Source organism: Phaethon aethereus, assembly GCF_964289735.1.
Source record: "Phaethon aethereus genome assembly, chromosome: 8".
Taxonomy (NCBI): domain Eukaryota; kingdom Metazoa; phylum Chordata; class Aves; order Phaethontiformes; family Phaethontidae; genus Phaethon; species Phaethon aethereus.
Genome location: NC_138584.1, coordinates 18876372 through 19020550, shown reverse-complemented (window position 1 = coordinate 19020550; position 144179 = coordinate 18876372). Strand labels below are relative to the sequence as shown.

Genomic DNA, 144179 nt, shown 5'->3' with positions numbered 1-144179 from the left:
ATCAGAGGAATTTCATCTCATCACTGATAATTTTTTTGCTCAAATTTCGTTATTGAGAAACTCAGAACAAGCCAAGACACTTAGAAAAACTTAACTGTCAGATGTGGACTTCTCTGCCATGGAATTTCAGAGATCAAAATCAGTTTTTAAAGGAAACCTCTAACCATTATTCAGGCATTGATACCGTGCCCAGTGTCCAACCCCTGTGAATCTGTCTGGATCAGGTTTGGACACACACCCAAGAGTCCCTGAAGAAGGCCTAGGCAATGTGGCTCTGCACTCTGCTGCTTCCCATTGAGACCTCAAGTCACATTTCAGGATGGCAGTTTATGTGAAGGAAGACAGAAGTCACATGGCAAACTGGTAGATGCAGAGACGAGCTTTGCATCACCAGGGCTTTATGTGCTTTTTGGCTCAAGACGACTCCTCTATCATACCATGTATCTTCAGTAGTGGTACTCATTTGAATTTATCAGTATTATGCAAACTAAAGAGCATGGCATTTCAAAAAATCTATTTGATCAAATAGTTTTATAGGCTTTCTTGGATCATATAAATATGTATTTTAAACTCAGAACTGCTGGTAAATATTCACCTTGGACGGTTACATGCTTTTTTCAGGCACCCTATTGTAAGCTGTCTCCTCACATGGGAAAGCATGTGCTATTCAATAATTAATCCAGAAAACTCACACAGTAGAGCACTGTGCTCTTAAGTACTCTACACCTGTAAAAAAAGACCTGCAGCAAAAAAAAAAAAAAAAAACACAACCCAAAACTGAGCAAGATAAGAGCAATAAGATAAGCAACAGGCATGGCTTTAAACATATGAGCAGCCTCCTGCAAACCAAAGACAGCTTCCCACTTCTGAGGATCTACTTGGATATGTGGAATCCTGCCTGCGATGGAAAAGTATCCTCAACAGAGGCACTTTGCAACATCAAAAGTAGATTTATAGAAACACTGAGCTCCTATGAAGAAAGGTAATTTGAAAAAGGACCCAAGGAAGACACGGATTCGAAGCAATGCTTTTCAGTTTATACGTTTAAATATGCCTTATCCACTCCCTTTCTCCAGCTGCTCTAAAGCACCAGTTTGGTTTTCATCCCCGTTGACCAGTGCACTCTCCTACCCAGTCAGAACAAGCTCTGAAAGCCAGCAAAGCACAGGATGTTCAACACACTGTTGAGCATCAGCTTGTTTAAACGTTCCTCAAAGGCTGAGTCAAAACTCCCACACGCCTGCTGAGCCTTCATATAAACTACTCCCTTATCTCCCACTTGTGATTTGCCTAGATGAGTGCACTCCAGCCATAACCACTAACATCCCCAAATACTGAGGCCCAAAATCTTCTACACAACAAATGTTAACCTGTTCCCTCCAGCCGCCCTTTCCCTAAAACTCCCCAAAATCAACCGTGACCTCAGGGACTCCTCAAGCTTTTTTTTTTTTTTTTTTTTTTAAACACTAAATTGTGAAAACACAGATTTACCGAAAGGATTTACCCTCTTTTGCCCCACCAACTAGTCCTTGCAGTGGCGCGGGCTGCTCCCATGCTCTTGGCATCTGGGGCGCGGGTTTCTGCTCACTGTGGCAAAGCCTGTGCCCTGTCCCCTGGCACAGGGCAAGGCTGCTGTCCCTGCTCATGTTGGGGTGCACCCAGTCACACAAAACAAATCAACGTTTGCTACTGTAGCTAATTTATTGGGCAAATTATGCAGATTTTTATCATCCCTTTTATTAAGCTGCTGTAACACAAGAGACTAAAACAGATTTTTGGGAGCGTTCCCCCCACTGCCTTGCAGTGGTTAATTTTGTATCCACCGCCTGCTCCTCCCTGACCCTGGCATGCATTGCTCACTCCCCCTCATTCCAAAAACAAATGAACATGACCTTAGATTGCAGCAGATGGGAGCAGCATGGAAAAACGAAAAGTTCATATTGCAGGCAGCAAAAGCTAGGTGCAAATGTAACAACGCTCTGTGTACACACCCATAGACAGAATTAGCTATGCTGGAGGCTCACAGCAGAAAAAAAAAAAGTAAACCAAACCTGTTTGCTTTGCCTTACTTTAACCTCTCTGCCAAATATTAAGAACCATACACTTTCATAATCACCAAGCATATAAATAAAGTTGAGAAAACCAAAATGATGCAAACTGGAGTTTGATTATCGGTGACCTGCTTAGAGCTACAGAAGAACATAGCTGTTTTACTCACCCGAGGACCTCTCTTTCCTGATGGACCAGGTAAACCTGGAGGACCTGGAGGACCCTGATGGTAGAAAATCAAAACAATTGAGGCTAAAACCCAATACAAGAACAGTATCACAAGTCTGAATCAGACCAGTTCTTCTAACTGATGACTTTCTGCTTGTGCAGTCCTTCTCGACTTGAAAACCTATTCCCAAACTGCAAGCAAGTTTGTTTTTAATCTGGCTCTAAATCAGATTTCTGTTTAGAAAGTATCTTATGTCAGAGGAATTGGAGCTAACAATTAGATAGTAACTTTACATAAGTGTATTTGTATTAAAGGAAGAAAAGATCAGTTCAAGGATTAGGAACAAGCAAGTGCAGTGTATTTCAAAACAAAGAACAGAGAATAATTAAGCCTTTTTAATAAGTATTCTGGCATGCCAAACACATTTTAGAAAAGTCAGCAGTAACTGTGAAAAATGAGATACCACCTCACAGAAAAGACAGACATGAAATAGAAGAAAGTAAGTGTGGACAAATGATTGTTCAGTTTCGTATTAAAAGCTTCTGATAAGAATAACTGGTAGCATGCTCACTCTTGTATATAATGAATAACAGTCTTTTTAAAGAAAAAAAATGCAGATTTTTTTAAATGCTAGTATATAACCAGAAGTATCTTTTGCAAATAAATTAGATTATTAGCCACTATAGTATCAATCAGTGTACCATCCTCTGTACATCTAGTTGTTTTGACCATAGAAATCTTTCCTTTTCTGTATGTGATTGCTGTTCCCATTCAAAACCCCAGAATCTACTGCAGTGTAGAATGAGCTACAAATACAAATGAGAGCTCTAGACTAAAATCTGCACTAATTTATATTATATTTTGTCTATAACACTTGAGTCCCAAGAGGCATGGGCTACTCTTAAGGATGAATTCAGCTCCCATCCAAATGCCAGCACGGCAAGTCCCAGCTTTAACAGAAACCAAGTACACCCAACACAAGGGAAGATTGGCATCAAGAAAGTCAGACCCCACGAAGGAGGTCAGTTGACGATAGCAGGAAGGGACTCAGCTTGCTCTTTCACCCAGGCTTCCTCACGCTCCTGTGTTCTGAATATACTGCAGCCTCTCAGCTGAGGCACTACGCAAAACACTGAATATCAGACTGCTCATCACCAAGTAACACTGCTGAAAGCTGACTGGGATACCAGGGAAATCAGAAGGGCAATTATGGTAGCCAAAATTACCAACTCACAGGCTTTGCAAAAAAAGAAAATGTAAAAAAAAAAAAAAAAAAAAAAAAAAAAAAAAGAGAGAGAAGGGGAAAAAAGATAAACACCCTTTGGGGTTTTATCAGCAACCAACGAATCATTTATTAAGACAAAAGTTGCATTTTTAAAAACCTGAAGTTTTGTGGAAGTGCTATTTCTTTTTCCTTGAAAAGATAATGTCACTGGCAGAGAAGACAGTGCTGACTACGGACTTCGGCATTGTCAAGCCAATTACATTCATTTGGCCAAAATACAGACCACTTTGGAAAATTCTGGGAAAAACACTGTTGTTCTGAGAAAGAAAAAAAAAATATTTTCTTCTCCAATTAATCATAATAATCTTAGGAGTCTAATTGTAGTGCAACTGCCTGTTTATAGTTGGGAATATTTGTATGTCCACACATACTGCACTAAGTCATGCTGAAACCCATGCCTTCTGCTTTCCTCTGTGTAATGCAGAAGACAAATCTGTGCCACAGTCTTTAGGTCAAACCATAACATGTCATATTTTAGCACAGGAGGCTTGCTATTTACCCTGACTGCATAAATGCTCACTAGTATCCTCATATTTTTCTAGAGTAAAAAGACCATAACTGTGTTTAATAACAAAAAAATGTAACAGACAAGACACATGGAAAGCTTCTGACCTGGCATTCTTGTCCAGGTCCAAAAATGTACCTGAAATGGCACAGAGAGCTCCCACCCTGCCACTGCTGAATTTCAGAATCACAGAATCACTGAATGGTAGGGGTTGGAGGGGACCTCTGAAGATCATCTGGTCCAACCCCCCTACCAAGGCAGGGTCACTTAGGGCAGGTTGCACAGGAACGCTTCCAGTCGGATTTTGAAGGTCTCCAGAGAAGGAGACTCCACAACTTGTCTGGGCAGCCTGTTCCAGTGCTCCGTCACCCTCACAGTAAAGAAGTTTTTCTTATGTTGAGGTGGAACTTTCTGTGCTGCAGTTTATGCCCATTGCCCCTCGTCCTATCACTGGGCACTACTGAAAAGAGACTGGCTCCATCCTCCTGACAGCCACCCTTCAGATACTTATAGACATTGATAGTCCCCTCTCAGCCTTCTCTCCAGACTAAACAGCCCCAGGTCTCTCAGCCTTTCCTCATACAAGAGATGTTCCAGTCCCTTAACCATCCTCGTGGCCCTCTGTTGGGCTCTCCAAAAGCTCCCTATCTCTCTTGAACTGGGGAGCCCAGAACTGGACATAATACTCCAGATGAGGCCTCACCAGCACAGAGTAGAGGGGGAGGATAACCTCTCTCGACCTGCTGGTCACACTCCTCTTAGTGTACCCCAGGATACCACTGGCCCTCCTGGCCACCAGGGCACATTGCTGTCCCATGGATAACTTATTGTCTACCAGGACTCCAAGGTCCTTCTCCATGGAGCTGCTTTCCAGCAGGTCAACCCCTAACCTGTACTGGTGCATGGGGTTGTTCCTCCCCAGGTGCAGAACTCTACACTTGTCCTTGTTAAATTTCATGAGGTTCCCCTCTGCCCAACTGTCCAGTCTGTCCAGAAGCAGTATGCTTTCTAATCTCGCCTCTCAAATTGTAAATGAAGAGATGCACTTTGCTTAGGAAATTATCCTGGGACTACAAAGGGAAACATTTTTAATTAAGTAGCTGCAACCATTGTGCATTCTCTTGCAATTTGTGATACGAAGTTATTCTCTATCCCTGTTTCAGACACTTTCTACATTACCTTAAAAATACATTAGTAGCCAAACCCCATCGATTCCTAATAGGAATTATGGAATAATTCAAATAGAAGTTTAATGAGTATTTATTAACATCCCTGATCTTTGCTGCTGACTTGTTGAAGGAGGGCAGCGAGAACATTTTTCCCTATGTGACTTTTTAAAATTTTAAAGTAGTGCCTGCTTCCTTTGGGAAAACCAAACAAAAATAAAAAAAACCAAAACACAACAAAAAACCAGAAACAAAAACAAACCCACAAACCAAAACACCCTCACTTTGATTACACTCATTCATAAGTAATTATCTCTCTTTATCTAAAAAACACAAATAGAAGAAAATCTAATCACAACCAACCCTCAGCAACCCCTAAAAGAAACAGTAAAATATATTTTAAACTATGCAGCCAGAAATGAATAATGCTTTCTCACAGCTTTCTAGAACAGTCACCCATTGTAGATGAAGTCTGTGGTTAACAATGATTAGCAATTAGCACCAGCAATCCAGGTGTTTGATTAAAGTACTAACAAGGACTCTCCTTACCCAGAGCACATTACTCCTTACGCTCCAGCTCAGACTCCTCCCTGCAACTCAAGCAATATCTCTGCCGACAGCAGACTTCGTAGAGCCCAGTAAGTATTCCTGTAAATGCTTTTCTGACTAGTTGTAAGAAGTTATTCCACCCTAGGTACTCTTTCGACCTGTGGAAGCAACTACAACTTCAAATAAGCATGACTTTTTATACTAGCTAGGAAGCTATTTGTGCCTCTTAGACACCCACATAAGCCACAGAGGTCAACTTCTGACAGTGTGCCCATCTCTCTTAAACCAAGGCATTAGTCATTTGTTTGAATAGCTCTTCTTCCAACTGCTGCAAACCACAATTAACACACCTGAAGCAATTAAAAGTGTTAATGCATTTTTTGCATTTGACATTCTAACCATCAACAAAAAAATAGTGAATTTGTGTAAATATTACTGATGCAAATTTTAAATTTATTTATTTAATAAGATCAGTTTGCTCACAACAGATCATACGTACCTTAAGGAACATACTACAACTCACTGTCCTTAGGAATTGTAAAAATTTAATTTAGCTATTGAGGAGAGAAGCTCAAGTTCCAGATAATGATGGCTTAATCCTGAACTAATAGAAGTAGATACTACTCTTCCAGAAGTTTTCACTACCTTTCAAATGGTCATTGGGATGAATGTAATGGTGAACTTTCACAGACATTTTCTAGGTGACTGAAGCCCTTCTATGGATACATGTGTTTTAAACTTGCCCTATGCCAGAGGTAATAGGAAGCATTTCATTTACATGTAACAAGCCCCTAAGATTTCATATGCACAGAAGTAAATTCTGCATTAAGTAGTTAAAACTTCTGCACAGGCATATGCTGATCCTGTTGCCATTCAATATCCAAATCATCTTCACTGAAGTTTAAAAGGCATTTGACTACACCTCAACAACTCAACCTCAGCTCACCTCAAACACTTTTTTAAAAGACTAAATTAAAGAAACATATGAGTTTAATGCTTGATACATCAAATACCTAAGATAAGTGGCCCTTCAGCAAAATAAAAGAGACCAGGACCCTCTCTGCACATCCTCACCAAAATACCTGAAATCCAGCAGGGGAGTAAGCAGAAACATCAGGCTCCAAACCTCTTCCAAAAAACTCCCCACAAAAGGAAATTCCACTTCTAACATTGCTGATATAACTTGCTCTATTGTACAGGTGTCACGCTGATTAGCTATGTTTTCCTTGTGTCCCATCTAACATTTCCTACTCTGTCTTGCCATACTTTCTGTGAACAGGCAAAAAACCGTCTCTATTAACTCACCCTTTGCAGAACTCTAACATTTGTCCCTTACTTTCATTACTGAACACATTTTGTTTTAACCTTTGCTCAGAATCATATTTTCTATAACCGTGCCACTGTTACTGCAACCTTCTGCAATCCTTCCAGCCTGTCTACATCCTTTTTAAAGCTCATAATCCAAAACTGAGGACACTTCTCCAAACTGCAGCCACAGCATATTCAGGCCAGTGGAAAAATAACCTGTCTCTCATACTCACCACTCCTGGTCATGTATCAAGGTGACAAGATGCATTTATTCTCTAGTGCACTGTAACATCACTCTACCACCCCCATCTGACAGCCTAACCAATCACACCCCCAGCTTCTATTTGTACTTTTAATTTCTGTATTATTGCACTAAGTTCAATCCCATCAGTTTTAGATCATCTGGAATTCTGATTCTGTCACTCAGAATTCTTGTAGTATGCTCTGTCTACCTTTTTAAAGCATATCATAAAGATATTAATTTAATATCGTAATATCATAAACCATAATACCATAACTCATAATATCATAATGATATTAATTTTATTATTGAGCAAAAAGGATCCTACCAAATGTGATTGTCCACCTATTTTTTCTTCTTGCCTCATTTGCATTTCACTGGAAAGGATAAAAAAACCTGCACGCTTCTCTTTCCAAATGCCCTAGAGCAGGCAGTCACTTGTGTGTGATTAACCTCCTTTCTTTACAGCTGTGGAAGTCTTTCCCCTTCTTTATCAAGAATTCCTACAACAGCCAAAGCGGTGTCATGAACATCAGAGAAATATATATATGGCTTTGGGTTATGGATTAAAGCTTTTCAATATTGTTGTGCAGAATACAGGGAAAACATACCAGTTTCAGGTGAATTAAAAGGAAAGTTTAAATATTTAAGACTAACATTATCTTTTTGCTACTAAAAATAAAACAGCAAGAATCTTAAGTTTTTATCTGAATCAGCAGACACCGAGACAGATTTCTCAGCCTAGGGAGGGAAACGTGAGGGTTACCTGCAGAACTAAAATGCATGCAAGTAAGTGATCAGCTGCCCAGCACATCCCCTGTGGCTACCGAGAGCCTCAGCAAGCAATTTTGTTCAACTGAGAAATAAACTAAGAGTGAAATCTCTGCTGATGCTACCCCTTACTGCTCTTTATTTAGCACCACATTTAGGATCTCTGAACTGCCTTCTTTCAGGGTTCTCACCCTCACACCTCTTGGCTGGAATAAAAGCATCTCATCCAGGACTCCGTTCTGCCTAACGCAGGGCTTGCATTTCCAATTCCTCTTGGCAATATCTCCGGACTGCTTCTCCTTACCAACCAGATGGCCTAAGGAACGCTACCTTTTGGTCTTCTACTATTTCTCCTCCTGGCTGCATGTCTCCATAATCCAGAAAGCTTTTCCAATATTGAAAACTAATTCCTAGCTCATTTCTCAGAGGAAGCCAAATCCGGTGCAGATAGGCCTGCAGATGCAATTACCTGCCAGCAACCAACCGAAATCGGCTCTCTAGCCCACATCAACACCTCCTCCCACCAGTGCGGGACTATGTATCCTGTTACTGCAAACTGCTTTATGACTATGCAATGAAGAATATCGGTTTGAAAGTTAAACAGTTAAAAATAAACACTAGATTTATTTATATTTTAATCTTTATACAGTGCCAACACCTTCTGCAACACAAAAAGGGGTGGTTCATTAAATGCATGGCACAGATTGTCCTCTAAACTAGAGGCTGGTGGTTCAGGAGACCACACTGTTCCACTTTAAGCTCAACCTTGTATTTTTGTAGGGGATTTTGGTCATTGCAACTGCTAGAATTTTAATCAGGGTCTTAATAGTTTTGAAGAAATAGGTGCCCCTTTTCCATATGCTATCCATAAATGAAAGCCTGAATTCTGGAGCCCCGCTTTGCAGCGGTGGGTGAATTCCACAGCTGTGGGATCATGGAATACATGATCAGGGGCCTAATTATACAAAGCAAGAATCAGTTCTGGTAGATAATTAAACGCTAAAACGAAGCTGAGGAGCTTAAGAACCACAAAAGCTAGTTCTTGCCTGTCAACTCCAATAGAACGAACATTATTTCTGCGCTGAAATCTTGAAAGAAGGTTCAAACCAACCACAACATAATGAAAGAAGAAAAAAAGGCGGGGGGGGGGGAGGTCATGCCTCATCAGGATTTTTTGCTGCAAGGGAACTTTGCATGTTCCTCGGTGTTGCTTTTTTAGGCTCCCCACTGATAAGACTCTGTGGGTACTTGCATATTGAACTGTTAGAGCCACAAAAATAAGAGCTGGATTATATCTGGTCTTCTCTACATGGGTGTACTAGACTGAGAAAGCAGACCAAGACCACCTCTTCAAGTCTGAGGCCAACAGCAGTGGCAGGCACTGCGCCACGCAGCCTCCGTGGAGCACAGTTCTTTACAACAGCTTACGTGGAAAAGGCCATGCAGAGGCCTCCTCCCTTTGGCATCAACCCCCCTGGCAACAAAATGCTTTAGCTTTCCCGCTGTTTCCGTGGGTGCTGCTGGCCCCCTCGGCCAAACTAGTGCCCACAAAGGTCTAGATTAACTTCCCAGCTCTGCCACAGATCTCTAAGACCTTGGGCATGTTGTTTAAATCCTGACCCAGCAAAACACTTCAGCACAAATGCACCATATCCGTTACTACATGCTATACCAAAGGCAAGATCTGCTCTAACTGCCTTCCTATAGAAGACAAACTTCTGCATCCCCAGTCTGTAAGAGAGGCATAGAAAATGGTGATACAGGGATTTTTAAACACTCCAAATCAGCAATCATCTTTGTCACTGTACGTATAGCATCTGCGTCCGGAAAAAAAAGAGCATTTGCTTGGAGTTTCTTAGCAATACAACCAACCAACAGCATTAGCAGCAGCCATTTCTGTGCCACATAAAAAAAGAATGGATTTAACTTTCTTGGCTGTAACCGACTGAAATCACAATGTACAAGCTACATGCTAAAATTAAAAGCTTCCATTAGCAGTTAGTAAATATCCTAAGCTCCAAAAATGGAAATTAGCCTCATGTTGATAACAGTTACATGCTTAGTGATATGTCCCCATAAATAGTGTCGTAAGGGACAAAAAGAGAAAAAAAGACTGACTTCACATTCAGAAAAGATTAAGCAGGAGCACCCCTGGACTAACATGAATTACTTATTAACAGGTATTTCAATTGTGTAGCAATCCCCTTGCATCTGGATCCTGTATAAAGTAAAAATTGAACTCTTACATACGTTTTCAGTTCCTGACTACATTAAGAAAAAAGTATTTCAGTGCTGAAAGAATACACGCAATAAATTTATGGGCACATTCAAATATATATTAGGAGCTGCTTAACCCATATCAAATTGCTCTCCAGTAATAACCACACAAATGCATGCACACACACAAAAAAAAGAGCAAGCGGAATTATCTACTCCATGCTATGGCTTAAAAATTTTAACCGAAAACTCAAACAAGCACTAACTACCATATTTCCCAGGATAAGCAGGAACTGTTCTTTCTTCTCTGTAGTTTCATAGATATTGTTCCCATTTTTATGTATTAAAAAGTTTATGAGCCTTGTGCACACAATAAGAAAGGACAAACAGGTTTCTATTAAAAGCACTACTGCGCATTTGCAATTGTTTCAGGCATGACTTACTCTGTGAACTAAAAAAATGCCATAAAATCTTGTAAGACTGTTCTAAAAATCATTTTACATGCAGTTTTGCATGACCCTGTAACCTTGGGTTACAAATGGTTTTACCAGTCTAGATTCTGCAACTGGACTCTTTCTACAATTATGAATTTTGATAGCATTGCTCAACTGAGAAAACTATGGCAGTCTTCTAAACAGCTTGGTGGTTCTTTTCATGGATCAGTGTCTACATTTGTCCTGTATGAATTTCTGCTGTAATTTTATTAAGTAGTCTCCATAATTAGCAGCTAAAAACATCTGGCTGCATTTCACATTTTAAAGAAGTCTTGGTTGCCTACCACTCCACCAGAATGTGAAGGTCTTGAACGTCTTTGTGTTCTGCCAGTAAATAAAAATATACAACACTTACACCAAAATCACATGCGGGAAAGAGACATACTTAAGGCAGACAAACATTCGTGGAGTACAGCCGGGAGAAGCTGCGGTGACAGCTTCGGCATGCTTTGCAAGGTTTCTTTCAAAGCCTCTGTTAAATGTATGTTGCTGTGTTATAGTAAAAAGAGTAGTAAAGATAACTTACAGGAGGTCCAGTTTCCCCCTTTGGACCTCTGACACTTCCCATTTCAAACATTTTGTCAAGATCTTCATAGTCATAATTATCAATACCAATGTCATAACTGTTGTCTGTGTGGTAAGTCTCGTCGGCATCAAGTGCACCTTCCTGCCCTGGACGGAGCCGATTATCCAGAGAGAGGTCAGCAGGCAAACCGTACCGGGTCGAGTTGAAGATTTGCTGCTTTTTGCTTGGTTCATCTAAACGCTGTTTTGCTTTGTCCATCCCCTTGCTTTTAGTTTTACTCTGGTTTACAGGGGAGATCAGAGAAGGCTCCCTTTGTCTGCCTGTGTCTTCTGTGGTATTATCTAACGTATTTGCGTATGATCCTGTGGGGGTCTTAGTGACATTTCTTTTTTTGTTCATCTCCTGCCGATGAAGAAGCAGACTGACATTCTCCTGGAGTTCTGTTTCAGGCCGAGATTCCAGCAACAGAGGTTTGGCCTCTGGAAACTCTGATGCAGAGACATTTCTTGACTCAAAATATTCTGATAGAAAATGAATCTTAGCAACATCAGTAACAGGAATGTTTGATGTTTCTTCCCTTCTATAAGCTGATATGTCTTCTGACTGGTTTTTCTCATCAATCATCTTTGAAAAAGCATCCGGCCCACCTGACACATGTGGAGCTCCTGGCAGAGATCGGTACGTTTCAGCCTGGCGACATTGCTGTTTCACATATTTACAATAGTTTGCAGAGGCTTCTGCAGAGGGAATAATATCTAGCTGACATATAACTCCTTCAAAGCTGACAGAGTGAGAGTTCATCCTTCCCAGGGTAAATAAACCATCCAAATCAAATGTCTCCACTTCAGAAAGTATTTCCCGGCTATAGTACTTCTTTCCGCACTCAGCGAATATCGAGACAGTCTTGTCTCTAATGTCAATGGCAAACGAATGCCATTGTTCATTATGAACACTATAATCAAAGCATGCGGACTGCTTCCCTCCAGTGTACACCACTACCTTTCTTGGTAGCAACTGGACACCGAACTGCAGTCTACTTTTATTCCTAATACTGAAAAGGAAAGCATTATTTACTCTGTAAGGGTACAACCCAACTAATATGGTGAACTGATGCCCTAGATTTGATGGTATGACTTGAGTGATGGGGGACTCAATACGTGCATCGCTAGTTAGTACAACTCCTGATACAGTTAGACGAACACCCTGAGGTAACAGAGATGATGTTGAGGGCACTGTTGTCTCTGAGGGCTGTTGAACATCTTTCACAAGGCCTAGTTGATGAAGAACATCTATTGCTGTAAAAAGAAAAAGGCATACTGTTGATTTTGTTTACAAGCGCATAAATTCAGATCCATATAAACAAATGTAGGCACAACATCTTAATAAATCTGTACTTCTCAGAGCATATATATTCCACACAGCAAGGCCACCAAATCCCTAGTGTAAGGTACATCAACCTTTCACATAAACAAATAATTAAAGCCAGAACAAAATTTCTGTCTTTAAAAAAAAAAAAAGAAAAACATATAGAAAGGTCCACATAATGCCCATTGTAGGTTAGTTCATTTATGAAACTGAAAAATCCCCATTTGCTGTCTTCAACTTTTTGCAGTAGTAGTCAATGAACGCGCTTTGTTAGTTCCTTATTTTTCTGGCTAATCCTGCCTACTCTTTGCGCAGATAATTTTTTTTTTTAACTTAAACTTTTTCTTCTGCAATAAACCCACAATTTTCCTCTTTATCAGAAAAGTTTAAAGTGTTTCGGAGGAGGGTTGCTTTGTTTTTAAGAAGAGACAAGTTATATATAACACAGTAACGACTCAGTGGAGCACCAGAAAATAGTCACTGGCTCAAAGCAAAATACAAAGGTAAGTCTTGCCGAGGAGCTTCTATGAGCTGCAGAAGTAATTCAGCTGGTACCCAGGAAGAATTGCTGTGCTTCCACCAGAGAGCTTTCCTCCTGCCAAGCAAGGCCCTGTGCCATTACAGAGCTGGCTTCAAAGGGAATTGTTTTCCTTATGGGATCACCCTCGATTGTATGTATCTGTGCCAAAGTTACTCAGACTAAAAAACAAAGATCTTTCAAAGGGGAAACATGACAGAGCACGCCTTTCCCTCCACAGTTTACTTGCTAGGGCCAGGGACGATGTGAACTCTGCAGAAGTGGTGAGGAACAAGGAAAGACGAGACCTGTCAGGACCAAGGGGCAGTGCTCCCATCTTCTGGCTTGTCTGTGCTCCCAGCACACGCAAGGCTGCAGCTACCCAGACAAGATACTCAGTTAGGAGTGCACTCCACAGCAGGAGACAGCAGTGGACATCAAGGAGACAAAGAAAAGCCAGCTGTCCTACTGATTTATGTCCTATAGATTTGGCTTTGACATATAGAAGTCTGGATAGGAGATCTTCCTCCAGGCAGGAACAAAAGCCCAGGCGGGGGTGTTGTCACTGTGGGATTCTCTAGCGTCTTATATAATGCGAGCTTTGTGCTTTAGCCCTTTCCTTAGCCTGGACCATACAGTATCTCCATCTTTTACCTGGCTAAGTGTCTTCACCTAATGGGTAGAAACACAATTATCTAGCCTCCTGATGAACCGAAATCATATCTGACCTGGGTTAAGAAATCAAAGCCACTTTTTTCCTAAAGGGTAAATCAATGGTCAAAGATGACCAAATTAATTTGGTACTGCCTAAATCAGATTTAGGCATATTGGAGTTGGTGGGCATAGAGACCTTCTTCCTTCAAGATGAATATAAAGACACCGTTAGATCTCTTACGATGCAGGTGAAACAGTAACACTACAAAGGCTTGAATAGGAGCCAAACTCCACACCCCTAGCAATCTTCCCGTAGGGTCACAAAACAAGACGGCACTTAATGGCATCGATTGGTAAAACTGCTTGTCTGGGTATTTGTGAAAGGTGCCACAGAAATAACTGCAGAGACTGAGACAAAACGCAATGATGGAAATAAAAGACGAGAAGGCTGGGGGCTAAAACACATGCCATGAGAAAGGGCTGAAGGAGCTACATTTGCTTGGCCTGGAGATGGGAAGATTGGGGGAATCTAATTACAATTTTCCATTATCTGAACTGAGGTTATAGGGAAAAAAGAGAAAAGCTGAAGAGTAACGGGCACGAGCTGCAACACAAGAAATTCCAGCTCCATACAAAGAAAAAGCATTCTCACCACAAAAGTGGTTCAGTGCTGAACTGGGGGGCAAAGACATTGTGTAATCTCCATGCTTGGAGATTTTCAAAGCCCAGCTGGACAGGACCCAGTAACCTGAACTAACTTCAACACTGACCCTGATCTCACCAGGAGGTAGGACCAGATGAGTTCAAGGTCCCTCTAACCTAAATTTTCTGATTTTCTGCACAAGGGGAAACTGAACATTGTAGTTTTCATAAACAGCATTGCATGGAAGCACACACTATCATCAATTTTCCCCTAACTAGCTGGACCTAAGCTTCAGTGAACTGCCTATACTAAAAAATACAAGTAGTATCTAGCACTTGCACTGATCTAATAAGCCTGGCACTTTCCATAGCGTTTAGCTGAGGGTACTTTTACTATGCATGTTGTGCTTATATTAAGTAAATAATGCTAGTAAATGGCATAACAAAAATTTGGAGTAACCAAGGAAAGTTAAGGATTCTCTGCTATATTGAGAGAGAAGAGCAACTAAAACAAATGGACTTTTGGGAAAAAGGTCTCTTTTCCCAGTCTTCCCTTTCTCTGTTTACTGAATGTATTCATAGCAAACTTTAAGAATAGACAGATGTTGGCTTAGTTTCAGTGGTAAATTATGAAAAGAGCCTGAGATTTCCTTGAGAGTGGTTTATAAATTGGAACCAAAAGCATCCACCTGAATGCACTGTACGTCTTGAAAATTAATTACACACCTTGTAGTGTTTCTAGTCGTGTTTGAGATTCACGGACACGCCAAGATTATCCTGGCGGGTAGCCAGCGCAGATATGGAGAAAGCATATCTTTGCAGAAAGAAATGTGTGTACGCCAATTTCTCAAGATGTTTTGCCTCAGAGCAATTAATTTACTATGGCTGTATTTTCATCCATCAAACTGATAACAGAGGTCAGGTTATAGTAGAGCTTCGAAGCACAATGCGTCTGCATCAATGAACCACCACACTTTCCCAGGACCCCGGTCCCGCGTGGTCTGCACGTAGTTATGGAGGAGAAAGCCGTACTTGTATTGCCCTCGTGAAAGCTAAGAAGAAACACAGGTCCCGAGCTCTGGGCAATGCAAAGGTCTTATGCATGTAAGTAACACCCCAAGGCTGGAGACACCAGTCCAGCACTTCTGTGCACTGGCTGGGCCAGCTGACTGCACAGAGGAAAATAGCTAATAATCTAACCTGAAGTTGTGCCTAAATATCACATCCTAACCTGAAATATTTGGCAAGTACTTGTATTTTAAAATATTTGTAACTATATATTTGTCTTTAAAAATAACAATGTGATTGTTATTTTTATAACATGTGATCTGTCCAAAGCATTATAAACTGAAGTATAAAACAAAAAAGCTTAAACTGGCTTAAAACCAGTCAATTTAAAAATGACATTCAAGAGTATCACTACTAAATCTCAAACTGCAAGCAAAATTGCCAAAATTTTGGCAGTTCTGATTTGAAAACAGCACATTGTGTAAAAGTTATTAAAAAAAAAAATCTTCTGAGAGCATGATGAGAAATAAGACACATTCTCCACATCCTGCAAACATATTTCTGCAAACAATGACAGGTCCTGAGAAAGCTAAACACAAATACATGCTGTGTGAAAAATGACAGCAGAAGATTAAGTATCAACTAATTATTCCTTGCTGACTTGCTGCCTGTTAACCCACCATCAAGCCAAAAAGCTGTTCCAAACTTTTTTGGCCAGTCATTTCATTTCTGGCCCAACATGTATTTTTATTTTATTTTAAGGCTTTCAGAAGCTCTTGGCAGTACACAAGGTTTTGGGAGCAGGCAGCTCTCTCAACTCTTCCTCCCAGCATGACAACCACTATTTTATTTACCTATCAGTAGTCAGTTTTCTTTGTTTACCCATGTCTGCACAACATCTGTCTTCACTTACTCTTCACTCAACTTGTTACTCCCCCAAATTGTAATGGCTCATCTTCTTGAAGGAGAAGTTGTTTCGGGTTTTTGGTGTCAAGTCCTTTCTTTCCACCTTCTAGGAGGACTTGAAAAATTCACAACCTTATTGCATCGTAACGGGAGGGAAAGCCTAAAACAGGCTTTGGTAAAAAATCTCCTGACCCTCTTGTGGCACAAAAAAAGTCCCAAAAAGGAACTGGGGAGGGATAAGGGGATTTGGCTATTTAATCGTTCCACACCCTATTCCGTTCAGTCTCTCTTGTTCATTTTCCACATTCCTCCATACTCATGACTAGTCTGAAGGCAGGATATTTGGGGCGCTCTCTCCATTTCATCAATCCTATTATATACATTACTCACTTTCCCTTTACCAGCATGGGTGAGGGAAAGACAAGGATCATTCATCAGTCAGCTCCACCAGAACTGAGACTAATTACTCATCAGCTTGCCCATTTCCTAGGTGATGCTGCATCTGCAGTTGGGTAAATTGAGACACCTGGCTGCAACCAGTGCTCTCTGGGACACCAGCCCATGACTGGCATAGGAAAGCCAACCAGCTACATAGATTCTGTGTGTCCTTGAGCCACACTCAAAGTACTATTCCCAAAGGCTGAGGCTGTATCTTTACATGTATTTCACGGAACACAATTTATAGCAGCCTACCAACAGGAACAAGGCATAGCTTTCAGGTAAAGCATGCACAGGCTGACCCATCAGCTCAGGAGAGAAGGAATGTTAATTACTCTAGCTAGCATCTTCGTATTTGGCAGAATACTCTCTTTTTTCAAAATACAGCTGCCAAGAAAGTTTTAATAACAACTTAAATGTTAACATATTCCTAATGGGCAGACAATCCTGTTCCTTGACAAACTCTAAGCACTGCAAAAGGAATAGTGCTACCTCTGCAGATTATATACGGAGATTGATGGATACGCTTGAGCTGCTCTTTTTTTTTGGAGGACGTTTCCTCAGACTGCTGTTCTCTGAACTGCTTTTTGCAACCTCGTTTACACACTGTGCAAATAAAGTGCGTGAGGGACCAAATTCACCCATGGGCAGAAAGTTGCATCAGGGTTCAACGCCTTGCTTTGATCCCAAGCAAGCACTTAAAGAAAATGAAGTCATGTCTGGCATCTGTGCACAGGGGTGGAGGGGAGTTTCCATTCAGTCAGGCTTCTCATGCGGCTACCTAGAAATGCTGTTGAGTAATTAAAAAAAAAGTAGGGAAGCTCCTTCACCTGCTGGTGACTAAATAATGAAATATAAGCATGTCAAGACTGGAGGCTTTACCCCATTTCTTCAGAGCTCTGTGCACAGAGGTACTCTCACCTGAGAGGCAAATAAGCCTCAGGCTGCACCCGCTCCCCCGTGCCGCTGCTGCCCCAGTCCTGTAAGGCTTCACAGCCCTCGCCTGAAGTCTCCTTAGATAAGCAATTCTCAGGCTGAGGCACACGAGAAGTGAGAGGAATCGTTTATTTCTTTGCAGAGGAGGAGGGTGGGCTGGAGGGATGAAGACAACCCAAAGCATCGCTGCACGCCTGTCTCCGGCATCCCTCACCTGCTGCTGCTGCACCCCGAAAGTGCAACCTGCCTCCCTGAGCCAGCCTATTCCCTTCCCATCCCCTCAGGGCTGGAGCAGGGCAGGCCACACACGTCTACGGGTGCTGCCCCTCCTCTGATAAGAACTTGGCTCAGCTGTTAGAAAAATCCGGGGAAATCCCATCATCGCAGAAGTGTACATCCCCCACTGAGTTGAACGCGAAAAATCAATAATCTTACCAGGCAGACCAGGAGCAGCTAATGGAAGGCAAAACTGCAAAGGGAACGGGGCAGGGAAAAAAAGGAAAAAACCCAACCCCACGAGTGAAAAGCACCAGGCTTTGCCAGCCACAGGCAGTGATGAGAAGGAAAAAGACATTGGTGAGAATAAGTGTGGGAGGCTGCTGAGATATCCCACAGGGCTCTAGCAAAACGTTATCAGGAATGAGTCTTGCCTTAACCACGCAACCCAGCTGTTAGTGTTCAGCTGAGTATTGCAGGTCACACACCTCCCAGGCAAGGATGGCCTATGCCTTGCTTCACCCGTAGGGTGAAAGAACATGGCAGAGAACTGATGCTGCCACTCTCCTGGCAGATAAGAAATGACTAAACGGCACGTTAGCCCCCGCCGCTGGGACGCGAATATTCCCTCACATCTGGTGCGGTCGTAACAGCTGGCAGATTAAAAAAGAAGCTAAAAACAGGACAAGCCTATTTCCTCACTAACATCTGCATCTGAACGCAAAACCAAACGAATACACAATTTCACATTTTGCTTTATTGATGCCAGCCTAGACTAAGCCTTTATTATATGCAGCGGTTTGCTTCCACAGGCCTAAGTGCAAAGGTAACACAGTCACAGCTTGCCACCCCCAAGGACACCCACTTGCAGTGAAGACACAATCAAAGCCTTTTCACCGTACAAGGCTTCTCTTTCACGAAGAGCTTGCTTAAATATGTAAGCAATTTCACAGGCAGAAAATCTGAATAATTTTCAAAAGGTCATCTTTTCCAAACGGGTTGCTATAAACTTTTGCTCTCATTATGCTGTAGCTGGTATTTTCTTTAAGTCACCATTAAGGAACTGAAGCTAAGGTCGCTAGTAACAGCAGCCATTTACTCTTTTCATATAGTAACAGATTATACAAATGTCCTGTTATGAAAAAAATTGTTCTCACCTTGTTTGGGTACTTGTGCAACACCTACAGCTATACATATTGCAATAAAAAGGAGAGTTTTCCTAAAAGGGAAAGAAAGAAAAAAAACATGTGAGAAAAGGTCTGAAGCTTCAGAAGTCCAAGGAATTAGAAGCTTGATTGAACATCCAAAATCAACGGCAGGACACTACTGACTCCAGGAAGTCCTGGATCAAAGCCGTCACATTGTACAACTTTCCACTGATGCTGAAATGTTTTACACAAAGATCAAGGATTATGTATGTCCTCATATATAGTACATATATTTTACACTGGCTTATATTAATAAAGTAACTGCATCTGGTTTATATTTCTTGCAGCAGCCTTCAAATATGAATACTGCTATGTAGTAAATTTCTTCCTGGAAAGAAAAAAGAAAAAGTTACTTTACTATAGTAAAGAAACTATAAAATAAATGACAAGTTAATGCCTGTAGAGATCATTAGATACTTCGGACCTGCTATCAGTCTTGTGACTATATCCCATCATTTTACCGTAAATTAAAGTGTCACACTTCTGTTCCAGTATTATAAAATTCTGTCATGTTACAAACAAGACACACTCTTCACAAAGTAAAAAAATCCCATTACATTTTGACTTAAAACCTCATGCTTAGGTAGAAGAGTGCAATACTGATAGGTATCATAGGTTTACCCACTGCAACAAACATATATAAGGTGGATATGGATTTATTTAAAGCAAATTTTGAGAACATGAGTGGTGGATGTTGGGCAAAGAATACATTTTTACCATGGTTAAAACCAGACTGCTGTTTTTTTACTCAATTATCACATCAGGCAGATTAGCATCTAATCTCACTGATGAGACTGAATCTTTTAATAAATGAGAAATATATTTTCTGTTAATGTTGGACATCCAGGCACAGAAACAGACGCACATAACAATAACAGCAACGTATATCTACTTAGTTCTCAGAAGAAATATTTCTAAAATATCAGAAATATAGTTCTGATGCTAACTACTCAACCCACAGGCAAGCCTCGGCTCAGCTCCCTTGCTCATTAACGTATGTAACCTCATTGACTTTTCAGGATATTATACGCTAGATTGATGAAAAGCGTTGGCTGGACCGTGCTGGAGAGCCCTTGAGTATCTGGAATAAACAGTATTTGAAAGAAACACGGTTGCAACTAAACCCCCCTAACTTGGTGTGGTGTAACTTTGCCAGCTAATTATTCAGGTTTGCACAGCAAAAAAAGCGCAGGAAGAAAACCCTGCCACTTTATAGAGGAAGGGACGGTTCAAACAGCAGTGACAGACGAGTTCCTCCCACCGAGTGTTCACTGCCGGGTTGCCTTCAGCTCAATGGGTAACGTACCCATAAACCAAGTATTGGTAATGCTACGGTGACAAGAAATCATGCCATGATTTACATTTTTTTTTTATATATATATGTGTACGTACACACACACAGAGCAATATTTAGTGAAAAATCTTAATATTGCTTTCAAGGGTTTGCAATTCAAACGTTCCCAAAACATCCAAATGTGTGAAACCCACCGAACAAAAACCTGGTTTTATCAATTTGCTCAGTGAAGCAAAGGGCGGGGGGGGGGGGGGGAAGTCAAAATTAGTTGATCTAGCAGCGGATGGGTTCGATTACTTATTCTCCTTCCACTTAGGTAGTTTTACGGTGGGGTTTCATCCCGGTTTTCAAACCAAGAGGGCACTCACAGCTGGTGCTGCTGCTTCTCGGGGGCCCCCTCCCCAGCCCCGGCCAACCCAAGCAGCAGGTAGTTCTCAGCCGCCCCCCCCAAGCCCAGCCCCTGGCAGACACTTGCCAACCAAAGCCCACCGGCCGAGCCTGCCCCCAATTCCCGTCGTGAGGAAAAACACCCCCGGCAAATGCTGGGAAGAGAAAGGAAGCACTATAGACCCAACCTATTCCCATTCCTTACGACTGTGTTGGTTCAAATGATAATTCAAAACCTGCACTATCCACCACCAGCCCCTCTCCAGCGGGCAAACCTCTCTGCTGTCCTGTCCTTTTCCATTTGATCGGCAGCCTGATCACAAATTGCCACACTGATTTTCAGGCAAAGCACGTATTTAAACAGGGTTTCAAATGATAAGGGCAGGGAAGAGAAGCTTCATAGAATTAGACTAAACAGATTTTTCCTGCTATGGTATATCTTAAAGAGTCTCCCACACCATTATTCAAAACATCTGCTCGGAGTTTTCAAAGCAAATAAGTGGGCTGGATCTTGGACAAATGAGGTCCATCGGTTATACATCTACATGTGGATTTGCATATTGAGAGCTTCGGTTGTGGCAATCAGAAGAAATGACCAATTTAAGGAACAGTAAGGCATGGTAGTATTTTATAATTGGTATTGCCACTGTAAAACTGTAGATACACCACATTTTTTAGAAGAAAATGCACAGAATGTACAGGATATTAAAAAATATGCATCATTGTTCCAGTTCCGATCACAGAAGGGGAGTGGGGTGGAAACTACACCTTACAAATCTCGATATGCTTGTAAGGGCACATTTTTTGATTAACCACTGCGGTCCCTAGCTATTCCTCTCTTCAGGCTTTCTCCTGCTACAGCCACGAAATGTCTACTGGAGCAGTTCTGCCACTTCCGCAAGAGACTTAATGTTGACTGTTGTCCAAAGAGCAGGTCAGCTATGGGACACTCACTTCGATTTTTTCAGTTCTAAAGAACAGAATTCAAGTTCATAGTTTGTGTCACACAGTGCATCATCTTTTGATCTAATGAGAAGCTCAGTGACAGGAGACAGCTGTGTTAGGAAGAAAGTCCACGCATTGCACTGTACCAGCTAAAACTCAGGACAACTCTTCATTTGACTTTCATGAGCATAAAATGTATTCACAATTAAAAACGGCATAAGACATTTTAGTTAGCTCTAAAGTCAGGATGTTCAAAGAACCCCAGAGCCCAAAGTGCAACGATGACTCTTCTTAATGTTACAAGAGCCTCTTCCACAACATCAGCCAGGGACAAGCTCTGTGTCAGGTATCTGCCTCCATCACCTCCCAGCAAATGTTGTAGGAAGGCAAGAAATTCCAAAGTGCTCCCAGGGCTGTAAATTACACAGATGTAACTGGATATACAGAAACATTTAGTGAGAGGTAAAGACAAATGCCTGGCTGACACAGTGCTCTCCAGCTAATGTCAAGAACAGATGAGTGATCCGCTAAGAGAAAAAGCAGGGACCAGAGACAACCATAAGGCTGGAGGTCCTCTAATGTGTGGGAAAAGTTTGTCTTCCTTCTACCTTTTACTCACAAGTACAACTTTTTGTAAATGAAACCATGTGCAACCTAAAGTGAAGTTGTACAAGGAAGCTCTCTGTGGCCAAAGATGAAAAAATGAAATTCCGTCTTTCTGAGGGAATCAGTTCACACAAACCCTCCCTTCTTGGTCAAGATCACTACTCTTTGCAGCTGCAGAGCAGCCAGTTCTCAGTCTCCAGGCTCCCTACCATCTAATGCATACGTGGCTTGATCCATCACCTGCCATAGCTGCAAGGAACAAAGTAAGCAACATGCAGAAACCCTGGACTGCATGCCCTAGCTGAGCCCATAGATCTTGGAGAGACTTGCCCTGTTGGGACACAATAGAAAGACGCAAAATCATGTGGCAGGGAAGACTCCACCTGACTCGAATGCTGGCTATTTTCCCCCATTTAATATCACACATGAAGTTATTCCAATACCCCTTGGCTATGTCCTGTCCTAGAGTCTAAGTATCTCTTGAGCTTCCTCCCCTTCTCCTACCTTTTCATCCTCTCCTATTTTACACGCAAGCACAAGCTCAGGGCAACTACATAACTGTATGGAGAAAGCCACTATCAAATGTGGTTGAGCTATTCTACCACTTAAAATAGAGCTTATCTTTCTGATAATCTTTGGCATCTTGTGTTGTTTGCCTCTTCCTATGAGTGCACAGCGACTATCCATATATTTTTTTTTCCATTAGGGATGACAGATGGATGAGGAAACTGATAAACTTCAAAGCAAGTTGTGGCAAGCAAAGACGAAAAATTCCACCCTGCGAAGACAATTCAGCAGCATACAGATCTCAGGTTTGGTCAGTGCACAGCAGTATCCTCTTCATTCCAGGTTAGTTTCCTAGACCTCCAGTTTAAAGAGGAAATACCACTAGCTGGTTGCTAGAGAAGGCAGGAAAACCTGTTGGCAGTGTAACTGGCACAGATGCATTCAACACTGTGCTCACCAGTGCTGATGGTTTAAACACCAGCACCTGCCCCCCCTGCACTGCTTCATTGGATCTCCTCTGAGGACTGCTGAGGAGAATGGCCCAGTTTGCACCCATCAAGCCTGAGGAAGGCTTTGGGAAAGTTGATAGCACCTTGCAGACAGAGATGCCCTGGGCCTCTCAAAGACCCCAAGCTGTTAAAAACCTTATCTTTCAAGATCTGAAAAGAAAGATATCTTCCTTTTGCTGCTATAATGAGATTAGCCAGGAGGTCCATTGCTGCTTCCCAAGTTTTAAGAGACCTACTATCAACATGGCTTGAGAGGACACAACAGCTCCAAAGCCTCTCCCGGGTGAGGGTCGCGTGCCCTGTCGCACGGATGCCACTGAGCACCTAACCAGCAAGCAGGAAGCTCCTAAATCCTTTACCACAAGTTCACAATTTAAAAGAAGGGAAGAAAGGGAGAGACACAAAATAAGGTGAGAGGAAAAGTATCAAAAGGGCCATTGCTCCTGAGAAGGAAAGGACAATACATCCAAGAGGGGTCCTACAACAGTACTGTGGTTTATAGAATGAAAATCTTAGTCCACTCTTTGGACAGCATTTGGTTTAAGATTAGAAACTACCATGTCCAGAAGAACAATCAACTCTGTTAGTACTTCTAAAAGGAGAAAAATTAATGAAAAATATGTGATTTTAGAACAGTTTTATGAGTATGCCCCTAATTTCTTACACTAGCTCCCTTGTCTAGACAGGGGAACACTTAGTGTACACTCTCTATTAAGTCAAAGGTATACAGGTCAAATTCCCACTCCTGTGAAATACTCTCTTCTTCCAGGGTTTGTACGTTTTGTAGATCGCTCTTCAAATTTTCTACAACTCGGCACTTGCAAGAGACAAAGGTAAAACAAGGTTGTTCATGTTTCAAAGTTAAATATTCCATCACAAATTTGGTGAGAGATTTAGGAGTCATGCAGCTGTAGGAGTTTTATTTGTTTAACCTGCAGAGACACCCCTATACAGGTAGAAGGTCTGACCTAACAGCATTTCCACAGAAAGGTGGTCTAGGTTGCAAGGGATTGACTGGTTTGGTACATGCTAAGGAAACCTGATCCTTTTGTGGGATTCTGGTTTCTTAACACAGGCAAGCGACCAGGTTGCTTCCTCTCTAGTCGAGCAAATCAGGTAGACAATACAAATTCTGTCCATTTATAATCATATAGATATATATTCTGAAGCTGTCTTGGATTTTGAACTCAGGCAAACTGCATCTTTGCTACTGTATTACTTTAACTCAATCTCTGTTTCTCTATCAGCAACATCCCTTTACAGATGTCAGATAAAACCCTTTTTTATGTTTCCCTTGGACAATTCCCAAAGAAGCCCCACAGACACAGCCATTAAACACACAGGTCTCCCAGAAGGCCACCTTCGAGCGCACCCAGGTTATACACCAGGCACAACTTCAGCAGCACAATCCTCATGACAGCACAAAACAAATCCTTCTCTGCCCTGCTCGGAGCTCCCACTAAACTGAATTTAAGCCATAGCCAGACTAAAATAAGCACTTTACAAAGACAGACACGTACTGGTAACCACTACAGTATCATTACAACTATCAGAAGTTCACAATCATCTTGCCTAGGCTGCTTTTCGGCAAACTATAGAGAGCGGAGCTCTGCCTTTGCATCGCAGAGGACTATGCATTAGAAATACCCAAGCCTGTTGCAGAAACATCTAAGTACTGGGCACCTCATCTGGTCCTCTCTGTTATTAAGAGTAGCCTCAGCTCTGAAACGTAAATCCTGCAGGTTTTGTTTGCTTGTTGTGTTTTAATCGCTAGGTACCAACAGGGAGGATGAGCAGACGGGTTACCTGTGTGTGCAGAGGCACACCCTGCCCCAGGACCCCCGTTCCCCCCCCGGAAACGGAGGGGGGCACCGGCTCTCGGGTCACGCTGCCCCCGCTCCCCAGGGGTCAACACACCCACGTACCCCTCCGCGGGCCGCGCTCCCCACGGCCAGGCTGCCTGGCGGGGCGCGGACGGGGGAAGGATGACACGAGGATGTTGGACGGGATCGGGAACATCCAGGAAAGCCGGAGGGAGAGAAGAGACGCACAGCCGCCGGCACCAGCGGGCTCCGTCCGGGGAGCCGGTCCCTCCGGGGGCACCCGGGACCTCGCGGGGTGGCGGCTGGAGCTCGGAGGGTAGGGGTGAGGGACAGCCCACCCGGGTCGCGGGGGCAGCCCACCGGGGTCGCCGTCCCCTGCCCCCGGGAGGGGAGCGGAGCCGCAGCCCCCGGCCCCGCCGCCAGCCCCGCGGCGGGGTGCCGGTGCGGTGCGCCCCGGCGCCGCCGACCGGGGGAGCGGGGCCCGCCGCCGCGCCCGCCCGGCTGCCGCTTACGTTTGTGCCGCGGGAGAGTTGCGTCCTCGCCTTGTCCTCTCGGCTCCCAAATGCATTTGTCTGCATTTGCCCGGGCAGCGGAGGTCCGAGGGAAAGCCGGCGCCGAGCGCCGCGCCGCCGCAGGGTCAGGTCCTGTCCATGAAACCCCGCCGGCCCCGAGGTCTCCGCCGAGCTCCGCGCAAGCCCGAGGGCGGCCTCGCGTACGGCCCGCGGGGGCGGGCGCGGCGGCGGGGGGGCGGCGGGCGGGGGCGCGCCGGGGGCCGGGTGGCGGGGGAGCCCCGCGGCTGCCCGCGGAGTCGGGCGGCGGAGCGGCGCTGCAGCCGCCTGCCCCGGCACCGGCGGCCCTCCCCGCCCGCCGCGGTGTTAAGTTTCAGCGCCGGCTGCCTGGCGATTACATCAGCAACCACGGCCCCCGGGGCGGGCCGGGCCCCGGCCGCGCGTGGTGCGCGCTGCCCCGCGCAGCAACCCGCGGGCGCGGACCCGGGACGGGAGCCGGGCCCGCCGAGCCTCGTCTGCCCCGGGGCACCGGCGGGGCCGGGAGGGAGAGCGGTGCGGCGGCCCCAGGTGCGCCCGGTCCGGCCGGCAGCGCTGGGGACGGGTAGCGCAGCCAGGTGATGCCGATCCGCGCACCCGAAGAGCGAGGGGAGCCCTCGGCTTCGGCTGGGCAGGCTCGGCAGGAGGCTGCAAGTTAAATTAAAATGTGGGGACGGAGGAGGGGGTGGGAGGGGGAGATGATGAAATGGTATAAAGAGAAAAAGCTGAGTCTGCTGGAGGTTTTGCATCTCGAGTATAACTGGAGTGGGGTCCAGCCTGCCTGCCTCTGGAAAATGTTTGAAGAGCAGATGTAACTTGGTAGCGTTACAATGCCAAAAGAAATACGACACCCACTGCTGTCTTCCTAAAGAGACAAAGGTTTTTTAAACTTTAATTTCCAGTTTTCTTACCTTGTCCCAGTAACACAGCCTATTGTAACTCTATCCTGTAAGACATCTTTATGCAAACTGTCTCAAAACAAACACGGTAGAGTTAAACAATACCAGACGTTGCAATACACGCTCTGCAGCAAACCTGTGGTCAAATCCTGCAGCCTTACTTAAGCAAAACTTCCATTGACCTAAGCAGAAATTTAATGTGAGTTAGGGCTGTGGTATTTGGCTTTTGCCGGGTCCTACAAGAACAAAGATTTCACACTAGACCTGCAGCAAAGACCTTCAAGTTGTAGGTAAAATGGAGAAAGGTGATGTGAAATAAAACCAAAAGTATTATCAAGCAGCAGCAAACAAGAGAAATGATAAGGCAACAAGGAAAGGTTGTACAAGACAAGGAGTTTATATTGTTACCACTGAGGATGCTCCACTCTGCTGAAAAGGCCTTTTCTGTGTGGAACAGGCAGAAAAGGGTGGGGGGACGACGATTGTGAGACAACCAAGAGCAAACCTAGAACAGTGAATTTTCTTGTGGATAACAGAAGCCAAAGTTACAGGGGAAAAAAATTATTCTCATGCAAAACACCTGCATGTTTTAGTTTAGTTTAATTTCACACTCAAATTCATTTTCAATACCTTGAATCATCCAGAGTCTATGTAGTCTCACTGGCTACCAGAGGATTTCCTATTTTCTTCACTTTTTGAAAGCCAAAGGTGAAAGCTGACAACATTTTGTCTTCCTGTCTATGTACCTTGCATTAACAAAGCGACAGCAGATCATGGGAATTTGTCTGTTCAGGGAGAACATGGTGCCTGCCTGGGGAGGTATTGGACACTGCTGCAATGAAAACTTTGTCAGCATTTCTGTTTTAAACCACACTTGAATGGCTTCCAACAACTGCAGCATTATAGTTCATTTAGGTTTTGTTTATTAGCATTAAGATGAACTAAAATATGTACATTACAGATTGGGTTTGGAATGGTTTGATGCAATTCCATGAAATCTATCAATCCCTTAAATAAGATGTCACACATGCACTAGACATTTAGTTGGTTTATTAACCTTTTAACATCAGCAATAGGGCTGTTGTGGAGAGAACCTGCCCCGAGAGCAGCCCTGGGTAAATCCTGCCCTCATTTCAGTGCACGTCGACTAGTACAGGAGCCAGCCTGCAGCCCATGGCGAGACGGGCTGGGGGCATTATGTGTCGAGATCCCCCTTGCCGGCAGTGTTTGCACTGAAGAAGGCACAACTTGAGATTCTTGCCAGCTGCACATCCAGGGTGTAAAACAAAGCTTTGCTGTCCCTGATTATGCAGTGACCTAAAACAGCAGAAAATTTAAAAAATAGCGTTGGTTGTTCAGTTTTCCGTATTCAAAGCTAAAAAATTAAGTTCGCAAAGGAGGACTCTTCACTGCCATTTGTCCCTTTGCTCCTTAGGTCCTTGTTACAGCCCCTGCTGTGGTTTAACCCTGCCTTCGGGCTGTCTGGGCAGGCTCCTTGGCTACTCTCCCATAAGGAGCCCGCGGGCTGGTCAGGCTGTAGGGAGACAGGGGCTGGGGGAAGGATTACCTGTGCCCTTCCATTTCCTCACCGCACACGGCTCCCACGTCCGAGCCATGTGTCCACAAAGGGGTCGGGAATGTGTGAGGGAGGCTCCTTGTTCCCTCTGGTGTCTCGCTGCCTGGCAGCTCTTGCACTTACTCTGCAGCGTAGTTGCTTTCCTTTGATATTAACACCCTTCAGAGCTGCTGAAGCTCTCAACAGAAGAAACGAGCACCATCTAATGCAGATGAAGCAAGCAGGTGAAAAAGCACAAGCAAAACCAAATGACTTCCCCGATGTCAGACAGGGAGCGTGTGGCACTGTCGGAAAGAGCCCAGCAATCCCCAGCTTGTAGCCCATCGCCTTGTGTTTTTGATCAGCTCCAAATCCCTTTGAAGCTCCATGGCAAAAATCAGTATCAGTTTTATTCTTACACTTGCTTCTTGCAAGTGTTCTTACAGCCCAATGAACAAAACCTACTGTGTTTAAAGCTATCAGGTCACGTGTGTTTCTTTCCAGAGCTATATATAACCGTCTGTGTACTTACATACACCAAAAGAGGTGGTCAAGCTCCAAACGTGTTAGCACTCATTGCAACACAGTGGTGCTGGAGTTTCACTTCCTATGGCAAATGTCCCGAGATCCCATTTTTCCCTGCCTGCTATCTCCTGCTTGACCACAGCCTCTCCCTGATTCCTCTTATCTCTCCAAGTAAACCCAGGGCTAACTGAAATACAAAATTAGTTCTTTCAAGATATCACTTCTTGCCTTTCTGACATGATTGCAAGTTCTTCTTCTGTTTGTTTTCTCCTTTTCCACAGCAGTTTTCCCTCCTTTCATGATCTGACTTGCTCATCTGTCACTCCGGATTACAGCTGCTGAGTTCCAGCCACGCTTTGGGGCACAGAACAGGAGCGCCTCTTAAACGCTGTGAGAGGTGAGGAAAATGATTCCTGTCTGTGATTCTCCCTCCAGAAAACGTACAGGAGAGAGCAAGGGTTAGTACATTTCCAGAGCCTAAAAATAAATTAAAAAATGAGTAAGAATTTGAAGGAAAACGCGTGAAGGAGGAATGTGAGGACTGAGTGTTGGAGCCTGAGCCTTGTCCCACTGCAGTCAGCAGGAGCTTTACCTTTGACTTTAGTAGGAGCAGAACGGGACCCACACAAGTTTCCTGGTACAGTCCCAGAATTAGGAATTTTTGGCAGAAGATCCATGCTGCTATTGAGTTCCCTTTGGAGAACCGATTTTCCCTGCACACCACAATATATGGTGTTAGGCTACGTACCAAAACTGCTGGAACCTAGTTCAGCAAAATATTTATTTAGAATTCTCTCTGTGGCAGCCAAAAAAAGTTTAACACATTGCTCCAGCTAAAGAAAGTCACCAAGCTACCAAATATGATTAAGAAATACAAGAAATGAAAAGGATTACAGCATGTCTTTGACAACAACTGGCTAAAATTGAAGGAAGGGGGACTCCAGGTCTGAAACCATTAGACGTGTCTATTCTTTGCAGAAAGTGAAAGCATGTGTAATGACCAGCGTCTGCCTTCTCTCTCTAGTTATGCCTATTATCTTCTGATAGAAGGAACTAGTGAGGAGCAACGTTCTCCAGTTTTGAATATGTCAAAAATCTGGAAATGCCTTTAAAGAGTACAATTGATGGCTTCTTTGATTAATTCTGTCCCTCCTCATTTTCTACTAGCAAACTAAAGAGATAATTAACATTAATGTACATTCTGAAGAATTCAGAGGGGAGAGGATTTTTCCGCCTTACAAGATCAACACGCAAAAACCTGTGAGGGGAAGGGGCTGAAAGAGGAAAGGAGAAATGCTGTGGGTTCAGGGGACTGAACTTCAGAGGTCCTGGCACACAGAGCAAAAAAATGCCATGATAGGGTCCCAGCAAACAAAAATGCCAAGCCACAAATGACCGTATAGACTAGTGAGATTCCTTAAAACGCTTAGTTAAAGCAAAGAAGGGACTATATCCAGCTAGGAGCAAGAAACAGAAGAGAGCCTCAGTGAACCGCAAGACAGAGTAGAGGCTCCAGACCACAAGGCTCCAGCAGCTCCAACTGAGAAAGGTGTCTCACTGAAGCCAAGATACTTGCAATTGTTTACAAGACCAGGTATCATCCATTTTAGAAAGTCACTGCTATAGCAGAGACCTACCATAAAGCAGAGTAAAAACTCTCGTGGAGAGAGCTGGAACGCACAGCCCAAGCAAACCCTTCTGGAGGAGCAACCCCACGCCCAGCAACTGAAAAGCTCTGACGTCTTGTTCCAGTGATGGCACATTGTATGCCATACCAAGAATGTGGAGAAGCCTAGCCAAACACACAAGCAAATATTAAAGGAAGAGAGAAGCCTGAGAAGCAGTTATTAGGAAAGTAATAAGGGAACGGAAAATAAGAGATCAAGAACGAGTGCAACGTGGGAACCATGGGAACGGCTCGCCAAATGAGAAGACTCCAGTTACCAAATAGACCAAACTGCCAAGAAAGCAGCACAGTAAATTTCCATCTCAAAAAGGAGCTCTGGAGCCTGAGAGCAACTGGTGAAAGAAAAAACAGAGGAGGAGTGAGAGAAAACCCAATGACTTTCATTTGTAGTTAATCTTTATCCCATCATTGATGGAGTGTTTTGCCATCCAGGCGGGAAGTGGAGACACCCACTCATCCAGGCAGGAAGGCGGATTTGACATGAGGTATTTTCTGGGATACTCATTGAACTGAAAATCCTCTTGGTGAAGTCCATAAATATGATTTTTCACCTCTTGAAATTCCTCTTGGTGAAGTCCATAAATATGACTAAGGGTCTGTATGCCTAGGACCAAATCACCACCTCCACCAACATGTGCTGAGAGAGAGACAGAGCGCAAGACAGGCCTCAGCGAGTGTGTTTAACCAGCGTCCCCCCACTTGTGACCTCCTGCCACAGGCATTCAGCTACCTCGGTGGGGTCTCCTGTACCACGGCTTCCCCAGCAGGTCTCCCCAAAGCCTCCTGCCCATGGCAGGAGCCCTCCCCAAAGGGTCCTGGTTCTCTGTTGTTGTATAAAACTTGCCCTGTCTCCATCAGTAAAAGGAAGCAAAAGCCCATTTTTGCAAAAAGTAGAAAGGTGTGGTTGTCCTATGTGAAAAAACACTAGCTCAGAGCACCCAATGACACTTACTTGACTTCCTCAGTAGTGCTCCGTAGTGCCCTTTCACATCGGAAGGATGTGTCAAAAAACCCTTAGGGACATCTTACAGGACATCTTTCTGCAGGACAAAATCTGCAGGTTTTTCCCAAAATCCACTCTCTGTAGCAGAATGAAAATGGAGCCCATTTGGAGTGAAACTGTCCACACTCATATGGCGCGCTCAGCCTGCTAGCAGAATCTCATCGGCACTAAAAATTGCTCACACATCTGGAAGAACCAGCACAGTCATCTGAGAAGTATTTAATTCTTGAGCCGCAGAGACATTCCCTTTCTTTCCTCAGCAACTGCGGGAGACGCTTCATTCTGCAGTTCATCGGTCCAAGAAAAGTCCTTCTTGACCACCTCCGCTTCCAGCCCTGGGCTGTGCAGGTTTTCACAGTGCTGCTCTGCAGCCAAGAAAAATGTGTTCCCAGATGTTCCTTCTGTAGTAACTAAAATGTAGTTTTGGCTTGCTTCTGCAAAATTAGCTTCTGGCAACAGCAAGGGGGGTTTGCAGAAGCCTCAGTCCTCCACTTTCTCACCTGATGAGAGGTGAGCTACTGATGCTCAGTAGCTAATACCGTGTTAAATCTCTGCCTTGGAGTAAGACTTGTTCTCACATTTAAAATCTTATCAGAATTTCCTTCCCAATTGTGGAAGCAGAAAATTACATGAGACTCCAGTTGATGACCTCCAAAATGATGCAAAATATGGCTGTTTGAGGCAGCCACAAGAATTCTATATACCTTGCCCAAAGTTTGAGAGAGAGAGAAATAATATCATAATACTATGAATACTTACGAACTCCATCTTTGGGAAGAGAGAAACTTAATCACAAAAACACAGATGACTTGACCTACTTCACATAGTTACCTCAACCGTTAACAATACATGTTTGCTCTGATATGTCAGAAAGTTTCCTCCAACTTCCCACCTATTCTCTCTTGTGGTTTTAAAATACCCTGAGTCTCTTAACACACAGCACACCTAAATCGTGCAGAACAAGGGAGTAATTTAAACCTGACAACATTTGTTGATGACATTCACCAAAACAGGAGTTTCCGAACTCAGTCAGCATTGACAGTATCAATGAAAATGGAAATCGTACTATTTCCCACTTCTTTTTTTTTTTTTTTTTTTAATAAGTCATCATTGGACTTCAGTACTCTTTAGCTCCCAATAAAGGAAAAAAATGGGGCTTATTGACGGGTTTTTTTCTTGGAATCTCTGAATTTAAGAAGAAAGCCAAAAGTACTGTCAAGCACCACATGGTATTTTTGTATGATGAACATTTAATTTCCAAATTAAGAATTCTAGATCAGGCACGTATAGTGGCAGGAAAAACTTTCTATAGAGAAAGAGACTTTAAGTAGATTGCTTTTTCTGAAAATACCAGACAGAATGAATATGCAGAATCCAAGACCAAAATACATTGGCACTAACTTCAACGCTGATATTTTTACAATAGTAATATAATTAATTTTTGTAAATCCCTTACAGCTGTACCACCAATATAGCATAGCATTTTTAATAGGCTATTTTCATCACCTTATTTTTAGAGATGAAATTTTGATCCTGTTCTTCAGCTATTTAACATTGATTAGATACGTGAGCGAGAACTACTGTTGGAGGAAAGTAAAGGGCTAGGTCTTTCACCATGCACAGAATTATTTCAGGGCAACCCTTCCCGCCTCCCCACTCATGCCATGTAAAAAAATAAAACTGAATAAAATCCTCCTATAAACACAGATTAAAAAAGAAAAAACCCTAGGGAAAAATTATGACTACATCTGAAGGATGAGACTTTTTTCTGCTTGGATCAAAGAAGTTCATTAAGCCAGATGTGCCTGGATTATTCTTATTAGAGAGCGCTGTAAAAACCTCATGGTTGTTTAGTTACCCGATGCTGGCTTAGACATAGTCAGAAGTTGAGCAACAGATGATATGAGTAACTGCACCACGTTGACCCAAATGCGCACTCGCAGTTTAAGGAATGATCATCGAGGTTGAGAAGTCCAGAACTTGTCAAAGTACCAGCATTCACTTTTGTTTGCAACCTCACATTGAACACCAGAGTCCTTACAGGATCGTGCATTATTGTTCACTGGGCTCCAACCTTCTTCTGGGGCTCCAGGTCCTCCAGAGACAGATGGGTGTCGTGCCCCAGGACCTCCAGGGAGCGCAGGGGTGAAACCTGCAGTGTCTCTCCTGGACACGAGTGAACTGCTGCTTTTTGAAAGGCTCACAGCCTGTGGGAACTGTAATGGCAGGGCAAGAGACATCAGGCTGGCACAACAACCTTCTGCAAATCTGCCAGATTTTAGCCTTTTTCTTTGAAGCAGGAGATGCCAGACCTTACCTCAGTCTCCATTTTCAAACACAGGTACAGCAATATACTTTCTACCTCCCTTCAGAAACTACTGGGGCTGTTGAAAGTTTTCTGAAACCATCCAGCTGAGACAGACATGAATACAAAGCAAAATGTCAACTTCTCTAAAAACAGTAAGAGGGAAAAAATACATTGAAATTCAATAGTTTTTTTCTTTTGCTATTTTATAGTTTGGGGACCACTTTTTTGTCTTAAGTACTTATGGCATTAGAATGTGCATACAAAAATAGCATTTATGATTATCAGATGTTTAGCTTTGCTTTAAATTGGTTGGCCAACACATGTAAGCTAGCTGGTCTTTTCCAAAGCAAACTATTCTCTCTTAATAGCTAACTTGCAATGATTTCAACGTTACGTATGTAAACATAACGGCATTCTCATCTGCCTGTTGGAGAATTGGAACAAAATGGATTTTAATAAAGATTTTCAACAAAATTAACATTTTATTGCTTTACAAAGAATTGCAGCTATAACCTTTCTTATCTCAAAGTATTTTTATAGTTTAAATACACATTAAGAAGTCGGACAAATATCTCCAGATGTTTCCAGAAGATTTGCATTATTCTTGAAGTTGCATTATTGATTAGAAAATTATTTCCCTAAGCTTAATATCCTTTACAAGTTGGGTTTTTTTGGAGGGAAGGTTTTTGGTTTTGTGGGTTGTTTTTTTTTTTGTTTTGGGTTTTGTCATGGTTTAACCCAACAGGCAACTAAGCAGCACACAGCCGCTCGCTCGCTCCCCCCCAGTGGGATGGGGGAGAAAATGGGAAGAGTGAAAATGAGAAAACTCGTGGGTTGAGATAAAGACAGTTTGATAGGGAAAGCAGAAGCCGTGCACGCAAGCGAAGCAAGACAAGGAATTCAACCACCACTTCCCATCGGCAGGCATCTCCAGGAGAGCCGGGCTCCGTCACACCTAACGCTTACTTGGGAAGAGAAGATGCCATCACTCTGAATGTCCCCCCAGCCCTTCCCCCAGCTTTATACGCCGAGCATGATGTCCCACGGTATGGAATACCCCTTTGTCAGCTGGGGTCAGCTGTCCCGGCTGTGTCCCCTCCCAACTTCTTGTGCACCCCCAGCCTCCTCGCTGGTGGGTGAGGAGCAGAAAAGGCCTGACACTGTGTGAGCGCTGCTCAGCAATAACGAAAACATCCTTGTATTATCAACGCTTTTTCAGCACAAATCCAAAACACAGCCCCATACAAGCTACTATGAAGAAAAATTAACTCTATCCCAGCCAAAACCAGCACAGGGTTTTATTTTTTGTCATTCACTGGGGTAGCTGGGGCAGTATGAGGCTGATTATAAAACAGAGCCGTCCTGTTAAAGTTTGGGCAGTTCATTTGGAGTATTCACAGTCTTAAAACACCACTCTGTCAAAGCAGAGTCCTGAGGAAACGGTGGCAGTCAAAAGGTGTTAAATTTTCCAAGACATTAAAGACTCTCTTCAAATCCATCAGATTTTTTCAGTGACACACTTCTTTATAAGAACAGAGCCTTCATTTTTGGCAATATCATCTCTACCAGGTCCAGTTTACCTTTGCAAAATCCCAGTAGCTGTCAAATACTCCCGTGGGTTTTGTGAAAGACTTCCAGATTTCAGGAACTTGGTCACAAGAGAGGGAAGCATTTCACATGTGCCTCCAGCAGCACCTCAGTGCCCTCACTCGACGCCATTTTCTGCACTTGGGAGGATGGAAGAGGTTTTGGAGGCCGTTGGTTCAGCAAACCTGGGAATAGGGATCTTCCTTCTAGGCTTCGTACCGATTGCTGGGATTTGGGGTATACATTTTGGGGTATATAACATATAAGTAGTGTATATATAGTATACTAATATATGTATTAGTATAAATTATAACATATACTTTGGAGTAACACATTACTCCGAAATTGTAAATAACTTAACAGAATTGTTGTCAGAAATATTTGCTAACGTTGCCAATCATTTCCTTGTTGATGTTAGGGGATTTATTCGCCGTTCTTTTCCATGCCTCTCCAGTTCAGCTGCTTCCCTCATTTAACAATCTTCCATAAAGGCATTGAAGAAAGTGATACCACAAAGCGCTTGGAAGAGGGAGTGTTCGCAAAGCATATAAATAGATTGTGCTGTGTCCCAAGTAACTAGTTGTAAGCAGAGTAACAAAAAATGTAGAGAACTTACTTTTCAGTTGACTGAAAAACCAAGATTTGTTGCCATGTTAGGGACAGGTTGCATGCTATACGCGTATAGGATAAATGCCACCGCACAATCTGAGGGCAAAAAATAAGCAATGTGCTACATGCAAACCGAATGCATGTAATATAGCTGAAATATCAATTGAGCCAGATGTTAATTTAGCTCATAACCCTAAAAATACATTCTGCAATCTTATGCGCAATGTGCAAAGCAGGATGTGTTTTTCCAGACTATTTACTGAAAACTGAATTATTCTGAAAGGAGAGCCTTAAAAACCTTCAAATTCTTCAGAACTTTGCCATTACAAGTACAAATTCTGGGGAGAATTGTTTAGAAACAAAACAGTAAGCACTGAAAATATACCTCATTCCTATTGTGCAAGCAGCTAGTCTGCAGTGGTAAGCCCTGGCCCTCCTTGCCCCCTGCTGTGATGTTTTAAAAATTAATGCAGAACTCCGTAAGATCAATGTTTATTTCAGACAGGGAGGTTTTGGCTGAGCTGTAGCTAATGGCCTTGGTGTGTTTTAAGTAGCATTATCAGCATGAATCATCTACTTTGGTAATGCTGTATTACATTTCCATCTCTTCTTTAGAGAAGTAATGTGTAGCAAGGGAACCTTTGAGGATTCAGTCTCCAGTTGGGGAGACAGTTACACGTACACGTGCTGCCATACGTCACTGCAGTCCATTAAACAGCAGCGACTCTGAACTTACACACCCTATACACACCTCTCTTGATTTACCACCTGTAAGTCTGAAATATTAACTAATCCTCCCACTTTGTATTCCACAAAAGAATATACTACAGAAAGAAACCCTCATAATTACATCATTCAGGCCATTTTGTTTTTCTAAGGGTCTAAATGCACGACACTAACAGGAGTCCGCAGTGCTTTCTAGCTGCGGACACACGTTACCCTCCAGCCCTCGGCACCACTCGGTTATTTCTAAGCAGAGCATCCAATGCACACAAGACACAGCAAATGCTGATAGTTGCCATAATATATGGCAATCATCTCGGAAACCCAATGGTTTTTTTGGGCCGTTGAGATCCATCCTTGCTCTCAGAAACGCACTTTTTGCAGAGGCACGTTGGAAGCTTGAGGTACACCTGGCGGCCGGAGGTGGATGCTGGCCGTGCTCTCAGCCTCTCCCCTCAGTCGCTGACTGCGGGTGGGCACTGCCAGTAGCACCCTGGTTCTCCGTGGGAGATTTTCATCTCGTTCGGTGGCTTCCTCATCTCCCCAGGAACTGCTCTCCACAGTGGTACTACCAGATAAATATACCGCAGCCGAGTCCGGCCCTTTGCGACCGCGCGTCTGTGTTCTCTCTCCCCCGCAGTGCCATAGCAGGGAGTTTCTCAGCACAAGATGGCGTCCTTCCCGCCCCGCTGTTGTCTAGTTCCAAGTGCTGTAAGTGCAAATAGCTTGATGGATGGCGGCACTTCAAATTGCATTGGGCTGCTTTTTTGTCCTGTCTGAAGATATTATCCGCCCAAACAATACCAGCTGTGTTATAATAACTTTTTTTAGTTCTCGGTTGTTTGGATTGACGTTTCTACCACCACACCAGGCTCTACAGCGAGGGCTTGCTGTTGTCTGCCTGAGCTCGTGCGTCTGAAAGAACTGCACGCAGCAGTGTACTGCACTCCGATGAGAGCCCTGCTCAATTTTAAAACAAAACCAGGAATCGCCTACTACTTCCTCCCAGTAGGAAGTCACTCAGTTTTCCCGTTTGACTCGGCCGCAGCTCCTGGCCGTGTGCCAGGGATCGCCAGGCACCTCATTCTCCTGCGTTTCGCTTCTCCAGGGTGGAACCGGGACCCCGGGCCCGGCGCCTCGTTCTGCTCTTCCCCCCCCCGCCTCGATCGCGCGGTGCGAAGCTGGAAGGCAGGCTGGTTGGTGCCCTGCCTTCAGCGGCGGCGGGGCGTTCCTCCCTTCCCCGCGAGGGGAAGAGCACATGGGGGGTAGTTTTGGGAGCCAAACAGCGCCGCGCATCTGAACGGCGGCGGTTCGTACGCCCGCGGCCTGTATGTGGCTTTGGTAGGTGGTCCTTCTGCGGTAGCCTCGGGGGGCTGGGATAACCTCTCATAAAAGATTTCGGCATAACCAGGAAAGGTTTCTCTGGCAAACCGATCCCATGTTTTATCTCCTGGTTGTACGCAAGCACAGACGACTTCTTTTTCATACTCTAGCGGTGGGGATTTTTTTTCCCCCTCCCACTGGCAATTCTTGAACTGCATTGCATGCCCATCTATCTTAAAGTTTCTTAAATGTATGCCAAGCTATAGCACTGCATATGGAGTGCTTTAAAATAGAAGGGCAAAATATTTAGTAATAAAAACATGAATTTTAATAAAAATTATTGAACTTGCATGCAAGCCAAAGATGTCGTTCAGAGGCTGAAACATGCCATGGATAACTCAAAGGGAACTACAGCAACATTTAAAAAACATTTTCCCTCATCATATTGGGGGGGGGAAGAAATCTTTCTTCCTCTTTCCCCAGCCAGCATATTTAAGTCAGCTTAGCCAGATGGATTATAGCTGCCCAGGATACTTTCGAAGTGTTAGAAACAGCTCTTCATTCTCTGGTTCTCATGACAGATCATACAATAGCTTTATCCTGCCCTTGTACTTATGGGTTTTGGTTGGTTTGGTTTTCTCCCCCCCCTCCCCGATGTTCTGACATTTGTTCAATTACTTTTATATGGTTTGTTGACAGCATAATTTAGCTCAGGAAATATTTTAGCATTTGTATGAAAATCTTGAATTGCTTTCCCAATGACAGGTAACGATGTCTCACACCAGGGGTTTATTTTGATCTGCTTCCCTTTGTCATATTTTCAGTTTTATTTTAGCTTGCAGTTATGTGATCCTGATCCCGAATGCGCTACAGTAGGAACTCACCATGAGAGGGGAATAGCAAATCACTTACAAATTGCCCACCAGACAACTTGAGTTGTCTGGATACTGTTTTGTACCTAAAGGAGTAAAATAAGTACTTACAAATAAGTAGTTTTTAGGGGGTCAGTTTTAGTCTCTCAGTAGAGCAAGTCAAGCCACGCTGTGGAACGATACTCAGAAATACAGCTCATACTTTGCAAGTCTCCTCTTCAACAAGAGTGGTTAGGAATCCTTCATTTTTGCCTAAATGTGATATATTCCCAAGTCCTGTTTCAATGATGAAAGATCAGCTTTAAGTTGGCTCGTTTCAGACTCTCCAGAGAAAAGCCTTCCGCAAAAGAGATCAGGAGAGGCCCGGGGAGAGCAAAGCTTATACGCTTTGATGCTGGAGCCTGGACGTGCCATGGAGCCAGAGGCACCATGTGCGGCCCCCGCGCCTCGCCAGCCCCCTGCGGGGGCTCTCGTGGGGCACGCAGGCGCCCGCCCAGGCGTAGGGCAGACCCCCACCGCCTGCCCCCGGACTCTCGTGGCACCCTCGGCCAAACCTCTGCAGCACCTCAGCCAGGAGGTGCAGACCGAGGGATCGTGTTCAATACTCCAGCACCCAAAGCCGACGGTAAAATACTCCAAGCTGCAAATTAACAGCTCCAGCTCCTTGTAAGCAGCTACTCCGAAACACATTATCCTGCTTTACTTGAAGTTTACTCAAGTTGGGCAAACACATCCCCTTTTCTCCAGTATTTCTACCTGCAAAAAGCTCCCTACTGCTCTCACATGTACAAATATTTAAGAAAAAAGTCGATGTTCTTTTCAGAGAGACAGATTTTAACTTGTTTTCTGCAGAGACATCTCACAGGGATAGGTCTCAGCTCTTTTGCAGTTTCACCTACAAATATTTACAATAAACAAAAAATGACCATGAGGGGGATAACAGGTCAGTGTTTCCTGGTTGTGTTTTGGATTTAACCTCAATAAAACCAAGGAGACGTAACTTCTTCATTTCTTTGTGCCCTGGCGACTGAAGCAATAGCTGCCAGTGCATCACCCACGGCCACGCACCACCATCTAAAACTGAACGCATTTCGGGGCAGGAAGATCCACAGGTAATTGTGGTGAAATATTTGTGTGCCTGTGACAGGAATAGGAAAAAAAATCTTAAGAAACCATGGGGGAAAAAAGATGCAAGCATGAAAATACTAGCTGTTGAAACAGCTTCTTTGGGAAGATCTCAGATCATCTAAGTATGAATATTTACTTAAGATACATTTCCTACTTTGATTTTTCAGGTACTAAGACAAGATTTTATAGATGTTAGTTAAGTGTGACTGCTTTAGAGAATGGTTAATTCCGCTGTTAGGTGTTACTCTGTACTGGAATAAACTTTCAGGCCTTTTTTGCCGACCTGTCGTACAAGTGAAGAAAAATTGTAGGAGTATGTTTGCCCCAAACCTCTGAAAGATTAGTTTATAGAATCCATAGCTTTATACAAACAACTTCAAACCCTTTTAAGTTTGGAAGAAGATGCATGCCTAACTTGGAAGCTCGCAATGCCACATGTGTTTAGGAGGCCATCAATCTCTTTATGAAGAAAGATTTCTCACCCTGAGCCTGACACTGTTTGCTTTCTTGGGAAGAGTGAAGCATGGGCAGTTTACTTTTGGGACCCTGCAGTCAGGGCTGCTTTACAGCTTCCTTATGTGAAGAGCCAGAGGCAGAGGGACTGCACTCTCAGCAGCCTCTGGGCTGAGCTGCGTTTTCACCACAGAAGACATTTTGCCTGTTCCTCACCTGGAGTCTCTGAACCAGGACCTTCTCTTGGCTGAACGTGAAAGTTGCACATGAGAAACACCATGGAGAAAACTCCATTAGTAACCAAAATACCTCAGTCTTTAAAGGCGCAGAACTGTATCATGCTGACATAAAAGCAGAAATGGGAAAACTTGAGGTATGAGCCTGATGTACGTTGCTGCATCATGGGCTACTTCGGGCGAGACAGATGTGGTGGGTTGTTTCCGGTGCCAGCCTGCAGGTAAAGCATGTTGCCATGCCATCCTCAGGGGAACAGAAGTCAGCATTGTAAGGAGGTCTAAAACCACCACCAGGATTGCAGTTCCTCCAATTCAGCAGCACATGTCCTGCCTGACTGGCCACGTTGTCCTCCCCAACACATGTAGTTCACTTGCCCTGACCTGTGACACCCCTTTGGCCACAGAGTCAAAGGCAAATGTGATCAAGAGTCACTACTCAGTTCAGCTGCTTGTATTTCTCATGCACGTTCAATCAATTCTGTCCTCACGTGAATTTGTTTTCCACTAGCTGCACTGGTTTCCATGATGATATCCTAGATTTACGCTAATGAGAAGAGTAGAATCAGACCTGCTGAATTCCCTGGCAGTTGTCTTCATTCTGGGTTGGGTTTTTTGGGTTTTTTTCCAGCTCATCTAGTAACAAGGCATGGAGCAGACTTATTCAGGAACACTTCTGTGGCCAACAAGGGACATTAACAAGAAAAATTGAAGGAAGGATTGTCATTTTTTACAATACATTTGTAAATGAACAAGAATTGTTTGCATCTGGCATTTTCGTTTAGCCAGCAGGTACTTTTCATCATTTGCTAGGATATTATGTCCACAACAGAAGGGCAATAAACAATCCAACAAAAACAGTTGACATCTATAAAGCATATTAAATATTGATGTCTGCCGTGGGACTTGGACAGAACTGAACTGGTGACAAAGCAAAGGAACCATCTCCTAGAGTGTTACATAGCATAAAACACCAGAAAGTATCTAGCGTAAATTACTTTTCCATTTCATTTCCTGATTCAATGACCTTTTTTAAATGAATGAATGCATCTTCTTGATGACTTTTCCAGCCTTGTTTTAGAAGGGGAAATGGAAGAGACTGTGGTTGATGCATTACAAGCAAGGAGAAAGCTTTGTAAGCTTTGTCACGTTTCCTCTTCATTCTAGAGAAGATCGTACTGTGACTTTCTTGTAGGAAGCTGATTGAAATGGGAAAATCTCGCAGATACTCTGAAAACAGCAACGGTTTGTGGCTGGTGAGCTTTGCCCAGATTATTTATGGGGGACAAAAAAAAAAAAAAGCTAAGGAAAAAAAGTATCTGTGCAGGTACTATAAGCAAGCCCAGGAAACATGGCATGTTTGAAAAGAACATGAAGAGATGATGTTTGACTCTCAGTAGACAAGACTAAGCCACATCTTTCTGTGATACTTTTTGCATGGTCAAAGGCTGCTCAAAGGGCCAGGTACAATAGGAAGCTTGTGATGAACACTGTAACGAGCAATGAATAAACACTCTACAGCAAGGAATTTCTGCTGGCTTGTGTTTTTGGGGGGGTTCTCCATTTTTATCCCTCTCTCAAAACCAGGATAAGCAAGATGTCCCCTTCACTGTTACAAAAGTGACTTCCACGAGAAGCAGATCTGAGCGTCCCACACAGGGAGGGTGGAGGTGGTTCCAGTGACAGCGTCTCAGAACGGGGCCATTGCGCTCGGACATCGGGACTCTGGTGGGTGTCCCATTTCTGCCAGCCCCTCAGCTTTGCTTAACACACCGTTTCAGCATGGCAGAAAACACCATTATTCATTCTCCAAACTCCCTTTGTATTCATGTAAAGCAGCCTTACCATAAATGAGAAGCAGCCCCAGATGTCTTTACCGGAAATACTACATGGGAAAAATGCATAGCCCTACAAATATAGAAACCTTTCCTCTCTCCATCCATTTTCAAACCTGAAATTTTCCCTAGACATATAAAGACACGTATAATTAAGGACATTGAGCTGGCTGTAGGGATGCAAATTTGTAGCCCTGCTCTAAGTTAGGCCATTGAAACAGAAGTGGTGAGAGAGACCACTAATCAAGGAGAAAGCCATTTATAGAAGGAAGGAAGGCGGGGGCACAGCGTGTCTGCCCATGGGTCAAGCCGTGCCCTTGCACCTGCAGTGGGCCCCATTGCAGCAGCGACGCGTTCTCCCCCCCAGCATCCCCACGGTCTTTGCCCAGAGCCTGCCTTCACCCAGGCGCCCGTGGCGAGGGCTGGAGGACAGGAAGAAACACCTTTTGTGTTCCGACAGGATGCTCGGGGGCTGAAACGTCGTATCCGCAGCTTCCCAGAGTCCCGCGGACAGTGGGGACATCACAGACGGGGTCTAGGCTCAAGCACAAGGCTTGCAGAGCTCATACGGGAGTTTGGGGGGGAAAAAAAAAAAGAGGAGACCGCTGCCACATACACTTTCACTGAGACACAAGCTAGTTCACAGTGTTCACAGTGCCTCGCGTTTCACCGCAGGACAGGAGTCTGCAGAGTGGCAGCTCCCCAGGTTTGCCGGCCAGCGGGAACCCGCGCCTCACTGCGCAGTCACGGGGGCAGCAGCGGGGCTGCGACGGCCCCGCGCGGCGCCCGCCGGCCTCCAGCCTCATCCGGTATGTCACCACTTCCAAGGGAAGTCCCGTTGCACGGCAGTCGCTAACGCAGCTACCGAGAAACCACGTCTGCAGCCCCTGCTCCTGTCACTTACAGACCCGGCAAGCCTCACTTGGGAGAAGGTATTGGCCATTTCCTCCTTTACCCGGGCGTCAGTGGCGGCTGCCAGGGCCAGTGGAAAGCATCAAAGCTGAGAGAGCTTTCAGCAATTTCTTTTACATAAAAGCCTATATTATACAGCTGTCCCAAAGTTTTCAACTTTTGAAGGAATTTGGTTCGGATGAAAGAGGAGCTCCCTGCAAGTCAACCATTTGCTGTGAACCCTGGTTTTGCTCCTGTTCCAGGAGCAAACCAAACACCTGTAGTGAATGCCAAGCAACACACCAGGCAGCTCCAGTGTGCCGTCGGATGCTGGTTTCAGTACACCGGAGCTTCTGGAAGAGCCCGTCTGCTCCTACCGATGGTACGGGGGACATGGGTATATTTGCCTCCCAAAGCATTTTTAAACTGGTTGGAAGTGAAAGAGCAGGCAATACCCCTGGGTAAATAGGCACAAGGCTCACTTTTGCTCATTTCCGTACACACGTTGCCTCCTCCTGAAGGCCTTGCTTTTTCAAAACGCTCCTTCAGTTTGAGGGCAGTTATGATGAAATCAAAAGCAAATAAAAGTTGGGTTCCTGAAGGCTGGCGGGGAGCAGGAGACGACCCCGCGGGGGCTCACGCCTGCTCCCGCACTGGCAAGGCAGGGCAGCAGTGGGGGGCAGCTCCTGCGCCCCGAAGACCCCCCAGGCCGAGGCTGCCCCGGCACGCGCCCACGCCCGCGCCCTGCCTGCGCTCACCCGCGCCGCCGCGCTGCGTGGTCACGGCTGCGCTCTCGCCCGTCCCCACCGCGGCGCAGGGCAGGGCTGAAACCGCCTTTCAGCTCATTTCTTCCTGCGCCAGGACAGGTACCGCCAGGTCGGTCCTCCCCGGTCCCCTGCCCCACGGGGGAGAATTAAATAGCGTGCTCGGACGCCTCCGTGGGAAGCGTGTAGAAGGCATGCATTCCTCACCGGGAAAGGCCATCTTTAAGTAAACTTTTTATGATGCAAGTTGTCATTCAGGACGAAGCCTCCTTTCACCACAACACAACATTTGCAGTCACTCCCCTTTCCTTAGAGTTCCTCTTCCTCCAAACACCACACTCCTCCTTTCTTATGTTACCAAAATGATACTCCCAGAAAAAACAAGTAATATCGCAGCCATGCCAAAACAGTGGGAATGCTTTCCTGTAAAACAGTTGCTGGCTGAGTGATGAATTTAAAGGAGGAAGATGTAAATTCACCCTTGTTTTATTCCCTGCATTGGCAAAAGAGAAAATAACTTTGCTACTCCAGAGTCAGCGAATTAGTCATTTTGCAGTTCTTTGTTAACTGTTTCCCCTTCCTTTTCAAGGCCATGGGAGATATTTTTATTACCAGCTCGGTGAATGGAAATACTGTCCGTGATGAGCAGGGATGAAAGCCAACGCTGTTTAGTGAGCGGTCCCAAGGTTATCTTAACGCACCTACATGCCAATGTTTAAACTCACCTGCAGATTCAGTAGGGCAAGTCCCATTACCCGGCCGCCGAAGGCCGCCCGGCCTGTTGCGACGGCGTGGAAGGTGAACGTGTGCCTCGCGAGGCCGCGGCGTCGGCCCGTCCGCCTCTCCGCAGCCGCCGCGGCGCGCAGCGAGGTGGGAATACTCGGCGACGTGCCGTCCTCTCACCAGCTGCTCCGGTCGGAAATCTAGACGTGACCCTTAGAGTTTTCTGTGGAAAGCTGCGTAAGCTCACCGGTGTCCCTTATCAACTGCCGGGATGAAGTTTGCGATCTTAATAGTGAGTAAAATTGCGTTCAGTAGAACAGTTATTCCTGTGTCTGCCTCAGCTGCCAGTTTGGCCCCTCATACCTATCAGCTTTCTGAAACAAACCAAGCACACCTTGCCTTTAAAGGCAAAAAAATGTAGTGGTTTTTTTAATACTGTATTCAAATATATTCCATGTTTTTAACACGGCAAAGAAAGCCCTTAATATATCAGAACACTCTCAGCTCCCAATAAGCTGAGCTGTTCAGCACCCAAAAATGTAGCTGAGATAGCGGGACATAACTGAAGAAAGCTTTAAATTATTTAAACTAATTCTCACAATGATGCAGGTTGAGGCACAGGCACTTTAGATGTGAAAAATGAGGACTTATTTCAGCAGGCAGAAATCCAGACGCTCTGCCTGTTCGCACAAAGCTGAATCACTCGGATCCAGGAGGATTTGGGGGAACGGCTCTGACCCCACATATTCCCCCCAGAGCACAGAGTCTGTGCTGGAGACACAGAATTTTCTCTTTTTTTTTTTTTGTTCTTCTTTTCACCAGCTACAGAAACTAAAGTTTATATTTATATTTCCTTCCACAAATACCCTGCAGTTGACAGAGATTGAAGCGTGCCTCACAGGAGCAGCGGCACAGCACACACAATACAGGCGCAGCACCCTTTCAGGTGTTTTCCAACGTTTTACAGCAAAGTAATCACTCTGTTTTTCTTCCCTTATTCTACACCAAGAGAAAAAGAGAGTCAGGACAGTAAAGAAGCCCAAGCACACATCCGCAGTCACAAGTCTACGTACAAACGCTTTGCGATACTCACACACGTGACTACAGCTACAGTCACCTGCAGTGGCCGGGCACCGAGGCAGCAAAACAACCCACTTCTAGCTGCATAGAAGGGGTTTCTAGACATTCGCGTGTGAGTATCATAGCAGAGAAAGGAAATAGTAGAGAGGAACCAAATAAGAACTCAAAGTCCCCATCTGTGTGCAAGATCTGCATTAGCAGCTACATTCAACCAACCATCAGCAAGTGCAGGATGAAGCACATCCGTTTCTCCCCAAAAAGACACACACGCACACATGCACACCCCCCCCACCCCAACGTCATTCCACAAAGAATCAATTTTGTTAAAACACATTGACCCTACTAAGCATAACGCTCCAGCCGCAACATGTAGTAACAGCCTTACTTACACTTTGCTGCGTACAGACACCCAAAATAGCTGCCCGGGGCCACCGTCCCCCCCGCGGAGGGGCAGCTGCTCGGCACGGGACCGGCTCAGCCGCTCCCAGCAGCAGCGGGAAGGGCAGCCCCAGGCCTGGGGGTGTTTAGGGGAACCAGATGGTCTGGGACTGATAATTGTAATTAGAGGCGATATATCTCGGCTGGAGCTTTACCTAGTGCTGGGGCTGTTTTCAGAGAGAGGGCCATAATGTATTTAACCATTCATCTATAGTTTATGTCTCGTTCATATCTGTGGTGTTTACATTTTCCCGCGTATTGAAGAGCAGCCCACGTGCAAGGGAGCAGGGGGAAGACAGCCCTATCTCATCAAAACCATAGCACCTTCAAAAACTGCTCACATGGGGTTAAAACCTTTACTCAGCTTCTGGGAGGGGAGATATACATATATATATATAAAAAAAAATTTCTTTTGAACTTCTGAGTCAAGCTGGAAGGGGTTCAAGTGCCCAAGAGCAATTTATAGTCGCTGCTGGGAGATAGGAAATTTGCATACACGTTCCTGTTAATATGAGTAAGCAAGAAAAGAAGGCACAAACTCCACTTCTGCATAAAGCACATCCATCTTTATGCTAAAGTGATTTATGAGGTAAAACCAGCTGCCTGTAAGGTACCTTTTAAAGTAGAACGTGGGTCATTGGAAACGGAACGTTTCAAAGTAGGTTCAGAATTACATCCGATGTTGGGCATCATCACGGTATCTTCCAATGTGACCTACGTTGTGGTACTGATGGTTTTCTGGGACCTGTAGAAATGAAAAATGCTTCTCCTGAATGAAGTACACTGCACTGTGCTGAATGACAGCAAAAAACCCCCCAAATGGTCCTGCTGCATGCCCTCCAGTCCTGGGCTTGCTTAGCTAAACCGAGCCTGAGGCCAAAACCGGACAGTGGGTTGATAACCCAGGTTTGTCTCAGCAAAGATGACATCGCTACTCAAAACACAATTCACTGAGGAAATTCTTCTGTCGAGAGGTCACTGTGTGGTGTCCAGTAAAACCCGAAACAGAGACTGTATAAAAGAAGCTGCGCCCGAGCCTTTTTTCCTGGATCTTTTTGCACCCCTGCATTGAAAGAGCGCGAGAATGTTTCATGCCGGGACGTTACTGGCTTCTCTGTGGACGTCGTGTACCTGTCGTCCTCCCACGCCGCCCGCCCTCGGGCTCTGACGGTGCTGAGCGTGCGTATGCGTCTGCTGGCTGCTCTCAGAGGGTGCCTTTCCACACCAGGTGCCTCCGGTGCGGGAGATTTACACAGCGTATATATGCCTGCCAGCTAGAGACTGATAATCTCTAAACACCCACTTTTCACCTCTTTAGGTGAAATGGGTTAAGTCCATATGTTTAGCTTTTAGTTTTCCACATTCCAGAGCACATAAATACACACCAGATGTGCGCGAGAGGGGATGAACTCCTGTCAGACGGCAAAAAGCTACGTCGGAGTCTGCCTTTACGCTTCCAGCTGTTTCTGAGGATGCTTTTGCGGTGGCTGGTACCAGCGCGGTGGCTCCCGCTCGCGGGACCCTGGGGAAGCAGCCGTGTGCCAGGACCTGGTCAAGGGCGGACCTCCCTCTTCACATTTCACCATCAATGAACTGAGAGCATCTATCTAAGTGTGATACTCCAGAGAGGTATTTCACTGCGAGTTGTGCCCTGTGGGACTTAGTCTCCTAGAGATAAGGCACAAGTTAATTAAAAAAGTCAAAGACAGGAGATAGAAGCAATATGAACATTTTAACCAAAGTGAAGAAGAGATCACAGTCTTGCCTTGGGAAGACATTCATCATCATCTCATACATCATTCTGCTGTCGGTAATTATTAGTGAATAGTACGAAGTATGTGAAGTTTTCACTTGTTTTCTCATTGTCTCACATTTCTTTTTGGTTAGTTACTATCTGTCTAGTGAAATGAATTTTGTACTCCATTACCAAAAGACTCAGCACATTTACAGTTATTAATGTCTGTTTGGAGGACCAACTTTCTAAGTATCTGAAGGTTTTAGCTTGCTTTTTAACATTTTTTAAAAACTCCTTTTTCCACCTCAGAAACAAAAAGTTTTTCACTGTTTAACTTTGCAGGCTACAAAAATCTTAAGGGATTCCTTCTGCTGTAAGGTTTTTTTGTCCAGGGAACATGTGTCTAATTTTCAGAACATTATATAAAGGTATTGTGCCATGCATGAGATCTTTATTCACAATAAATCATAGTTAATAAAGAAAAAAGTGCCAAGACAGTAAGAGCATCAACGGAAGCTGCTTTGTGTTCTTTCCTAGACAAATGTTCTTAATACTAAATGGTCAGCAAAGATTCCACAGAAAAATTTTCTGTGAGCTTAGTAGATTTTACTGATTTTGCTGAAAATTGAGTGTGTTTAGATACGACGCACAGTGCAGGTAATGATCCTGCTTACCGTAAGAGATACTTAGTTAATCAAAAGTACTCCAGAAACACTGTCAGAGTTCCTTTATTTGACTGAGCCCAGCTGGGAACTCCAGATATGTCAGGAATAAGATTTGCAGTTAATTGGCAACAGCTTGAAAGATCTGAGAATGGTTCCTCTGCAGAGGAGGACATAGCCCATGTCCACGGACGGCCACCTTCGACGCACAGACGCAGCTCCCTCTGGAAGACAAGCTCCTGCTGACTGTTCCAGCAGAGCTGGAGCTGAGGCATCTTCTACACACAACCACCCGCCTTTCCGCCTGCCCTGCCCGAATATATTTGCCTTACCGTAAAATAAATCAGGGGTTTTTTCCTCCTGGTCGTCTTGAGAGAAACGCTTGTGAGCTAATCAAAAAGGAAAGATGTGTTAGTGGGTTTAGGGCAACACAAAAATGCAAAACAAATATAAAAACGAGAAAAAGGTTGTCTTGAAATCACGGTCCCTTTTCCTTGTCCTATGGCAAAAGACTATATAAAGTGGAAACCACCTCCGGGTGTCAAGTTTATGTTCACTTCTCTCACCTTTTAGCTTTGCGAAAAAGGGCTGGAAGAAGGGAAAGGTCCCACCTGGGTGTAACTGTGGCCGTACTGGAACCGCACGGGTCTGTCCGAGCGCTGGGCCCGCTGGGAGCACTGGTTTCTCCTCGGTCTCCACTGGTGTGTGGCCTCACCGTGGGGCTCTGCCTCCCCCTTCCCTCTCCCCGCGCTGGCTCCCGGGGCTCGGCCCCGCGCCCCTCACCCTCGCCTGCCGCAGCCCCGGGCGTCCTCTCGCCAGTACCGCGGCAGCACCGAAGCCCCGTGCAAATGATCCGCAGGGTCTCTGCTGCCCTGCGGGCACGCTACGCTTTACCAACGGTCATCCCTTTTGATTTTATCACAGCCTATTCTTAACTCCCTCTAGCAAACGTACATATATATTTTTAAGGATCCTCACTTAAAAATAGACCAAGGGTGCTAATTTAGCTATAAACGTAACGCATCTGGCATCTTTGAAGTTAAGTTCTTCAATGATTTCACAAAAATCAACACAGCTCACTGGCTGTTAATTAAGCATCTTCACCTCGTGGACCACAACCTATAGAATTAAAACTGTGAATAATAAAATGAAGGAAACATAAAGGAGTTTCTTTCGATCTGGAGTTTTTCCCCACCAGAATGAGACCACAAATGCTTCATTATGTTTTATAGACCGACAGGAGTTCAAAGCTAACATTAGGCAGAAATTGGTTGCCATGACTGGATTAAATACCCATAATTCAATCAGATATGGTTATTGCTTATGATAATTCCTGCAAGAGTGCACCCATTAACAAAAACAGCAGGTACAGTAATAATACGTGGTCACAAAAACGTTTAGGCTTACCTAGGAGCATCGTTACTACCTGTGGGAGTAAGAATCAGCATTTTACTACGGAGTGCTAGAAACAAAATAAGAAGCAAGACATTGAGGGCATTTAAAAAGACGCAAGTTTGATCTAATCTGCAGCTGTGCCCAGCTGATGGCCAAAGGACCAAGGAGGTACCGCTGGGCTGGTTGGGCGCAGCGGCAAGAGCCGGTTCCGGACCCCACGCCCGGTCGCACACCCCTCCAAGAGCTGCCCGCGGCAGCAGCCGGGCTTTCGCGAACAAGCCGAAGCAGCGGCACAGAACCGGAGGTGAGGCAGCCGCGCGCTCCGCGTGCGGAAACCCTCCAAGGCTTCGCTCCCGCCGTCATGCTGCGCAGACTCTGAGATCTGAGCGAAAAGAGTAGGTAATAAGGAACTGCTTGGGACTGTATTTCATTTCCGACGCATTTGGCGTAGAATTGTATTCTCCGCTGCTCACACGTACCTTAAAAAATTGGGGGCTGCTGAAAATACCTGCAAGTTTTGTAGCAGGCACTGTCTAAAAGCTCTTAAAAATACGACATGTATGTGAGCACTTGCTTTGAATACTAGTCATAAATGGAGAGCCTACACCTTCTCTGGGAACTGCTTAATCCGTCTGTATTCTCTGGACTTCTTGGGAGCATTTTTTTGACATCAATGCATTCTTTGTTTTCTGTTGGGAAGCATGCGAATGAGCTCTGGATATACGTTTAAAATTTATATAATTGCATATGGTGGTTAAGGGAAGTCTACAGGAACCACTTGTTGATATTAAGCAAACAATTTTTTAAATTAACATCTGGTATAAATGAATATGCCATAAATCACATCTAGCCTGAACCAGCTTTAACTTACTATAGAAGAAGTATCAATACGTAGTGTAATGCAGAATGGGGAATAATCAAGCTTTCTTCCACTTGCCCTGAGACCTTGCCATGGATCTTACAGCTGCCAAACTTTTCACAACTAAGAATTGTTATGGCCATTTTCGGTACCACTATTATCACAAATTATTAATAATTTGGCACTATAATTAATTTCATCGGATACTGTGATACAGCAGCCTAGAGAGTTTAGTCATGATACCCATAGGAGAGCAACAGTATTTTAGAAATCTGAATCAACTTGATTTGAGAGTTCATGCAGAGGAAAGACAGAAATAATACTGTGCTTCATTTCATTTCCTTTCCTCCCCCATTTCCAGTGCTAGTACTGAAACAATACTACCAGGAATATTCCTGCATAAACCACCATAAGTATCGCAATGATGTAAACCCTTCTATTGTGCAGAAAAATGAGAAGTATGCAGACTAAAGACATAATAAATGCTTTCCTAAAGCAGAATCAAACAACTTCTCTTTGGAGGTATTTTGCTGTCATGGCCAAGTTTATTATTTTCATTATTCCTTCTGTGAATGCATGCTTTTTACACCTCTAAAGTGATTCTGCACCTGCGAATATTTCTCCAAGAGCAACGACTGTGGAAGAGGCAGACTGTCGAGAAAGCGATGGTAGCTTTAACAAGCAAATCCATGACAGACAAGACGTTTAGGCACGAGAGCAACAAACAAGCAGCCGCAGGGATTTAGTTTGCCAGTCTGCTGTATTTCTGGGTTTGGATGACTAGAGGTACGTTTTAAAGAGAGCTACCGACACTAGCACGCAGGTGAAAAGATCATAGAAACCATTCACAAGATCGTATTGAGCGACAAATTGGTTTTTTTAAAAAACCCCTATACCAGTATTTTCCAAGGTATAAACTGGGTCTTGTGTGTGTGCACTTGCACACCCGCTCAGCTCCTATCGTATGCCTGTGTTTGGAGAATGTAAAAATTCCTCAAACTTTGGGGTGGTTCGGGGATGGGAAGCAAGAAAGCAAGGTTCTAGGTTCAGACAGGTACTTGGTATTTATTCTTGACGACTGATTCCTGGCCCTACTGACTGCAATGAACTCGTGTCACTGAAAAAACAGCAGAGGTAAACGTCCGCTTTGACCAGTTTTCTCCAGTTCACAAGCTCTCCAGCTCTGAAAGTCTATCTAAAATTGTGAGGAAGGCAAAGAAGCTTTTCAGATTCAAGCCAACTGTCCTTCCCTGGGGAAAACTTCTTCCCGAGCACCCCGATGATGCAAGGGACAGAATATCCCATGCCATTACTTGGCAAATTACTTGAGCAAATGGTTGCTCAGATGTTTCCAGCTCTTCTCGATCCGCAAGGCAGGAGGAAAAGAGCTGGCTGTGCCTGGTGCCCAGAGGATGTCTTTGGTGGGGCAGCACAGTTTCTCGAGGGTGAAGGAGAGTTCACCAAGAAAATGAATATTCATGCCCCTCACCCGCACTCTTACCGGACCTACTCCAGCAGTCTGACAAGTGGCATTTGGTGCTCTGCAGGATTTTCTTCTCTTCTTTTTGCAATAATACAGTCCCATTTTTTTCCAATTATCACAGCCTACCGTGATGCCCTGCTAGGAAAGACACAAGGAGATGGCGTGTGCCCGAGCTGCGAACACTGAAAGATGCACTCGATGCAGTTTTGCTAAAGTCAGGGCCTGTTCACTTGCAAGCACAGCTTTACAAGGGTTTCTTTGTCCATCGTACGAAGCACAGATCATCTCAAAGCGAATGGGGGCGAACGAGCGAAGCCTGACATACAGTGAGTATTCAGGAAGAATAAAGTAGAACAACGAAAAGGCAATTTCTTCCAGGGTATTGGCTGTGAGTCTGGGATTGCCTGGGTGCCTTACATAAAGATTTACTGTTCGATGTGTGAGTAGAATTTTCACCTAATTTTACCATTTTCAATCATTACCTCCTTTCTTTTGTAAAATCGATATACTCATTAAGAAGAAGAGTTTCACCTAATGAGGTCAATATAATTGAAAGGTTATTCAACGTCTCTTTTCTTGAGCAGATGCTCCGGACAGTCACCCCCAATTTACCATTTGGTTTCACAGAGCTTAAGGTTATGTTAAGAACGACAACCCCCCTGATTATTTATTTAAAGGAATCTAAATATAGCTTCTTTTAATGTTTTAGTACCTCACGAATAAAACAGCTGTCAGCAATATGTTCTTCTGAGGGGCATTCATATGAACACCAAGTCTGTTGTTTCTAATTTCAAAAATACGGCCGTAGTCAACAGTCACCCGCAGACAGGTGCGCAGTCCAAATATACGTTTTGTATTTGCCGGCACATATGCACCTTAAATGTGAAGATGGTAATACTGAGTTTTACGCAGTGGAACAGTAACAGCTCTAAAATTAATATCAAATGCCTTGACACTCAGATGGTTACCAGGTGCCTTACCCTATGAATTTTACATCATTAGGGACATATTTAGGAAACATGGTTTGCAGTGCAATACGTCACTGAAACGGCAAAATTCAAACACTCAGCGTTGTGTAAAATCATTTTTCACATTTGACAGATTTAAGTGGCTTACCACGCAGAAGGTATTTTTGGCCTATGGGCTCTGTGAGCACTTAATACAGATATTTTCAAGCGGGCAAGCTAAGGATCTGGAACAGGATCGCTGACTAAAAAGGTGCTGCACTTGTCTATGGCCAGGTTGAATCAGTCCACAATTCTCTATAGTTCTGAATAAAACAAAAATCCCAGCTTCAGAAACCAGCTACAGACTTTCACTTCACATACAGTGAGTAGAAAAGTCCATGACAAAGTCCTGGCCATGTTTATGTCACTGGCAAACGTCCTCCGGAGTTTTAATAAAACCCTGGCCATTGACTCTAACAGGTACTATTAGAATATAAAAAAATTAATTACATAGAGATTGAGCATGGGAGTAGGAGTTGCTTCATTTAATATAACACATTGTGTGAATTGAAACTTACTTTTTGTTTTCATTTCTTCTCAGCTAAGAACAATAACACGTCTGAGGATGTCTGGAAAAAGTTGTGCACAACCTCCAAGTAAAGATACTGAAGTTCACAAATTTGTGAGTTTCTTTTCCCACGAAACCGTGAGCAAACTTTATTTTTAAAGAAGGAAGGGAGGGGAAGTAGAGGAATGAAACCAAGCGTTCTAAGATATTTCTGCACGAGAGTATTATTTCATTTAGCTAGGAGTAGGGGGTATGCCAGGCAAAAAGAGCCTATTTTGAAATGAGGGCACAATAGCTGCAGCCACAAACATTCACACTCTCACTTTGCTCTAAAACCCTTTTTTTTTTCAATGTTTGTGTGCATGCCTGAAATACATTACGTGTCCAGGCATCTCTCATACACGTGCGGGACTGTGGCTCGCCACCACGTGTGCCTTCAGCTCTGAGCACTGGAAACGTGCTCTCTGCTGGCCGCCGTCAGGAGCACCTTCCGCGAGCAAACAGACCATCAAAAGCCACTGCAGGAGCAGAACAAACAGAGCAGTTTACCGAGAGCAGTTTACTGCTTTGAAGGAAATATCTGAGACTGGTACTGACCCAGAAAGCCTTTATTAATGGCCTATGGATTTTTAGTTAATAAAGTTTTGATAAGTCTAAGTTAATCTTGAGTAATGTATTGGTATGGAAACAATCTAGTTCAAAGGATGATTAATCCGTTCCAGCGTGATAAATGTTAAGCAAGGATAATTAATTCCAGATTTTTAGATTCAAGAACTTAAGCTTCTGAACGGCTAATCAAATACATACAATGGTAAGATAATTCAGGAAGTCTGATCGCATCTCACATGCCCCATCAGAGGCCTCATCTATCATAAAAGCAATAATCTCATTCTTGGAGCAACTTGACAGCACAGTCAGACATTGTACCTAAAACTATCCATCCCCCATCTAGCCATCCATCCAAAACAAACTGCTTGGGCATTCACCTTGGAAGGATTTCTGTAATCCATATGCTCTTTCAGACAACTTTGCAAGTGTGTATGAGTCGTCATTATGATTTCCTGTTGGAAGCACTCCATTTATATCATCCCAGACCAAAGTAGATGTTAAATCACTAAAATCTGGAATCAGATCTGGCAACCTCGGATGCACCTTTAAATAATTCATCCATCTGTACAGTTCTTAAATGCAGCTCTTCATACTTTCAAAAGTGAAGTCTGACATGCAAAATGAAGTATGAAGTTCGCTACTATAAACCAATATTTATCCGGGAGGTAATAGTTACAGTAAAACACACTTTCCCTCATTTAAGTAAATGATACTATGAGACTACTAACTATAAGATTTGAAACAAAAGTTGTAGCCAAAAATGGAAAAAACCATCAAATTTCGCATGGTCCTGAATAAGTAAGGAGATTCGCAGAGAATACATCGAGGAGGGCAGCTGCTGTTACAGTTATCCTGTAAGATTTGGGCTACTTGTGCTAGAGGCAAAAAGAAAAAATTAGCACTGGAGAATAATTACTGAGTTCACACTGAGGTCTTTTTGGCATGATTGCCTTGTTTCCAATGTGCCATTTATGAGAAAAATGAAACGGCTATTCAAAGCAAAGTCTTCACTGTAGATCCATATAATCCCTGGGAAGTACACCATCCGGAGCTCCTGAAACTTCCACAGCTAATGTAAATAGCAAGATGGAAAGCAAGACAAAATGAGCAACAAATCTTGGGGCTAAATTACATCTTCACTTGGGCTGCTGCAGCTGCAGTTAATAGAAAACTCGGGCATTAGACTCTAATATGTGCAAAGATATTTCTAATGTAACTTTGATCTGACTTCCAAAATAGTTTTTAGAAAATTATTATAAAAAGTGTTTGTTCCTGCCTGGAAAAACTAAGTCACTTCAAGAGTTTCAATATTGTTGAAAGAAAGGACAACCAAATCATCAAGGCATCCTTTAGAAACTGTGGAGAGGGGTTAGATCAAGTAATGTGAGTTTGCCAAAAGGCACAATGAGAGAGGACTTGGGCTTGTGAAAATTTGGGTGTACTTGAATCTTGGGCATTTGAAAGTTTTCATACGTTGTTTGACTGTTCAAATAAAGTACCTTCACAGAAGACACATTCACAGGAAGGGACACTATTTTTCTGTTACGTGATGCTGAAAGTGCTCCAAAGGGGGCAGAATTGGAAGGAGCAAAGTTCCTATTTTAACACAGAAGTTTAGTTCATTAAATATAGTAAGAAGACAGAAGGGAAGGGAAATTCTTGATAGTCACCATTCAAAGCTGGATATGATGCCAAGAACTGAGAACTGAGTAGGCTGCTAGAAAGAAACAAGACTTATTGTATAAAAATCATAAAGTCATCCTGTTTCCAGATGTTATCTTGGTAACCAAAGCCAGAAGAGCTGAATCTAGCAAACTGTATTTTATAAAAAACATGAACTGCAGTTGATACCACTGTTCCCAGTACCCCCAGCAGATGTGAGTATTGCTTAGGCACGCTAAGTCCGGGAGTGGAACCATGCCAAGAATGCTATCAACAAGCAGTACCTAGCAGGATTCAAAGGCTGTCTTCCGCAGAACAACAGCATGGAGTTTTTGTTTCGGTTACTGGGATTTGTTTCATTCTGGGGAGCTTGTTTTGCTTCAGATCTTGGGATGAGGGGTCTACTGGGAACATGTCAGTAGAAGACAACCATGCCTGCCATATTATATGTGCACACTGACAGAGAAATCAGCAAGACTACCACCTCCGAATGCTTCTGTCTGGGGAAATCCCCCCTGAAACACAAGTACGGAAAGAAGTATTTAAACATCTATTTCCACATCATACATGCTTGATAAAATACATCAGTGTTTGAGTACAACTGCATTGAATTACTAAGGGTTGGAATGTCATCAGTAAATGCCAGAACAATATTTGAACTCTCCATTTATAGCACTTGAACTCCATTTTTCTGTCTAGAGACACTATAGAATTCTATCTCTTCAGAAATATCCAGGTGAAATTTCTCTTAAACCGTCATCTTAGTAGAAGAAGACTTAATAAAAGCAGGAGAAATGGTAATAGAATGGACGTTTAAAACATATTTCGAGTTAAAATTCTTACAGGTTGAACCAGATCATTCAGCTTCCACTTAATTCCAGAGAAACGCAAGCACCTAATTTTATATTATTTAAAGGCAACCTCCTCTCTCTTGATCGTTCCTGTCAGCCCACTAGCAGCAGGCTGCCATCTTCAGAGGTGCTCTCTTTGGCTGGCTCCAGCACTGTCTGACCCTGGTGAACATCTTCCAGAGCTTTCCAGAGCTCTTCCTCCTTGCTTTCCAAAACCATACTCAAGCTCTGGGGTTTCATAACAAGGTGGAGGCCAGAAGCTACTGAAGGAAAGAAAATTTATCAGTCCTAGACCGCTTTGCCTGTAACAATCCTCAGTCAGGCCTCCAAGCAAGCTTTCCCAGTAGCACTCTTTGATGATTTTCAAGAATATTATAGAAAAAGATCTGATTCTTTATCATAGCATATCTTTATTATGATGCTATTTGCCTGTCATTGCATTGTTTTGCGAAATTAAAGTGGTCTACATAGCGGGCAGACAATGAGCAGCAAAGGCAGAAGAGAAACAGGCTATTTAAAACCTTACGTGACACACTTGCAGTGCTTGCTGCTTTTCAACAATTACACAGCCTTTACACTTTAAAAATTTACACAGCAATTACACTTTAAAAAAACCCCAGCACTATTTATGACTCTGTACTTCACAGCTTTGATAGGGTACTGCAGGCATGAGGTGGATTTTATGTTTTACATAATATAATCATATCGATTATCGAATCATTATCAAATATGGCAACCCATGAAGTGTATTGTTTGTCTCTACAAAGTAATCTGGAAGAAAAAACATTGGCTACTGAATCACTGACTGTCTCCAAGGGGTTACTTGCGGGCGTCAGGCTAAGTACACGTAACGGGCTACCAGACTGAGGGTGAAATTTGCTACAGCAAATTCCACTTAATTTCAAATGTCATCTGTTACAACACAACTCAATTTAAAAAAAACAGCGGCATGTAAACATTGATGTCATTACTATGGTTTATGCGGCTCATAAAACACAGGACCTAATATTCTACTCTACGGTAAAAAAATCAGAGACAAATTGGAAATAAAGCCTAGGACAGAATCAGGAAGGTTTGCCTGCACTCTGGCGAAGGATTTGCACAACGACTTGAAAGCTCCTAGGTTGGGCTCTTCCTGCAGATCTCTTAAGAGTCTTTCCTCTGGAAAAGAATGAAATGTTGGTACAAAACAGGTTGTGTTTTGCAGCATATTAATGTACTGATTTTCTCAAGCAGAGAGAAGAGGAGGAAAACTTACTGAGGAGGAACAGCCAACGTCCTGAGAATAACCTGAAATGCCGACTTAGCATTTTTACACTTCAAAAACGTCTTTGACTTTTATAAACAGGCACGACGGTAAAATTGAGGCTGTTAAAAATACATGGTTTACTTCGGTAGTTTATAATTCACAGCGGCATTTAGTGGGTGGAGTTGTAAATTAGTAAGTGGACTGCTGCCACAGCGGAGTAGGCTGCCGCGCTGCAACGGAGAGTCTTCGCTAAGAATAGCAATGTGGTCACGGTGATAATGAACAAGGGCCCGGCGTGCCTGAAATGCTGGTGGGAGATCTGCAGATGGTTATTGGATGTGTAACAGCTGCTCTAGAAATTAGATGTTATCAAAGATTTTTTGAAAGACTGAATTGGATGAAAAGCAAGCAAAGCCTAACCAGGAAGACTTGGTTTCAATCGTTAGTAGTACCACCGAAAGGAAGAGTGGCATATGAAATACTTACGTTGTCAAGAAATTAGAAGCTACGGTACACAATGAAACACAAGGTTGCAGCAGGGCCTCTACACTAAAAACATCCTTTTCCCTGTCGTTTTTAAATGAAGTAGATTAATCTGCCATAAAAGCAATATGATACGTTAATCAGGTATTTGATCCAGTCTGTCAAACACTCAAACACTCAAACAAAAAAGGCCTGTTTATAAGTCAGTTACTTCCTGGAAACAATATTGTTGTTCTCAATAAACCCAGCGTTTTAAAGACACTAGATTTCTCTGAGCGCGAATGATTTACTTGTCATTAGGATGATACTCCTTTGGTCTGTTCGTAGCTGTAAGAGCCTTATCCAAAAGTTGCAAGCCAACAGCAATACATGAAGAATCCCGAGTGAAAGGTGCAGGTAGATGTGGTCGGCAATACAAAACACACTTCCAAACGTTTGGAAGCTTTATACTGAGTGACAGCTGCTGTACAATTACTGTTCGGCCATAAGTACACAAGGAAATATTCTGAACCCAGGCGCATATCAGGGTGACCTGCGTGACTGCAATAAATTCATGTTTTTGACTGCTTAATATTCCTCACCGGTGGCCATCAACACAGTGCTCTCACTTCTCTGGCTTTAAGGAACATGCTTCAGCTACATCAGCCTTAAAACAATCCACAGGAAGCTTTTGTTGAAAAAGCAAAAAGAAATCTGATGAAATCATTGCATCTACTTCGCGCCCCACACAACCCTTTCCTATGGGGCCCTGCTTTGATCCCTGTTTGTGCTGGCCAGCTCTAGGCCTCCCAGCGCAGTAAGGGCCGCGCGCAGATGTTACACTGCTACACAGCTTGTCACGGAGGAAGACAGGTCACTTTTCCTGTAGAAAAATCACAGACAAAGTGCTTTTGTCACAAAAAGTCTGTATTCTGGCTCTTTTCCGAGGCAGGACGCTGGACACAATTCTAGCAGAGGACAGTTTGAGCTGCATGATGATGGTCCCTCCTGAAACTTTCCACAGAAATCCAAGTGTTGATTTCATTCAACGTTAAATAGACAAAAGGCCTAATCAAAAGAAATCTTGTGCTAGTAACCCATCACACTCGACGGAGGACTCATCTGTATGGAGCTCAATGATCGCTACGCCTCTATAAAGATACCCCTTAAGGAGGCAGGTATCCAGCGAGAAATTACCCAGTTTCTCTTCTCTTACTGGAAAGATTCCATCTTACAAGAGGATCTATAGCAGTTTTTGTGCCATAGATAGGAAACAGATAAAGTTCTTCAATCAACCATAAGCCACTAATAAGAAGCTACTTGGCAGACAGGATTAAAGGGGGTAGGGCCCCAAGTAGCCCTAAGACTTATGCTTCTGCTTTAAATTCTGTGTTCCCATACATTAACAAATCTAAAGCATATGATAATGATCTTCTTCTTCAAATCCTTTCTTTCTCAAAACCAGCAAGAAACAAGGCACTGATGTATTACTGTCCATTTTATCACAGATGAGTGATTGCAGGAGTAGGGAGTTCAGGTCAACTCCTTAAGGCCTGCCAATTTCAGGACTACATGCTTACAATTTAACCTAATTAAAGCTCTGAAATTCTGACTGAATATGGAAATTCACTGGCTACAGATATTGAGAGAGAATAGTAAAATTGTAGGTGGCTTTGGTTTAATTTACAAAAAGACCAGTACCCATTCAGCTGTGGGCTCTCTTCGGTACCTTGCATCATGCTGAGTCAGCTTTTGTGGAAAATTCCCACAAAAATCTCAGCAGAACCATAAAATTCTACAACACATAAAAGGCGTAACATCCAGCTATGTATCTCAGTAAGTCTATGGTAAAAATGTCTTACTAGGGAATCTTCAAAATACAGTGGGATAGAGAATACTAGTGTTTTAATCTTATTTTTGTTGCTCTTCTGTTCTTACCCAGTTTAAATCTCTTTAAGCCTTTACTGGGTGAGCTCATCATTGAAAGCACGGTCAAACTTTTACACAGAATCTCTGATTTCTACTGCTTTTCTGGCCAAGGATGTTCTGAGCAGCAGAAGAGAAATCTTCCTGCTTGCTAAGGGTCCTGTGAACGAACACGACTAGACTGAAAACATAATCACAAAGCTCATACAGTACAGACCAGTAACTGTTGCATTGATAATTTTTCTGTACATATTTGCAGCAGTAAGATGTTTCATCTGACTGTCTGTATTTGAAAACTCCAGCAGCATATTAAGCATTTGTGAGGGAAAATACTAAATTAAAATCTTATTTGAGAGAAGGCTGAGGGGTGAGGTGCTGGTAACGGCATCAGGATCGAGGGCTTCTAAAATAGTCTAGAGATGAAAACTCCCAGGAAAGCACGCATAAGGAGTCTGTTTCTTCCTGGAAAATTGAGTGTCACTTCACTATGTGATGCTGTTGTGGTTTAGCCCCAGCCAGCAACTACGCACCACGCAGCCGCTCGCTCACTCCCCCACGGTGGGACGGGGGAGAGAATCGGAAGAGTAAAAGTGAGGAAACTCATGGTTTGAGATAAAGACAGTTTAATAAGTAAAGCAAAAGCCGTGCACGCAAGCAAAGCAAAACAAGGAATTTGTTCACCACTCCCCATGGGCAGGCAGGTGTTCAGCCATCTCCAGGGAAGTAGGGCTCTGTCACGCGTAATGGTTTCTTGGGAAGACAGATGCCATAACTCCGAACGTCCCTCCACCCCTTCCTTCTTCTTCGTCCCAGCTTTGTATACCAAGCATGACGTTATATGGTAGGGAATATCTCTTTGGCCAGCCTGGGTCAGCTGTCCCAGCTGTGTCCCCTCCCAGCTTCCCGTGCACCCCCAGCCTGCTCATGCAGGCCAGCATGAGAAGCTGGACTGTCCTTGAGTACTTAGCAACAACTCAAAACATCAGCACCTTATCAACATTTTTTCATCCCAGATCCAAAACATAGCCTCACGCTAGCTTCTATGAAGAAAATTAACTCTACCCTGGCTGAAACCAGGACAGATGCAGACCATAAAAATAAATTGCTTTCAAGAAAAATGTTAGAATCCTTAAATACAGTCAATTCAGCATAGCTGTATCCAAGAAGTCTGCAGCATGACACACAGCTTTCTATGTTGTAAAATGAACACAGCAAGAACTACTTCAGCTGTATTTTACAGTTACTAAAAATACAAACAGCAGTCTAAGGGAAATGGCAAATCCTTAGGTAGCTAGAAAAAGAATTTCATTCTTTTCTTTACTGAAATCCACAGCATCTCCTGGCTCTAAATAAGCTAACAAACTTTAAATTGGAGATAACATGATCAGCTAATACCAGCTCCCAAATGAAACAGAAAAAATAAGTGATCTTTGTGACTAGTAGCCCTATTTCCACCATGGAAAAAAACAAACAAACAAAAAATCAGTAATGGAGAGCCATAAAAACATCACCATAATTTGGAAAATGCTGTCTTCATTTTTAAGAGATTTCTAAGACTTCAGAGATCAAGAATATATATTCCAGTGTTTGAATATGAAGGGAAGGAAAGGAAAGAAAGTCTAGATTAATACAGTGGAAATGATGGGTTGAGCTGAAAAACACACACATTTCTAATTTTATGAGCTAAATCATGTCACATGTACACGGACATATCTTAAATTTATTGTTTGTAGACATTCAGAGGTAAAGACGTACCTGAACCTGTCAGGAACTTTGATAATTCCAGATCTATTTCTTGCAAATGACATAGAAAAAAACCAATCTAATTTCCTGGATAGAAAAAGGTAGGCTGAAATCAAGTTACTGTACAAGTTTGTATCATATATCAATGAAAAGTGTACAATTTCCCATGATGACCTTTTAAAAACCAGTCATGGACTGGATTCACCACTTTATTTCTGAAATCTTTTGTTCATGCATGATGACTTATAAAATATCAAAACCTTTTGAAAGTAGCACAGGCAGAACTAAATTACTACAAATATGGTTATAAGTGTGTGTGTAATGCAAAAGACACCCAAAATATAACAGAAATATTTGCTACTAGCGTAACTCATATATAAGTGATAATTTTATTTTTTAAAAGTGCACACAAGCAGATCATTATGACATATGAGTTAGGATGGAGAAGCATTTGGAAAAAAAGAACATTATACATTATAAATAACTATGAAACACTACATTTAACAAACAGGTATTGTCTGTGTATGAAATAACTTATGTTTTCAGTTAAAAATATATATTATTTAAATACACATTCTAAATTACATGTATTAAACTTATCTGAACGTACTACTTTTCAAAAAACATACCACCGTTCTGTAAGCCTATATGTATAAAACAATTACTTTCTCAGTCAGAATTGGCTTTTGTATTAGCCCTGTATCAGGTGAATATTTACATGTGCTGAACCTGAGGCATAAGTCAGTCTTACTCACTTCAGCAAACAGCAGCTCTTTTACTCAAGCACAGATAAATACTTAAATACCTTAACTGGAGCTGTGTCACTGTGAAAAGGTATATCAACACATTCAGACCTTAAATTATATCCAAAATACTTAATACTTTCCTACTTATATTTGTAAAATGTTACTGTAGTATACTGCTGATCATAATGGGAGAAGGGAAAAAAGGCTGGATGGGACAGCCTTGTGGCGGCAATTATGTCAGGCAGCGCAGTAGTGTGTGCTGTACTGGTGCTGAGCTACAGGGAAAAGACAGGAAGGGAGCCTAATGCTCTCTAAATTTTTGCCCGTCTTTGTAGGATAGATATCATTATCTTGGGCAACTAGATATCTACAGTAGAAGAAGTATAACGACTGATAAATATTATATAATTATTAATAATTAAAATAGGCAAATTACTATGCAACCAGTCCATGGGTGTTCTCTTCCTCCGTGGGAACTGAAAGGTAACCTGTGATCATCTGCATTTACCATGGGCTAAAAGGACACACACTTAAGATTTTACAGCACAGGACCTGACACACAGTAAATTCACAGGCCAATTTACAACTTTGTGTGCATACCCCACACTTATACACCTGTCACTACCGTCACGCAGGCTGCCTTTTCACTTCTGTTTCATGAATAATCCTTTATTTCAGTAATACCAGCTAAATTTTCCATATGTGACCAGCCAACAGAATTTACAGGAATGATTGACCTGCTTTTCCCTGCCCACAACAGAAGTTTTCCTAGGGGACAACTAACATTATAGTACTTAGTCCTGTAAAATACTACAAGGTCTCAACAGCCTTGTCTCCAACAAGAGTTATCCAAATCTTGAAAAGTTTCTTTATCATTAAAATACATTAAACTAAAGAATTCAGCCAAACATTGTTATGTATGAGGCTTTCAAAAACTGCACATAATTCTGGATGCTCTGGTTCTTGTTCTCTGACTTCTGTAGGCTGTTCTCCAGCTCTTTCAAACATACTTCTCGGTGCTTTTCATTCTAAAGAAAAAAAGAGAAATGCAATACAACTTAGAAATAAAATACAAATCAATCAAAATAATAATGTAAGACAACTAGTACCTAATTTTTACAAGCCTTATTTACCCATGAAAGTTTTCAGAGGCTCCACAAAACTGAAGGTTCACAAAAAGACCTTGAAATATTGAAACTTTATTTATGTTCAGTCAGGATCAGTCTGAACATGTTTGAATAGGCTTATAATCCAAAAAAGGCCCAGCAGTATAAAAACTAACCTTCTGGTTTTTTATTATGAAAGACTCCTAGCATCTTAAATCTATTATGGACCTAACACTCTCTTGTGTTGATTTTTCAAGGAAACATTTCTTATTGATCTCTGATGTGACATGATTTTTGATCCCTATTGTTCCTTATTTAAAAAAGATAACTGATAGCAATATTAGCTGCTCATTAGTTCCATACCTGATGCACACCATAGATCATTTGATATACAAATATTACAGGTATTTCCTTTTACCTCCATTATAGATTTCAGATGCTAGTTGCCTAAAATGAATTCAACTTTAAAAAATTGAATTCTACTCTTCAGATTTAAATCCAGCCTTAGAAATAAATAATCAGGTTAGAATGAATAACTGTGAACTTATTTTGTTCTAGTTTCACTACAACAGGAATAAGACCATTTTATAATTTCCCATAATGCGTTCTCGGTTATATGTAAATGTAATTGGAATAAAAAGCAATGAATTAATTGAGAAAAGTTCTTCTCTCAGACATATATACCTATCACATTTATATTTTAACTGTAAGCTTAAAATGGAAACCATTTGGACACATACTTTAATTCTGACAGAGGAGGATTAACAGCAGTGTTCTGTCAAGTGACATGAATTCTCATTATCTAGGACTCGTGGTTCTCAGAGTTTCTTTGCCTTTAGCCATTGGAGTGAGGATTTAAAATGGACTAATGAGCAAACAATTATTCAGAAATTAAAATGTACTGGTAATTTGATTGAAAATAGCAAATTTAAATAATTTTAAACAGAACTAGGCTCTTGAGATCCAGTTCTGTTCCCATCAAACTCAGGAACTGGACTACCACCAGTTTTAAAGAAAACAGAATGAAGCATAAAAATAAACAGTAAAGTAACTTACAAATACCATACAAGTTGCATAAAAATAGATTCCTTTAATACTGATAAAAAAGAACAAAAATCCTGCCAAAAATGCAAGTCTCTCTACTTGTTTTTTAAGTTGCAGAGAGAAATAAATTAGGATCTAATTTTAGGGATGCTCAACTGCCAGTAAAGTTATAACAGTGTATAGCACTGTGTTCTGTAACTCTTAACTTGTCGCTGTCAATGACTCCTTCCATGCTGTTTCTTTTCCTTGTACCTTGGTATTACATCAAAGACAACCAATGCAACTCTATGATAATAAAAACCAACAACATATATATACTATACTGTACACTTTCAGGTTCATTTCAAGACTCCAAAATAAATGCAATTGGGGAATCTTTAACTAGATTTCATGACAAGAGTAGAAAAGATATATTTGAAATACAATATACTGTTTCTACATCACTATAAATCTCTACTACCAAAAAGCCCTGAAAGATGACTAATACCAAAATACCAAACTAGGATCTCTGAACATAGGTCTTAAGGTATAGGATCTGATAAATTCAGATAAAATTTGTCTCTCTCAGCTGAATTACAACACCCTCCCTGCTTCACCTCCCGAAAAAAGAGATTACATGAATGTCTAAGCTTACTACTTTATTAGGGAAAAGAACTTAATTTCTTTCTTAATATTAAGGCAAGGATATTATGGTAATTTGCTTGCTGAATATGATTAAATTCCACATCCCAATTCAACCTGGGATTTCTTCTTGGACAAAGACAAGAAAATTTTATTTTCTATTTTACTTTAACATAGTAAGAAATTCCTATGAAAAAATATTTGCATTAGAATAAAACACTAGCCAATGTCTGATTTTGTTTTAAAGATACTTGTCTTATGGTAAATGCAGACACTAAGTTACACTTGATACAGATAAATGTTAATTAAAACATACTATTTTCAGAACCATATCTCTGATGTCTTATTTGAATCTTGAATAGAGGTTGGCTTGATTTTACTGTTGAATGCTTCAAGTCAGAATTACAGAGTAATAGTTTTGAGAGTCTAGGAGAGCGATACCAAACCTTTTTAGTGTCTTCTATATTTATTTTAAATAACTTTGAAGCTTATTATCACTGATCACAGGACAAATCTCTAACTGTATCAAAACTTTGATTAAAACAAATTATTTGCCATCAGTAATCTGGGGAATTCAGATATGTCTGACATTTTATTAATAGAAAATGTGCTGAAATTTTCGGGATTAGGTAAAACAATAAATCAAGACTTCTTTTCTTTCTTTGTCTTCAGAGAGTATTACTCATCCAAAATACCTTCTTAGACTGTACATATCTTAACTTCAACATATCAAAACCTTGGCATTTAAAGGCTTGACACTTTGAAAAATCAGAATATCTCTTTTGTTACTAACTACGTTTATGTGCAACACCAGTACATAAGCTCAAAGATTTTTACAAAATCCGGTAAGATCAGATTCTTGTATCAACTCAGGAAAAAAAGAAATACCACTATGTTGTTAATGGCACTATTATGCATTTATTTAAATCTAGGTATGCTTACTGAACATGATTAATGTGATACAAGTTCATACATATTTTTTTATTTTTGCCTTGCTGGGAAAACTGGATTGAATAAGTGATGTAAACTCAATATTATTCCAGCGATTTAGTAAAATAGACTGGGCATATGTTAAGTCTATTAGAAATGTCAATATACAAAGCATAGTGTCAAGTTGAATCAATTTGCTGTTCCCCAAAGTATGTATCAATTGTATTAAAAGTGTGTTTTTCATTAAAAGGAATATTATGTAAACGGTGATGTGGTAAATTTTTAAAGTCATAAACAGTACTATTTACTCACATGGTGAAACATGCAGAGGAGTTGTTTTTTCTCTTCTTGCCTCTCTCTCACTTCAGTTTCAAGAACTAGCATTTTTGCCTGAAGGGCTTGTTCTTTGTATGACGTTTTTTCCAGTTCTTTGGCTACCTGTAATAGTAATGTGAGAGAAATTATGTATATTTACTTTCACTTAAAGCCCAATTATTTTCTTATACCTTAGCATTAGTAGCTCTATTTCCTATTCTGTCATCTAATTCTGCAGATATTTCCCATGCACAGAAACTAAACCAACCTGGGAAATATTCTGGAGACATTTCAATTTGGAAAAAAAAATGTCATATTATTGAGAGGGAGACACTTGTGTAACTCATTTGTAAGTTTACCCAAACTTGTTATTTTTTTCAAAACCAAATCAATGTCCTCAGACACTATTGAGAAAATTCAGATAGTTTATTTCAACATGACTAATCTGAAACAGAAATTACAACTTCATACATAACTCCTGATTAAACTAATATAATTCACTGCAATCTGAATTCCTACATTTCCCTTTCCATTTGATTTACTGTTTACATCCTTTCTACAAATGACAAATCTCTGCTTAATATTGAAAGCATGCAGAACCTTCCTTTAAAATGAGAAGGATTTCAACACTAAGGTTCTTGTGGGCTACCCATTCCAAAAAAATAAGAAAAAGGAAAGATTAAGCCTTTGTTCAGAAACTTTTTGCTGTATGTGTGGGATTTAATTATTTTTTATTATTTTTATTATTTTTAAGTATTAAACTCCACAAAGACATTGAATTGTACAATCCATATTTAAACATGCAGAATTCCTAGTAACTTTTTACTATTGCTCCCTCCATGCAAAATAATCTTGTTCCATGTTTTCTTCTCAAGTACATTTGGTTTTAACGCTATATTTAAACAGAAAATGGCAAACAAGTTTAAGAGATGTATTAAATCATCAATACCATTTTTCTCCCTTCTTCCATAGCAGATTCTAGTTGTCTGGTTAATCCATTATATTCTGCAATTTTCTCCTCAAGCTGCAACTTACTGCACTGAAGACTCTCATCTTCTTTTTTGAGACGACAAGCAAGTTCTTCATTTTGAAATTCCATCTTTTCCAATTGCCTTTACACAAAACAGATTAATGTATTATAAATCACCACACCAGAAAAGTGTAGGAATTAATTACAGTCAGATTTTTAAAAAGTTACCTTTTAAGATCTTCATATTTCTTCTGAATGTTATGGTTTTCTGCTTCCAAGGAATGACTGCCCACGGAAGTTACACTGTCTTCTTCCTGTGAAAATGACAATTCGTTGCTAGTTAAAAAGACCTATATACAGGATATTACAGAGTTAAGTAAGCTTGCCTATTAAAACCCGATCAAACAATGTAACTGTAATTTCAGGTAAACACTATATTATATTTAAGTTCTATTTAAAACAAATAAAATACAGCCAAAATAGCAGACAAAAACTTTGTGTGAACACTTCACGATTGAAAACCTGCTATGTAACAAAGCGAACTCCTAACAAAACCCATATGCTGCTCATGCAGCCTTGTGTATTAGGAGTTGGCTGGGTCTATCTCCTTGTGAACTGTGACTCTTAAGATTTAGACTCCAGCAAAAATAAGTTCCCTCACACTATAGTGACAAGAAGCATAAAAATAATACTGCATATACATACAGTTATCACAGAAAAACAGTGTAGCACCAGCAAAGAATTTCAGAAAGTAGTGAATATCACAAAAATGACAATCAAGTTCATAAGAAGAGCTATATCAGTAGCAGAAGCTGAAGAAAGCAAGAAGGCAAACACCGTCTTCCCTGTTCAGCATCCAGATTGACAAACTATTACACGTTTTCTTTTAAATCTCGTAGCAGTAGTGATGAGATTATTGCCCTTGCTACCACCCATCCACAGCACATTAGGAATAAATAGCCACATCACCAGCCTGCTGGCACCATTATCTAAGGGGCAACCTCCATCATTCACAGGACTACCTCAAGCAGTTCCATCCAGTAATTTGAGCTAAGCTGGTTGATTTTGCTTATGTGAATTACAGGCTGTTCAGCTAGCAGACTGGTAGCAGCAGAAACCGATGTCCTGGTCCAGCTGAACCCAGAAGAGGGCTTCTGCACATGGTCCAGTTACTTGAAAAGGAATTTTCCTAAATTTTGATCATAGGATCAAGGGTCAAAATCTCTAAAAGATGTCACCAAGATTTAATGCTGAAATTTAACAGCTGATCCACCACACTAGTGATTATAGTCCCAATTACTTCACTATACCTAAGAGGTTTTTTGCATTTATTTAGGAAAACATGTAGTTAGATTAAAATTACATATATCATTTTACATATGCACCTCAAAATTAATTCTTGCATAAGTACTTTGCTAAGCAAAGGTGGATTTATGAGCATTCCTGGAAGGATAATTTAAAATTATATAAATAAGAACAAATTTTGATGCTATAAAGATCATCTTGACAAGAAATTTAAAACAAAATCATGACCTATTTTTTTATAAGCATATAAAGTCTATAGGGACACAGAAACTCACTGTGTTTCAGCTAAGTTTTCCCACTGACACAGGAATAAGACTAAGCCCTTCTCCCACCCTACCGATTCACACACCTTTGTCATTTGTGCTAGCTGAGTATTCTCCTCTAACTCAAAAGCATGTAAAAGAGAAAAGAGAACAACAAAAATGCCCAAACTTAGCCCTGACATTGAAATTGATGTCACAGACAAAAGAAGAGCTGAGGAATATTCATATTTAGGCTTAAGAGAAAATACAAGCAGTAGTGCTAAAATACTGCTAAAATAGAAATGATCCTATTAAAGCATACTTTTTAATGTATTTTATCAACCAACACAATGTGATTATTAAAATGTTAAAGTTATAATTCATCAACAATATAATATATGACTATCTATCCAAGCAAATATTGTCTGATTTCTAAATTAGTCATTAAAAACAACATGAATGTGGAATTAAATTATTCCACTAGATACAAACAATAATTAGACTTGCACATTTACTTCCAGGGAAGAATATTGCAACACATCTCAAGCGATAAGTACTCAAAAAGATCAAGAATATACTCAGTTAAAAGATACAGAATCTAAAAGTAAATCTAAGTAACTAGTCTTGTCCCACACTGAATTCACATAAATACAGTTGGTGATAGTTTTGTTTGCATTGTGCTATTTCTACAGAAGAAGGTTTTGATTTATGAAGCAAATAACAAAGGAAACCGCACAACTATCACACATGCTAATAGAAAAAAAAGTCCCAGAGACTTTCTTCCACATAATTTTCTCATTTATCTTTAAAAATCAGCATGTTCTAAGCACCTGATCCTGCAGGTCCCTGAAGGTTTTACATTCCTGTGCATGGATCCTTTCCCAAGACATAAACTTTTCCTGATATCCTTGTTGCTTTTCCTCAGCTGCTTTCAGCAAGTCACAAACGTGTTCTAACTCCTTTAACTTGGCCTCCGTTTTGTTCCTCACCTGCACCATAGCATCACAGGAGAAAAATGTAAGTGCAAAACCATAAATTAATTGTTGTAATACTTAGTGGCTTTCCATGTAAGTAATAAATCTTAAATTCTGCACAAGTTGCATAATATCACTTATTTTATAAAATAGTGACAAATTTACAAGTGCACCATTGGAGAAATTTCTCACTCTGACTACATTTCATTAAAGACTCAGTAACACTCACAATGAACATTTACAAAATGATGCAAGTGTTAGCAGTTCATCATGCAATACCCAAATTTTTATTTTATTTTTATTGCAATGTATTTTGGGAGATGGCATACAGACAGATTACACAGTTTACAGGAAATATTCTGACCATACAACTATTGCAGTATTTGTAAAGAGGGCAACACTTAATGCCACCTGAAGCCACACGGAATGCTGTGCAAATATTATTTAGGGGATCAGAAAATATTTTTCTCCATTCTACACCTGAATCATTGAAATAATGATTAGTATAAAATAAAATGAACATCTGAGACACTTCTCCGTGAGGAGTAATTCTGTTCTGTAAAACAGAATATTGCAGGCAATGGAAAACCTGTCCCTGCCTCAGCTTCATCGCTTAAAAGAATACGTATTTTGGTGAGCAGTGGAACCAAGTAAAGTGATTTTCCTACCAATTTTGTATTGTTTTCTGATGCTTAAGAATGTGCTAACTGTGCTTCAGTATTCAGCTCTACCTGCTGAAAAAAATTAAAACTCAGCTCTCTATTGATTCTCTGTTTTAACTGCTAAACTCACACTGCAAAACAGTCTTACAGTAGGTTTGCTTCCCTATGCAACTTTCACAGCTGTTCTGTTGAGAGACCTAGTTTTAAAATCATCAATAACAAAACTGCATTTTTAAAAGTCATAAAATGAATTCTGGAATTCTAAAATAGCATTACTCTAAGAACATTTCTCACCTGTTTGCAACTGTGTAGTATCCAAAAACCACCTGTTCACAAGTAAGAGTTAGTAAACCATTCGATTAATTAAAAAACAATTCTATAGATGGAAAAAGAAAAACAAAAAAGAACCAGTACTTTGTGTCTTCTAATAAGTGGATCACAACAATGTAGTGATTGTCAATGTCCTACAGAACTGTTTGGAAACATGCTTTACCTTAAAACTTACCTTATCCACTTCTAAGCATTTATTTTCTGTTATCCTTTTGTTTTCATTCAAGACTGTTTCATATCTGGATTTCAATTCTTCTACTGTTGTTTGTAATTTTTGTACCTAGGACACAATATATTTTTCACATACATTTTCAAGGTGTTTCTTTTAAATATAGAAAAGAGAATCATTAGTACAAACCATAAAGTAAAACCATTGATTTCTAAATAGAATCTCAATATTTGTCATTATATTAAGTTATTTATTTTCATTATTCTACTCACTACAGCAAATATAAAAGGGTAACCAGGTAAAGAGCACTCTGGTATCAACATTTCGTTTTCAACAAAGGAGAATGAGCTACAGTGGTGCTACAGAAGCAGCCAGTATAACTCACCCTTCTGTCCTCGGATAACAAGTATCACCAACAACAGTTCCCATCTGGAGTCACCACAGCCATAGGCTAGGGAATTTTCATCCCACTCACTGCTTAAGGTTGGCTGTTACCTGGAACTACATCTCCCATCTTAAAGCTGGCAACACTAATTGTGGTGATGTGTCCCACAGACAAGGCACACTGGTTGTACTTGTGAAATATGTTCATCTGATTCATGTGATGAAGTGTAACCTTCTGTACTTTTATGGATTTCTCCTGCACCATGAAAAGGGGTAACCCGTTCGGCCTTTCCCACCAAAACTTTTGTTTTACAGGAGAAAGTTAAAACTACTTTGCTGGTATATCAGCTCAAACTGTTATAATTTACCTGTCCAATTGAGTGACAGAGGCTAGTCAATTAGAAATTTTTGATTTATTAAAGCAAGCGACCAGTAAGCAAAACAGCGCTGGGCGACCGGGGAGTCTCCTGCTCCACCAACGGCCGGCAACTTAACAGGTCTTTCAGTCCTCTCTTTATACTTTTTTTTCACTCGCGCCTTCTTTCAAATCTTCCAATTGCAATCTACTCCGCTCCCTCCTCCCCTTCTACCTCAGGGCTTGTTTTGTCTTGTTGCCGGGCTTGTTCTGTCTTGTAGCCAGGGGTATTCAAGGTGTTAAGCAACGATTTCTTATCATGCTGTTCCATCTTACTATACAGTTCTTTCATTCTTAGCTTTACCATCTAAACTTTAATGCTTTAAGAAAACTTTAGCAAACATGGTTCTAACACATATCACAGGACTTAATTGCATAACACCTATACACAAAGTTTGATGAACAAAACAGTTTACAATTTATCACAAAACCAGTTTGACCACTAACCGCATAGTATTGTGTAAAGAGAAACTTGTAAAGTGCATGAATAAAGTTTGGGGTCATCCTGGGGGCTGAGGAAGATTCGAGAAGACTCCAGAAGGAGAAGAGGGCATGCGCCAAAGAAGACACACCTGTTCATGAATACGTATTAGCAGACACGCCTATTCATGAATATGTATTAGCAGACAGATCACGCTGAGGAAGATTCGAGAAGACTCTAGGAGGAGAAGAGGGCATGCGCCAAAAAGACATGCCCATTCATGAATATGTATTAGCAGACAGGATATAAACCAAGAACAGGAAGTGTACCGCGTGCGTCTTGGTGGAGTGGAGGCCTCCGGCGCACCCAGCGCGGCTTGCTTGCCTCTATTCGCTTAATAAATTGTAAACTTAAATTGGAATCCTGTTTGGGACTCAATCATTTATCACAATTTGGGGGCTCGTCCGGGATGGTTTTGGTTCCTGAATTCTGACTTGATCTAGGAGGGGCGCCCCACCATTTGATGGCTCCTGATCGGGTCCGGACTAACGCCATCCTGAACGTAGGGGCAAGCAAAGAATTTGATTTTTTTATGAGCTCCCTTGCTGGCTGCAGCAGTTTGTTTTGCCCGTAATTCTGCGCGCGAAGATCCGAAGGAAGACGACGGAGTCGTAAGTATTTAAGGTGTATACCATTCGGTTGGGTGGGATTCGGTTGCCTGTGTGTGTAAGAGTGTGACTGAGACGGAACCTAGTTCCGAAGCGATTGTGGAGGTCTTCTAACCGCGGTTCCAATCTCCGTGAGGGACTTGGCCGGTGAAGGACCGAAGTGATTCCTATAGGATTTGTGGGTGGGTGATAGGTCCTAAATCCCCTGCAAGACACTCTTGCTGGTAACCAAGGGCTGTAGGAATTGCCACAATAAAAATTCCTAGATGGGTCAGACGAAATCGAGAACCCAGGACCAGAAGAAAGGGAGCGAATTACCAGAAATACCTCCGGAGAGTCCACTAGGAATAATGATTAAAAATTGGAATAATAGGGGCCCCAGAAAAGGAAAAAGTAAATTAAAATTAGTTCAATATTGTATGGTAGAATGGCCAAAAGAACCTTTGAGACCGCATGTCTTTTGGCCTGTTTTTGGATCTTTTGAAGACTGGGTCTGCCAGGCTTTAAATATATATGTTAATTCGAAGGAACCTTTTAGTCAAGAGGAAAGCGATTATGCCTCACTATTTACATTAAAAACAGATAAAAAGTTTGAGGAAGAGGAGAAAAGTGAAAAGGAAAAAGATGATAAAGGGGAGCCACTGGATAACCTACGGCCTCCATATCCTAATAATCCATTTTCGGCGGCGGCTCCCCCTCTGGTGGTCGTAGTACCTCTACTAGTACCACCGTTGCCCCTATCTCCACCACCAACAGCATCGGAATTAGATCGATCTCCGGCTGCATGTACGAGAAGTAGGACTGCTGTATCTGAGGGAGCTTTTCTATATCCTTCACGAGAAGTACCCCTCGGAGGTAATCGGGGAAGCATCGGGTTTGTGGCAGTCCCGTTAAATACCACAGATGTAAGAAATTTCAAAAAAGAAATGGAGACCCTATTAGATGATCCCCTCGGAGTAGCTGAAAAACTGGACCAATTCCTAGGCCCCAATACCTATACCTGGGAAGAAATACAGTCCATTTTAGGGATCTTATTTACCGCTGAGGAAAGGGGAATGATTAGACAAGCTGGAATGAGAATTTGGGAAAGACAGAATCAGACAGGACCCCCGGGAGATCAGAAATGGCCAAATGTGGATCCCTACTGGGATCATCAACAACCCCAAGGAAGACAGAATATGAGGGATTTGAGGACGTTAATCATACAGGGAATAAGAGAAGCGGTTCCCCGAGGGCAAAACATCAATAAGTATTTAACGAACAACAAGGGAAAGACGAATCTCCAACAGAATGGTTGGAGAGGTTGAGAAAAAATCTACAAATGTATTCGGGAATTGATCCAAATACAGTGGCTGGGACCGCACTCCTTAGAACACAATTTGTAGCTAAATCCTGGGGGGATAGAAGAAGGAAATTAGAAAAATTGGAAGACTGGCAAGAAAGAGGATTAGGGGAGTTACTTAGAGAAGCCCAGAAAGTCTATGTTAGGAGGGATGAAGAAAAACAAAAAGCAAAAGTAAAAATGTTCGTAGCAGCAGTAAGAGAAAGTCAGAAAAATAAGACTCCGTCTGGAGAGAAAGGGGAAAAAAGAATAGAGCAGACACCCCGGGGACAGCCTTATCGAGAAAGATTTACAATTCCCGTCTGTTACTACTGTAACAAGAGGGGACATGTTCAGAAGAACTGCCGTAAGCGGGAACAAGATGAGAAAATGTTCAAAGATTAGGGGTGTCAGGGGCTGTATCTTCTGGGGACTTCAACATCAACAGAGCCCTTGATAAAATTATTAATTGGTCCCCATAAAGAGGAATTTTTATTTTTAGTGGATACAGTGGCCAAAAAATCAACCATTCAAAAACTTCCAAAAGGAATAGAAAAAGGGAAGAGTTATATGTCAGTAGTAGGAGCAAAAGGAGAGCCTTTTAAAGTAAGTATATTGGAAGATGTAGAAGTAGAAACAGAAAAGAAAATTCGTCTTAATGATTTACTTTTGCTCCCTGAAGCGGAATACAATTTATTAGGAAGGGATTTGATTTTGAAGTTAAACTTGAGCATTCACAGTCAAGGAGACAAATTGCAGATAAAATTACACACTTTAACACAAAAAGATGAAGAAGCTATTAACCCCTCAGTGTGGTATAAAGGGGAAACTGGAAAGATAAAAATGGACCCCATAAGTGTTCAAATAATAGATCCGCACCGCCCAATTAGAATCAAGCAATACCCTATACCTATGGAGGGTCGAAAAGGATTAAAACCTGTAGTTGACAGACTTTTGGAAAAAAAACCCCTAGAACCATGTATGTCACCTCATAACACGCCCATTCTTCCCGTAAAGAAACTGTAAAGAAACTGGACGGGTCATACAGGATGGTGCAGGACTTAAGAGCTGTATATCCGCGAACAATCACTAAATTCCCTGTGGTGGAAAATCCTTATACTTCATGGAGTCATATATCTCCCAAACATACTTGGTGTAGTGTAATAGGTTTGAAAGATGCTTTTTGGGCCTGTCCTCTGGATGAGGGATCCAGAGATTATTTTGCCTTTGAGTGGGAGGACCCTGAAACAGGACCAAAACAATAATTAAGATGGACTGTGTTACCACAAGGGTTTACGGAGTCACCAAATCTATTTGGACAAACTTTAGAGAAAATCTTACAAGATTTCACAACACCCAAGGAAGTACAATTACTGCAATATGGAGACAATTTATTAGTAGCGGGAGAAACTGAAGAGGGGACCCGAAAAGCCACCATTAAACTGTTAAATTTTCTAGGGGAAAAGGGATTAAAGGTGTCCTGATCAAAGCTACAGTTTGTAGAACAAGAAGTAAAATACTTAAGACATTGGCTGACTAAGGGAAGAAGTTAGATCCTGATAGGGTATGTGGGATTCTATCCTTAAGACCCCCACAAACTAAAAAGGAAATTAGGCAAATATTGGGATTACTAGGATATTGTAGACCATGGCTTGAAAATTATAGTGAAAAAGTAAAATTCCTATATGAAAAATTAACTAATAACCAACTTAAGTGGTTTAGTGAAGATGATCAGAGATTTGAGGAAGTAAAAAAGGCATTAATACAAGCACCTGTATTGAGCCTCCCAGATGCAGAAAAACCTTTCTCTTTGTGAATACATCAAGCCAGACAGCATACGGAGTTCTTGCTGAAGACTGGGCAGGAATCAAAAAACCCGTGGGGTATTGTTCTAAGTTACTTGATCCAGTAAGCAGAGGATGGCCTGCTTGTCTCCAAGCTTTGGTTGCTACAGCATTATTAATAGAGGAAGTTAGGAAGATTACCTTCAGTGCTCCTTTAAAGGTGTATACCCCACACAATGTCAGAAATGTTTTACAACAAAAAGCGGAAAAATGGTTAACGGACAGCCGGATCCTGAAGTATGAAGCAATACTAATAGACTTCCCTGACTTAGAACTGAGGGTGACTTCTGCTCAGAGTCCAGCACAATTCTTGTTTGGAGAACCATCAGAGGAATTACAACATAACTGTTTAGAGGTGATTAAGACCCAGACTAAGGTGAGACCAGATTTAAGAGATACTGAGTTGGAAAATGGAGAAGTGCTGTTTATAGATGACTCCTCCTGAGTGGTAGAAGGGAAGAGAAAATCGGGATAGCAATAATTAATAAGGACTTAGAACTTGTGGAATCGAGACCTCTGAGTCCATCATGGTCAGCTCAGGCTTGTGAGCTGTATGCCCTATGTAAGGCCCTGGAATTATTAAAAGGAAGAAGCGGGACGATATTTACAGATTCTAAATACGCATATGGGGTGGTCCACAGTTTTGGAAAAATTTGGGAAGAGGTTTGATTAATACTCGAGGAATTCAATACATCAAGAATTAATAGTAAAAAATTTAAAGGTGTTAAGAGAACCAAAGGAGATAGCAGTGGTACATGTGAGGGGACACCAAAAGGGATTAGATTACCGAACTAGAGGAAATAACTTAGCAGATAGAGGCCCAGGAAGCAGCCTTGAGGACTAAAGTTGCCAAAATTAATGTCTCACAAACAAAGGAGGACACCAACGAAGAAGGACGAGAGGAAGGAGAGAAGTTTACCCCAGAAGAACAAACAAAATTGGAGAAAATGGGAGCTAAATTAGAACAAGGAAAATGGACACTGCCTGATGGGCGAGAAATGTTGCCCAAAGCGTACACCACGCAAATATTGGAATGTTTGCATGCGCAAACACATTGGGGTACAAAAGTGTTAAGTGATCATTTTCTTAAACAATTTGGTTGTATTGAAATTTTTGAAATGGCAAAGCAAATGACAAAAGGTTGCTTAACTTGTTAAAAGGTAAATGAGAAAGTGTTTCGACAAGTAGATCATTTAACACAGTGGGTAGAAGCTTACTCTGTAGCACAAGCTACGGCACAGATGGTGGTAAAAATTCTATTGGAACATTTGATACCTAGAGATGGGATAATCCAGTACATTGATTCTGACCAGGGCACACATTTTACTTAAGGTAGAAAGAATGAATCAAACTAAATTAATGATTGAGACACAAATGCCCTGGACGAAATGTTTACCATTGGCACTTCTAAACATAAGAACTAAACCATACAGTGAGACTGGATTGTTGTCACATGAAATGTTATATGGCATGCCTTATTTTCAAGGAATGCCTCTGGGAAACAATGTAATTGAGGATCATAGTATCCAACAATATATAATTACGATTGGAAAAAGATTAAAAGAATTAAGAGAGATTGGGATGGTGGCCCAACCACCACCTTTAGGATTTGCAATTCATCAGTTAGGTTTCCTTCTTTCCATGTTTTTATTAGAATTTTATCTCCTGGTTCTATCTCCCCTCTGGGAAGGACCTTTTCTTGTTTTATTAACTACAGAAACAGCTGTGAGAACTGCTGAAAAAGGATGGACACGTGTTGCGAGTGAAAGGTCCAGTAAAGGAGTGGAAATTCACATCTGACTAAATTACTGTGGGTATTTTATTGTGGCTACTCCTGTAGAATTGGTGAACAGGGAGACTACTGAGTGGATATCCATTAGGGAAAACAATAACAGGGATCAGTTTTGCAAATACACTAGTGTATGGGAGGATCAGCAAAGAACAATTTTTTTTTAAGAAAAACTCGGAAAAAGGAGCTGGAACTAGAATTTGTCCTTTGTGTAGAAGGTGGTGTTTATTTGTAAGAGTGAAATGTTCTCAGTGCAATAAGTATATTATCTCTCCAAGAGGAGGACAAGAACTTAGTTTAAGAAATAATATAGACTTTAGGTGCATCTGCTGTGGAACATTCACCCCCTTCGAAGAATTAATTTGGGTACTAAGAAAGCACCCCCTTAAAGGAAGGAAGAGGGCAAGACCGGAGGGGAACTGGTGTTGCGGCTTAAAAAGGGTCTGCCAAGGGCTGCAACCCCTTCGGGCTGTGACCGCTGATCACTATGGCCCTGACCGGACCTCTTCTAGTTCTACTTGGGGTGAGTTCCTTGAGTCTGACTACGGCAAATGACTGTAGTCAATGTGTAGTATGCAAGTGATAAATATTTCTGTCCTAAAACCTCACCCCCCCATTGTTATGTTCCATATAGTAATTGTGGAACAGAGAAGGTAACAGAACTGTACGCTATGATCCAAAAGAACTCCCTTGCCAATATTGGGTAGAGATGAAGACAGAAGTAGGAAGATTAATTGGAACAAGTAAGGTTGTAACCAATTTGAACAGCATCCAGCTGGGGTTTACCCCAGAAGCGTGTAGGAACTAACTTAGAGGCAAAAATTGAAAAACTGAGGACCTTTTCTAATTGTACAGCCTGTACCTGTAATCCAGTAAATGTAACTTGTACAAACTTAGAAAAGTAACCAAAATGGGACTTACGATATATGGACCTGGAGAAGACCCAGGTATAGTTACTAGTATTGAAATAAAAGAAAGAACAAAAGAATCGGTACAGCATACTTACTTAATTCATTTTATCATGAAATAGAAACAGGAGTGAAACATGAAATTCCCACAGTTGCTAAAAATCTATTTGTAAATCTTGCTGAAAACATTGCTAAGTCATTGAATATAACTAATTGTTATGTTTGTGGTGGAACAAATCAAGGTGAACGATGGCCATGGGGAAGCTATGGAGAGCAATATAAGTAATCCCCAAGTTTGGAAAACAATGGGAAAGGGTAATAGGAAACAACAGTGGGTACTCCAAACAAGTATAATTGGAAGGAGTTGTTGGCAAAATACCAAATGGTTGGCCAACTCCTGAAGGACATTACCGGATTTGTGGCAAGCTAGTATATGCATATTTGCCAAAGAATTGGAACTATAAGACCTAGTTTTTTCCTGTTATCCATAAATCGGGGAGAGCAAACGAATGGCCTCCTGAGAGAATCATTGCCTATTACATTATGATCCAGCTACATGGGCAGAAGATGGATCTTGGGGTTACAGGACCTCCATATATATGCACTCGGATTAATTGCAAAATAAAATACCAAGATGAGAACTGCTTTATATCAAAATCACTTAGCTTTGGATTATTTGCTAGCACAAGGAGTTGTCTGTGGAAAATTTAATCTTAGTAACTGTTGTTTAGAAATTGATGCTGTAAATGAGCTTGTAAAAGAAATGAAGAAAATTGCACATGTCCCAGTTCAAAGTTGGAATGGAGTCAATCTAGAGGGATTCTGGGGAGATTTTATGGGTGGTGATTGGCTTACTAAAATCGGGATAGTTGTATTGGGGATAGGTGGGGGATTGTTACTAGATTAATCCACTCGGTTATACAAGGAATGCAGATACCTGCAGTATCTATTGATCCTGAACCAGGGAAAGAGCAAACTCATTCCCTTATGATAATAAAAACAAAAGATGACCAATTTGGCAAGTGTTGACTCGATTGGAAATGAAAACACTAATCAATACTATAAAGAAGAAGATGGGGGATTGTGAAATATGTTCATCTGATTCGTGTGATGAAGTGTATCCTTCTGTACTTTAACGGATTTCTCCTGCACCATGAAAAGGGGTAACCTGTTCGGCCTTTCCCACCAAAACTTTTATTTTACAGGAGAAAGTTAAAACTACTTTGCTGGTTTATCAGCTCAAACCAGTTTGACCACTGACTGCATAGTATTGTGTAAAGAGAAACTTGTAAAGTGCATGCATAAAGTTTGGGGTCATCCTGGGGGCACGCTGAGGAAGATTAGAGAAGACTCTAGAAGAAGAGGGCATGTGCCAAAGAAGACACACCTGTTCATGAATATGTATTAGCAGACAGGATCATGCTGAGGAAGATTAGAGAAGACTCTAGAAGGAGAAGAGGGCATGCTCCGAAGAAGATACGCCTATTCATGAATATATATTAGCAGACAGGATATAAACCAAGAACAGGAAGTGTACTGCGTGCGTCTTGGTGGAGAGGAGACTTCCGGCGCACCCAGCGCGGTTTGCTTGCCTCTATTCGCTTAATAAATTGTAAACTTAAATTGGAATCTTGTTTGGGACTCATTTATCACATACTTACCGAGTTAGTATCAAGTCTTTCCTCTTGTCAATAATTAAAAAAAACAAAGTGAAGACTGTCAGTCAAATGGTACTTATACTATAGTAGAAATATATACAACTTTGAACCAATGTTCTAAATTTCCTTCTCTGAGAGTAAAGCCAAATACAAAAAAGGCATAGATAAAAAGACCATTTTAAGTCTGATTTCTATGTTTTGTGGGTATTTTCAATGTGGAGCTACCAATGTAAATAAAATAACTCTTACAACATTACTTGAGTGTTCTTTTACTGTTCTTAGGAATGTAGAAATAAAAGATATGACCAAGGAGATTTAAAATACCAGTGGATATGCTCACTAAAGACATCAGACTCAAATTTTACTTTCTAAATATAGTTTACTGGGTTGCCAACTTGCTCTTTTTAGGAAGCCAATCTTTTCTAAGCAAGTATGTAATGATAGCTCTGTTGGCTTCAGTGAGCTTCAACTGGGCTTCACATAATTCAGTAAAGATTATGGGTACTTGTAATAGTGTGCAGACTTTTTTTGGATATGGTTTGTAATGGCACTCTCTTCTATCATTCACAATGTTTTGATAGTATTACAATCAACGTGACAAGGAATCTGTTTTACTATAAAAAACCTTTTTAATTTCCTCAAAACTACTTAAAAATTTAAAACGCATACTTGCACATTTCAAATATGCTAGTCACCTGATTTTTATACTGTTCAACAAGGTTTTCCTGCAGCTTTGCCTTGTCATACAGATTCAGCAGTTCATTTTCTACAGAAACAGTACTGGTTTCCAATATAGCAAGGGAAGCCTTGATTAAAACATGGAAAATATACAATTGTAAGAGTGTTATTAAAATAACACAATTTACAATATGATACTACTAGCAAGTCACTTGCAGACATTAAAAAGTGACACAATTATTTATCCTGTCAAACAAAAATGATAGCCCACAGTTCATTCGTCAGCTCACCAGAATATTTACTTTCGAGGATAAATAGAATACAAAACCTGTAAACCCTTTAAAAAATTGAAATTAATAATTGAGCTAAACTCAGTTCTTTAATTTGAAAGAAAATTTTAGAAACATAAAAGAACAATTTCCAATTAAGCAATTTTGTAGCTACTGACAGTAAAACAAACGGCATTCTGGTTAAGCAGATAAGATAATTAGACAATCCTGTTCCTAGATTTGACATGGATTTCCACCGATAAATTTTCAATGTCTCATTTTCACTTACTGTAAAAAATGGATGGCAAAATTTATTCTACAGGTTTGTGATCTCTAGACAGAAGGCCAAAAGGCAATTAATGTTGTTACTTTATTAATGTATCAGAAATGCAGAGCAATTAAACAATGATTTAAAATAATCTCACCTTTAATTTTTCATTTTCAAGGTAAATCTTTTCATTTTCAGAGTTAACAGAATTTAGCTTTCCAAGAATTTCCTCATCTGAGTTTCTTCTCCATTCCTCCTTTCTTTTCAGGTCTTCCAAAAGGCTTGTGGTCTGCCTTGTTAGATAGGCAAGAACATCTATATATCTATATAATATATAATGCTTCCAAAATTCTCACTGTGCAAATTAAATTGTACCTTAATACATACTCCTTCATTGTTCTTATTTCATTAAAAGAAAACACAAACCAACCCAAAAATTGGGAGAATACACTTCAGCACCCCAAGAAAGCAGTATTTCTTGAAATAAACTTTCCAAAAGAGAGATGGGCCACGAAGGAAGTGGTCCTAGCTCAATTATAGATAAATTCATTATCTAGAACACCCAAGCATACTTTCAAGACAACTATGCATACACGTATGTACAAAATGGAATGATACTGAATTTATAAGGTATCAGATAATCTCCTACCAAGAACATTCCATAGCTAGTTTAGGAATGGTACTTCGCAGCATTAAAAGCAACAAAATGTGCTTTTTTCAATTAACAAATTGCCTCACCATTTGCTTTTCATGTTAATGAAGTTAAAATTTATTTTGCTCTTTAGTTAGTCATACACTGCCTAGTAGAACAAGTCATGTTAGAATGGTACCTTTCAAGCAAAGACTTATATTTTCAGCTAAAACAAAACCAGCAAAAATCAGCTGGAAGCAGAAGGAATACTTCAGGAAAGTACCAAAGATGTTTCCCTTTTCATATTCTTTCCCAGATGTCTCCTCATACACACAGGACCAATAGTGGGCTAGACAGATTTCTGGGCTGATGCTGTGTACCTGTACTCCTGTTAAATTTTAAAATACGCTGAAAATATTTTCAGAAATGTCAGACTTTCTGACACAAAAACAAAAGAGTCAAGCCAATTTAGTTTGAGCTGTTATGTATTTCAGCATGAACCAAGTTCTTTGTAAAATAAACATTCTGTCCTAGGCCTAGCATAAAGGTACCTAGAAGTTTCTTTTGCTTGTTTGAATTATAGTCTGTATTTCTACCAACAGGAAAAGGGATATTTGTCACTGTCTGCCAAACAAAATGGCATATCCTTCATATACATTAAGACTGCATAGTTTGAATAAGGTTGGACAATTTTGTGTTGCGTTGCTTATACGAATAAATTGTTCAAACACACGTCTGAGAGGAACTCTTCTTTATCCTCTAGTGGGGTGAGACGTTAGCAGAACTGAGATAATTCTGCTGTCATTAGTCTAAAGTAGAAACTTCTGCAATAGACACGAGCTAACACTCAAGCTGTTTAATCAGTTACTAAATAAATGGTTCTGAGGAAGCAGCATAGTAGCTACTAGCAAGTTCAGGCTAATCAGAAGTATGCAGGGGAAAGAACATGCTCCCTACTTGTATGGGGGAATGAAGTTTTAAAAGAAGTTGTGAAATGCAGCAGAGAGAAGGCTACAAATGTTAAATTTTTTCCAGTTTCCAACTTTTAAATTCTGCTCAGAATTTTAAAGAATTAAAATATTTATGTATTTTAATACATAAAGTTTTTTACATTGTCAATCTGAGTACTACTAAATATCAAGACTGCATGACTACAGAAACAAAAAAAATAGATCAACAGTTTAACTTACTTCTTAAGATCTTCTGTTTGAATTTCCAACGCTGTCTTTCCTTCAACCATTCTGTCATGCTGTTTTTTCCAGACATCGGAAGCTGACAGTATCTCGGACAGTTTCACTTCCTAGAGAATACAGGACTTACAAATTATGTAACAAAAGAATGCCACTGAACACCACCATCTAGTTCTACAAAATTTTCTAAACATATGAGCTATTTAATATGAGATGGCTTAGAACTCCCAAGTACAAAGCAATGTAAATTTTGTCTTGTCTCAAAAGAAAATAAACAAAACTACACACATTTTAAAAACTTAAAGGTCTAAGTACAGGCTTACATTCAAGGCAGTGACATAGTTAAACACTGGCACTGTGTATCAACTGTAGAATACAGTATTTCAAAATTTAAGATTAAAATATTTTCTTACAACAAAAATATTTGTCTCTAATACATCTCTACTACATATACATTATATAAATTAATAAAGAAACAAAATTCTTGACAAAACATTTTAAGAATAAAAAACAACTAGGTAAGTTAGTGAAGTGCCTTAAAGAATTACGGATAATTAACCAACACATGCTGTCTTGAAAGTACACCAGCTCTTCAATGGGGGAAGAAAACAACAGTGTGACTACAAACTTCAAAAGTTCAGGAGTTAGCTGCCATCCCTCTGTACTGCTAAGTGTACTTAAAGATCCACTACTGTCTTCTCACAAAGCTCAAAGAAAACAAAAAAATATTAACCATCTCCTAGTATACTAACTGGAAAAATGTATCTTTAATACAGACATATCCAAAATGATGGCAACACATGTCAGAGTATGAAAACATATTAGTTTTAAGAACTAGTATTTCTTATTAGGAAATCTAAATAAGGCAATAAAGATCCCAGCACAGTTCTGATCCACCTGACCTTTTTGAACAGTTACATACTGTAGGGTTATGTGGCTCAAGAATCTAAGGAACAATTTGGATTAAGGAAGTTCTGCACATGGATTTTGAAAAGGTTCAGAGTACACAGTTTAGAAATGGAAAGCTTAAGTATCCACATAAGATGTCATACACTGATAAATAAAGAAAACTAAGATTTCAAACTGCAATCATGGATTCTCAGTTAGTATACTGTACTGCTGAAATTAGTCTGTGTATATCTATAAAAGTCTAACAGGAAGATCAGAAGCTGATCAGACTCCTCTTACTACAGTTTGAAGTGTACAACCTCATGGATTAAGACATTCACTAAATTTTAACAAAACAAAACAAAGGCAGTGAATGTAGTAACAGTGTGCACGTCACTTATAGGAACTGTTTCCTTAACCAAGGAGCAAAAAAATAAGAGAGATACAAACACAGCATGATCAACCAACTTTTCCTATTTTCCACAGGTGAAAGTCTCCCAATTGTTCAATTTAAAACAACAGACCACAACACTGCTCCCAGCATAGTCACTCACACGTTCTCTTATTCTGGAGGTTAAATTTTCCACAGCTGCTTCAAAGCGTTCAGCTCTCTGTTTCTGGGACCTGATTGCTTTTTTCAGAGCAGTCTTCTTCTGCTCACTTGTTTCCCTTAAGGCTAACATCTGGTGCTTGTATTCACCAACTTGAAGTTTCCACTCTGCTATTTTCTTTTCTAGAGTCTGCAGTATAATTAAATATCAACTTTTTAAAAATTCTATACCTTACAGACCATTTTGTGACATAACATAATCAGGAATAGCAACTACATTTATAATCTGTTTCCATAGTATTTTTGTATCTCAAATCTTGTGGTTGATACAAAGAGCTAGCCAAGGTATGTACAGCAGTAGGCAAAAGAAAATACATGTTGGGAAACTCATAAAGATAATCAAGAGAAGAGGTTGAGGAGGTCCAGAAGCAGGCAGGCTTAGGGGGAAAGACAACAATCTAACCATTGCTGTGTGCTCTTGGAAATGAATGCAGAACTTCAATGTAGAAGGCATGGCATGGAAGTTAAATGCGTTTATGGGGAGGAAAATAAAAGTTGTTTCATCATCCCTAGTAACTGATTTCTGTAAAGAATATCACCTTAGTGATGCTACTAGTGATATTCACGGATGTAAGAGTTGTATGTACTCTGAATCTATAGTGAGCACACACATAACTAGGGCTGGAGATCAGTATAACTGTGTATGAAACTTGAATATGAAAGTTAAAAAAACAAAATCCAAGATCTTAAGTCAAGAATCTAGGAAAGGCCAGGGTCTTTTCTTGAATGTATGTATTATGATCTGTTCTGTGATTAGATGACAATATACTATTTTCTTGCAAGATCTCTGACTTTTTCCCATGCATATAATGGCCCTAGTCTATTAATGAAACGGAATCATTTAGTGAAGAAACTATTTTTTATGGCAAGTTATATTTCCTCTTCAATGGATAGTGAAGCAGAAAATGCAAAAGGAAAAGATTAAGCACTGCCTTGCCCACAGCAGACGATTGTTTAAAGGTAATTAAAATGGGCTATGATAAAGCTTAAACCACAGCGGTAAATCACACATTGTAAGGCCAACAAATAAATATAATTTCCTGAGTGCTTGATTTTGCCACACTCAAGAAATAAAATACATTTGCATTAAATGCATTTTTGTTTAAAGACATGTAAAAATACATTAAATGTATTTTAATGCATTTAATTGTATTGTCAAATGTGTACAATGCAATTGATATGAGCTGGGTTCTACAACTATCATTATATTATCTTTTCTATTGCTGTTAATATTTCTAACTAGATTTTTATGTCACTGATGAAGGCAGTGTAATGATCCCATCTAACACAGGAAGCTGACCTCCCTATCTTCATGACTTCTGTATTTTTCACCTACCTATGACTTGTTATTTAAATATGAATGGAAAAAGAGACCAGACATTAACACACTACATGATAACATACAATAAAAGCAATAGCAGACTCTGCTTCAAGAAGAATCTCAGATGAATTAATTTTTAAGGTGCTACAGCTTATCAAAAACACGAGCAAGCTACCAGTATACAACTACTTTTATAACGACGAGTGCAAGTCCCATTCATATCACTTACTATTCTTTTGCCAAACTACAGCAATATAAGTAGGCTAGCAGTGTAAATAAATTTGTCTCAAGTCACTGATAAATATCCTAATTGTAAGAATGATTAATGCATTTGTTTCCCACATTAAAGTCTAGGTCTGACACGACACTTAATTATATTCTGCATGAATAAAGACCAGAATGACATGCCATTTACCTACTGACTACATTAATGTGCCAGCCTTGTTCAAGATACTATTTGCCAGTTACTATAAAATACACATATTATGCATATGAGAGGATATCTGTCAGTATAGGTCCTGCTAATGGCCCCAAAACTTATCCATAATCAATGCAAAATTGTGGTTTTCCAAATGAAATATGGTCTCAAGTACTGGGACAGACCAACAAGGATACTACTTCAAAAAATGAAATTATAAAATCCCCTAAATATGCAGGAAGCAATTTTTATATATAGATGCTTATAGGGCATTTAATAAAGATGTGACTTGGGGGGGTGGCAGCAGAATGTCTTCAATACATAGAGCAGATAGAAAACCTGAGTCTATGTATGGACTTCTTTAACTGTTGATATCAAGTAAACAACTGTTATCCCCTGTTACAACCACAGGAGGTCACAATTACACTAAGAATAAGAGCTTTGGGCATTATTCAGTGACAGATAAATTTAAATTGAGAATTAGTTTCATAAGGGTAATCCTAAATTGTTTGAAGCTTTTGTCCAGATGTTAACAAAGCCGTCACCAGGATTTAAGGTAGCAACTGACTTCAGCACTTTTTGAAGGGAAAACAAAACTTTAAAATAAAGATTGAATGAAAATACAGTTTCATTGAATTTTCATTGAATGAAAATACAGATAAAGTGATACTTTATCAAGTATCACTTAATGACAATGTTGTGGGAATTCTAATTGCACTAGGTAGAACAATAAAGCAATTTTTATTCAGAAGGAAACATGAGGTATTTATACATACATAGACATACATGACTTTTTTTGAAATTGAGTTGCTAAAGGTTCCCTAACAACTTCAAATGATACAATTAATAGGGGATGTATGCTACCAAAAAAAGTTTGGAAATCAGAAATACACTATATTTCAGCCAGTGTTTTCTCATTCATGCCTATGTTCTTGACAAGTTTCAAATGCTAAAATCTGAGGCCAAATGCAGCTCCAGCCTCTGACACATGACTTCTTCCTTGTCTTGTTCTAAAGCCAGTAGCTGCTGCAAATGCCCAAATTTACCTCTTGCTTTTTAGAGCAGAAAGTAGAAACCATTTCACCTACCTTAAACAAAGTGAGGTCAGGCATTAGTCTTAAGTGTTTCTCTTTCAGTGAGTATTAAGAGGTTTATTGATTCCTTCACAGTCAATAAAAAGAAACAGGTGGTGATCCATCACCTTTACTTTACAACAGAAACTCATTCTGGGGACTTGCCTATCTCCTTTTATTGACTATATGGAGACTGCCTCAGGATTGGTATCTGTGCTTTAGATAGCACAGTTAGGCAAGTACAAATGCTTCTATGTGTGCTTAAGTTCTCTTCAGCAGAACAGCTAGTATGCAGAAGTTGAGAAAAGAAAAAAAAAAACTTGCAATTAAGATAGTGTGGTCAGGCAGACTGTGCAAAATATAAATGCTAATGATTTTTACTGTTTGGGATTTTTCTTTTACCAAGAGTTTGATTTCAAGTGATACTTCAAGATTTAACTCTCAGATCTAAGTTAAACTGTGACCACAATAAGGCTTTTATAATTTAGTCAAACTGGAACAGAAGTGAAAATATGGTGACCTGTATTTTCACTTTTAATTCATCATTTTCCTCTTCTTTTCTTTGAATCTGACATTGCAGGTGAGCTTGTACTGCCTTTACTGATCCTGACAGATGGTCTTCTTTCTGTACCTTGGCCTAATAAAGAGAAATAAACACAAATTTATTGGTCTATGGAGATATGCTGTATGATGCTACCTATATACTTTCTATTTTGCCTTACAGTTTCTAACTGACGTTTGCATGTCCTCAAAAGCTGGAAAAGACAAAACATGCTCTACAAATATAGTAACAAGTTACTGCTTGGGAATAACGTTATTAAACAAAATCACAAACTTGAAAGAATGTATGTGTAATTGATGCCTCATATTTAATGTGACTCTTTAAGTAGTATGAACAAGGCCTGGAAGCATGAACTCAGGAATCTAGGCTGAGAAAAGGCACTTAGCTAGCAGGTTGACCAAAAGTAAGCCACACTGATCAGGTCTGCCTTGCCTAATTAGACCTGAACTGATCTTCATTAAATACCAAAGACCACCACCTGCTCTTAGCCATATTGATACATTTAATTCAAACTATAATTTGGGGGGGATACAGAAAGCATAAGGGAAGAGACAACTTATGTCACCAGAACTGAGGTCAGATGATTCTATGAAATATCTTGCAACTCGATTCCTTTGCCTCATTCTAAATAAGGAATAATGAAAACAGGTGGAAAGAAGTCATATTATCAGTATAGAGTAGAAGAGCATTGTAATGCACCAGTGCAAGTGTTCATTATGGATATCAGTAAGAAAGGCAGACTCGGATTCCATCAGGTATTGATAAAAATGCCATTTATTGGAGTAGGAAATAAGAAGGAACAAGGAGCTAGCATAGATAATCATTTATCCCTTCAGATGCTGGGTACCCCAAGTTGTTCAGCATTACACAGATCTCTACTCAGGTTATGGCATGGCAATGCTGAGGTTTCCTGGCATTGTGGTTTTCAGAATCTTTACAGGCTTTTCTGTTCAGCATTTCTACTCTCAAGCAAAAGGATGTTTCTATGAAAACATGCTGTTTCACTTCAAGATGAAGACAAGGACATGCCAATTGCCAGGTGTGAAAGTGGGAACCCCCACAGGCTCCTCTGTTACAATTAGCTGGCTAAGTTTATCCTGCAGCCAAGAGATACGTTCTCTTGGTTAAGCAAAGAAAAAATCTTAAAGAACGACCACAGCTCTCAACAAACCCCAAGGAGTTACAAAAATCAAAGTACACCATTGTCCCCTTAAAGATTTAACTGAGCCTGCTCTGCCCCTCACTAACACTGAACCACACGGCATTGCGTACACATGAAGTGCACTTTCAGTATACAAGTACTGTAACACAGATTGCTAAACTACCCGTAAAATAATTTTGAAACTTTTGTAGTACTGTCTTATACAGAACAGATAATTCTTCTTTTCCTATGTTGGTCTCTGCACTGAGTCCCTTCCTTTGGTTCAGAGAATGAACGAGGTCTTGTCAGCCTTTGATGATACTGGCTCTGCTGTCAGTACTACCTTTCTCTATTCATCAAGCTCAAAGAGCCAAGGAAACTAACTGTGAACAGTATCTGTTTAGTTTACTCAGTATTACTTCATTCTAAGCATTTTTTTCCAGAACTATTGCAAATCTGTAAACTAGAAGCCAAAAGCTGTTAGTCTAGATGTGTGCCTCTCCCTAACAATGGGACATTAGTGTTAAGGATAACCTGTATCCTTAATAGGTTTGGATACAGTCTAGATGGTTTTAAGATATTTCTGCAGGAAACATCTTTCAGGATTTTCCTTTTTCATAGGTCTTTGAAATAATTGCTTTTCTCAAAATCTAAAATTTCTAAATAAGAATCTAGTACATTGGGAGAAAACATTCATTCCGAAAGAACTGGTAACTCACTTTTTCAAGCCGAAGCCTGGATGAAAGTTCTTTAACATGTTTCTCCCTTTCAAGTATTTTTCTCCTGAGATTCTTCAAGGAAAAAAAAAATAACAAATTATTTTAATGTCTGTACACAACAATGCAACAGCAATGCACACTGATGAACATTTCAAATGTAAAACTAAGATTCCATTTTGTGACAGTAAAGCATAAATACTCCCACCTTGCCACTGTCACTTGAAATCGTATGATACAATGACATAGCCGTTTTCAGATGTACAGCATAGAACAAAAAGACACAGAAATTTTAATTTACTTACAGTATTTTGGGTTTCATTTTCACTTAATTTCTGCATCAAAGTGTCAGTGTTTTCACTGTCTAACTGCAAGACAGAAGCAGGAAACATTAAAAAATTACTTTTGATTAAAATTGATTTAGCATCTTTTCAACAGTTTCGAATGTGGTACACAGAACTTGCTACATTTTCAAATTTGGTACATTTAAATATAAAAGCTCACATACTCACAAGCTATTTAAAGTATGGTTTTAGCTAAATACCTTTACTTAAACACACAGCCAAATAGTAAAAGCATTTGTACAACTCATTAATTTTTTAAATTAATATTAAATATTAAAGCCTTTCAGGAATTTCAGTTAGGATAATTTGAAGACTGAACCAGAAAGCATAGGCTGGGAGAGTACAAAAACCAACCTACATTAACTGTTACTACAAATCCAAAAGAATTTATGTGCCTATAATATTGTCAATTAAACTTCTCATTTTAAAATGTCCAATTTTGGGGGTGGAGTAACTTTCCATTTAAAAAAAAATTAGATTTGTGGGACTTTCAGATTGTAAATCCTAAACATTTTAATTGCACTAGTGAGAGGATAAACCCACTGCCTCAAGGTGGAAACTTTGAATTCAAAAGTTTTACTACAACTCCTTGCAAAGCAGTCATTTTATCCTGGCCTGCATATAATTCCTCAGAATATTCTGTAGTCTTGATCCCATGTTTATCTGTAAAGTCAGTACATGGACCCCAATTCTCCATCCAGGTTTCCACCTCTGCATGTACTGCAAACTTACAAACACTGTATTCAGTGGTAGTCCTATCCTTTCCTGACTACACTGAGTCAGATTTGTTATCAGCAAATAACTAATGTATAAACAGGAATAATGTTTTGTGACCTCACAGCAATTCATCAAATATTCAGCAAAAATAGAAGTGCCTAGAAGACTTCCCAGAATTGAGAAGTGACCGGAAACCTAAATGACTCGTATCATCATTCCATTCTCAGGAAATTGTCTTCCCCACAGTTAGTTCTCTATGAACTTTCTCTCTAACAATCAACAAAAAGCCTCATGCTGTAAGACAGCTAGCATTGTCTACAAAAACCTGAAAATCAGGAATATTACCTTTAAAATTAAAAAAAAGTTCAGAATAAACACCCACCTCTGTTAGCTTGCAAGAACAAAAGACTAGCTTTATGACTTCCGAAAGAAAGCTAAGAAAGTCAGCAATGACAAATCCCATTTAATTTTAAAAGAAATCTACATTCTCCACTCCAACAGGTTTCTGTGCAAGTTCCATAGACACTGCTGTAAACAGGAATTCATTGTGATCCACCTCCTGTTTTAACATACATAGCCCACCAAATTCCTTCCAGCTTTGAAGGAACTTTCTTAGTGCACAAGACCTAACAAAAAAAAAATCTTCCTAATACGTCTATTAAAGAAGATGATAAGACACATATCATTTGCATTGCATTGGTTCTGTGTTTATGCCTTACATATTTTCTTACTTGGTGTTCTAGACTGTCAGATTCTTTGCTTAGATCAGTGAAGTATTTTCGATCTTGGATGGCTGTTACAGTTCTATAATAATCCTTTCTATACGGCTGATTCAGTGAACAGAGTTTTCCTGCTTCTCCAAGTGGCACGTACTTTTTTCCTTGAAATAGCACTCATGATTATGTAACATTTAGTATCACTCACAGTTAGGACACTGATCTTGCTAATTCAAGGATATCAATATAAAACAAGTCAGGTCTTCAGGAGAATTGTTTAGGAGAAATTTTAAAGATCAAAGAAATCTCTCATTTATGACTTCCAACATGGATAAAAGCATGTGATCTCACAGAATGTACCCTCAAACTGATCACTCACAGAACACACCTAATCCACAATGCAAAGGTAAACAGTTTACCTCCAGTGGAGGCCAAGTCCTGCTCAGACACCGATACTATGTTTCACAGCAGTTCTTCGAATTTGGAAGCAGCAATGGCTTTTTTCTTTTCCCAATTTGGAAAAGCTCCTCACCTTGAAAGGCTGCACAGGAACACGATGCTGCCGTGTCAGGGCAAGTCCAGAGCCAAGTCTCAGTGCCTACTACCTTAAACGCATCCCATTCCCCCCACTTCCCTGTCAAGCACCAGGAACCTGCCGTCACCCTCACCCCTTCTCCAAACACCTCTCTCCTGCCTCCGTCCTCACACTCCAGTGTGACTGATGCCCTCACCAAGCACAAAGTTATCTGCTTGCTCCGCTCCATGCTCCACTGACTAGTCATTCTTTTGAAAAAGTGGATTGTCTTGCCTTCTCCCCCCACCAGGACCCTTTTCTCCTGCCTTCAGCCTGTACCAGGTGCATCTCCACCAAAATGATTTGTCAGACTAAGAGTTTATGTTCTTACATCCGTATCTCCTTAGCATAACTGAGAAAATGAGTAACAGAATTTGGGAAGTTCCCACCTAAAAAAATCACTTCCTCACAGAATCAGAATATAGACTGCTCTGCTTCCAGCTGTTGCCATAAGGCAAATAACTACACACCAAACGTCTACTGTTTTCTATTTTACATATATATTTATGTGTCTTGTTTTATTACAGGCTTACATTTCCTGGCAGATCTCAACTTGTGTAACACAGTGCAGGTCTCTATAGCTTTTTCTTGGTTATATAACCAAAACCAAGTTCTTGAATTTGATTATTTCCAGTGAAAAGAGCACCTTGGAAGATTAAACACCGTGTTCATTTATCTTAGCCCACCTTTGTAAGCAGAAAAGAACAAGTAAGAATTTTTCCATAGTTTTAGTATACCATTTTTATGCCCAGCACTTTCACTACCCATTTTTTGAATTATCACCTACTTCCCATCTGTAGCTAGGAAGTACGTTTTGAACTTTTTTGAATCTTGTTGACAAAGTAAACAGAATGAAAAAAAAAACCTAGCTTAGCAGGAACAGAATGAACTTGCCTCTGTAGCATGAGGAAGAAGCAGCTTTTCCTGAAGATCAGAGTCCAATAAAGGAGCAGTACAGTTATGCACAGGTAAAGATAAGGATGATTGCGACGATGATGACATTTTGCTTTAACGCTGGATAACGAGACAGTGCATGTTAACATATATCGGTGTTCTGTGAATCACTAACTGAAACATTATCAGCATCTCAGCTCATTCCCACTAGAAAATACAGTGTATCAGACCAAGTAAACCCCCATCTCATCAGAGACTCACCACAGTTAATGCAGCTGAAATCTTGCACACATACTCATACCTTGTAATCACTTAAGCAGCACTGAAATCACACGCTCGGTGGATAGGAATCAAATCCCTCAACAGCAGAAAACTGAACACAGGCGAAGGACGGGGTACAACTCGCAGCTGCGGTTTCCCACTCCCGCGCTCCCCGGCCCAGAGGGTGAGGAGCAGGGGCGCAGGCCACGCAGCAGCGGCCGTCACCCCAGCCCCTCGCTCTCTCCCCTCGCCAAACGCCCCAGCTCCCGCCGCTGCGGGGTCCCGCGGGGCAGCGCCCCCTCCCCACCGTCCCCTCCTGCGCCCGCCGCCGCCGCTGCCCGCCGGGAGCCGTTGCCGCGGCAACCAGCCGTTGCCGCGGCCTGCTCCTCTCGTGGCGGGCGGGAGGCGGCGGCGGCGCGTTCCCCACAGCCGAGCCGGCCTTGTGCCCGGGGCCCGGGCCCGCGGCGCGGCAGGTGCAGGCGCCCCCCCGGTCGGGGCCGGTGCCGCCCGGGGAGAACGGGAGCATCGGAAGCAGCTGTGCGGGCCGTCCCGGTCTCTGCAGGGCAGCGTGGGCCCCTGCCCTGAAAGGAGGCGGTCCACGCGGCCAGGATTGGAAGGCGCCTCAAGAAGCGGCCGTAGCCCTTTCCGCCCCGTAACTTGTGCGGCGGGGTGGTGGTCGTGCAGACCCAGGAGGTTATTTTCAGAGCAAGATGGACAGGAGAGCTCTGGGCAGCTTTGCATCCTCTATTTCATAGTTTTCAACGGGTGTTGCCATTAATATATTTTTTCCGAGGTTAAACAATAAGTATTCATGTAACCTGACTTGCATGTGAAGCTTTTGTGCCCACACATTGTCAAACATTGCCGAAAAGCCACATATTTTTAAACAAATGCGTTCTGATGAAGAATAAACCAGTTACTCTTGCATCACATCACATGAGAAAGCGCTAACGACACTTGAGGTGGCACTTCATAGAATATCTGAGACATTGCAAAAGATATACGGAAAGATCACTTTCAGATAATGAAGTGTGCAAAACATACCAACATGATCATATGTCTAGATACATACATACATACACACGTGCACATAAATACATATGTACAGATACATATGATCATACACAATGCTAACCTGCACATTAATTTTGTTTAGAAAAATGCATACTGATAGAAATATTACTTTTTAATATGCTAAGTAAAGATCAGTGTTGGCAACTTGCATCTTAAAAAAAATCTCGGCATTGAAAGAAAGAATCAAAATCAATATAAAACATACCCTTTGGCATCATTTGTAAACATGCCAGTGTGTTTGTATTTTCCTCTCTTGCTGGCAATGGAATTTCACGAGACAGAGCAGTTACTCCCTTTATACACACTTTGGAGAATATGACCTAGCCATGTGTGCACTGTAATAAAAATAAAAATTGGAGGTTAAATTTCAACCTTTTTAATTCTAGTAGAGATGAAGTCACTCCATTATCCATTCTGGAGTGAATGCCTGTTTGTACCTGAATTACAAGGGAGATTTTGTTCTTGCATGTGCAAAAGGCCTAATACTTTGTTCTCTATAGCCTTGAATTGTGAATTAACCATCTCAATCAGACCTTTGCTTCGGCATCACAGTTTATGAGCTGTGGCTTTGGTGTCTCATAGTCTACTCAGAACTTGTAATTTTAGCTTCCCAGAACTTGATATATGATTGACTTACTTTTAAAAGAAAGCAATAAATTGTTGGCGTTACCTAAAAATGCGGTGGTTGCTTAAATAGTAAAGTAACCACTATCCATCAGTGAGGACTAATTAGCATGATAATTAGTACTGCACTCTGTACCTCATAAACAAAGAATGAATTACAAGTTTCAGTCCTCAAAACCACATTTTAATGACTGTGGCACAATCCACAGAGTGGAAAATAATTAAAGGAAACATGACACCCAGTTCCGGGATGACACAATTAGAAGCCTTACTTAAAAGAGGTGTGCTGGAGAGAGGCTGCTTTAGATACCATGGGAACACTGCTGAGTGTTTGTCATGGCCCATGGCTTTATCTGCTCTAAAGGTGTCATTGAACCTTTCATTTCTGCGTCAGAAATTCACGACTCCAATGCCCTTCTTTGTTCGTTGTTTAATTTTGGCAATAGCCTGCTATCACAAAAACCTCACAAAAGCAGCAGATTTGCTGCGACCCTGTTTATACATTGCTCCTTCCCCATCCTTTCATGCACCGCGTAGTGTAATGCTGACCAGAATTTCTTTCTCCCAGCAATCCTTAGACATTCACTGCCTTACATGGAAATATGTATCTGTCAGAGACGGAGCGACGACAACATTCCTTCCCACACACTCTTGTAAAATAGGTATGGTGGGTTTTGCTACTTCCCCGGCCTGTTTCTCAGAATCTCTTCACTCTGTGTCATGGCGTGACAGCTTCTCAAGCAGGTAGACAGGAAAGTCCTTCACTCTACAATGCATAGGGGCAGCAGCCCTGGGGAGTTACGATGCTTTAGTGCTTTGCAGAGGCCAGCCCCACATGGGGCACTGGTGGGCTCCGGCTCTTGGGATTTTGGCAGCACTTGGCTGAAGATGGCTATTCAAGGGAGAGATGGGCCAGAAAGGCCCTGACTCATCCCCGTGCTGGGAAGTTGGGAGGGAGCTGGGGATCGCTGCCCAGTTGGGGGCTGCTCCTGGGGCACAGCCAGCCCTGGAGGAGGGAGCCCGGCAGGTGCTCACCTTGCCCTCTCACATGTGTGGCTCCAGTCCTCCGCACCCCACACCAGCTCCAGTGGGCATCCTTCACGCTCACAGGCAGGATTTGGTTTTGGCCCTTCTGGTTATCACCAGTGAGAAATCAAAACATGGGTCCTATGAAAAGGTACGGTTCAAAGCCTGTGGCAGGGAACAGAGCACAATACATGCTTTTACACATACTTCTTAGTGCACCCAATGTACCTTAAATTTTAAAAAGGGATGTGAAAAGGTATTCACATGAGAATGCCCTTAAGAACCAGCAAAATCATGACCTATGAACAACCATTAGTAAATACGTAAGTAATGATCACCAGTAACAACATCAGTAATAACAGCTGCACCATCCCGTTGGTTATAAATGTACAGCAGGAGTGCTGGACTGTAAGAAGCTCCAGGCTAAATCTATCGTAGTCCGTAAATGGAGACCTTGCAAAGTGTTTAATCATTTTAGAAACCTGGTCTGTGACTGGTCTGAATAGCCTTGGTCTGAACAACCTCGCTGATACTCAGTCTCATTTCTCTGCTTGCTTTTACATTTATTACAAGGCAGAAACCTTTGCTTATCAGTTCCAGCGTTTTTCTTTTTCCCCTCTCTTGGTTTCTTAACCCATCACCCCTCTAGTAACTCCTGGCTCGCAATTGTGCTGAAGGCAGCAGTAATACTTGTCTAGGTGGAGTTTCAGAGTCATTAGGGAAGGCCTGGCAAGAAATCCAAGGAGAACAAAGGCAGCTTGTTGCCACAGAGGCAGAAAAAGTCGCATAAGAGTTGGTTAGTTAGCCTTGCTTCTCTACATGCCACTTTTCACTTGTAGCTATCAGAGGCTGAGGAAAGGATGAGAGACATGTCCGAGGTTTGCCTTCCAGCCTATCTGAAGCAGAGGTAGATGCTCAATACCAAGCCCTCTGATTTGCAATCGCCAACTCACTCCCTCCTCTTCCTCCCTCCTTCGGATGCCTACTGTTCTCTACATACACAGTGGCAGCTCCTTCCTGGAAACATGGCAATGACCTGTACGCCCTACAACATGAAGCAGGTGGAAAATTGTACCAATTTCACACCTAACTTGCTAGTAAATGCTTATTTGATAGATATCTAAGGCTCACAGGGTAAAATCCCTAAACCATTTCACTTTTCTGGTTTGCACTCAGTTGCTGACAACAAAAGACTGAAGAATACAGAGCATATGTTGTTTAACCCTTTCCTGTATGTTCCCCACGTCTTGGTAGCATGTACTGCTATGCAAAACCTGTGTTAAATGTATAAAGGCAGCTTTTGTTCCTAATCCCTTAGTAGTTTGTCTAATGGAAAATGAAGTTTTGGTTTGTTAAAGTTAGTTCCACTTACAATGTCAAATATTAAACTACAATTTGATGCGTAGTTTAACCTCATGTAAGTGTATATTAAAAAGCATTGCTGTTTTATCATACATTTCCAGAGATAGAATTCAAGTTCAAACACATAATAGTAAAACAAGCCAATTTTAAAAGACATAAAAGCCAAGATCTTCAAATGGTGTTATTTAAAGTTTGTCACACTTAGCCAAAAAAGTGAATTACTTGATACTAAAACTCCTTAAGGTTGAGCATTGCTGGAAAGTTGCTGTTCAGAAAGTCCACCGTATAATTTTGCTGGCTAATTTTGCACACAGTGATATACTGTCTGACTACAGTTACCATGCATTTACCCTTCTGTTCTCTCTGCAGGCAGGGTCTTTGTTCATGAGTGTGCCCACCTTCGATGGGAGTGTTTGATGAGTATGACAGTGACAGGCATTTCTACACAACTGGGCAGAATTGGGTTGAAGTTACAAGGTAATTCAGCATTTTCCTCCTCCTACAAGCCCTTTGTGGTGAGCTTCAGAAACCTGACTGGTCTCTTATTAACTTTTGAGGTATCTGTTTTTCTCTTAGTCCTTATTTTATCCCTCATTAAATATCTTTCCTACTTTATGAATAGATCATGTGATTTTCTCTGCATCCGTCTTTGCACATTTCTGTGGCTGACGGCTTGGCAACGATGTTGGGCATTACTTTTTTCTGAACTGACACCAGAGACTTAATCACTTCTGTGCTCTGTCACCGGAGAGGAAATGGTGCTTGTACAGAAATCCTCCTTCCCCCCTACTCACGGTGTTTGTCTATCTAAGCTTTTCCTCCTCATCTCACCTCTCCCTTCTCAGAGTACGCTGCAACTTTGGGGCTTTCCTATTAGGCTTCCAGATTTCTCTTGCTTCAAACTAATTTTCTCTATCTTTGCTAGCTTTGCACAACTTCACTCCATGCTCTCACTACTGCAGGAGTGCCTGGCTCACTATCTGCTTTTCCCCTCTGTCCATATGGCCAATGGACCTTGAGAAACAAAGTTTTATTACAGCATATTTGACCTGCAACTCACTGACCAAGTGACTGTACATCATCAGTAAGCCATTTAACAGGCATTTTCCAGGCTACAGCAGTATCTGGAAGTGGTAACTACTGAATTAATAAGACTACTTCTGCAATTGTAAAGTTTAAACCTGTAACTGTAATATTTTTACTCAGGCAATAGACTGAAGTGATGGAGAAGCAAACTAATCAATAATTACTCTTGGTGTCACTTTGCAATGTATATTCCTATCTTTTTACAGGGATAACTGTTTTATGTGGGCAGAGTGCAGACTACACTCCAAGCACTGTTAATGTCAACACTACATTCAGATAGGGTTTTTAAGTGGAAATATATTCTGTTTTATCCTTAGGTGTTCCTCTGATCTTACTGGCATCTATATCTGTGAAAAAAAATTCCTGCACTGAAGGTAATTGTGCCATTAATAAGCTAACATGGCTTTTTAAGGAAGGATGTGCATTTATTCCCTAAAGAAATCAAACTGCCGAATCATCAATAATGTAAATGCAAAGTTTACCATCTGTAAGTACAAACACATAAGAACAGATTTCTTTCAATGAAACATACTACTATAAAATTTGCTATATCCTCCTTTTTGAAATGTAACATTTATTTCAACTTTTATGTAAATCAACTGTAATGCATACTGTTATTAATGTAAAATGAAGTTTACCATCAGCTGATGTGTCAACTATATAAATCAGTAGTAAAGATTTATTTCCATCCCTATTTTTATTTGTTACTTTTCTGTTGCTTAATTCTGATTTTTGTCTGTTTCTCATTGCAGGTGGCTGAATTCTGTAATAAGCACAACCAGAACAGAGAAGCAGCCAATGTGCAGAATCGAATATGTGACTACAGAAGCCCATGGGAATTAATGAAAAACTGTACAGATTTTGAAAATAACCAATTCTTTAGCTTTATAATGAAGTAATAATTATTTTGCTAAGAAACTAGCATTTCCTTGACTTAAAACACAGTACAAAATGGCATCTTAACTTCAGACTGCAGTCTTGAACAGTTCTAATATACCATCAAAACCAGAGGAGCTGCACTGATTGCATATCAGAGAATGATTTTCCTGTTATTCTAATATTCTAGATAAATTAATCTAGAAAGCATAAATAAATGCAACCATTTTTGTTTTATGTTAATTTATGTAATTTTTATAGCTAGGTTCTGACATTGTTAAGAATGATGGGATCTATTCCAAGTACTTGCTTACTTTCCCTGAGAATGGCATATACAGCCTGAAAGTTCACATCCAAGCTAAAGGAACTATCATGACACAAACTACACCACCATGGAGTCATGCCATGTCTATACCAGGTCACATAGAAAACTGTACAGTAATGTAGAGAAAATTGTACAGCTATTTATTCCAGCACCTGTACACATCAAATCACTTCTCAAATACTAAGAGTAATCACTACAGCAATGGCAGCCCAGCCAAGAGGTATTTAGTTTTGAATGCTGTTCAAACACTGTGTGTGGTTGTTTCCCTGTAACACAAGAAAAGTCTGTATTCCCCAGAATAATAGGTAAAATAGACTGCAAACAGCTATGATAGAGCTGTATCTGTGTCATACAGATAGACAGGATTTGTGTTTTGCCTGTGAAAAGAATAATTACGGGTTTATTAACTAGATTACTATAATCAGTCATCTTAAATTAAGAACTGTTGAAGTTCTCACTGAAGCAAAACACATTTTATTCCAAATGGGATGGTTATTCATCTAAAGGCAAACAATGGCATTTAAAAGGGGAGATTTTACATACCAAACATTGTATACAGAATTTATTGGCATTTTACTATCTCACTGATCTAATCTTGCTTTTCCTTTTGTTTCAATTCTGTATTACATAATTATTGCATTGTTCAGATTTTTTTTCCCCAGAAATTCCAATTGTGTATTTCTGTCTTCTAAAATGGGTAACAAGAGCATAGATCACCTGAAGAGGCGTAAGGAAATGAAATTGGCTATTTTTAGTTCACAACAAAGTATCAAGTATTTTCTCCTAAAACTAACACATAACTAAATGCAGCCTACATATCCGATATAACTGTACTTGCATCAACGTCTTGCTGCAAACTGTTGCATCTCTTTTCTACACAAACTCACAAAAAGCAGGTGTGAATCCCTCAGGGATGAGGCACAACACTCATTTAGTGAAATCTTTGGCTTTATGGAAAGCATAGCGTTACCATGGTGGGATTCCTGGAACACTGACACTAATCCAAATGGGGACGTGGTGCAGCGAAGCCCTGCTCAGGAGTGAAGCTCAAGGAAAAGCACTGCAGGGGTGGATAATAAAACCTGCACTGATTAACATATCATACATATGCAATGTCCTGTTTGGCTCATTAGTGAACTCACTGCTTAAATGCAGGTCCTGTTGTCCAAATGCCCAGATCCACAGCTAGCTGTCATGATGGTGGCTGTACAATGGGGGGGCAGTGAATGACCCGGGTTTACTGTGACAACGAGGTAAGACATGCTAGGGATTCTATGTACTTGGATGGGAAGAGGCAAACTATACCACGCTGCTGTAACAAGAAGATAAGATGTGCTTGGGACTCTACATACTTGGACAGGGGAGGTGAACTATCCTGGGTTACTGTTAAGAAGTTTTCTCGTGCCCTAAAGGCTGCCATCTAAATAAGACTGATAAGCCATTGCTTTTCTAACAAATAACCTTGCAGACAGGGACAAGTAATGGGGGTTTTATTAGGAGTTCGATATTTTTGCTGTCTTTTCATCTTCTGCACATGGCAAAAGGTTCTATGGTATGGCTAAATAAGAATGGCTATGAGGATTTGGTTGTTGCAATTAATCCCTGGGCGCCAGAAGATGCCAGCATCATCCTGAACAAGATGGTAAGAACATTTGCATTTAAATGCATTGTTTCTCAGCAGCTGCAACTTGACTTTCTGCTTGGAAAGTAGCATGAATCAGGTCCAGCTCCCCTTCTTTTCAATAGCTTTTTTTCCTGTTGTTTTGAATTAATCATGGATTAATCACATAGTTACTAAACTAGTAATTTCTAATTTGCCTTGCCATCTGTTGTTGCTACTAAGAGCACTAATTCCCTCAGACAATGCTATAATACCTCTGTTGGGAGGCAGACTGAAATTCCTTTAAGTAGCCTTCCAAATTGATTAGAATTGAAAGAATGTCCTATGAATGCTTGTTTAATAGTCATTGATTATAGTACTGTTTGTCATTAGCTGGCATGTCTCACACTATTCCTTTAAAAATTGTAAATGAAAAGAAAAAAGGTTAGGCTCAGTGGCATTTCTGGGCTTCACTTCGATTCCAACCCATGTAGATGTCTCAATGGATGAACTCCTCTAGAATAGGATGCTGGCCAGGTCTCAAAGCAAAGAAGTTGTTTTCTACAATGTCAAATAATTTTAGAAAAAACCTGCTGAACAAGACAATTCTGACAGGTTCTGCAGTATGTCTAATGTCTACTAAACTCTGATGCAGGATTATCTCAGTCCCATGTCATCTCTAAGATCAAGTACAAAGGATATAATAAAATTTTTAACATTTCCAAATTTCTTTCATTTTGTGAGAAGAGTTTTACATGAAGTAAAAGTAGATCTGATAGTTTACTTTCTACCATCAGTCAGTGACTGTGCCTTTTCATTTTCCCTGGGAAATGACACTTTCTTCAGCATTGGAGTCTATCTCAGCCATTTTTTTTCCCTGAGGGACCCCAAAGGAAAAGAATATGGAAGCTCAGACTTTACCATCAGTAATTGAAACCCAAACACAGCTAGACTCAGTATAATTGTCATTGCAGAGGTAAAAATTTTCTTTTATTGTCTGAATTACCATTTCCTATAGACTAGCATATAGCTTTTCTTTAATTAGGGAAACAACGTCCCTGTTAGAACATGAAGATTTTTCACTAGTTTTTTTATATTTTTAATTTTATTTGCAGGTGGGTGATTGGCAGTTTTGTATTAAAAATGTTCATACAGCAACTCAAGCTGTATCAGTAACAGCTACCTCTCAACCAGCATCTTTTGATGTTCCTCCTGTGAGCATTGCAGCTCACATGAACAGGGCAAATAAAGCATTTAATCCAGTTGTTGTTTATGCAGAGATTAGCCAAGGGTTTTTGCCTGTTCTTGGTGCAACAGGCAAATCTTGGCTCTGTGATAGCCACCATAGAGAAGGATGGTACTGCAGCAGTACCTCCTAATTCTGTCCTTGCTTTCACATTGCTGTACTTAAAAATATAATAAGGTTTCAATGTGTTATCTTGTGTTTCTTAAACATCTGCTATTTTCTGAACCAGTGAGGTTATTTTTACATTGCTGCCAAGCTTTAAAATAGTTAGCTTGGATGCCACCAGCAGGTCATCTATTGCAGCCAGTCAGGTACAACTGCACAAGTTCACTTAAAGAGAAGCAATCCTGTCTTGAATTCCTGGCCAAAGATTAAATGATGACATTTTTCTAATTTAAAGGTGCTTTATGTAGTAGATGGCCAATAAGTATTAACTTGGTGGTTCCATGTAGTGACAAGAGATTTACCTAGTTAAAAGTGTTAACGCAAAATGCTTATTTTTAACAAAATACATACGAAAAGCAGGTTGTCATAGTGGGACCACTCCTATTTCTAAAGAAGTCCACATGACAAAAACACTGCCAGGTTTTCTGCATAGTAATGTTCAGGTTTTATGTTAATGTATGAACAGCAAAAATGACCTTGTTTGCTTGCAGGTATCTTGTTTGAGATAATAATTCTCAATAATTCTATACCAAGGTGCTGACATGATGAGGATTTCTGGAATTTACTCAATGTACTTTACTTCTTTACAAGGCACTGGATGATACAGTGTAAGAGTGAATACCCACGGGAGAAATACAACCACCAGACTTAGCCTCAAGCAAAATCAAGCCTTGTATATACAAGGCTACAGAGAAAATGATAAAGAGCATTTATGAAACAGACAATTCTTTGCATGATTTGTACGTAAGGGTTTAGCAAATGGGATCATTTAGATTCACAAAAATTGCATTTGATTTTAAAAGATGTTCCATCTCTCATTTTCACTACAAAAAAGCCCAACCAAAACAAACTAGCTCCAACTACTGTTTCCTATGTATGGGAATAGCATAATATGTTGTCTTTAATCTAAAAATTATTTCTCTTACAGCCATGAGAAAGATAAATATTGCTCAGAATCTGTATTTCAGCATCTCACAACAGGAATTTCAAATCTATAATTCTTCTTGAGACTTTAAAATGGGGACTTGAGGTAAATAAATTCAGCATGCAACATTAGTATACAAACTAATCCTATTAGAAAATTTCGCTTTTGAGATTTCTTGATTTTTTTGTACTTTTTCATCTTCATGATGAAAAAATATTAGTTGCTGCAGTTTAATATTCTGACACTTATCCATTGTGAAATTTAGAAAAATTAGCATAAAAATTGTCTAAAAAACTCACAAAGTATGGCTTATAAAACTGAAGCTCTCTTAAGGCCTGCACTATGGGTGAAGAGATGGATAGAACTACTTATTGCAGCCACGGCTCACCAACTTCTGCAACCTGCTTTACTGGTTACATCATGTCAAATTTTTACACATTTCAGATTTTGTCTGCTTTTTGGGTTTCCTAAATTTTATGCTGAGAATCCTGAGATCACCTTATTTTCTGCCCTTACTTCACTAACTTTCCACTAAATTTGAATAACCCAAAGAAAACTTAATAAGAGATAATAAAAATGAAAAGCAAATGCAATTCAGAGTTCTGTCATGATGAAAACAAAAAAAAGTTTTAAACAGGTAAAATTTATATGAATGCACAAAGACCTAAATTTGCTGATAAAGAAATCCAAGTCAAACTGGGAAGTTTCAGCAGAATTTCAGCAAGTTCTCTTGTAGTGAATACAGGAGGAGATTCTGCTCCTATTTATCCACCCTGTAAAGTTACAGATCTTCACGCTCGTATAGAAAATAAAACATTAGTCTTGCCTTGGAAAGCTCCAGGAAGTGACTTTGACAGTGGAAAAGGTGAGTCAGACACTGTATTTTTGTGAGATGACGTTGATATTTTTATCTGCAATGACATACTCTGAGGGCCACTACTCAGGGATGAGGGCTACATCTTTCTCATCTGAAAATGTAACCAGACAGAAAATTACCCTGTTGCATGATAACTGTTCTAGTTCTCCACAAATAAATAAAATTATAATACAACCACCAGAGACTTTAGCAACAAGTTTTAGCCTATGTCTGTGCATATTTAAAAAAAAAAAATCAGCCAACATGGACCATACAAACCTTTAATTCTATTTACAAAGATGTAAATGGACTACAGAGATGCAGTAATGCTCTATCCAAAATACTCATTTTAAGGTTGTTGTACAGGAAAAATGAAACCTAATTCCAAATGAAATGTACAAGCATTTCCTTGCATAAGCATTATATGTTAAAATACACAATCTACATTTATGCAGATTACAGATGCAGATTAAAATCTTACATCTATCTAAAATTTTTAATAACCAGCCACACAAAGAAAAAAAACTCAAATAAAAAAAATTTCTCAGCTTCTTTTATCGCTATTTAGCAACTATGTGTCTAAAAACTCTTATAGCTAAAGTGCGCAGTTATTGCATTATAGTTTGAGATAGCAGGTTCTGCACTGCTCTGGAGCTGGCGTATCATGCACATGTCTCTACTATCTAAAAAGGAAAAGATATTCATAAGAGGCAGAGAGGGGAAGAGGGGAAAGTCTTGAAAAGCTACGGACTTGAAATAGAAACAGCAGAACTCCCCAAAATTAAAGAAACGCATTTATAGCAATGTACCTACCAGTACAATAGGAGAATCATTTTGTGTCTTTCACAGTTTTTGCTGTGAAAAAACCCTCGTGCTGAGAGAGAGAATACAGGTCAGATGCAAGGCCCGCCCTTGCTATCTACACATATATTTTAATTGCCATTTCACCTTATGTTTGTATTTGGGCAGCACAGTTTCTCATTCAGCTACATTTTGCACAGGTCTGCACATAGTGAAGAGTGTTGGTGAAACAATATTTTTTAGGCCAGTGAAAAGAAGGAGTTCCCAGACCCAGCAATAATAGACCTTTGAAACTGTAAAATAAGGTTTAAAAGCAAACTTGCCAACCCCCATGCAGAGCAATACAGTCAGGTTTAAACAGGAATCATCAGCACATTTTTTTACAAAATGGCTCTAAAAGTCCTATACTGTCACCATAAGCAGGGATATTAAAACATCTGTATTAATTTGTTGTTAACGTGCATTCTTTTTTCCATAGCAGTGAAAATCTTATGGACCTAAAAAATCCACTTTGATCATGCTACTTCCGTGGATTCCTCTAATCTCATACCTAAGAAGGCTGGTAGAGAAGAACAATTTAAAATTAAACCAGAAAATTTCACAACAGAAAATGACACCATAATCTGCTTTGCTATACATGCTGTTGATGATACCAGTTTGATTTCAGAGGTGTCTAATATAGCACAAGCCACACGGTTCATTCCTGCAAAAGCATCTGTTCCTTTACATTATGACAGCAACAACGATGGTGCTAACAGTACAGTAATAGTGGCAATAGTAGCTGTGTGTGTAGCAGTTGTCTGTACTATTATAAGTTCAACCCTGTGTGTTTTACAAAAACAAAAGGGAAGACTGGATATTGAAACAATGCAAAAGCATGTGTAAAGTACAATGTAAAAATAGAAGAAATTTACTGTAAGTTTTGCTACACAAGTTTCAAAGCAGGAAAAGAGGGAAAGAAGTATTTGTACAATCACAAAATAAGTGCACTGATTTGAAACAGATGTATTTGTCTTTTTGTGATAGGCTTATAGCTGTACATTCGCAAAAGTGTGTCATATTCAAGTGCATGTAGACTTTATATGTTAAACATGAAAGCACATATTCAGAAATATAGTGAAGTATAATATGTGTATCATCATTTGTTTCTGTGTGATAAAAATACTTAATTCTTCTGTTGCAAGATTCTTCCAATGTAGTATGTTTTTTTCCTTACATAAAGAAGGTAAAGGAATATGATACGTTCCTTATTTTTATTCTCCACATAATAATCAAGGAAAGCAAGGTGGGAAAGAGATCAGAAAAATCTTTAAGTAATGCAATGACTTCTTCCCTTGTTTTCAGTTAGGCTTAGTGAGCCGAGAGCAAAAATATATACCTCCAGGCTGATTATTTTTTTAAAATTATGTAAGTATGTATATCTACAGGTACGTAGAAGAGTTGAGTACATAAATACTTTCAGAATGACAGTTGTAGATTGTATGCAAATGAGCACATCAAAAACGTGCCTAGGTGGAGACTAACCTTTATATAACAAGAGGTAATTTAAAAGCTGCTAATGGAGAAGGAGTGTGAGGGGTACAGGGAGAAGGGTGATCTGTATGACTCTTAGGTTGCTGACTAGCAAATTAACAACTGGCTCAAACCAGAATGCTTCACGCTTCTTATATGGCCAAGTACTTTTTACCTCTGCCTTCCAAAAACTGGGAAAATGTACAATAACAATGAAAAAATGTTAAATTCAACGGTCAAATTATCCTTCACAGTCTAGCATTACCCAGAAAATATACCATGTCTAGCAAACATGAGTACTTTCATTTACAAGCTTTTTACTATCAGTGCAATTTTTCCGCTAGGTCTCTTCTCCCTGGAGAAGAGAAGGCTTAGGGGGGACCTCACCACTGTGTTCCAATACTTAAACGGCAGCTACAAAGAGGATGGAGGCTTTATCTTCACAAGGAGCCACATGGAGAAGACACAGAACAATGGGTACAAGTTGCACTAGGAGAGGTTTCATTTTGATACAAGAAAGAGATTTTTTACAGTGAGAACAATCAATCACTGGAAGAACCTCACCAGGGACATTAGGTAGAGTCCCCATCACTGGAGGTTTTCAAGATGGAACTGGAGAGGGTGCTAGGTAATCTCATGCAGGCTCCCTTTTCCATGAAAGGTTGCACCAGATGATCTTTCGAGGTTCCTTCCAGCCTAGGCTGTTCTTTTATTCTATGGTTTTCCTGCATGCACCAACAGATCTATGCAAACGTTGAATAATCATCTAAAGTTTTCTTCTCTGTCTTTATATCTGCAATATCAAATTTTGCTCTTCGTTCTACCTTACCTTTTACATTTTAACAGCACCAACTTCTTAGTATTTTAATGGAATTTCTCTATCTTTCCTATTTCTATACTTTCTACAAGTTCTGCTTTTCTTTATCTAGGTTTCCCATTTTTTGTGGGTTTCTTTACTTCTACATAATGCCAGCTCTTAATGAACCTTACTATTGGATGTGTTTTCAGATCTAAAATTACATTTCCCCAACAATAATAAATGTCATAATTTCAGTTCATATCAAGGCCAGAATAGCTGCCACATTGTAGGGGACAGAGACTCCTTTGGAGAAGAGAGTCAGAAATCAAAGAATTATTTGCTGATATCAGTTCCCTCTAATAGTTTTTAGGTCACTGAATGTCCATGTATTCAGAAATATTTCCTTTTGTTTGCTTCTGGAGTGGCTTCTTATTTCCTAAAGTATTTCTGCTGCATACAAATTGTTTGGTAGAAACTACAACACACAGTCAGAATAAATGGGTTGCAGCACTGTTCCTGAAACGATTTCCCGGAGTGACATAAAAATATGACAGACCTTACATAGCCAATTGCCATGATGCAAGGCAACTCACCCACTACTCTGAAGACACCCAATCCCACCCACCCAGCAAGCAGAGCTGCAGTAGTCTGTTGTGTGAGGACACTGACATCTAGTGGGCTCCAACACCACTGCCAGTTTTCCCAAATGTTCCAAAAATCAGTTTCCGATCAAAGTATCTTTCTGCCATACTCTGACCTTAATATAAATGCATAATTAAAAGTACAATAAAATATGAATAGTCGAAAGTTGAATTTAATATGTAAGCCTGGCTTTTACTATAGGAGCATGAAGAAGATTTATTTGAATTAGGAGCTTCAGTTTACTGGGCTCTGTCTACAGTACAAGCTCTGAAGAACTCAGTTCAAGTAACGCAGCATTCAGCCCTCCCCCAAACATCTCTGCAAAAGACAGACAAAATTTGCTGTTTCATGATTCCTGACAAGAAAGTGCGAAATGACAGGGTAAGACCGTCTGACTGATTTCAATGATCATGTTTGCACTAACAGTATGTAGGCTTAAAAGTTATGTGGGCTGGGGTCCCAGTCGCTGACGCAACTGTCACATGCCAGTTCAGACTAGCTAGAAAAGGTGAGGTAGTTAAAGTCAAAATCATATAAGCTTTGTTCCTCCATATGGTCTTCCCAATGCTCTTATGATAATTTCAGCTTCCTACACATGGTGCTCCATGGAGAAGATAAATTTAATTATTCCTATGCCACATGTGGAGAAAGTGTAGAACCATATGATAAAGTGGTCTTCCCACAGTCATCAGCAGGGAAGTGGTAGAGCTGCAACTATACCTCCAGTCATTAAACTATCATTGCACAGTAAAAGGAAGAAACCCCAAAACTTTAATTTTTGTTTCCGTAGGGGCCAGTTATGTTCTATAGAATTTTCCATGCAATCTTCCTCCAAGTATAAGATAGATAGCGTCTTATAAGATAGACAGCTGGGGTGTAGGAGCACATTATTATCCTGCCTGGGTGTCAAACTAATCCACTGTGGCTCCAGGAAGTATAATACTGAATGGACAAAGATCACAAAAACACCACATGATTTACCTACTCCAGTTCCCTGATTTCAGGGAACTGAATTTCAGGACTTTTGCCTGCTGAATGTCTTGCCGATTGCTGCATGCAGTCCTAGTACAACTCCAGTTAAAGTGTTTAGGGGAAGCACAGCAACAGCTGCTCTAAGGATCAGTGGAAGAGTGCACTAATGTGAAAAGGAGCATTAATTCTCACTCAGATAGCTGTAGTTTCTGAGCGGAAGTGTGCGGTTGAGAACAGCTGCTTTCTGGTTCTGTCAAATCCAGTCTGCAGATTTTTCATGAAAGCCTGATTGTACACAGGCCAGACAGCTGGCACTACTGATTTTATAATCTTTGCCTGGTTATTACCAAGCTGAGCTCACAGTTGTTAATGTTGGCACAGAAGCTATAGACTCACACACAAACAAATGCCCTTACCTATTTTAGTAAATCGAGCTTTGACTATTAAATAGAGGTAAAATTTAATGTTTATTTAAAATGACATATTCCGCTCCTTTTATTTTTATATGTCTTTTCACTAGATTAATTAATGTTAAATCAAATGTACCTTCAGATTTTCATGCACATCTATTTTGAAAATCTGGTCCTGGGATTGCTGCTATTCTTCAAAGTATTAGTTGGAGTTCTGCAGAGTTGTGACTGGTGATACATCGCCAGAGCTCTTCATTTCCCACTGTTCAACTGCATTAAAAAACATAAATACATAAATGTTCATAAAATGGCTGTTTTATGCAAATATATGTGGCAGTTACATAATCATGAGTGGGAAGGAGAATAATCTATATACACACAGTGACACAAGATGTGACCCATATAATTCAATGTATTATAGAACCAAATATGTATGAATTCCAACACCACTACTACATTACTGGGACATGCTACCAAAATGTGTTTGTTTATTTACCATGTTTTCACAGTGATATAAACTGACTTATGGAGGCATTTTGGGGTTGTCTTTGTGAAGTATTTGACTCCAAAGCCTTCGGTTTAAGCTCTACCTTCCTGTAATGTCAGAAAGCAGTACAGTGAGTCAGCTTAGAAACATTTAGATTATAAGCTATTAATTTTTAATAAAAATAGTTTGATAATTATACTTTATATCTTTTTTGTTTGTTTCTTTCTTTGTTCTTGGGGGTTTTTTTGCAAGTCTTTAAGGATATGGTCCAAGAATCATTAGCATCAAGGAAAGAATATTGGAATTACTCCCAACAGATACACTAGATATTGGTAAGTGGTATTCAAAGGATTGCTGTAAAATTAAAGTATTTTAGGACAATCATACATTCCTTAAAAATAAAGCACACCTTAATGGCAAGGCCAACAAACGAATTTAAAATTGACATTATGTATCAAGCCATTCTGAACTGTACAAAACTGTGCTAAACCTACAATGTTTCTGCGAAGTGACCTTAAAAAATGCTCAAGTTTTCACACACTTTCAATGCTTTTGTGTTTTATCAAGCTTTTCAAGAAAAGTCTAATGGCAAGAAATGAAACCCTAAGATTAATTTCTTCATAGATAAGCCTGACACAGAAGCAAAGTTAGTACAGAGTTAGTAACAAGGAATGTGCTACAGCATCTTAGTTACTCAATCTACAGATCTCAAGCTTCTTGCCCTATTTTACAGTGTATTCAAATGTAATACTGTGCTACAAAACTTTACAACTACATGATCAAGATTTAGGTAGACAAATGTAATGATCTACAGATCATTAGTCATCTTTGTCTCCCACTTCAGGGAATCCTAAGCAGCAATCTTCAAAGCCCTCACTCAAATTACTACCAAGTAACAATATTGAAGTTCTCTATATAAATCCTACTTCTGATCATAGGCAGGGATGTTCCAGGGTCTGTTTATATCCAACAGTACAATGCTGTAAAAGGCTATTTCTTCTTTTTGGATGTGTTATAAGCAAGGCTGACGATCAGGCAGTAGGCGAAGTATGGCGTTCACCATATCTGCTGGTGCATTGGTCATTCACCTTCTTCTTAATCATCAGAGATGAGAGGACATGACATGCTTCAAGTTCTTTTTCAGCCTGAGATGATTCTGTAGATTTTCTAGTGGCTTATACTTCGGTACTTTTACAAGTGACCATCCTTGCTGTCTACCCTACACTTGAAGGAACTGTTCCTCCAGCACAGGTGGCAGAAGTAAACATGCTGACTCTTCTGCTGTTCGCAGCTGATTTTATCAGAATGAGCTAGGTTATCTCTACACACTGTACATTCTTTGGATACATCTTCAGAGCTCTCTTGATCAGTATCTAGTTTGTAACTAAGCCCATGTGCTAGGTATGTCTCTCCTTACCTGAGCCAGATGTATTAGTTTATCCCAAACCTAAATCTCTGACAATGTTTTTGGCTCTGAATAGCAGCTGTAGAGAAGGACAACATTTCCCACTAGAACCAGGTATTGAAGCTTCCAATAAAGACGGGGCAGACAGCCTGCGTGGGGCAATCTCTTAAAATGACAACGGGAATCTCCAAGAGTCAGCTGTTAACACCTGAATGCCTATTCCTTCTAGGATGCCAAAAAAGTTTCCAGCGTTTGTCCTGAACACTACGTTATAGGCCTACAGGGTGTGGAGAAACAGAATTTCAAGAAAGGGAGTAATTCAGTAGTGTTTTAAGGGTAGTAGAATACTGTGGAACTCAGAAAACATGGAGTTCCAGGTTGTGATCCAACAACTGAATTTGTTTTTACATTGTAGGATAAAACAGGGAAAAAACGATCCAAACTTGGGTTTTATATGAAATATATAAACATGCACTAGAACAGATCTTCCTCTTATCTAAGTGTAGCAACCATTAGCCTGAAGAGTTATTTTCTCCCTCTCACTCCCATTCTGACTGCTTAAACATTGATGAAAAGAGGAAGGATGTTAAAAGTGAGAACTGAAAATACACATCCAATGCCCCACATATGCCAAACAGCCCATCTGCTAAAGGTGGAAGGACTGCTGTCTACTTAAGGCATTTTCCTAAGAAGTGGTACTGTTGTGTTTAGGGCTCCTTAGGAAAGGAGCAATTAAAAGTAGGTATTCCAAATCCTACAAGAAGACTCCAACCCATGGGGGTTAAAGGATGGGAGTCTTCTTCCTCCTCCACCCAGATTATGCTAGAAAGGACAAGTACATAACCATTTTCTGAAGGCAAAAGCAGAGTGTTAAGGCTGTCAGTCAATACAGCACAGAAAGCAGCACTTTCCTCTGGCAGGTGAGGCTCACATGTCATGGGCAGCAACAGAGTTCAAGCTCCTCCTTCCTTGGACCTTGAACTCTGTTGCTGCCCATGACATGTGAGCCTCATGGAAGGAAGAAGTAGTAGTATTTTGTTCTGGGAAGAGCTAGACTGTGATGGTTGCTGTCAATTCCAGTCTGGACATACCACTCTCCCAAGGCATTATTGGGGTACATATCACCTGTACCTCAAGGTCAGACACTGCTGCTGTCAGTTGTTTGGCATCTCTGTCTTTTCACGGAACTCCACCAACGGGAACTGCTGACGCTTAGCACCAATGAAAGCTATGAAATGAAATAATTGCATCTGTGTGTCCAAATTTAAAATGTTTGATGTTAATATATTTTCACATATATCACACTGATATCACAAGACATCATAATTAGCTCTTCTATGACCATGTAGTGCTGAGCATTGCAAGAGACCCATGGGATCTTTATATGCTAGTAAAACTTATTTTAAGCAATGGAAACAAACTTGTCATATAGTTTTTTATATATAAACACTTACACCCATGTATAAGTGAGACAATAAATGCTGGAAAAGGTAAAATGTATTCAGGCAAAGCAAACACATACACACAATAGCTGTAAGGCCCTCTCCTTATCAGTACTAAAGGTACAATGGGAACTTTACACAGCCTGAGTTTTGTTTTGATTTTAATTCCTGGAATCTGACCGGCACGTAAGCAAGATTGCGTTGATTGTTACAGTTATTTCCTTTCTCTGGAATTCACTTCTTGTCATAATGCCCTAGGATTTCCTCTGACTTTATCAAATTTAGCCAAACATTGCTTACTATTTGGATTATGAGGTAAATTACTTAACTGAATGACCATGACAATTTTTGAGATGGGAATATTAGTTTGTGGCCAATGATGCCAGACTGAAAATCTGTTTTCTAATTGCTAGCCCATGCCAAAGGTCCTTTCTTCTCTTCTTGGGCTTGGATCTTGAATCTTCTTGGATTCGAAACGCATGATGAGAGATATTAAAATAATGGCAATTATTAAAATTACAGACTATTTTCTTCTTCTAATTTGCTTGATTGATGCCATTAGGTTACGCTACTATACTCAAAGAATTTTTGAAATACTCCTTTTGTGATGCTTTGGTGCTATTTTATTACTTGTATCTTAGTATACATTTGTCTAAACGAGCTCTTTTAATAAACTGTTTTTTTCTGAACTTCTTAAAAATTCTTTCCCAGCTTACATTTCCGCGACGTATCCGAAAACTATTTTCCAACGAAGACGAACAAGATTTGACTTACAAGACACCGGACTCAAGACACGGGGGCGGGGGCAACTCTTCCTCTCAGAGCCGGGTCCGAGGGTGCCAGCCCGGGCGGGACAGGCCGGGCCGGAGCCCCCCGGGCGGCGGGGCTTCCATGCGTAGGGCCGCGGACAAACGCGCCCCGGGCGGGCCATCACCGCCCGCAAAAGGCGACTCTGCCTTTTCCACCCGCCTCGCGAGCTGGTGTTTACGGTAAAGGCCGCGACCGGCTCCGGGGAGCCTCCCTTCCCCCACGGCGGGCGGGCTGTCTGACACGCGCTCGGGGCCCTTCGCAGCCGCGGGCCCTGAGCGCGCCGATAACGGCCGGGGCCGCCTGAGGCGGCAGCCTCTGTCATCGCCCCGAGGGGCGCCCGCGCCGCCCACCGACACCTTACGGCAGCGCGAGGTGGGGCGGGGCCAGGGTAGGCGCCACCGCCGCTCCACCGGCCGATCCGGGCTCTGCGGCTGACGGCGCGGCAGCGGCCAATCCGCTGCAGCGCTGGGCCTCGGCTGGCACCGCCCCCTGGCGGCTCCCCACAGGGACGGGCCGGAGCGGCCACCGCCGCCGCGGGTGCTTGGGCTGAGTCAGCGCCTCCTCCCCCGCCGAAGATGAATATCATGGACTTCAACGTGAAGAAGCTGGCGGCCGACGCGGGCACCTTCCTGAGCCGCGCCGTGCAGGTCGGGTCCTGCCTCTGTGGGGGTCCTCGCCGGGACTGGGCTTCGCCGTCACGGCCCCAGCTGCGGGAGGTGGGCGAGGCCGCGGGCTGGCTCCGCCGGGCCGCCGCTGGGCCCGGCGCGGGGCGTTGGCCGGGGAGCTCGGCTCTATCCCGGCTGGGCTGGCGGCTGGGCCCGCCGCGGGCTTCCAGCTCTGGGGGAGCGCTAGGCCCGGTCGCGCTGGCGAGGGCTGAGCCCAGAGCTCTGTCCTGGCAGGGCGGCGATGTGCTGCGGTGAGGTGCCTCCTTCTCCCGCCGGCTCCATTCCCTGCGGGTCCCCTCCTAGCCCCGGGCTTGGCAGGACCCGGGGATTTCGTCCAGGCCGGTTGCAACACAGCTGGCCTCGGGGGCTGGCGGGGGAGGCTGGGGCAGCCCAAGGTCAGCACAGGCAAAGGGGAGAAGGTGCCTGGGCTGAGGGGCGCGAGTTGAGCAGGCATCGGCTGCAAGGAGTTATGCTCGGAATTTGCGTGTGAAAAGGACAAAGGTGTGTCTCGCTTGAAATAAATTATGTTTTTACTGGCTGCTAAAAATGTATCCCGCTACCTGATCCGTAAAATTCGAGCTCAGATGTGACACCTGAAATTATCTGTCTGCTTAGGCTTTTTGGTTTTGTTTGAGCTTTGCTATCGTTTTTAAGCTTGTCTGATAGCCCGTTGTTTCTGAATGGGTCTTCCCCTTTCTTCACGCTAAGGGCCCTGTTATTGGCTTTTGTTCCTTAGCTGTTGTCTTGGGCTGTAATCCCTTTTCTATATATAATCAAACCTGAACAGATTTCCTGTAGGGAGGTGGCCATTCAAGCAGTACATAGTAATCCACTTTGGTCTCTCAGGAGTTCTCGCTGCGTCACAATCAGGTTTGGGACGTCAATAAAGTTGTTATCTGGTCTGATCGGTCTGGTGTATTGCCCTAAATCTCAATATTCAAGCAGAACCAATGATCAGGAGCACAGGAGAGCTCTGAAAGTGCAAACTCGTCAGAAAACATTGTTGTTCAAATTTAAATGAATTTAAAGCAGTCGTTGTGGCCTCTCTGTGATGGAGGTCCCATCCCCCCCCCGCACCCCCCGCCCTCCGCTTCTTCCAGGTCTGCGTGTTTCCCAGACCATCGCTTCCTTTCCAGCCTCCACCCCTTTCCCTTCTCTTGCTAGGCAAGGAGAAAGGGAGATGAAGTTCACCCTTCGTTGTAAGATCCTGTGATAGGACCTTGTGATTTCCTCTCTTATCTTTACTTTTTACATGTAAATCAGCTTATTGCACTAAATCTAATGTAGGGTTTAGGCAGTGTGTCATCGTTTAAAGGTGGTGTGAGCTGTGGTTTACTCCAGTGTGCTCTATCTGCATTGTTGGTTTACTTCTGAATAGCTACATTAGTTATCTGCTTAATCTAAACTAAAATTCAGTGGAAATGTGGAAGTAATAATTTTGCTCTACCAGCTGCCACTTTGCCCTAAAATGAGAAGTTTAATGAAGCCATTGGGGGGGAAGCAAATCCCTAACATATTCTTATAATCATGAGTAACTCATATTCTGTGTGCTACTGTTCCTTTCTCTGTTGTTTTGTTGGGGTTTTTTTAAGTTACTATCTAAGGCCTACAGATAATACTAATTTTGTGGATTTTTTTAGTATCATCTGGGTGTAGATTTTGTGTCCTCCAGTAAAAATTACAGTTCTGTATAGTGAGTTAAACTCTTATGTTCAGGCATCGTTGTATGACGTGGTATGACCTGACACTAATTGCTTTGGGATATTAGAAACAAAAAACCCCAACAAACCCAATGAAACAGTTCAGCAGCATAAAATGGTATGTAGGAAAACCACTTAATTCCATTTTAACTCTACTTCAGCTGTTTTACAAGGTAGTGAACATTTTTTTAGTGTTTCAGAGACCTATCAGACTTTTCTGTTACAAGAGGATTGGGGCTGGTTTACTCAAAACCACCTGATGTTCATGTTCCAGGAAGCCTGTTCCTTCTGTGGATGAGCTTATACCGTGTTCAGACTGCCACATCCTAGTTAGAAATCTACAGAAAAATCAAGCCTGCTGGCTGTCTTCATCCAAAGCCTGCCCACCCTTCTGGCAGGCAGAAAATGCTTTGAAAGGGTTGTTCTCAGTCAGTCTTGCAGTAGTTGCAATTTGTGGAACAAAGTAGCAAATGGTTATAGTTACTGGTGTTTGAGGTGAAATAAATAAAGCCATAGACTGTGGTAATAGGAATGTGAGTCCTTCCTTTTGCCAGGCTCTGTAATCGACAAGTTGCCTGCATAGCGGTCGGGAATGAGCTGGGCTTTTACTCTTTGGTAGCAGAAACACTTTTATTGTTCATGATCTCTACCTGAAGTTAGAGGTTTATCTTAACATAATTTCTCCTTCTAGTAATTTTGCAGTGTAGACTTGAAATGTTGATTGGGCTGTGATAACCCCGTTGTATACAAAACAGTACAATTTCCTTCTGCATGAGCTGGTCACATTCAGGCAACTTGTGTATATATTTTGAAATAATGAAGATAGATGGGTGGGTTACCATCTATGGCTTACTGATATGATTTGTTCCAGCAAGTGCTTACATTAAGTATCTCTGTATGACATGTTTTAAGCCTTAATAAAAAGGAAAACAAAACTTTTAGAGCTCTAATCAAAGTGGAAAATCATTAGTTCCTGCCTATTTTGGAACAGTTTTCTAAGCAAAAGAAAAACTTTTGATTAATAGTGCCACCTTCCTTATTTTGTTCTTATCCCTAAGGGACAGAGTAATATGTGAAAAAAGGATGTAAAACAGAGACCAGTACAAATTTAGGCTTCAGGGTAACAGAGATGGGAAATTGGAGTGGCAGTAGTAGCTTTACATTGATGTTGGAAACCATACTTCTGCCAAACTACTATTTACCACACTGCTCAGTATTGCTAAATTTTTTTCCTTTAAGTGTATATGTGAAATCTAACATTGTGATCTTTACTAAGCGATCTTCACACTGCTGAGAAGACTTATGGAAATATTAATAGGAAAGTCCATTTTATATACAAATACTCTTCTCTGTAATTAGTAAAAAATAATTTCAAAACCATTAATATTGTATAATGATGAATCTGTACAAAGTTTTTGAGAAAGACGTACAGTAGCTGACATTTTTTTAAAGAGCCTTTTCAACAGTATTAGTAGTACATCCATAAATAAATTCGATTCTTCCCTATACTGCCACTGAACTTTCTCGCAAAGGCAGTTTGCTTTCATGTAGAACTGTAAATGTTGCAGCATTTATCCATACTTTAGATGTGCATACTATCAAAGTTGGTTTTATTCTGCATGTGATGGAAATTAAAACAAACTTGGACAATGCAATTTGCTTGTATTGTATTCTTGTTTCTTATAGCTGTTGTTTAAATATCGCACCAAAGAACTTGTTAAGAATGAAGTTTGACTGTCAAAATGCTTCCAGTCCTATTATGTTCTTAATTGGTGAACTTTTTAGGTATTTAATCATAAGCCAGGTTCTTCTGAAAATGCCTGACTTTGAACAGGCTGTCAAGTGATGAGATCATCATTGTCATGAGGAACTACTGCTCGGAGAAGCAGGCAAAACCCTCAGTTCCAGTTTTGCTTGGTTCCCTGACGTGAAATGCGTGGCTTCCCCCTCCCAGAGAACTGGGATTGAAGTACAAACTGCTTGCGGGTTAATAGGAGTTGGCATGAATTTAATATCAAGTGAAATGAATTGTCTGCTGGATTTATTTAGCTACATGGAGTTACACTGTATTTCGTTGTCACTGAAAATACAGCTTGGAAGAGAGCAGCAGATGTCATCTTCCTGTTTCTGTAAGGTGTAACAGGATCAGTTATATCTAACCAGTTTATCAAACATTGATTTGTCCTATTCTAAAAAGCAACAACACCCCCCCCCCCAATCTCTATTCCACAACTTCCCAGGGAAGTCTATTTTAGCTTTTAATCCTTCAAAGCTTTCTCTAATGTCTAATTCCAATTTAAATCTTCATGCTGAAGTTTAAACTCACTACCTTCTGTCCTGTCTGTTGTGGACAGGTCAACATTTTTTTAAAACGCATTAAACATAGCTGCAATGACAATATGTTGTGTCTTCAGATTTTATTGTGGGAGAGGGGACAAACTTAATTAGAAATTATACAAGATTGAAGTAATCTTAATTGCCGTCGTTGCCTCTGGACTTTCCTTCCTTTTGGCTTATGTTTCAGGGAGCACTATGCAAAATTGGACTAAATGGTTCAAGTCAGAACTCTCAGTACCACGTAGGGCAGAGGATTTCTTTGTAATGTTGTAAATTACCTTCCTTGTCTTGGTCTGATTAACACCCTCTGGCCTCTTTTTTCCCCTGATAGTAAGGGTGTGTTGTTGAACTTAACAACTTTCAAATTTACCCATAGATTTTTATTGATAGATTAAAGAAAATAAATATTTTAAAAATATATTGATTTTTATTGATAGATTTTATTAATAATGGTTATATCTTTGAAAACATTACCTGCAGTTAATGCGAGTGAATAGTTACTGTCTTAAACTTGTCCTGGGAAATAATTTCTGTGAAATAACCGAGTATTTTCAATCTGTCTGACTAACTTCTAGTTCACGGAAGAAAAGCTTGGTCAAGCAGAGAAGACTGAACTGGATGCTCACCTGGAGAACCTTCTCAGCAAAGCAGAATGCACTAAATTGTGGACAGAAAAAATAATGAAACAAACAGAAGTTTTATTGCAGCCAAATCCAAGTAAGGAGCCCTTCAAGTTTTTGTTTGCAACTTTTTAATTAATAGATTTGCCAATGTAAATGTTTACTGCAATAGGTATTGCATAAGTTATGACTAAGTATAGCAGTTATAAAATTTGAAGGCTGGAGTTAGGGAAAGCACATTTTGGAGAGATACTTGGAATTGGAGACAATGGTGCTGCTTTATTGCTTGTATTACTTTAACCCTTCAAATGGGAAAAGCTTTAGAGCTCTGTAAACTGTAGTATTGGTTTCATACTCTGGTCAGTCTCAGGTTGACTGTTTTTTTTTTTTTTTAGTTGTTTCCTGTTTAATTGAATTTCTGACTCTAATTCCAGAAATCTTAGGTAGCTGTAAGAACTCTGAAGTTCTTAATGGAATAGATGTAGTGGCTCAAGAAATTTCATTATTATTTCATTACTTTAACTGTCTGCCCAATGCAAGTCAGCTTGAAGCAGGCCAGATGAACTGAAATGCCTATCTTTAACAATTCCTTTCCTAAAGAATGATTTTTTCCACATGCTGAGTCTTTATCATTTGCCAGCTTTTTATACACCATACTTAGGCAATACAATAAAGTTTCAAATATGCTTTCATCACCGGTGAATCTCTTACTGTAACAATAACAGAAAAAACATAGGTAGAAGAAATGTAATTTTCGGAGGTGTTAATTTCATTTGTTTCTGAAATTGCTGCTATGAGTAGTAATGTTGAGGATACCAGTTTCAGACTCGCATCCAACAGTTCTCTGTGCCATTTGTGGCAGTTCTACTAGAGTTGGCAGCTACAGGAATTTGCTTAGACTATAGATCTAGATTTCAAGTCAAGACCTGGTTGCTAGCCACTGGGAGAGCTACTGTTACCAAAAAATATGTAAACCTCTGACAGGTTCACTCAAATGATAAAATTATAATACGGCTAATACCTCTGCACTGAAAACATAAATATCCTCCTTGTAGTGACATACTAAGTTAGAGTTTATTAGTACAGGTAAATCATACACTGATAGCACTTCTCTAATGCCAAATAGATAAATTCTTTATAATGCTGATCTTTGAAGTATTATTTTGGAAGTCGGCTGCATCCTTTAGTTGCATTAAAACTGTATTTAAAAAACAAACATAAACCCCAAAATAACTAATCCTGTGGGAAGGATGCAATGGAATTTACCGAATGTTCCAGCCCAAATTTCTACTTTTGTCTAGGCCAGAGGAAATAGTCATCTTGTTCATTTAATTCGGTATTTGCAATATGTATTGACTTTTTAAGAAACTTGTAATTGTAGGATATTGAATCACTAACTGTAGGCTGGTAGAACTGCGTGAGGAAGATTCAGTAGAAGGATAATATCTGGTAGTATCACAGTTATGCTGACCAGTCAATTTTTTGGTGGCTAAAAATACCCAATGTTAAGCAGTGGTCTTCGTCTGTGAATGTAACTTCAGCTGTTCGGCAGCCTACTTGGGAGGACTATCACATGCTGTAGAGAGCTGCTTTTGATTGATAATGGAGCAGCCCTGTCTGGGGGAGGGGAAAATGACTTTTGGTCACATTTTTAATGGTACCTTTAGGTCAGACCTGTGTAATAGTTCGATAATTTTAGATTACTTTTCAGTTCTTTTGTCATTTAGTAAAAAAATAAATATTTTGCATAGAGTAAAGAAAAATTAATGCATTTGGGTCATTGTTGGTTCACCCTTGATGCCAGGGAATGCACAGACCCATGTTTGTCTGTGTCAGGTTAACATTTGTGACCTTCATGAGAAAGTAGTTGTTTAATTCAGTGCTGATGAAAGTTGTCTGATTAATAATATTATTTTTGGTTGCATCAAAGCAGCAAGTTTGTTCACTGGAGAGCTGCTTTGTGGTTGTCTGTACTATTGCAGGCTGAAATTAGTTCATACTGACTGCATAAATAAATAAAGCTAATTCTGAAGCCAAAATCTGTCAGAGAAATCGGGTGTTTTATCTGAGGACTTTGCTATTGTAATTAACACTGTCCCTGCTTATGTCTGTGAGGCTTTTTCACCTAAGCAGCACACAGTGGCTTAATATTACGATAGATGGATATTAATGATCATACAGTCGTGACAAGTTTTTTTTTTTATATATTTTTGTTGCTCAAACTAAGGAAAGATGGGAATATGAAATGAAACACTTTCTAAAATCTTTAATGGTTTGCTTCAGAGCATTTCAAGGAAGCAGGGGGAGTGGGAAAGAGGATATATTTTCTGGGGTTGCTGAACTTTCAGAATATCTTAATAGAGAACCTACAGTAGTTGTTGAACTTAATTCCTACGCTGCTAATTCCAGTGAACAATTGTCATAATTTTTTACCGGAGCGGCTGAAAAAAAAAAAGACTGTTTGGTTTTGTAAGAAGTGTTCTATTATGCTTTTACAATGGAGACTTCTGGACAACATTTTGAAAAATTTTATAAATATTCTGATAGGAGGGAGAGGAAAAGTATAACTTTTCACTTTCACAGGTGGCTCTAACAAACACTTGAATATAGCACGACAAACATGGAATACAGTCAGTTTCCAACATCAGTGTCTTCAGCTTAACATTGTTCACTTAATGTTGAGTTTAATGCCTGGATTTTGAAATTATTTTTCTTTTTTTTTGTGTGTTTCTATTTCTACTTGTGTTTTGAATGAAAGTAATTACTTCAAATAAACATCTTTTTAGATGCCAGAATAGAAGAATTTGTCTATGAGAAGCTGGACCGCAAAGCACCAAGTCGCATGAATAATCCAGAGTTACTAGGCCAGTATATGATTGATGCTGGGAATGAATTTGGCCCAGGAACAGCCTATGGTAAGTAGAAGCAAAAAATGTCTTGTGTTGCAGAAATGAAGCAGGGAAAAATGCACAGATCTAGTTTTCCTTAACAATGTAAAATCATATTGCTTGTCTTCCTCTAGATAAAACAGTTCAATGACTTTTACATTGTTTTGAGATGACTTGCTGTAGAACTTTCAGCATATGGAGATCAATGATGAGGTTTCTATCCAAATCTAGAAACAGAACCTGCTGTTGGAACTGTCATTGTGGATGGAAAATTTTCTTACCAGAAAAATAATTCTGGAATTTAGTTTCCTTGTTAAAAACCACATTTGCACATCTGACAATATTTATGCATTTTATTTGTGGTGTGGAGTGAAAACGTTATCCGAAATTAACTTCTTTAGTAAGAAGCCTTACTAACTTTATAGTATTCCTGCTTTTCTTAATAAATAATATTTTGCCAAAGGTGAGAGTGTAGAACATAATCTAAATTTTCTTCCTTCTCCAGGAAATTTATATACCTATGACAGAAGGGTTCAGGGTGTTATAGCTAATGTTTTTACACTGGCTTAAATTATAAAGTTTAACTCTAATGCTTTCTACAACTCTTAAAGGTGCTGATAACAGATTTAGCTGTTAATTTAACTTAACCAACTGAAAAGCATAGGTGTCTGGATATATAATATAGTCTGCAATCAAAGTCTGATAGTTCTCTTTAGTTGCTTTCTTCAAAATTGCAGTGGAATGGAAAACTTCTGTTCTGGGAAGAATGATTTTTTTATATTTAGAAATAATGGGGTTCCTTTTCAAAAGAAGGAACATGGTGTGTTTTTGGTTTTGTTTTTTTTTTTTAAGTAAATGTTTTGCAGAAGACTTAGGGATACAAAGTCGATAATGGCAGGCTTTGTTCCTCGTCCTTCCATATGGTTTTATGCTGTTACCTGTGGCCTTCCTTCTGATCATCAGCCTCAAGTCTTGCTTTTTAACATCAACTAGAGTTGTACTTAAAGGCACACTGTCCCTTAACTTGCAGAATTTTTAGAATTCAGGCAAATGCTAGCATAAAGATAGATACACTGTTAGCTTTCATGTGGTGTCACAAAATAGTTTAGTTCTCTGAAAACTTCATGTCTTTTCTAACTCAGCCATGTCAATCTCTTGAAACAATAATAATAATTGTATTCCTGATACACTAACTTCAGTTTCAATACCTAACTCAGAACCAAATTTTGAAGTATTGTTCAATTAATGTACAAATGTGTATTTAGAAGTTGATGGGGGTGGGGAAAAGCACATTATTTTCCAGTAGTTAAGTGAGCTTTTTCCTTGCTACCAACTACTCCTGACTTAAACAAAAATGTGGTGTAAGGGGAGGAGGTTGTTGGATTAAAGTAAGTAGTTATGATATCCATTTCTAAAACAGGTGTTAACAATGAAGTTGCCATAGTTAGTGCCACTTCTACAATTTTGCATCTATTCTCGTTGAAATCTTAACCTGACCTGTGATTGTTATTAATAAAAATGGTTTGGTTTGGTGCGTGGGTTTGTTTGTTTTGGGTGGTTGGGTTTTTTTGGTGTGTGGGTCTTGTTTTTTGGTGGTTGTTGTTTTGGTTTGTGCTATGTTGTTTTATTTGGTTTTTTTTTTTGTAGCTGACTTGGATTTCTTTTGAAAGCCCTTGTGATGGCATTGAATTATCTTTCAAACTGCTGGCCTAAACTTTCCTGCCTGTAGAAACCTGTTTTGTTAACCACCTGCCTGAATCACTATGAAATGAACTTATTTTTTTCTTTGCAGGAAATGCACTCATTAAATGTGGAGAAACACAAAAGCGAATTGGGACAGCAGACAGAGAACTAATTCAAACTTCTGCTATAAACTTTCTCACTCCCCTGAGAAACTTTATTGAAGGAGACTACAAAACTATTTCTGTAAGTTGAATTGTGCATTCTTCAGCACTTCACAACAATTGTAACTGTAGATCTTCAAAATGTAGTAGTAGATAATTGTGCATTATTGCTTTCCTCAAATTAATGTAGAAAAGGTCAGGTGCACCTTTGGTGTATTTTCCGTCCTTTTGACTGGGTAAAATCAAAATAATTCTAAAAAACTTGCTTTTTGTAGCTATTGTTCTATTAAAAGTATGTATCTTGAGTATAAAATGTGTGAGAATAATTAGGATCTAATTCTGCCTCTTTGTTCAACTGAATAACCTTTTTATATGTGATACTTAATTGAAAAAAATTTGCAAGTAGACAGGGTTTTGCTTTTGAGTATGTGTACCTATTCTCATGAACTAACCTAATTCGCTTTCAGAAAGAACGTAAACTATTACAAAATAAAAGATTAGATTTGGATGCAGCAAAAACCAGATTGAAGAAGGCAAAAGTTGCAGAAGCTCGAGCTGCAGTAAGTAGAATTTTTTTTTAATTTGTCCATAACTTTCAAACTTACTGATATATATTTATAAACTTGACCACTTGGTTATGTTTCTAGTCCTAGCTTCTTACTCTCACAATTTTTCTAGATACTTTGTAAGAAATGCCTCAGGGGAGCACAAGGAAATGAAAGCTAGTTGCTGATCAAGGTGTTAGTCTTCTCTTTTTAGATATTCCATCAAGTTGAACTTACTTGAACCAAGTAAATGTTCTCCCCTTGTTCTATACTAGATGAGCCTATACTGCCAGAAATGACTTGCTACAATCTGCCAGGACAGTTGTAAATACAAATTATTCAGAGGTCAAGTTTTGGCATTTGAATCTCTACAAGTGTTGAAGCGTATGTATAATTACTTCCAACCGATGAGCCTATCTAGACTTAACTTCTCTATATCAAAAATATTTGTAGTTTACTCTTTCTATAGTGTTTACTACTTCCCACCACCAAACAGGGTGAGACTATCAAACTCACATTTCTTAACCATTCTTATTCCCTCAAGAAATGCCTGTTCAAGGAGATTAAAATCACTATAAATGAAAAAGCTTTTGCTTTTTAAACTGTCAAGATGCCTCTAAATGGAGGAACAGATAATTGAATCTATGCAATTTCAGCAGGGTATGCTTATAATACTATTTTCATAGCTATCTTTTGACTGCATTCCTGAAAATGCATCAGTTAATGTGATAGTGATTTTTCCCATAAGGCTTAATGCAGTAGGGGTCATGCACACGGATGCCAAAGGAATACAGACAATTTAAATACACAGGCCAGTGTACATCATGAAGAGGCAAAAGTGGGACTGTTGGATTTTGCTGGCTTTTCCAAATGGGTCGCTGTCCTGAAAGATTTTAGAAGCATCATCTGGGTCTCAGAGCTTTGTAGATGAAGCACCTTGCATCTTTGGGATGGTGATCCTTCTAAAAAAACAACGTAATCTCTACCTGACAGTTCTGCTTCTCTGTCTCAATCCTCCATGTCAAGCACACTGTCCCTGTGTATTTAAATTGTCTTTATTTTTTAAGTCCATGCATGCATTTCCCCATATGTTATGTAAATTTTATGCAAAAAGTTACTTTTACTTGTCAAGCTTTCTTAATTTGTAAGACTAACAATGGAGAGCAGAGCAGGATTTTAGTTGGCTAGTAGTAGAGTTTGGAAGCAATGGATAGTAAACTCTTCCTTTGCTTGGATTTGTTCAGAGTATTTTGGCTATTAACTTCCTTGTGGCATGGTACTTTCTAAAGCAGTAGAAAGACCATAAGGAAATTGTTCCCCTTGAGCCTAGTGTTAAAAGAAAGGCTCTATACTGGAGTTTTAGTTCCATCAACAGTGTAATCATCCAGAGCTTGGTGCTTGGACAAAATTATTGCCAGTTGCTGCCTGCTGCTACTACTTGACTGGTCTTAAATATTAATATAGCAAGTAATTCACAGTTTTATTCACAAATAATTTAGTGCTGGTAGAGCATGAAACTCTAGGCCTCTTACTTCACTACAATGTCAATACTTCAATTTTAATTACATTTTAACAGCAGTGTGCATGTTTAAATAGTATTGGATTGTAGAATTCCCAGATAAGTTAAAAATTTGCATCTCTACATTATCCTCTGCAATACAGAAATGAGGACTAACCTGGATATAGGTGTGATGCAAATGATTCATCTTCTGCTGGCTCACCCGTTTATGAAGGAAGATATCTGACAAACAGTGCTGAAGTGATAGGTTAGCAAAGTGTATTTGAGTTATGATGCAAACTTCTGTGTTTCGCTACTTTCTTTGACAGGATAAAGTGATAAATTGCATCTACATTTGATTATTATTTATTATATGTTGTTATTTTCCATGCTATAAAAATATTTCATGTTTCATGAAATTACATTCTACCATGCTTACTCTATAACTGAAGTAGTGAAGTAGCTTAGATCAGTATAGGAAATGTAATTCTAAACAGCTTTATTTGTCTATATTCAATTCATAGTCTTGCAGTACTTCGTGCCAATAATCTGTTCATCTGCTGTATTCACAGTGTTGTAACTTGCTTTTGTCTTTTATCTATGCACTTAAGCAACTAAACACCTCTCAGCCTGAAGAGAATAACATTATGGTAAATGTCTCTTACGTGCTCAACTTGCTGCATGTAAAATGGCTAAAGGTTTGTTGGCCTCCTGTGTTCATTTGTTTTCCTATCAAATGTTTCCTCTTGCTATCCAGCTTATTTGGTCTTGTTTCAGGTGTTTTCCATTGCAAAATGGGTTGGTATAGTGTACTAAACACACTTATGTCAGTAGAACATTAGGTGTTGTATCAGAATATTTCTGATAATCTGAAGTATATAGTATTCTAATTTCTGCGAGTTGATAAATGTAAACTTAGGATGCAAAAGAGTCTTGATGGGTTTTTTTTAATCACTTCTGAAATTAATTTCACCCATTGGAGGGAAAGGAATTATTTCATTTTCCTATTTATTTAATATGAGTAGGAGTGAATTTTGTGAAATAGCCAGGAATATTTAGAAATTATTTCCTTCAAGCAATGTTTTACAAATAACTGAAACTGAATAATGTCACAGAAATTAGTGTCTTAACTTAGTGTACAGTATATCCTAAAGGTGTTGCAAAGACTCCTTAAAGCAGCTGTCCTTAGCACCGTAATTGTGAAAGTGGGAAAGGAAGGGATTAATTAATTATGTGCAACATAGACTGTGCTGTTCAGCCTGTCCTGGTTTGGGTCTTGGATCTGCACAGCATAGTGGGTCTCATCTCAGTGTTGCAGATTTCTCAGTCATGATCAGATAAAAGGGTGAATAAACTTTTTTGTTACAACGTGCTTCTGCAACTTCTGTGAACATCTTCCTACCAAAGTCCTGATTGTGTCATCTTCTTACAACTGCAGAAAATGAAGGTTAATGGAGAACTGCATTGCAAGAGGGAATTGGAACAGCAAGCTGAAGGAATTGGCTTCTAGAGTAAATTCCTTGCAGTTCTATGGTTTTGCTGTACTACTTGCTACTACTTCAATACTCAGTTTGAGATACCTCTGTAGCATTTTTCATTAAATTTAGGTTTCAGTAAAAATGCTTGTGAAATAGGAAACTGGTAATGGAATTAGCAAGAGAAATCATTCGTCTGTTTCAGTCTTTACTTAACGTGGTGTTAAACTGAGAATAGCTTTTCATAGTTTTCCAGTATTTTAACATACTGAAGTAACTTAAATTCCTCCAGAAGATAATCTAGTTTGTCTGATTCATGTCATTTTCTAAGTAGTTATGTCTTATGTTGTAATAGCTTATTTTAAATAGATTCATGTAACATAAGTTCTAGAAGTCATACACTCTTCAGTATCTAATTTATTTCACAGATGTAGTGCTATCCATACTCACTGTAGTTTCATTGTATATGAAGGCCTTTCGGCAGCTGATTTACAGCACTCCTCAAATTCCTGTGAAATTCTGAGGACAGGAAGGTAGTTAAAAGTCAAAGTATGGTTGCATCTGGTATTAAAGTACCACCACTGTCTAAGTTTGTATGTTTTTATTTCCCTTCCTTAATGCTGACTAGATATGGGCTGAGGAAGTGACGAAAGTAAGTAAACAATTTAGAAATTGCAGAATTCTGAAACTGTAACTTGTGCTGGTCTAATGTAATAAAGGATATTGCATGTTGTTGATTGCAGTCTAATGCTGGCAGCTTGGTGCATCACACTAGGATACACTGGTTCCCTCTAGGGCCTTTCAAACTCCAGTGGCATACAGTGCCTGGGGCTGGTTTTGTAGTAACAAAAGTTTTCTGGCTAACTGTCACTTAGTACCATATGATTCTCATGTGACAAGATAGAAGAACAACTACAGGACCTGTCTCTCAAAATTTACTGGTATGACATCATGTTAAAATTACCTCTTAAGAATGAGCTTATTTGAAAATTTTCAGAAACGTTGGGGTCTAGTAACCTAAAGTGTCCTGAAAAACACTGATCTTCAACTTTTACCCAAAACATGGAACCATAACTAAAATGGTGGAGTGTGTGCAAGAAACTCAGCAAAAATTCTGTTTAGGAGGGGTTTTCTTTTGTTCCTCGCCTTTCTCCCCATGTCATGAGAGAATGCTGTGCTTATCTTAAGCAACTGAAGTTAGGAGGTAGGCACATCTGAAAACTGCACCTGGACTGAAGGCTGGTTCATAAATATAGCATTAGCCTTGGGGTTGGGGCTGCAGCCTTCTCTTGTCATGCCATCCCTTGCGCAGGGACAAACTCGGAGGAGCTAACGGAGTGTTAGGTGATAGCTGCTCCAGTGCCGCGAGAAGGGCAGTTCTCAGGCTCACTGGCTCTGACACAGCGGTATTGGGAACAGGCTGTGAGAAGCTGTGCTAATAGTTAAAGGGAAACTTCTTAGGGGATTTCTGTGGAGGAGCAGAAATAAAAATTCAGTGTAGCAATAGAACGAAAGGGTAGCTGGAGGGCAGGGGCTTTGGAGTATGGTTTTTAAAGGGGGACTAGATAGGCAGCTGTGGAAGGTGTAGGGAGTTGCTGTTAGAAGCTGGGGTATAGAGCTCTGGGTGAAATCTTGGGGGTTGTGAGAGAAAGTAAATGAAGGCTTTTTCTGTTCCAACTTCCTGTAAATTAAGTGCAAACGGGAGTATATGTGCAGAGTGTAAGGTGAGAGTTTAGGGGGAAGAAGGAGTTTAGAGACTGAAATGTAAAAGAAGGGTTAGGCCAACTTTGATCCCCAAAGTTTGAGAATTATTTTACTAGTTCAGCAGAGTAACAGTGTGGAAGCAGGAAACCTGTTTGCTAGAGTACTTGGAACTATTTTGGGGAAAAAGATGGTAGGGGAGCAGTACTGCTGTAACGAAAACTGATCTTGAAGCTGAAGACATTGATGAATAAAACTATTTGCTTTTCAGAGACGATGACAAGCAACTTTAAGGACAGTGAAATCTAACAGACTGTCTCGGAGAGAAAAAGAAATAATACAAAGTGCTTGACCATAGCATAAAGGAGACTAAAAGCTTTAAACTTTGTAATAAATTATGTAATTCAAGGTTTCCTTTCTTTATTAAGCATGTAAAAGCCAAAGACTAATGAGAAGAAGCTACAACACGTCTGTTCTGCTAAAGGAACAGTAATCTGTCCAGGTTTCTAAAGGCAATCTGTCCTTCAGTGTTTGAAAGTTGGAGGAAGAAATTCATAGATGTTTTCACTTTACATCTAAGAAGCTTCCCAATAAGTATTTCAGACTGTACAGTAATCTCTGGGTCAATTACAGGTTTTTTTTCAGTTAGAACAAAAAGATCTGCGTGGTGTCAATGACAAACTTTCTTCAGTTTAACTTCCCCTCTGAAATGTGGAATTAAGAGGATATTAAATACCGTACTATAACGTACGTGGGGTAGGTACTGATGTTACACACTTCATAAACATACGAGTTTTGTTAGGAGTGTTCTGAGGTGTCTGGTGTAGTCAATGAAAAGAGCAGAGGCTTTTAGTGTGTGTTCAGCACACTGAGGTTAGACTGGTTTGGAGCATCAAGAGGAGCTCCTGTCTGACCACAAAGGGGACAAGGGGGCCCAGCTATATTGGGTAGCATGAATGTATCCATTGTTACTGTTTTACTAATAGTGTGTCTAATAAAACAACATTAGGAAGGTGATTTTATTTCCTATGCTCTTAAGATTGTGTGTTATCCCTTAGCTACAGGACTGCACAGTATTTCTGAGAGGTCATACATTCTTAGGTGAAATTTGGTGAGATTATGAATTTCTGAATATTCATGTTCAGAAACTGGGTTCATGTTCTGAACTTGGGGACTGAGTACTGTTTTGAGGGATCTTCATGGGAGACACCTGGTGAGGTGTTCTAAAAGCAAAATATGACTGCAGCTGGGGGTCGCTGGGAAGTTTAGGCTTATATTTTGAGCTCTTCATTCTGTTCAGAAACAAAGGTGATCAGGCCATAAGCTTCCCAGCTTGAAGGTCAGCTGTTTTCCCCATTTACCACAAGGTGTGGAATAGATACATGTCCTGTTCCTGTTCACTTAGTAGTACTGAAAATAGGGATGGGGCAATAAACACATCACCACGTAATTCAGTTTATGTAAACCTCTACAAAACCAGTATGCTGAGCTTTTGTGAAGCAATGTATTTAATGTCAGTCTGTACTAGCTAAGTTACCACATTACTCACTTTGCCTTTTCTTGTAGAAACTAGTTGATTTGCTAAAATATTGTTGAAATAAATAGAATTATTCTGATGGATATTTCCCCTTCTTATAAGTTCCTATTCTCATATATTTACTTACCTGGCAGGAAGAAAGAAACACATTAGTAACTGCTGACTTCAGAGAAGCAGGAGACTAGACTATCTCCAGATGGATTACCTATGATTTTTGGTGTGTGTTTTTTTTGTTTTTTTTTTTTTTTAAAGGAAATGAAGATGTTGCTAATAGCCAAGAGAGGAAGAAAAGCATTCCGTTCTCTATCAGATTTGCTTTTTTCCCCTGTTTGTTCTTGCATTTCTCTCAGGAACACCCAGATGGATTTCACTGATATCAATACTGATTTAATAGGAAAATTCCAAGCAAAGATTCTTGCCTCAACAAACTTTGAAAACTTAATTAGTTTGTAACTCGATACATATACTGCTATCTCAGTTTTAAGTAAGAAACACACAGCACTCTATAGCTGCTTCCTCACTGTTTAATTAATGTGTAAGCCTTCCCAGCTGCAGTGACTTCACATGAAAAACATTTCTTGGGTAACTGCATCATTCTTCTGTGCTCATTTCTGAGATTAAGGTCCTTCCATGCAACTTCTTATATTGATTAACATTAGTGGAATGCAAGAGCAGAATGTTTGCAAACATGTAAAATCCTTTTGAAACCAATGTTTTATCAGTATCACCTCATTAAGTTTCCTGAAAATATCTCTCCTTACTCTGTTTTGTTGAGAACAGTAACTGCTGTATCTTGGATTTAATGCAGATTTTTGCCTTTGGGTTTGTTTTTAGAAACAAGGTACTAAATGCATATAAATATTGAGGCAAGATAATCCAGATTCCAGGTTGAGGACATTCTGTCTTGGAACAGTAAATCTTAGATATTACAAGACATATTTTTATGTATTTGTGTGTTTTGAGTAGTGTCCTTTTTATTCCCCCCAACAATACTCTAAAGTAATTGTGACTTGTGCTTGGTGGGAGTCCTTTAAAACTGCTATAACACTGTTATCATTATCAGCAATTTTTACATAAGTTATGTAACAAGGAACAGATTTGAATTGGAATTATTTAAATATGGAAGTTAAATCCAGTCATTTTAATAGAAATTTTACTCTAATTGAAGTTAGAACATTTGCTAGAGTTTGGATTTATTTATTTTTAAAGACACTTCAATTACAAACCCCAGAAATAGTTGTAGTAGCTTGGTAGCCGGTATGAGACATTAATTTATGAAATACCCTGTTAAAACTTACCATCAAAGATTTATGTACAGCTGATTGCCATGCAGTTACCTGACAAAAATAATGTGAGGTTATACTAGTATCCACTGAATTTAACTTTAGTTTCCCGTTAATCTTGAGGATGCAGGAGCTTTCGTTTTTATCCTTTCAACTCCACTTCCCATTCATCAGATCAACTGATTGTTGAAACCACGACAACATCCTAAATTATTTTGTCAGAGCCTTGCTAACTTGAAGTATGGAAAAAAATTACATTGTCCTTGGCTGCCACTGCTGTGCTGGCAGAACCCTGGTGCAGACACTGTTATGCCAATGAACACGTGGTTTGTTAATGGGAGAAGTGGGGTAATACTGCTGGTGGAAAAACGCCTTCTTTTTGCATGCATTGACTCTGTGGTAGGTGTCTGATGATAAAGCTGTTGTGTATAGAGAGCCTCAACATTTCTGAACCTGAAACGCAATTATGCTTTTTGCCTAGTAAAGATCTGCAAAGAAAAAACACGTTTCAAATACCTAAGTTTGTGATTAATGCATTTGTGTGAGTAGCTCTGAATGAAACGGAACTGTTGCAGTTGGAAGGTGTAACAGAGTGCATAGTACAAATACCTAATGTGCATCCTTACTTTTAGTCTGAACAGGAAGTACGAATTACTCAGAGTGAATTTGACCGTCAAGCAGAGATTACCAGACTTCTGCTGGAAGGAATCAGCAGCACACATGTGAGTACCCAAGTGGGGTACAGGGGGAAAGTCAAAATCGAGGCACTTTCTAAAAATAACTACACTAAGCTGCTTGGGAACTTTGGGCTACAGGTTTTCACTTTAATGCCTTAAAGCATCAAACAGCTGTGGATTCTTTATTTTTTTAATTCTAGTTTAGTATCCACAGAATTTAACTTTAGTTTCCCATTAACCTTGAGGATGCAGGAGCTTTCATTTTTATCCTTTCAACTCAACTTCCCATTCATCAGATCAACTGAGTGTTGAAACCACAAAAACGTGCTAAAATATTTATTCTGTTATGGAAACAATATAGGTAAATGGTATGATGCTTGTACAGCACCTACTTTTTGTGCTCAAATATGTTAATTTTTGTGACATTTTATCCCAGTTACCTGGTAAATCCAGGCACTATGCCTATGTGGCATAAAGCCCTGTGTGCCAATCTTGGCCTTAGCACCTGATCAGAAGACCAGTCTTTCTAATGCAGCGTAGTACTTTTACAGACTAAAGACTTGAACTCTTTGCTGTGTCGTAGGCACATCACCTTCGCTGTCTGAATGATTTTGTTGAAGCTCAGATGACCTATTATGCGCAATGTTACCAGTATATGTTGGATCTCCAGAAACAACTTGGAAGGTAGTAACACTGTAAAAACTTCAGGAAAAAAACAGGTTTTTCTAAGTGCTTATGAATAGTAGGAAAACTTAACTGATATAACAGTGGTGAACACACAGGCATGCTGGACTGAAAGGAAATATATCTGTTCTCAGGTAATTAATATGTAATTACCCTGGTGCAGCTATTTCCCTAAGCCTTCACACAGCTCTAATGCCTTCTGAGGGTTGATTTACTGAGATTTTGTATAATTTAATTGAGGAAGGTGAGCCCATGGTAACCTCATTTAATGGCACAAAAAAGAATCTCTAGAGACTTGCTTGTAATCATTCAGTTGTCTTACGCTTCGTGCTACAAAGATGCTATGCAATGTGTGAAAAGTTTTTGTACTGCACATAAATTCCTGTTGTCACTTAATTTGCTACAGGGCGCTACCTGATTCTCATTGAAACTGCATTCTCCACTGTTAAGTGAGTTGCCAGCATAGATATTGTATCTAAGGAGAAATGGACTTCATAATATCTGTAATCAGTAATCCAACGCACTCACGGTGGAATGAGCAATTTTGTCTAGTTTTACTGTTTATGTTTTTTTCATGACAAGGAAGTAAAAATAAAAGTGTTCTTAAGTCTTATCCTTTTCCTGACTTGCAACTTCCTGTGGTGGTTGATTTCCTTTCCTTAGTTTGTTTGAATGGGTAGTTTTAAAGACTTTTAAAAAGCTATGTCTTTAAAGTTACATTCCATTGAAAGAAGTATCCAACTGTAAAATTTGGTAGCACATAAATGCAAGTTGTAGAATTGAAAGTTTGAAAATAAACATTTACTGGATTACGGACAAGTGCCTCAACTTAGAAATTAAGTGAAGTATATTTACACAACTTTTTTGAGAGGATGTTTTTAAAATCTGTACTCTTATCCTAGTATATTTACCAAACAGGAAGCTTTAAGCATAATACCCTTAACCTAAGGAAGAACATATGCCTCTTTAAAATTGTTTGCTTTAGGATGTATAACATGTCCAGAACAGCTGTCTGTGTTTGAAATTTATGTAAACTGCTACCAGGTATAAAAAAGATTATTTGAAGAAAATACTGCCTTTAGGAAAACAGAAGAATGTATCTTTATGTGGCTGTGGTCTGATTAGTATTTCTTATAAAATTACTATGACTGCTAGAAGACTAAAAGCACGGAAGCAAAATCCTAAATGCCTCAAGCAGCCAAATGAAGTTCCTCTGCCTATGTAGATTAAAACAGTAATGTTATTAAATCTTGGGCATGTCCTTCCTTGTGCAAGAAAGTCCCACTGAACTACAATGGAGAGCACTGGGACAGGGTCTCAAGTTGTGCTTCTTGTTTTGTAAGAGTTCCTCAGTTTATAGGCAAATGGTGCATAGCACTTGCATTAAATAAACAGATGAGCAGGATATGGGTAGTCTTCCTATGTTAACTGTGGGCTGATACAGTACCAAATAAATAGCTTAGGCAGCTCAGCTGGATATTTGTTGCATTTACCAGCACTCCGTTGGTTAACAAGGGACATAAAGTGCTAAGTTACACATGCTCTTTTCTCACATCTAAGGATGACATTGTGCTGTAGTCTCATATGAAAGCCAAGAGCTGTGAGGGACTTAATTTTTGTTTTGAGATCATTGATGAACCAAAGGTGTTCAGACTCTAAGTGAGATAGTTTGTTGCTTCTCCTGGTTCTCTGAGTAGGTATCTGTTTTATGTTTTACCTGGGTCAGAATCTAGGGCGTAAACTGTAACCCAGTTCACATTGAGACTATTCAAGTTCCAAAGCTGAGCACTGATTTTCCTGATATACTCTCCAGAGTCAGCTGTAGGGAAGGTGTGGGGAAAACTTGTGCTCAGTTCTTTTTACATAGATAGACATGGTTTTATGGATGCTTCTCTTCAACCAGCAGCAGCTGTTTATCCCTTTACTGCCTCCCCCTCCTGTGGGGATGCTTAATGAATGAAATCTCCCAGGTTAAAAGCAATCTCTGTTCTTTTTTTTTTAGTTCCTGAGAATGAACTAAATAAATCTATTTGAAATATCCTGATACTGTCTACTTTTTTTTCTTGCTGATAACTGCTTTTGAATTTTCTCAGCTTCCCTGACAGCCAAGCCTAAGCTTTGGTGTCATTATTTTTTCAAGTTACACATTACTAGTCCCCTAACTCTACAAGCTGTGAAACTCCTGCTACTCAAGTGTTCAAAAAAATCCCAGACAGCCTCTGTATAGATGAAGCTTTCCAGTAACATGCCTACATATGGCTTTGCAAAAAGAGTGAGACTTAATGCTTTACTGATTGACAGAGTGGTTATAAAGCTTTGGCTTTTTTCTCCACTAGTTCAAAGGGTCACTGGTTTGTTCAGCTGAGCAGAATGATTTACAAGTAATTACTGTGTTAACAGAGAACAGGTTTAGAAGTATACTAAACAGTAATTTAGCAATATTGAAACAGCTGATTGTCATTTAAAATTAAATCCCTCTGAATGCCAACTACTCAAGTAATAAACACATCATGAGGCACAGCTGAGTGATCCCTAGAAAACTGTGGGGTCTAGCTTTTCCTCCCTTTGTTCTGTTTGTTTGATTTGCTCAGGGAACATGGTGAACTGGTTTGAAAAACTAATCTGGCAAATAAAAAAAAAAAAATTGGTGGAGTTGTAGTCTCTTCTTGGTGAGTTGAACCAGCTCTTTATGATCAAATGAGGTCAAGGTAAGCTAGAGGGGGAAGTGGGACTTCCTCCTTTTGCTGGTGGTAAACTGCTAACTGAACTCACAACAGTCTCCTGAAAGTCCACCCATTTTTTTATATGCAGTTCAGTCTAACTGTAAAGGGGCTAGTTCTGTCCTTCACAATATACTCTTGCTGTTTGCCTTCAGTCAGATGTAACAATTGCATGACTGCAAGGTGAATGTGTTTTAACAAGCTGTTCTGATGGAAAGTTAGGAATCTTCTTGATTTTTGTTAGATTGTTGGATCAACTCAAAAGCAATATATTGCTAGATCTGACTCAAAGGACAGAGAATGAACATTTGTGCAGTAAAGGGGTAGAGGAATGGGTCAACCCTGTCTGGTGGCAGTGTAAATTACCAGATTAAGTATAGTGTGAAACTGTAAACTTGTGTGCAGTACTGCTGCAGCTGGTACAGATTTGAGCTAATTCCACCTATGTTCATGCTCACACAATCAAAAAATTAGTCACTATGTTTATAGATTTAGCTTTCACCTGCATCAGCTCCCTAAACCAGCTCTTATGATTATATGAGCACCAATAATGCTGCAGATATGGGTGTAGGAATACACTGATCTTGATTTATGTAGTTAAAGTTGCCACCGAACTGCATCTTAAAGAAGAACTTAACTGGGGAGCATAGGTGGGAAGGGATGAGACTGTGTTCTGACAGGTTCATACACACAATATAAATAGATCTTAATTATGTCAAAAGAGTAGGCAAAAAAAAAAGTAATATGTTCATATCCCAGATGTTAATGAAAAAGCATCTCTGTAGAAGGACTGATGATGAAAGTTATGTGTGGGAATTGACTGATGAGTTGATGTGTAGACTGGTCAAAAGAATGGAAGGAAATGCAGCTGCAGTTCCACATCATCCTGACTCAGTCCGATTCCTACTTGCTGACCCTTTTTCACTGCATCAGCTCTGCCACTTGTCAAAACCTTCATTGACCTTCTTTTAAGATAGAATCAGATGAGTGTTGGAACAAAGGAATGCAGCAAAGGGACAAAGAAATACTACATCAACTTAATAAGTTTAGTCTGCTGTGGAACTGCTTCCCAGTTTGTAGGGCAGAATGATGTGAAACAGTCTCACAGCTCATCATTGCCCCCCATGTTGTGCTATTCCCTCAATCCCACTGCCCTGAAATCTCTTGCTTCTTTGCTGTCCTTCTACTTTTCAGCCGTGTTATTCTGTCCTTTCCCTTGTATCTGCTCTGGCTCTCATCACATTTTTTGTGATTCAGCTCATTAACTTAGTAGAAAATTTTACACTTTTTTTTTTTTCCCCAGGGAGGTTAATGAGTTGAATTGGCTTCATGGAAGGGTCTGGCAAGTGCTGCAGCTGGCACAGAACAAGCAGCAGCCTAGAAAGGAGGGCCTTAAGTCGATAAAATCATCTTTAGCGTAAAAAATATTTTTGTTTACTGCATGCAGTTAGCTGAATTAATGAACTCATTTAGATTACAAAAATAGTTGTGTGTGGTTTTTTCTTCTTTCAGAGGGAGGCTATGTTTTTAACCTGCATTATATTTCCCTGATCTGGCTCACCAGCATAGTCTTCTGTGTAGCCACATAACTGAGGAATCAGCAGGAGGAGGTGGAGGCTACTTTTACTGACAGAGCTGTGGAAAAAAAAAAGTTTATTACAATACAGTGTGAATTAAGTCTGAAAAAGCTTTCCTGTTTTTTTTTTTCTTTTTTTTAAGAGGCAATTACCAAGTTCTTTTTTAAGGTAGCAGTATTTCTTTTAAAGTATATTGGTTTGATTTATACTATAGGTCAGGCACAAGTATCTTTATTTGGATTTATACAAATATCAGTGCTATTCTATTACTGCTGTCTACTGGTGCTTATTCTGTAGCTGATAAAAGTAAGAATACTAATTTAGGTGTGGAGGCATGTTTAACTCCCCATGTAGAACTGATTCACTCAGAAGTCTTTTTGTTTTGTTTTCTCCCACAGCTTTCCATCTACTTTCCTCTCGAACAATAATCAGTCTTCCTCAACTCCTGTGCAGAGTGTTTCTACTCCCTCAGTCTTGGCCTCAGCCTCTGCTTCGTTGCCTTCAGTAAGCAATTCAATAGTTACTTCAGGCATCAGTGAACTGAAGTCATCAAGTGGCAGCAGGAAAGCTAGAGTTCTCTATGATTACGATGCTGCAAATAGCAGTGAATTATCACTACTTGCAGATGAGGTAAGAGTTTTCTGTGTACCTTGATCATTTAAAAGTAAAATCAGAATTATTGTGACTAATTATATAGCCAGTTAATATGTGCTACATTAAAAAATCTGTGTAGTTGATTTTTTAAATTAAACTTCAGTAGTACTCTTAGAGCATTTTCCTGTACCTATATACCCTGAAATTCTATAGTGAGAGTTAACATTTGTTATACCATCTTAGCTTGCAAGAACGTTTGCTAGATAATCAAGATGTAATTCTGCTGTCTTCTTTTTACCACACCTTTAGCACTGTTATCAGTACAATTAGTCTTTCAAACATTAAATATTGCGATGTGGGAAGACTATGAAAATACAACCACTTCTTGTTTTGATGGTGGTGGTTGTGCTGCGTTTATTCCTGTTCCAATTCAATTGCACTCTTAAGTCAGAGAGTCTGTACAAAGCAGGCAGAGATACACAATGAGGTAGGGTGCTGGAACAGAGTTCTACCTAGTAATGTGACTATAGCTTAACCCTGAAGAAAAGCATCCACAAAAAAATTTTCAGACTTTTTTTTTAAATGTACATTACTTAAATATTTCTATTTGACTTTTTTCTTATCTAGACAGTGACTTAGAAACTGTGGCCTAAGATTTTCTGTTAAGATCGACACCATCTGTCTTTCTGTCATGCACTTGAAGATCCAACGAACTTTCATTTAGATTGAGTGTTAAAGTTGATGGTGATATACAAGATTTACAGATAAAAAATAGAAAAGAAACCATTATGAATCGCTCTTCATCAGAAAAAAAAAAAGGACTTTAAAATATGCTACTATAGCTACTTCTTTTCCATGGACCAGTGAAAATAATTTTTATGAGCACTGGATCATGTTCCATGGATGCTCATATTAAATGCTCTATTTAACTTGGTTAATCTCAGTTTTAAGTTCTTGGAAATCACATGAGGGTAGACTGTATTTTTTTCCAGGCAAGGAAAGGTTATAATAATGTGTTTCTGTTTTTTAGGTGGTAACAGTGTACAGTATTCCTGGCATGGATTCAGACTGGCTGATGGGTGAAAGGGGAAATCAGAAAGGCAAAGTGCCTATTACTTACTTAGAACTGCTAAACTAGATGGTTGGCCTGAATAAAGACTGTCAATTATGGTGACACCATATTTATATACAATTAACGTTATGTAAGCAGGTTTAAGTGTCTTCCATGTTAATTGTCTTGAGGGACGAATACCAGCCATTACAGACTGGCTTTTCTGCCAGCATGGTTGCATGGTAAATACTCTATTCAAACATAATCTGTTTAAAACTTTTACTTCATGTGCCAAGAACATGTTTCCTACAGATTTGTTTCTACTGAAGTTTTCACTAATACAAGCTTCTACTTTTGAGTAATCTAGATTGAAAGCAGGAGGTACTGTTTTCTACTGAAATTTTTCATTAATGGCAAAGCTTTTCTTCACATAAAATAAACTTATTGTGAACTGATGCAGGTGTAATGCACGTTATTTGAATAATACCAAAACCAAACATGAAACATAAACCTTAAAGAAGTCCATATGGTTCTGTTCCCAGCGCTTGTGGAGTACAAATGTGCTGAGGCTTATATGGCTATCTGCTGAGTAACTTGTGCATTTAATCACTTTTGAGAAATGAAAATGTGGGGGTTTTTTTCTCTCTGTTAAAAATTTAAGGCAAATTGCTACTATGTTGAGATTTTAAACTGCACCTAGGTGGATTGAGACGAGCTAGTGACATATGTTCTGACTTGTTTTTAATCTTGCCTTGTATTTTTTTCCCTGTAATTGCTTTCCAGAAAAGAGGCTAATTCAGTTTGATTAGTAATTAAGATTCTTTCAATCAGCTTTTATGTTAAATTAAGCACTGCATTTTGCTAACCAAATATGCACTGTCTCTCCACATTTAAATAGTTCTGTAGATGAGCATACATTTGTTCAGGTGATAGGTTTTAATGAAAATCTGCATTCATAATTCTTATGCAACAGTTTATTGTCGTGTTCTAATTGGATTCAATTAGTGTTACACTTTTTTGTTTTACAAGAGAACCTCCTTTAAATATGTAGGGAGGAAAAAAATGTCTTGAACTTAAAAATGGCTTTAACAAAGGTATTATTACTTGCAAATAACATTACTTTTTCCTAAACATTGCACCCTTTAATGTTTCATAAACAGCAGAATTTTAAGGCTGTACAAAGATTCAAAAGGATAGGTTGAGGGGAATGTTTTTTTTTTTGTATTTTTTTTAAGTTCAAGTATATTTAATTAATTGGGTTGGACTGGTTGAAGGAAATTCCTTCCATTGAGAAAGAAATTATTCTCCTTGCAGAAGATGCAACATTGACAGAAGTCCACTTTAGCTCTCAAGGGAACAGTGGTACCAAGTGCTTAGCTAACTGCTTCTCATCAGCAACTTTGTTTGCACTGACAATTCTTTAAAGAATTTTTAAACATTGTCATTGCAAACATGTAGTGATGAAAGTTTCAGTGATACAGGTTACTTCAGTGGGATCGATAAAATTGTGTTGATTTAGGAGATGTGGTTGTTTAATTAAAAAATGATGATTTTTATTTTGAATTGCATTTCCAGAAATAGCGTGTCTCATTTTTAGAGTGCAGAGGTTACGTTAAAACAAATGCATTGAGTTGGTTCATCAATTGCAACCTTCCTGGGGTAACTACCAAGCAAATACTACATTTATTCAGTTTGTTAAATGCAAAGATTAGAGGAAACAATAGTAATAATTTCTGATGAATTAGAAATAACCATGAATAACTCATGATGCATTAAATGAAACTAATAGGAGGATAAAGCCCTACAGTTTAGAAAAAAAAAAAAAAGACCAAACAATTTAGCCACAGTGGTGGTCTTCTCCAGTCCTCTCTAATATGAACTGCCATAAGATGTGTTTAAATTCAAATCAATGTTATTCATTTGACTTAATTTATAGATTACTCAGGAATACATATGTAAAACAATTTTTAAAATGTAATTGACTCTTTGCCATACTGGACCGTTCACTTTCTATTTAAATGCAATAAAACGTTACAGAGCAGCATTTTAAAAGGTGGTGGGATCTTAGTGAAATATAAGTAGTACAGCTATGTGAAGGCAACATTTGGCAGCAAAATGACTTGTTATTGTACATCAGCCGTTTAAGCTATTTGTGAGGGAAATTGTGATTGACCCCTTAGTCTAACAAAACTGCAAATACATATTCTCAGTTCTCCCTGTTTCTGTTTAATTTCAAACCAAAAGTAGTTTTCCTCTAAAGAAAGTTGTTATTATTTTCTTAAACTCATCTATCCTGAGGTTCTCTGTTTGTACCATTGAGAAGGGAAGCTGGTAGAAAAGCGCTCGTTGAACACTAGTGTTAAACTGAATAGAACTTTATTGCAGGTAGTCCCAAAACTCAGCCTCTTTAAATGTCATTTTGTGAGGAATTTTCAAACAAAAATTGACTGGTCGTCTTTGGTTTTGCTTTCTGACTCAGTATTTTTTTAAAAAAATATGAAAGTAACTGAAGTTGGCTTTGGGTCTCTCATTTCTTTGGTTAATTCCCTGTTTTCTTAGAACAAGCTTTATTGTTTGAAAGAAACAAAAAAAGGTAAACCAGGCCTGAAAAACCCTATATGAAAGTTCCAGGCATTTGGGAAATCAGATTTCGAACATGGAAAAAAGCATAGAATATGCTTTACCTTATATTTAATAACTGGTTTGGTAAGATAAGTGCGCTCTAAGTTGATACATAAGGATATGTGCATGGGTGGATAAATACTTGCATTGCTGTTCAACGTGTACCTTTTTTGCTATATATACTGGCATTTTACTTTATTTTTCTAATTAATGCTAAGATTTTGGACAATTTCAACCAGAATAGCCATCCCATGCCTACTCAGTAACAAACCTGAGTTGAGTTTTCATCAAAGATTATCAGCTTCTTTGTGGCAGATGTGAGAATATACGGCATCATTAGTGTGAGTAAATGAATGCTTCTAGAAAACTAAATACTAAGTTTAAATAATTTCTACCATAATTGCTGTTTTTAATGTTTTCTTAGTCAGGCTAAGCTTGAAAAGTAACTCCTACTTATTCTTAACAGAAACCCTGTTTTGGACTTTTTGCAAACCATGAGATTTTTATGATTGTTATATTGCTTCTGTTTCTTTCTAGAGTAGTGTTATATCTTGGAACAGAATTCTCTACCATATGGAAATTTTGGCTACAGGTAAAACCATTAGTATATAGTGTCTTAATTCAGGCAAATGTGTGTGGGAAGGTGGAGGAAGGAAAGAAATATATCCATGAAGTACATCACTGTGCAAAGATACTGAACTTAGCACAGGGCTCTGCCCAAAGTAATTAGTCGTCTGAAGTGCAAGCGTAATTAGCCCATAAACAACACTGTGTTGTTACAGCTCTACTGCCTCTGGGATTGGAGCTAGCATCTCTGGATCTCACATACAGTATGTGGATTAGTATGCTGCCATATTAATTTTTGCAGTGTCACTAGCTCAGGTACCTCTATAATGTGCAATTTATTGAACATTATGGAAGTTGCAAGAAAGGATTAGAGTTAAATCCTTATATTCTAGTTGTCAGGATATCCTATACCTTTAAGGAATACTGTAAGGAGGGTGTCTGTCTTGCTACAGTGCAGATACTGTAGCAGTGGACTAGAACAGT

At 40.2% G+C, this 144179-nt stretch overlaps 3 protein-coding genes and 1 pseudogene across 7 annotated transcripts in view; 2 read left to right on the top strand and 2 right to left on the bottom strand.

The window, feature by feature from the left end:
* The window catches only part of COL24A1 (collagen type XXIV alpha 1 chain), a gene marked incomplete at its 5' end in the record, with an annotated part of 145751 nt that extends 119942 nt beyond the window's left edge, over nt 1–25809 (bottom strand). Inside the window, 4 exons of the mRNA XM_082003176.1 lie at nt 2219–2272; nt 11281–12575; nt 19120–19181; nt 25754–25809. Of these exons, the coding sequence (XP_081859302.1) occupies nt 2219–2272; nt 11281–12575; nt 19120–19181; nt 25754–25809 (1467 nt within the window). The remainder of the gene's footprint in view (nt 1–2218; nt 2273–11280; nt 12576–19119; nt 19182–25753) is intronic.
* A 38409-nt stretch (nt 25810–64218) lies between these two features.
* Nucleotides 64219–94513, bottom strand: ODF2L (outer dense fiber of sperm tails 2 like; the record flags this gene model as incomplete). The annotated part of the gene is made up of 14 exons (XM_082003264.1): nt 64219–64347; nt 67333–67458; nt 68285–68447; nt 68534–68655; nt 71994–72098; nt 82091–82201; nt 82768–82903; nt 84432–84541; nt 85874–86059; nt 89262–89378; nt 91164–91235; nt 91466–91528; nt 92953–93101; nt 94402–94513. 14 exons carry the CDS (start codon nt 94511–94513, stop codon nt 64219–64221), a joined length of 1701 nt encoding a protein of 566 aa, XP_081859390.1.
* Nucleotides 94514–97271: 2758 nt separating this feature from the next.
* On the top strand, nt 97272–115294 carry LOC309407510 (calcium-activated chloride channel regulator 1-like; annotated as a pseudogene). The gene is made up of 12 exons: nt 97272–97509; nt 98395–98461; nt 99126–99229; nt 100156–100325; nt 100591–100733; nt 103387–103615; nt 103755–104007; nt 104556–104749; nt 105613–105862; nt 107111–107511; nt 109787–109966; nt 115013–115294. The product of its transcript is annotated as a calcium-activated chloride channel regulator 1-like (transcript).
* A 392-nt stretch (nt 115295–115686) lies between these two features.
* Nucleotides 115687–140594, top strand: SH3GLB1 (SH3 domain containing GRB2 like, endophilin B1; the record flags this gene model as incomplete). 4 transcript variants are annotated; one of them, XM_082003260.1, is made up of 11 exons in its annotated part: nt 115687–115758; nt 120389–120530; nt 123220–123348; nt 125114–125247; nt 125633–125725; nt 127820–127858; nt 129312–129335; nt 133837–133926; nt 134465–134565; nt 139261–139492; nt 140487–140594. In XM_082003260.1, the coding sequence occupies 11 exons, from the start codon at nt 115687–115689 to the stop codon at nt 140592–140594; spliced, it is 1164 nt and encodes a 387-aa protein (XP_081859386.1). The 4 variants fall into 4 exon arrangements, with proteins under 4 accessions (XP_081859386.1, XP_081859388.1, XP_081859389.1 ...); XM_082003262.1 differs by having other exon boundaries at nt 127820–127906; XM_082003263.1 differs by lacking the exon at nt 129312–129335 and having other exon boundaries at nt 127820–127906.
* Between the last annotated feature and the right edge of the window lie 3585 nt (nt 140595–144179).